This window comes from Rhinichthys klamathensis, unplaced genomic scaffold (genome assembly GCF_029890125.1).
Source record: "Rhinichthys klamathensis goyatoka isolate OS25496 unplaced genomic scaffold, OSU_Roscu_1.1 h1tg000639l_1, whole genome shotgun sequence".
Lineage (NCBI taxonomy): Eukaryota > Metazoa > Chordata > Actinopteri > Cypriniformes > Leuciscidae > Rhinichthys > Rhinichthys klamathensis.
In genome coordinates, this window is record NW_026607085.1 from 604,842 (window position 1) to 749,020 (window position 144,179).

Sequence of the window (144,179 nt, forward strand, 5' to 3'; positions counted from 1 at the left end):
GGGGTCTCCAACCCTGACACATAGGCTACATAAACACATAAAAGACACACACGAGGTGTGTAAAAAAAGCCGGATGGCTAGCACATGTGGGTAAGTTTTATTTCACTTTGCAAGGAGCATTGGAAGTGCAGCAGATGTGTTCAGAAGCATGACTGTGTAAACATCTGAATGTTGAATTGCTTTATCGTTAAATCTATCCATACTCTTTGCAAACTAGAAATCAACCATCAAGTGCATGGAAAATGCACAAATGCATGGAAATAAATCAGTACTATAATCTGTGTCTGTAGCACTCAGTTATCAGAATAGGTATGTGCTCTGAAAATTAATTTAGTACTACAAGTAATCAGATATACAAGGTTTTCAAGAGGACAATGTGTAAACTTATTGGGGGAATATACAAATTGTCACAGTGCACTTAGGATTTCAACTTAAATTAAGTTCAGATAAATGGCGAAACCGTTTAAACCAGCCGTTTTAGCTGGAGAAATTAGAGTGCACATAGGAAAAAAGTTCAGTCATCACAGAGACCAACATTTGTCTAAAATGACTCGGATGAAAGGTATAAGCTACTAATTTTCATCTTGACTCATGACAAAATTAGGTATTATTGGTTGAAAATTGAACTGAAATTTTGAAAACAATTTCTGAATAGATATTCAAATGAAAAGAAAAAAAAACAAGACAGACAAGTTAGCTTTCTGTAGTATTTCTTATATTTGTATAGATTTATATATTACACATTTATTACTGACACAGAGCGTCATAAAGCAGAGAAACATGGTGGAAATATTTGTCAAAATTTACATTAGGTGAGAAAAAAAATGCCATTGAATGTGGACATAAAAAGAAAGAAATAAAAGACTTTTTTTTTTTTAAATGTTCAAAAATGACTGAAAATTGACGTGATGGCTGTAGAGGCAGCAAGAACCAGCTCGCTAACTACACAATTAGATCATATTCACTTGAAATCAATATTGTATTTGGATGCTACATTGACATTGACGTTCACCAGTTGATTTCTGCCTCTGTACTGACACCAACACCACATTCCATACTGAAAACAACTGAATTAAAATCACAAATATTTGTAAAAAATGTACACAAAGACAGTGAGAATTTTGAATATAAAATCTTTACGTTGTTACTTCACAAAACTGTTAGGCTGCTATCAAAGAGATAAAAAGTTCCTGGTGAAAACAAGACGTCAGTCTAAAGAACGTCATTGTTTTCAGATTCATGAAGATCCTTCATTGTTGGCATTTAGTGTTTAGTGTTTTTCATTTTAAGATACAAATGGTGTCTGCTATGACTGGGATTGGGGTAGCCCTTGGAGACGTGGTCCTCCACAGAAGACAAGGCAAATAGCCCTTGTATGGGGGACAGACCCCCTTAAAGCACTGTGAATGCTCACCACTGGCTTCCAGCTCAAATTGAGAAATAAAGACTAAATGAGAAAACTCTTGACGTTACTAAGATGATGGTGAACTGCTGTGGGACAAAACTAATGAAATATTTAGAGATAAAAGAGTTCAAATCAATGCGTGGCAGTGGGGAAACTCTGGGACACTGCCTGCATTTAATCTTCCCCGTAACTTCCATTGGCACATTGTGCTTTGATCTGTATTTGGCAAACTTGCTCAAAGCAATTTTAAGAAACTAATGTGTTCAGGTGATTATTAACAAAAGACACTCAAAAACAGACGTGATGGCACATTTGGTGAAAACATACCGTGTCCCTCCCTTCAAATTACATTTACCTAAAAATTTGGTAGTCTGTTGTTAATAAACTACACTGAAAAGTGTGCACGTTCATAATTCATCTTAATATGCTAATATTCAAAACATTTTGGTCTGTTTATCAACAAGGATTCCAAATACTCAGGTCAGTGTTTGTAATTAGAATAATCTCACAGTGAATTCTTTCGCTGGGTATTTTGGTATTATTTCTGCTCAGATTTCAAAATATTCCATCTATAAGGCTTGAGTTTACAGAAAACTTTTGGATGATGTCTATAACGGGAACAGCGCATGCTTTGCAGTGAACTATTTGAAGGACAAAGGCTAAAGTTTAGGCAGTGTTTTCCCTTCAATATCCCATTAGGAAGCATAAAGAACTGAACTGGCACTTCAAAAATGAAGGAAGAGGAAAACAAATGGGGAAAACATGTGTTCTTTTAGACTTAAACAAGCAATTTTTCCTGTACAATTATTTTAAGTAAAGAGGCACTGAGGTCAGTGTATATACGTTTCCTTTTGCTGTTAAGCAAGACACACAACTAACCAGTAGGTTCTCTTAACAATGTTAAAGTGAAAATGGCACTAAACTGTAAAAACAATCCATAAATGTCATTTTGAAAGCTTATACCTTCATTGCACATTCATAATAATAAACAAAACAACTGAAAGAAAAAAATAAAACTGAAAACAATAGAAATTAGGGGGAAACTATCTGAATTTAGCATACGAATGTGCAGTGCTCAGCTATGAAAAAGACCATGGCATTCTAGACAAGGTGTTCTTGTGAGCATGAAGTGATCTATTGCTGAGGCATTTTCTCCTGTCTCTCCTTTTTTCATTGTTTTTTCCCCTCCTTTTGTTCTCCTCATCGTCATTGTGACTGACTGACTGACATTGTGAATACAAATGGAGAAATGAATGCTCAACAAATATCCAGAAAGATTGTTAGTGCAGTGTTTTTTTGTCCTTTTCTGTTTAGATATGCTGTATGTTTATACACATATAATTCATATTACAAATTGTTAACTATACATATCAAAATAACATACACTACCGTTCTGACTTTATAAAAGTCTGAATAGATCAAAAAGTATTAAAGATTAATGATTTCATTCGCCAGTATCCTGACATTCCTCCTTCTTTCTTTTCTTTTTTTATTTTTCTTTGTACACAGTGTTTGATACTCAGTGCTACGTTAGCGTGTAGTATAAAAATCTCGAATCTCCAGAAAGGTGCTTCACTGGAACTGGATCGTTCAGAACGCAGAGAGGAAACAGAAGCATGAGAGGCTTTCACCCAGACAGCCCACTTTTTCCATCCCCTCTAACAATCCTGCATAAATATCATTGAGAACCAGTGACAGAATTAATGAATGAACAGAAATGAACCTCCAGATTCCCTGCATTTGAGAGCGGATCTCAGATCTCAGCAGTCAGCCATATAGCGGCCTGTCAATGTAAACAAACACATATTGACATTTTATCTCCATTTCAAAGACAAAGTTACCTTGAAAAGACGCTTGACTGAAAACTCTTGAGATATAAATGATTATAATAACATTATGATATCAAATCATAAAATCTTCTGGTGGTAGTGTATCTGGTGTTTTGGTGAAGTCCAAAATCATTCTTACCACTGGCGAATCTCTTCTTATTGAGGGAGAGCCGGTAACCGGAGCCAACTAGTTCCATATCTACACCAGACAGAGTGCTGCCCTCGCTGAAGAACTGAACAGCCAGGGTGGCAGGGATGGATGGACCATCAGACAGCTCAAACTTTGCCCTCAAAGAACCAGATCCTGACACATACATACACAGTGAGTCAACATTAAACTACTTTGTGCCAGAAGACTTTTTAATCTGTACAACATTACAACACAAAATTGCATTGTGGCAATCTAAAAACAGATTTTGACCATTTTCCAATTCATTTTCATTTTGCCTTTAAAACTCTTATATAAATTCCACAATTTATTTGCATGGGAAATGAGAAACAGCCCTGTAGTGCACTTTATTACAAGCTGAGTGTTTACTTTTGAGTCCATTGCAGGTTGTGCGCAACAAACTTCCTTATTCTGTAAAACTTTTGTATGCAATTTGTTAAATAAAGAGCCTTTTTTTTTTTTTTACTCGAGCAAAGATGAGCATTACCGATGTCCATCACATATGCAGGTTGATATCTAATTTTGTTTTCTTCTTCTCACTAACATTTAAATCAAATAAAACACCAACAATTAAAAGGACTAGCTAAGGTAGCTGATTAGCTTAAAAGTCCATAGATATCGCAGTCAGTTCGCACTGCCGTTAACACTTTCTCCGACAAGAGGATGCAACGTTGTTTGTTCATGTGATGTTTTATTTAAGTATAGAACAAGATTGCTTTGCACCTTAGTTTCGTAAATCTTTTTTTGGTTCGTTTTTTAAAGGAAGTTTTGAGTTTTAAAAGTTACATTATGTTTCTATTTTTATTTCAAATGATCATTGAAAATGTTATTTTAAATGATATAAGATGCACAAAGATGCTACTTTAACAATGATATGCAGCAGTAAATCAAAATCTTGGTTGACAGTGGTGTATTTATCTTACCTTCATTTTCAGACTTGACAGAGATGTCACTCAATTTCCATAATGTCTTACTCTGTTCCGCATTCCTAATTAAAACACAGTAACAATCAAATAGTTAAACTGAGCTGTGTAAGTGGCTCAGATTATGCAAACAATATCATTCAACAATTTGCGGTCAGTAAAAGTATTTTTTTAAAGAAATTACTACATTTGTTCAGCAAGGGTGCATTAAACTGATCAGAAGTGACAGTGACTTTTACATTGCTACAAAACATTTCCATTTCAAATAAATGCTGTTCTTTTGAACTTTGTATTATTCATAAAACAATCCTGAAAATAAAAATGTATCAGTTTCTGTAAAATGTAACATGAATAAATTACATTTAAAATATATTAAAATAGAAAACAATTATAGAAATTAATAATAATATTTTTTAATAATAATAATGTTTTTACTGTATTTTTGATCAAATAAATGCAGTCACGGTGAGCAAGAGAAACAAACCAACCCCAAACTTTTGAAAGGTAGTGTAAATTTGGTATACAATTTAATATTACAGTGATTGGGTCCATACTTCAGTGTTTATTTGTATCATAAAATATTGCGTGTTTGTTTGTATGTTTATGTGCCTACACCCTCCAACTCACCAGATGGCGTTGGGGAGTGACTGCATGTTGGTGACCCCGCCAGTGACAGGCACTAGCACCTGTAGGTTGGTGAGCGCAGCAGGGGGCTGCATGGCCTCTGGGTTGTATCGGTAGTCCACTCGCAGGTCTGTTGTAGTAGGGGCACATTTCCAGTACACCACGAGGTTCAGAGGCGTCGACTGAATCCCATTTGAACATGCCTGAGAAAGGAGGGCCAAAAGATCTTTGCTCACCACCTGAGGACAATGGCTTATCAATCTGATTTACACAACAATAATCAGGCGAACTAAATATCAACAGTACATATGCAAAATAGCTGCGCGATTAATCGTAAAAAGATTGTGATCTCGATTCAAACACCCACGTGACCTTATTTCTAAATGACGATTCGGGTCTGTCTATTAAACCTTTCACAAGTAGGATCACAGCAAACATTCAAATCTGTGTTCACGCTGCCGCTGACCCAGAGGCAGCAGTTGTTCATGTATTGGTATGAAACAGCTTCACAAACAGTCTTTTCTATTCTAATTCTCTGTTACAGTAACTCAAATTATCACATAAGTACTGGCATTAAAATGTATAGTTCGGATATAAACACTGATGTCTATGGTAGCGATCAAAATAGAGTAAACATCCTTTTTTTTATATACGCAAACAGTTACACCAGTAGGTGGCGACAAGTGACGGTTAAGAAATATACAGCATATGTCATTGAATCATTCATTCAAGAGATTTGTTTAAAAATGCTGATTTATCCAGTAATGAACCAAGTGGAGTCTTTATGAGTCAAGTCACCTTCATTTATAGCGCTTTTAACAATATAGATTGTTTCAAAGCAGCTTTACAGTGACAATAGGAAATTAAAGTAACAGAGATTGTTTTGGCTTTACAGCAGCTCTAGAATAAAGTTATTGTCCAGCTAAAGTTAGTTTTGATTGATTCACTTCCGTTGCAAAGATCATTAGTTATTAACTTAGGGGCCGCTTACACGACACCGTTCCAACAGAAAACCCTTAACGCGCTCCGGCCCGCACAACAAAAGTGCCTGGCGGCTTGAGAACGCAAACCCCGAAATAGGTTCCATGGTGCAAGCTTTAAAAACGCAAACCTGTGAAAACGCTGACGGCGTGCACATGCGTATTACGAGTTCAGTCTATAGGTATGCGCGTTTGAATATATATGTGTGCAGGCGTGTAGTTTTTACTTGTCTTAAATTAAAGTTAAAGTTACTTGTCTAACTAATATTAGCGTAGACGCCATTCTTCTCATGATGTAACAAGTACATCAGGATTTATGGGGAGTGTTCCCGGTTCCGGCTGACCTATGCAGCCTAACATTGAATTATAGAAGTTTATAATGCGTTATGTGTATGCTAGGTCAAAGAGAAGTGTTTTTAGTCTAGATTTAAACTGATAGACTGTGTCTGCTTCCCGGACAATGTTAGGAAGACTGTTCCAGAGTTTTGGTGCTAAATAGGAAAAGGATCTACCGCCTGCAGTCGATTTTGATATTCTAGGTATTATCAACTGGCCGGAATTTTGAGATCGCAGTAGACGTGAAGGACTATAATGCGTTAAGAGCTCGCTCAAGTACTGAGGAGCTAAACCATTTAGTGCTTTGTAAGTAATCAACAATATTTTTAAATTTATACGATGTTTATTTAGCTGTAGTTTATTTATTAAGCGTGCAGGGCAACCACCCATAATAGCTTTACAATAATCTAGCCTTGATGTCATGAACGCATGAACTAATTGTTCTGCATTTGTTAATGAGAGCATATGATGTAATTTAGATATATTTTGAAGATGGAAGAATGCGGTTCTAAAGATACTAGAAACGTGACTTTCAAATGAAAGATTGGTATCAAAGAGCACACCCAGGTTACTAACCGACGACAAAGATTTGACAGAGCAGCCATCAAGTGTTAGACAGTATTCTAGGTTATTACGTGAGGACATTTTTATTTCCCAATAATTAGAAGAAACACTGTTTTTTTTTCCAGAATTAAGTAGTAGAAAATTACTAGTCATCCAGTTTTTTATATCAGCGATGTATTTCGTTAATTTTGTAAATTGGTAAGTTTCGTTAGGTTTTGAAGAAATATACAGCTGAGTATCATCGGCATAACAGTGAAAGCTAATTTCATGTTCCCTAATGATATCTCCTAATGGTAGCATGTACAGAGTGAACAGCAACGGTCCTAGTACTGAGCCTTGTGGTACTCCATACTGAACTTGTGATCGATAAGACATCTCTTTATTTACTGCTACAAACTGATAACGGCCAGATAAGTATGATTTAAACCATGCTGATGCAATTCCACTAATGCCAAAATAATTTTCGAGTCTATTTAAAAGAATGTTGTGGTCAATAGTATCAAATGCAGCACTAAGAGTGAGTGAGTCGTTGAATCATTTATTCAAACCACTTTTTTAAATAACACAAATGAAATCGGTTTTAATTAGACTGCAGCAATTAACAATTTGTCAGAACCTCTAGTAAATTATATGTTATTTTGTTTAGTTGTCTATTCAGAATCGTGGGAGAATCGTGATTTCTATTTAAAAAATAAATAAATAATAATAATAGTGATTCTCAATTTATCCAGAATCGTGCAGCTCTAATATGCAATCATACTAGAAAAGCTAGTACTAACAAGCTTTACTCACGTGTTTCTTGAAGAATTCAAGGACTAACAGTACTATCCCAAAGGTAACAGAATGGAAAGCTATGAACCTGGTACTTTAGGATGTCCACGTTGTAATAGGATGCAGCAGGATTCTGCTCAGAGCTCTTCCTGAGGTACGCCGTCAATGCAGACATGTTCAGCCAAAAGTCCTTACTGTTTGTGTCACTCTGGGAGGAGTCACTGGAGTCACACACACACACATATAAAGAAAACAGTATTAGGAGCTCAATAATTCAATGCTGTGTGTCATTGGAGCAGCATGGAATAACTAACCCTAGTCCAGCAGCTCAACTATTAAATCACAAATCCCTCCTGATTTGAATAGTCATGCTTGGGAACTGCTGGAGCGAACTCCCACAACAAGAAAAAGGATGTGGGTGAGTGAGAGCAGGGTGAGTTTAGCCTGAGAAATTTAGCGATCATGATGCTACTATATGGAATCATGAATAAAGTAAGAAGGCTGTTACAAATATACAAAATGTTTTATCACTTTCTCATATACACATTGTTTTTTTATTTATTATTATTTTGGTAACAGTTTACAATAAGGTTTATAAGTTAACATTAGTTAACTAACATGAACCAACAATGAGCAATACATTTGTTACAGTATTTATTCATCTTTGTTAATGTTAGTCAATACAAATACAGCTGTTCATTGGTTGTTCATGTTAGTTCACAGTGCATTAACTAATATTAAAAAATACAACCTTTGATTTTAATTGCATATTATTAAATATTGAAATTAATATTAAGTACTAAGGGATAATGTACATCCAGCCGGTGGTTCTCTATAAATAAACCCCAACAGGGTGATGAGGACCCGACGCGAAGGTAATAAGTGTAATATTAATACTGTAATAAGTATCCCGCTTATTACACGGCGACTTGCCACATAAGTAAATAATTAGACACGAAATATTGATCTTAGTTGAAATATTTTATTAGGTCTTTAAATGCAAAGCTTTTGCGGAGAGCAGTTGCAGCGTGGCAAGTGGCAAATCTCAAATTATGGAGATAAGAGATATTGATTTCCGATTAAACTGTTTTAAAATCGTACCTGTTTGTATCTTATAATCCAACAGTGTAGAAAACAGTCACAATTTCACAAAATGGCAGCAGCGAGTCCATGATACTGGATGGCATAATTAAATAACTGTACACAAAATATTGATTCGACTGAGTTTTAATAGTTTATTAGCTCACCAAATCCAAAACTTCCAAGAAGAAAAAAAGTTCCTAGCAATGTGTAGCGCTGCTGACTTCAGTAACCCGGATGAGCCTGCGTTATCTGCTTTGAGAGGTTGTTATCTGGGAATAACATACCACTGGATGGCGCGATTGACAAATCAGAATCAAGTATTCCACAGTGCCGTGTAATACCTAAGATTAATAAATGCTGGAGATGTATTGCTCATTCTTAGTTCATGTTAACTAAGGTAGTTCACTAATGTTAACTAATGAACCTTATTGTAAAATGTTACCATTATTTTTATGAAAGAAGTCCATTATGCTCACCAAGACTGCATGCATTTGATCAGAAATACAATAAACAGCAATATTGTTCAATATAATTACAATTTAAAATAACTGGTTTCTGTTTGAATATACATTTTAATATGTTACTCCAGTCTTCAGTGTCACATGATCCTTCAGAGATTTTTCTAATATGCTGATTTTCTCATTATCAATGTTGAAAATAGTTGTGTTGCTAAATATTTTTGTGGGAACTGTGATGCATGTTTTATCACCATTCTTCTTTGATAAATAGAAAGTTCAAATGAACATCATTTATTTGAAATATAAATATTCTTTAATGCATCCTTGCTGAAATAAAGTTAAATTACTTTATTTGAAAAACTGCCTCAAAAACTCTTAACAGTAGTGTAACATTAGTAGAAACAAGTTAGTGTAAAGGCACACACTCACCTGTGCAGTAGTTGCTGGTTAGGCATAATTTGCTCTAATTTGCTAGTGTTTGAGAGTTTGAAGCTGAGTACAGCAGGAGACGGACAAGAGGTGAAAATCTTGATGATGCCGCTAGGGAAGGACAGGGTCATGTCTCCTGTGATCTTCACAATGCACCTAAAATCACATTTTTAAGAGATCCCACTCACAAAGAGCCACTGAAATATGTCAGAGCTTAGAATATCTAGACTAATGAACTAATGAATTATTTTAGAAAAATATAATTTTTCCATTAGGGACCGTTCGGTATTTATGGAAAGGGCCACCGGAGGAAAATAGGGGAGGGTCATGTCTTTTTATTCTTTGTTGAGGGGAGGGTCATCCAAGTCACCCAACTTTTGTATTCATGAAAACAGCAACATTTCAAAGTGGCTTGTTTGGTGCATATTTTTTCCATGTAGATCCATGTAGCTCTCTCGGTCTCGGCCCCCCATCGCTATCAGATGGGTCTGACCCAACAAAAATCCAGTTTGGCGCTGTTTGACAGTACGCGCTCATAAAAAGTGCATTAGAACAGAACGCCAATGAAAAGTTTACCCGGCAAAGCTTTAAAGCATGAGCAAATAATGAACTTTTGTGATTGCGAATAAGTGCAGTGTCCTGTGAGTGTTACTCTACCGCTGCATTAACATGTGATGTGAAAGTACGTCGAGTTTTACAGTATTGGGACTGAGGCGCCAGAACTGCAGCTGATATAATGTGCACTGTAGCACGATACTACCATATTTTAGTTTCCATTCTTATTGTGTTTCCACAACAATGTTAGTGAGTAAATCTACTGAAATCGCCACCATAACAGTGGAGTGTGATGTGTTAGACGTAGGGCTACCACATTTTTAAATTACTATTAATAGTATTATTTGAAGTTAACATAATAAAATACGTAGACCTACACCAAAAAAACTAGTTGAGGATAAATTCTTTAAAATTGGGCAATTCCAGCGTTATGGACGTGACATTTGCAGTCAAAACTTGAAATATAAATTATCAGAAAATGCATTTAATACTGAAACGTCTGTTTATATATTCATACTCCCTTAATGAAGGAGTCCAGACATTAGAAAAATATCAGTCTACACATTTATACATGTTTTATATTTAATATGAGGGAAATACACATGTGATGTGACAAAAAATCTTTAACTTTTAGGTGGCAAAATTTTTTTTTTTGCAATTCTATGAACTACGCTGCGCAAAACAAAAGTAATACTACCCACCGGATGAAGAAGGGTTGGCCTCCACATAACATAAAATATTATTTTTATTTTATTTTTCGTGTTCGCATTTATGAGGGAAAAAAAAGTTACGGACTGACAGCTCTCTGTTACGGACATGACCGCTCTGAAAGTGACTTTAAAACTTTCACAGAGACCTCAAACAGAAAGCACAAAGCCTTTCTTTAAAGTGAATTTCGTTTTTTATTAATTGTCTCTTAATTTTAATCAATGTTTCATCAACCAATTGCCTGGATTTAATAAATAAGAAGTAAATATAGTAGAAAATAGATCATCATGACACGGAGGCGCCGGTGCGTGAACTGGACTCGTCTAATAAATTAACCGAAACTCAGCGTAATAGGCTGTAGTAGGCTACTTGCCTCGCAGACCTGATAAATATATAGAAAGCTTGACATGTCTACTTTTTAACAGAACAATTCAAAACGAAAGAAAACAGACTACAGACTGCTCTCTGCTTATGCAATCCTAAATGTGCATTTCTCTCTGGCGCGTTCACTACTGCGAAGATCGCGAGTTAGCATCGTCACCTTTATCTTTGCAGCCGACACTGACAAAGACTTGTTTATTAATAAACAATTAAAATGTCTCCTTGCTATATTTGACATATTCATAATCATTACTTTTGCCGGTTCTTTGTGGCAGCTTTTAGATACTTTATTGGCAGCGCCACCCTTACATGTTACATGAACGCGTCACCACTGCATCAGCACCGAAAACATGATTTTTTTCAAATCAAAAATCGTGATATGAACCGAATTGTAGGTTTGGTCTATCGTTACAGCCCTAGTAAGATGAGAAAGCAGGAGTTTAGTCGTTTGTCATGGTTGTAAAAAAAACAATGGCTATCTGAACATCTTTGCCAAGCGCAAACCAGTACAGAAGTAATCAATAAATTATCGGGGAGGGTCATGCCTTTTTTCACAATCATTTTGGAGGGTCATAGAAAAAATTATTGCTGGCGAAGGGAGGGTCAAGTCTTTTTTGACTACAGATCTCAAATCTCCTCCGGTAGCCCCTTAAATAAAAAACGAACAGTCCCTTACTTTTTAATTCTATGATATTTCAAGGTTTTGTCGTGTGTATAGTATGTAAAGTCTGTGTGGTCTTAGCAGGGCAGATGACATGAAACTCACTTGCTGGGATCTGCTCCTTTGAAATACGCATTAACCGACTCAGTGAATGCTACAGCAATGGGCAATGCATCTTGGGAACCCAGTGTCACTGGACTGGGCCCACGAGATATCCCTATGAGGGAAAGGATCAGGAGAAAGATAGACAATAAAAAAACAGACATCCAAGTATGAATAAAAAATAATAAGAGGCGTTCTGAGGAATGTGTTTCAGTTAAGATCATTTAAACCTCTGCAGTGACAAACAATGACAGGTCAACAGGTAAAAGCCAAGGAAAAGACATCATCCGCACTATTTCTGCCATGCATCCTCATCAGACGCACAATAGTCAGTTTCACAATTAGAGATCATTCACATGGTGAGTCACAGAATGAGAGTAGTTATGGTTTAGCAGATGGGGCAATGCAATTGGTTGATCAAGGAGAGATGATCATTCTTGAGTCAGTTAGTAAGTTAGAACAAATGTTCTTCTGAGTTCTTTCCACTCTACCTGCCGGAGTTTCACATCTCTTCTCAAATGTGGGCAGTTTCCCCACAAAAAGATCGTCCTCTTAATTCAAAATGAAGAGGAGGAAACAGGGCGAAAAAAAAAAAACAGGGCGAGAACACAGTTCACCAGTGAAGAATGAGGATGGAATGATCTGGTGAGTGATGTGTTGACCATACGATGAAATACAATGTGTAGAATATTATTTGTGCATATTAGCTTTCCTTACACATGGACATGAATATAATATATAAAAAAAAACATTTTGAAAGATATCCTGTATCCTAATAACCATAAAGTATATGAATGATGACTTTATTGTTATAATAATGAAGTAATACATTTATTAAATGATAAATGATATGAAGTATTCATACATTTTGTAAGCCTGATGTGAATGTGGATGATGTGAAAAACGATTTAGTGTGTGCAGCTTGTGTTCACAGGAGTGTGTGAGACTCACCGACAGTAGGTGTGTTGCTGGTGCTCAGGGAGGTGTTGGAGCTGAGAGAGGAGGAGCTCTCGGCACGAGCCAGAGGAGCAGCGGGAGGAGGGCTAGAGTTGGACAGCTTATGAGGGCTGAACGGCCGGCCCTGCAGAAAACAACCAACTGATTAATAATTCACTGCATTCAGGGGGAATCAGGAAATATCTTCTTTACTCACAGCCTCATTGATGCCCGTCAGCTTGGCTGCTGGCAGTTTGGGCCGTGATAATGGTCTTGGAGGAGGGACTATGGCTGCTGTGCCCAGGGGAGTAGTCGGCCTGTTTGGAGGTGGTACTGTGCATGAAAAAAAGAAAAAGATGACAGATTTTAGAACCACAAGATGTACGAACAAAAGGGGTTTAAAATACGGAGACAGCACCCTCTGAGCGTGATTTAAAAATCACCAATGCCGAAAAACATTCAAAATGTGGCTATACTAGATTTGGCATTATACAGAAAACAAACTAACAGTCAAATCCAAAGATTACACCTGATGTTCAGTCGCATGCAATGGCCAATGTCACAATATAAACACATAAAAAAAATAAGAATAAGAAATTATAAGACCAGGTAAGGAAACTAAAAGAAACATGCACACTTTAAACCATCTTAGTCATTATGTTCTGATTTTAGAAAACATTGGATATGATATTTCTGACCAAGTTTGCGGACACATATTAATTTGAGTAATTGTACTGTTAATTTGTGTTGCTGAACTAAAATTATTTTGAAAAATAAAAAATAGAAGACAAAAATAGAAAAATACATAGAAAACAAAATGTATTAAATAAAATATACTGTATAAAACAAAACAAAATAAAATAAAACCAAACTTAGGTCCCACATTTATTTTTACTGTATCTAGCTAAACAGTAATAAAGACTATGATGGCTTATATGTGAAAAATTTGGTTACATTTGTATTATTCAAATAAATAAACACAGAAAACACAAAAATAAATACATTTTCACCAATCAAACAACAAAATTCAAATAAATCTAACTCTTACTGAAGAAAAAAAAGAAAGAAATCCAAACAATTACAATGAAATAAAATAAGTTGTAAAAACGTCAGGTTTGTTAAAATCTCAGTATATTTATCTCACTGTCATGTAGCCATGGGACAGTGTTGGAACATGCTTATGAAAACTCTCATTCCTCAATATTACCATCCTGCATGGATCGGGCTGGTGCTTCCTTTAGAGAGGGGGTGCTCTCCTCTTTCCCAATGCTGCCAAATGGGTCACAAGTCTCTCTGAAGAAAAGCTTAGGCTGTTGAGACACAGGCACTGACCGAGGTCTCGCTGGTTGATGGGATGGTCCACGACATGGCACAAAGGCATCATTGAAGGCAATCCATTGGCTCTGGGCCCAGGACGAAAGTGTGTCTGGACCAGCGATGGCAGCACTGAGAGGGGGCTTGTGGGTAGCGTAGTCCTTAGGAAGAGCTTGTAGGGCTGGAGGTACGCTCAGAGCTCGAGTCGGGCCAGGACGGAGGGGGGCAACAGCCTCGACGGGGAGAGAGGTGGAGGGAGGAAAGGGGAGAACAGGGAATGACGGGGTGCACGGCTTGGCGAGACTGGCAGGAGAAGGGAGTTTGGAGGGAACGGGCAAAGCAGGAGGCTCGGTAACATCAAGACTGATTGCTGAAGGAGAGGTGGGCTCCGACTGTAAATCCACTTCTGTTACACAGGGGTCATCAGAGAGAAAAGAGTAATGATGCTTGTAAAAATATACCATATACTGACAGGCATGCTGAAAAGACTACATGGAAAAAATATGAAAGAAACACAGATGACCTGGATATGTGTATATCCAGAGGAGGTGCTTTGTTCTCTTAATCTGAATGTGTAATACAGCTCTATATTTCACATAATTACATTAAGAAGGGGGGGGGGGGGGTGGGGGGGGCTTTTTTTTAAAATAATCAGTAAAAAAATTATATATATATATATAAATAATACAATTTAAATAGAGTAAAATATTATAACAATATAATTATAAAACAATAAAATGAATACATATAAAAATAATGAAAATATAAATATAATTTAAAAAATAATTTAAAGTAAAACATAATATTATAAGTGTACATTTTTTAAAAAAATACAACGGAACAATTATTATAAAATAATGTTCAAAATATTGTGGAATCCTACTGAAATATGTATTTAAAGATATTTTTAAACATACTGTAATGTGGTATTCCTAAGCAAATGATCAGCTAACCTTCATGCACTCGTTAGTCTTTACTAATACAAATACAAAAAATACATTAATAAATAAAATACTGACATAGACGAAGGGCAAAAAAGGTGTCAGTGTGTAAATTCTGTCATCATTTTACTCACTCTTATAACGTTCCCACCATGACTTTGTTTCACACGAGAGTAAGTAAATGATTATACTTTTTTTTTTTTTTGTAAACTATCCTTTAAGTACAATAAAGTGTGTCTCTGTCCTTATCTTCTGTGTGCAGAAAATGTAAAAAAACAAAAAAAACAAAACAAAAAAAAAACCTTATTTTCACAGATTCATCTCTAAGAAATATTAGGATCTTTAGCTGCGGGTTAGTTCAAGCAAAACATTCCTCTCATCATTCACATTTTTGCATATTTCTTTGCCATTAGGGTCAGTGTCTGTTATGGGAAAAGTTCTATTCTGACGATCAAACTGCAGGCATGGGTTATAAGCATTACCTGGGTCTTCAAAAACCTCATCATTTAACTGCAGTGGGGGAGATGTAGGGAAAGATGTTAAGAAGAGAGAAGCCAGGTCTAAGAAAAAGAGCATTAAACAAATACAAAGCAAGGATGAGAAAAAAAAGAAAGAAAAGAAGTCAATGTAAATGAGGCTCAGTTAAAACATATTAAGGCATGGAAAAAATAAAATACTCAAAAGCTAATCAAAAACACCTAAATAGCACACAGAATTTATAATAAAATGCAAGTGCAATACTTTACTACGTTACTAATATCCTCTTCACAGCTCTTTTTGTTCATTTGCCAGGTCAGATCTATAACAAGATCATGTTTGACAACGTCTGTGACACGGGGACTCTAAACTCCGCCCTCTGACCTCTCAAGGTGCCAATTAACTTTGGATTATGATTGGCCCTCGTGGATAAGGTCAGAGCTTGAATGACGGGTTGGATTTTTATAGTGACTGCATTGAGTGGCTTATCAGAGAGAAAAGCACTCACTTGTTTGCAAACAACGCCTTAATGTCAAACTAAAATGTACCCACAATATTTCTTCCAAAATAAAGTATTACAATAATATAAATAGTAAATAAAAACTCAAGTCTGAAATATTTCCAACAAAATAATTAAAATCAACAACAAAAAATAAATTTGCATACATTACATACATAAATTCTGTTAAAACTACTTTGCACCTCATTTTTGTTAACGTACATCTAAAAGATAATGTTTAAATTTGGTCAAAACCACATACTGTCAACTGCACTATTGCCCAAGATATAGAAGCTCCTAATTCCCAGATGTCAAAATAACATTTCATTTCAACAATCAAGGTCAAGAGCTTTCAGAGAGAGACAGAGATGAGGGTAGAGAGTGAGGAAACACTGACCGTACTCACGGAATACACACAGGAATCTTATTCATGGCTCAAGATCCAACGCATGTGTAAATCGTACATAAAAACCATTCTTATGTAAAACTGACATTTAATTCAATGGGAAATGTTATGTATGAATGGATTAACAGCATGGACGATTTACAAAGAATTCAATTTGTTTTGTGTTTCACAAATAAAGCCTAGGGTGTGTCAAATTATGTAGAAAAAAAGGGGAAGAATGAATAGACTACGCAAACAGCATTCCTCCGATAATAAGTCAAGAAATTCAATTATCAGCAAATAATTTAGATATTTTTTTTAATTCCTGTTATATATCAAAATGCAAAAAACAAAAGTGAACAAAAATAGACTAAACAAGCAAACAACAAAAAACACGTCTTTCCCATGGCATTCAAAAGATGTCATGCTAAAGCACAGGATAGATTGAGTGAGATATGAAGTCGCTGTGGGATATGAGGGTTTCCGTGACAACAGCAGCCTGAGCAAGCTCTCTAGAGGCGACTGTTGTGGACTGGAAAAGCCCAGACACTTTCCCCAGCCTGTAAGCATCATCAATAATAAAGGAGGTCAGACCTAAGACAAGCCTCCCAGAGACTGGGGGATGGAGGAGGTGTAGGGGGTGAATGACTTACGACTGTCTGCTTGTACAGTGTGTGTGTGTGTGTGTGGTCGATGAAGAACGCTTTGACTCCATCACTGCCAAGCTGAACTCTGCCATTGAGATTACTGTAGATGTTAACCAATACTTTACCGAAATGTGATTGTACTTTAATATACGTTACATGCCGTTTTGTGAAACTCTGAGGTATAAGGAAAAAGACCACTGGGATTTGGATTTATAAACGATGTCTAACAACAATAGTTCACTGATGTAGTAATGACATTAATACAGAGCTGTACCCAGAAGAGTGTGCATTTGCAGTATTACAACAGACGAGTATTACCTGACGAGAGGGGAAGAGACGAGCTGGAGCCGGTGCTGGTCGGGCCAAACGGATCCAAAGACAGCAGGTCATTACTGGCTAATCTACTGTTTGAAGGTAAAAAAAAAAAAAAAAAAAAAAACTTAGGAAGTTGTACAACATAGTGCATAAATGGTTACACTTTTGATAAAAAAAGGGAGAACAAATAAAGGTTAACAGCAGAATTTCTCTTACTCATTAAAGGATGGCTGTGGTATCTTGTGTCGTGTCAGTTCATCACCTGTCGACCAATGAGAAAACATGCAATTGAGTAACGGAGCAACTCTTCAGGCTTTATTTGTGATCTGCAGGTGGCCGGTTGCATAAACTGCTTTGACTAGTCTTAAAAGTTAGTCATCTAACTTTTTTTCTTCAAGACTGGTTTTAACTTCTAAAAATCAAGGTAGAATGGTCTAATTTGAATCGGAAAAGCAAGACTGATCTCCTCTCGTCTCACTGCTATTTGGTCAAACTAGTTCTTATAACAGTATTAACATAGTGGCTAAGTTTATGCAACTAGCAGCTGGAGCCTGTTGCAAGAAACCCCTAAAATTCAGTTTATAAATCCATCTACAATTATTATTTCTTAACTTAAGGGGTTCTTGGTACTGGGCACTGCTCATTAGGTCCCGATAAAAAAAATGCAGCTCATGTGTTTCATGAAGTAAATATGATGTTATCAAATGAAATACTAGATTGTTGCATGTAAAAAATAAAAAACCTACATGGAAGCCAGAAAACTACAATAGTCACTAATGTTTCTGACCATTAAGTGCCATGTTAGTAGAGGACTTTGCTACATGAGACACATGTCCATGCAACCCCATTTGTCACACCAAATACATACATTTAAAATCACAAGCTATAAATGATTGGCATAGTACATTTGAAATGGTATGTATTTGAGACCAAATACCAACGACATACAGTATTATACACAAAGGACAAATGACAGTGTTAAAAGACAACAGCATAAATTAGTAATGCTAATTTTTGTACAAATAATTAATTTTGTAATTTGCACATTTTGTTTTTCATTTTTATTAGCTCCACAGGAATCCCTCATTCCCACCAACACAAATGCAGCTGTGGACCAAAAGAGAGTGAGTACGCCGACTAAGATTCCGGGGGAATACTCACCTGTCTTTGGATTTACAGAAGGGAATGTGTGTTGTCGTGTCATTCCTAAAGTGAGTATGTTTGAGATCCACATTTACAATAACATTCAGTTCTGAATATTCTTCAGTTTATTCTATACGCCCATTTGTATGCCTGTTATATGCCTATTTGCCCACGTGCCACATATTACCGGTAAGTTTTAAACAGTAAAGAATATGAGACACACGTCAGGTTCTGGACTGATAGTAACACTGATCTGATCTATAATCGCTAAATTTGATATTTGATACCATATTGGATATTGGCCGATGGTACACTTTTTTTTTTAAAATTTTAACAGTATCAGATGAAATTGTATGTTTAACTGCGCACATTTACTTTACCTTTGCCGTAATCCAATGCTCAGTAAAGTTAATCTTTAAAAACACCTAATAATTTAATAACAATGTTAAATGGGTTCAAATGTTATGCCCTTTTATGAAGTCTTGATTTTGTGTTCAGGGTGTACTAGAATGATTTCATGCAACTCATTATTTTTCACATATTTACATTATTACAGTACCTCTCTCCCCAGTCTGGCTCGAACACGCCGATTTCTATAAAAACCCTCCTTCCAAAATACGAAATATTTACCGCTTGTTCGGGAAAAGGCCCGCCCCTCCATTACTGCGAGTTATTCTCTAGTGTAAATATTAAGGTTTTTTCAAACTTCCACTTCGAGCCCGATTCAGACCCTGACAATGTTAACGAACAAGAGGATTGTGCAGAATGGATTTCATGCACAGACTTTGCAAGCATGGATTTCACAGGACGTTTCAGAGTGGTATGTTTTTTTGTAATTTTCTTATACATTATAGATACGATGTTATCCACCATTTAATCGTGATATTTGTCGGAAAACTAAGATAATACAAACAGTAATCGATCACTAAGCCATGATTCATTTTCCTAAGGCGAGAGCTTAAGCAACAGAAAACAAACTGTTCTTCATAAAATGTGCAGCGCACAGATAAACTTTTGGGTTTTAATGTCCAGGAACAGTGTTTAAAATAAAAGTTTGTCAGCCCTAGGAAGGTCAAACAAATGAGTTTTGGAAACGTTGTGGGGAAAAAACAGCGTCTCTTCAACATAGCGACAACACTGTCTTCTCTAATGCAGCTCAGCCAGGCTTTGTCTCCTTTTTTGCGTATTCTGTGGGTGGAGATTATTTAAATGAGGAACATTATGACTTCATAAGATCCGGAAAAATTGCGCTGTAGTCCAAACGAGCCTTTCGCTGTAGTTCTTGAAAAGTGGATTCTGTCAAATATAAGCTTTGAAACCTTGCAGATCTTTTTCATGCTCAAACAGCAACATTACACACTAACTAAAGTTAAAAAAAAATTGGAAAAGCATAATAGGACCCCTTTAAATATAGTCTTTAGAAAATCTCAAAATGAATATACATTTTTAATAAATTATAATGTCATAATGCCTAAATTCACTTCACTTGTAGCATTTTAGTTCAATTTTTTTTTAAATTCTGTCCAACAACATTAAGCATAATTCGTGTTGAACACGAAATCAAATTGTAAATTGGATTTAAACAAGTTTCCCTTAACATATAGAGAAAGAATACTTATCATAATAGCATCTTAGTGTGATTTAAGATAAAACACAACACGAATTGGATTAAAGGACTTATCGGATAAAATTATCTGCCAGATTTGATCAATTTCAGCACGTACAGGAGGTTGTGGTAAATGCGCTCTTTGAAGAAATGTTTACCGTTTCAGTGCAAGAATAACAAAACGTTTCTACTGTGATCTCAATTACTATGTCTTAAGGATTTAAGGTATGCAAAACTTTCCTAGGAGGTTAAAATTGTCGCTCTTGATGTGAGAACATGCCGCAGTGTAAACACTACATTCTGGCATGCATCTGTGTTCGTTTAAGCAACAAATTACTGGAAAAATGTAAAATTATGATGGATAGAAAAACATAAACACACAATTAAGCAGTTAATCTTGCTCATGGCTTAAGGAGGCAACGCTGTGCTACTCAGATGAGGAAAAAATGGGAGAATATGTTTATTTTCTCATGGGATGAGTTGGCTTTGGAGGGGTCACCAGAGCAACATGAAGGAGGCTTGGCGAGAAACGTCATGGCCAAGAAAAACGAAAAAGAGAAGTCAAAATGACAGGCGCTCTCCAGAGCCAAACCTTCAGAGTGACATAGGGATGGAGGGAGGATGAAAAAAAAGGAATACTCACTGGACTGGTTCTTCTTCATATGAACCTGGAAATGAAAACAGGCTTTTATTAATGAGAGTGAGAGGAGTTATGAAAACAGCTGAAGACATGAAGTGCTTCATCCCCACATTCATTCAATGGATATTGGCCTCACAGGACGAAAAGCACACACACAAGTACGAGCAGAGAAACGGACTAGTGAGATTGCATATTCAAACCATCAGTTCAGAAACAATATTCTGCAGGCAGTCTAAACATGAGGAAATGAGTGGCAGATAATTCAACCAAATTCACTACCGGGATTGTTTTGAGGCTGAGAAATGTCAACAAGAGTCAGCTAGCAAAACGGCAATAAATGCACAAAGATGGGCTTGGTTTATTGTGTATTCAAAGTGACTCATATGAAGCATCTCTGAACGAGACCCTGTCAAAGTGGATGGAAAATAATTTCACTTGGTGTTCGATGAAAAGAAACACATCAGAAAAGCAACATATAGACCGTAAACGAAAGTAAATGATAAATTGTGAAGGAAAAACTTGTGGGAAAACACAAACAAATACACATGCATGCATAAGGAAAAGCGAAGGCATGGTTCAGTCCCATAGGCAGAGACTGGCAAATGGGTTAAATTACAGCACCCAGGCCACACACACCCGCCAATGAAACAGAGAGAGAGAGAGAGAGAGAGAGAGAGAGAGAGAGAGAGAGAGAGAGAGAGAGAGAGAGAGAGAGAGAGAGAGAGAGAGAGAGAGAGAGAGAGAGAGAGAGAGAGAGAGAGAGAGAGAGAGAGAGAGAGAGAGAGAGAGAGCACATGAAGGGAAAAGAGAGACAACAGAAGACTAGAGGAAATGGAAAGCTCAATAATACCAATAATCTACAACAGATGACATGGCATTCGTCATCACCTAGATTTCCTTACTTGACCAAAACTGCCATAAAACAGATCCGCCTGAAAATGAAACAGAGCCGCGAAAAGAAGAGAGACTGAGAAAGAAAGGAAACGCAAGTATGATATGAGACACAAAGACAAATGTTCAATATGAACATTGTGAGTGTAGTTTTTGAGATGTGTAAATATTTCAGAGGTTAATCTGAGTGATTACTGAGCACATTTGGAAGAAGACAGAAAGCTCAAGCCGGGTGAAATGAATGATGAAGAGCCTCCCTAAAAGATGTGTGTTAATCCATCTCAAACAGAGCAAACAGAGGCGGCAGTGAAGGTGTCTAAAGTAAACTGTGCTCACTGAAAACACAAGCTGGCACTTGTGAAGATGTGTTATTGCAGAGATACATCACTCTGTCATTTCAAAGCGTCACAAAGGGATGAAGAGCGAGGGATGCGGAGAGAGAATGTAAAACAAACACAAAAGGCGAGACTGAGAAGCAGAACAGATGAAATCTTGGGCATAAAGAGAACATCATAGTTACAAATTATGTAACTGATAACTACTTGTTTTTATTCTGTCCATGACATATCTAATATTTATCAAATCATAAACAACACAAATATACACTACCTTTTAAAATGGTAAGATTTTTAAATGTTTTTGAAAGAAGTCTATTATGCTCACCAAGGCTGCATTTATTTGTACAAAAATATAAACAGTAATTTTGTTAAACATTACTACAATTTAAAATAACTTTTTATAGATATATATTTTAATGTAAATTATTCCTGTGAGGCAAAGCTGAATTTTCAGCATCATTACTCCAGTCTTCAGTGTCACATGATCCTTCAGAAATCATTCTAATATGCTGATTTGCTGCTCAAGAAACATTTCTTATTATCACAGTTGAAAACATTTGTGCTGCTTAATATTTTGGTAAAAACTGTAAAAAAAAATAAAAATTAAAAAAAATTCCTTGCTGAATTTCGAGTTCAAAAGCATTTATGTGAAATAGAAATCTTTTGTAACATTAAATTGTCACTTTTGATCAATTAATGCATCCTTGCTGAATAAAAGTATTAATATCTTTCCAAAGAAAAGGAAGAAAGCTGAAAACATTTAATAAGAATCAGGGACATAATTATTTTTAACCAACTGGCTCTGAGCATGTCAAGGCATTGGCCAACTTTATTAACAAAACATCCTTTTGTTACAGGCACAACTCTTGCTTTCATGTGTCTGTGTGTGCGCGCGTTTACCTACGTGATCTTAATCATTAGAAACAGTCCCTCCATGCTTCCTGTGGTGAGATTTCAGGCAGGAAGTTGCATGGGTTTGTTTACCAACAGCACACACACACACATGGTCCACAGGCCTAACACACACACAGCTCACAGTCTGTGCAGGAGGAACTGCTTGACCACACAACTCTACATGCACAAAATGACAGAAAAGTAGGTCACCTTTGCACAAAGCAGTACATGTGTGATGTCACCCATTATGTCATGACGACCAACCCAGACTCAAACTACTTGAGATTTATTAAATGCTCATTCCCTCACTGGAAACGTTTAACGTCCGTTGGGCCTAAACAATATTGTTTTCAATGAGCCAGTTAAATCCTTATATTGACCACAGGTGCATAACAAACACACACACACACACACACACACAAAATAAAATTGCACTCAAGCACAAATCAGGATTGTAAAAAAAAATGTGTGAAAGCATTTGCAGTGTCTCTGATGACTGCCTGTAAATATCCTAATCAAACAGTGCCCTCTAGTGTCTGCTGGGAAAATGTAGGTTTTGTGGGAAGAGATGAAGACTGTAAATATCAACCAATCACAACTCTCTTTGCTGACGCTGTACAATCACCCTTTATAGAGGGAGACCAGCGTGCATTGTTCTGTGTATGAATGAATGTGAGTGAAAGGTCTGTCTATGAGGAGTATATGGTCATGGGATCTTTTCACAAGGTGTATGTTTCTTGTGTGATGCGTCTCTTACGGCAGGGGTGGGCGAGAGGGTGATGTTTCCAATAGAGGCCTTCAGCTCATCGATGGTGGCTTTTTGTTGGTGTGTGCCGTTGTTGGTCTGCACGGGTTTGATCTGGACGTGGAATTTTCTTGGCTCATCCTCATCTTCTGAGTCACTGGATGAATAAAAGGAGTTCTCTTTGGCATGTGATCAGAACTGTTAAGGAAAATGGTTCGCACGCAAAAAAAGTGTGGGGGCATGAAAACTCATCTATAGTATCTTGGGCTAGATGGTTAAAAATATCAGATTTTGTGTTTTATTTTTATTTATTTTTTTAACATGTATTCTAGTCCACACAGAGTGATTACGCAGCTTCGGTAAAGAAAACAGAAGAACGAAGAAAATCTGATGGGAAGGAATGACTTGGCAGCGATTCAGAAAAAAAAGTGCAACAAAGAAAAATATCACAGTATGTTCTCAAGCCAACAAAAAGTGTTCAGAGTTTACATTGAGTAGAGGCGATGAAAGAGATAAAGGAAAATGTTTCTGTGGCTGAGATGAAAGCGTGTGTGAGGGATGGGGGGGGGGGGGGTGGAAGAGATGGATCTGGAGTAAGGATATCATTCTCGTTGACTTCTGGTCGGATACAGAAGCCCTCCTCGTCCAGCTGAGGCACATTCTGCAGAAAAAACACACAACACACCACAGACAAAATCCTATTATTCACACTCTTCAATACATCACAACACAAGCAGAGTCCGACTGAGGTAAAACACACCATTGTTAGCAATATCACAAGAAGTATTTACACTGTGTTGTCTTTACTTAACATTGTAAGAATTATAGACAATCCTTCAACAACATTAGGTCACCACTCACGGCGCTATGAAGATCTATAGCACCGTAGAAACCCGGGGGAGCTCCGTTGGAAGCGTTCTGAAAGAAGGATGAACAAAAGAGGCTTTGTGGGTGCGACTCGCATGGAATTACTCCAAAATAACCAGAAAGAGCATACTTTGATGAGAAAATTTGTTTCATATTATGAAATTTCAGAAAAACACCTTTAGTTTGTATTAATTCAAACATTCAAAATACTGATTATTTTCTCCAATAATAAGAATAACATTAATAAGCCAATAAATTGAATGAATAATTATATATAAATAAGCATAAATATACTCACAACCGCTTCTACTTCAGCTGATTCACTATTCAAAACAGAGGGAAAAAAGTTGAATGAGATTGAATGAAATGCAAAATTACTATGCAAATATAACATTACAATTAGTCAAACACAATACCAACTGCTCCAAATTACAAAAATTATCAATACTAAAATACTCTTATCTTAACCTCTGTGTCTAATGATTAAATACATTTTTATCTTCCTCTATGTAAAATGTCTATTAAAATAAGTATCTCACAAAATAATATGAAGAATGGGAAGGTAGTTAAAAATAGTTTCATTATTTAAAAATTTAGTAAGAAATGTGTTAAAAAGTCAAATAATATTCAAAGCTTACGTGGAATCTGTGTCTTTATCTCTTCGTCGGCCTGGTATGGCAAAGGTTTTTCTTTTTCTGGGTTTGGCACCTAAACAGACACAGCAATGATTGTAACAAATCTAGACAAATATGGTTCCATCTGAAACAGATGTATATCGCCTTTAAAATAAAAAGCTAAAAAACTAAAAACTAAAATTCAGAGTGAATTATTATAAAGAGATTTAATTACAGATATTGAAGAATATATATATATATATATATATATATATATATATATATATATATATATATAACAAAGAAAAAATTGGAACAGAGACAAAAAAAATAAAAATCACACAGACCTTCTGTGGCGATTGAGACATTACATTCCTCAAATTCGATGGGCCCTGTAATGAAAACAGATAAACAAATACAAATAATTAAAGGGATGTTGTGTTACAGTATCTTGGATTCAAGAATTATGATATGTTGTAATTAAAATACATTTTAAAATAAAATACTTTTTTACAGTGTTACATAAAAACTTTGGTTACACTTTATTTTAAGGTGTCCATGCAATTACAGTGTAATTATACATTTAGTTACCGAGTAATTAATTAACATGTACTTACTATAAAAGGAATAGTGTTTGTTTGGTTTAGCTTTAGTTGCATGTAATTATGCATAATTTACAGTTATTACTACAGGACTGTAAAATAAGGTGTTGCCAAATCTTGTACTTAAGTCCTCAAAAAACAAAAACAACAAAAAAAGGCACAGTCACAGACACACATAGGTCAGATTCTCTGGTAAACAAATGTACATGAGTCATCAATGGGTCTTGTGGCAATCAGCACAATCTGACTTCCCTTTTAAGCCAGAGAATGTAGTTCACAGCCAGCATGCAACACACACTAACAGATGCACACTTCTGTTTTTAACCCCAGAAATCAAACAAATACACAAGTCCAATGCAATGATGTGCAGCACTGATATAGCACTAGTCAAATGCCGTATAATAATAATAATAATAATTCATTACATGTATATATCACTCAAAGTGCTTTACATAGAAGGGGGAATCTCCTCAACCACCACCAATATAGTCTCCGCTGAAAATTTGAATTAAAATAGCAGTGAAATGACACACAGACGGCTGCAAAAAACTGCACGCTTCATTTCTTGCTCATCAATTTTGCATATTTACCTCCAAGCTTTTACACTTTTAACGTGACCCATTTCCACACTGACACAAAGGGATGAAAGGATTTAAACAAACAAACTCTGCTTTACCATTTTCACTGTATTTGGCTGCTCAGGCTTTTGCAGTCATGACCTAACAATGTGTCAGCAAAGTTTCTACTTCAGAGTCAAGTCAAAATATGGAATAAAATGAAATCTAATTTTAATCTGATATCACCGTTACTAACCCCAGTTAGTTTGGCTATAGATTCTCAATAAATACCCTGAACAGCATATAAATATTAATTCTGTGCTTTCGTGACTGGGCGTAAAGAGAGGAGAGATGCCCCTCAGTGCTCTAAGAGCCCTTTAGAGCGGGTTTTCTTTTGTGTTAATGCGCGTAAAAGCTAATGCTTGTCCAAGAAAACGAAAGACAGAATTTTACTACTACCAGACCTCAGTAAGAGAGCCCGGGGTGCTATTTTCATTGCACAGAAAATGCCTTGACCTGAAAAAACAAAAGCGTGTGATATTTAACTCAAGCGGCTCAACAGAGTTTCCCCGGAGAACAGCGTCCGTGAGAGGACCTCATGCGCACCGTTCAGAGCAGTCACGACAGGCCCACATCACACACATCATACTGACGTAGATACAGTATGACTGATCTACTCCACTGCACCAGATCACTTCACTCTCTCATCTATCTCTAACTGTTTGTTTAAGATCATCTCTGAACACACTCTCAGTTCACACACATGAACACAAACACACACGAATAATGAAAGACCCACTCGAATTAAAATCACATTAAACTCTTAGAACCACACACACACAGACACAGACACACACTAACCTTATTGTCTTATAAATTGGGATATAGCAAAGAATATATTATAGTTAAATATAATAATTCTATACAATAAATAAACGCTAACCTTCAGAAAAAAAACAATTTATATCATTTATAGAATTAACAACAAACAAACAAAAACTATAACTACAACTGCAAAACAACTACAAAATAAAATGAAACTTAAGCAAAAGCGAAAAAAGCTAAACGAACAAAAAGGCAAAGCAAAAATAAAATAAAATCAGACCAAAAACAAGAAACAAAACAAAACCTTATTCGTTTGAGCACATTCCCAAAATGAGTCTTTATCAGATTTACTGAGTCTCCAAATAATGGCCAAATTAGAAAGACGCACCAAACTTTTTTCTCTCTCCATTCATTACAACAATCGGCAAGTTTGTCAAAACAGGTTTAGAAAACCGAACAATGAAGATTGATTTCTAAGATTTCCATGCAGCTGCAGGCCTGAGGAAAAAGTTTCATCTAATTAAGTGATGGCAATGGCGAGGAACGGTGCAAATGACAACACTACCAGGCTCCATCTAACAATATTTATGCACACAAATCCAAACATTAGACACAACAATACCATCTAAATCTGGAAAAAGGGCATTAGGTTTTGTTTAAATTCATGTAAACAGACAGACTGCTTGGTTTACATGAACGCATGTGTTTGTATGTATGCGTGTGTGGGTTTCTAGCAATACTTTGAGGAAAAACATTGCTGAAAAATGTTGACAGAAGTTAGCTAAATCTAACAAAAACGGTCCTTTGGGAATGTCCTCAAAAAAAAAAGGTTTACTAAAACTCTAAAAAATGTAGTCACGTCGGTTTTCGTTTAGTAATTTCTTTTAGTAATTACATATAGGTTTATTTTAAAAAAAAAAAACAGAAGTTTAAGGTATGTCCTTATTTGGATTGCTAGGTAAATGTGTGCTTTTGTGAGTGCTCATACACATGCGTGTTTGTATACGAGAGGCGCATGCAGTCATGCATTAATGGAGGATGTTTTTATAAAATTGCATATGTTGAGCTTGCAGCAAGGAGAGTTTGCGTGTCTGGCTGGCGGCCAGTTCACAGCCCAGTTGGATATTGCTGAACTGCTCTTGCAACCTCCCCACAGCCCAGCGTGTCACTTCGGGATTGTTTCCGTGGTACAAAGTTTGTTCAACCTCTCTCTCTCTATATACTGGTTAGGTCTGCTCTGATTTCATCAGCGTGCCACACAGGTTATTGCTCTGACAGCGGCGCAATCCCTAATGAACAGCTTGATACGGGGGAAGGAATGTTTTGTTGACCAAAACAGCTTTTAGTCTCAATTAATTCTTCTGTCAAAACAAATGGAGGGCAACCAAAAGCCTGAAAGTTTAGTCTAGACCCCTGGGGGTCACTATACATTCATACATGGTTTAATTGGTCTACCTGTGTATGGCATATTATATACATACACACACATAAAGTATCATTCAGAAGTTTGGGGACAGTATGTTTTTTATATACTTTAGGATTCATTAAACTGATTAAAAGTGACAAAAGACATGTACACTCACCGGCCACTTTATTAGGTACACCTGTCCAACTGCTCGTTAACACTTAATTTCTAAGCAGCCAATCACATGGTGGCAACTCAGTGCATTTAGGCATGTAGACATGGTCAAGACAATCTCCTGCAGTTCAAACCGAGCATCAGTATGGGGAAGAAAGGTGATTTGAGTGACTTTGAACGTGGCATGATTGTTGGTGCCAGAAGGGCTGGTCTGAGTATTTCAGAAACTGCTAATCTACTGGGATTTTCACGCACAACCATCTCTAGGGTTTACAGAGAATGGTCCGAAAAAGAAAAAACATCCAGTGAGCGGCAGTTCTGTGGGCGGAAATGCCTTGTTGATGCCAGAGGTCAGAGGAGAATGGCCAGACTGGTTCGAGCTGATAGAAGGGCAACAGTGACTGAAATAACCACTCGTTACAACCGAGGTATGCAGCAAAGCATTTGTGAAGCCACAACACGCACAACCTTGAGGCGGATGGGCTACAACAGCAGAAGACTCCACCGGGTACCACTCATCTCCACTACAAATAGGAAAAAGAGGCTACAATTTGCAAGAGCTCACCAAAATTGAACAGTTGAAGACTGGAAAAATGTTGCCTGGTCTGATGAGTCTCGATTTCTGTTGAGACATTCAGATGTTAGAGTCAGAATTTGGCGTAAACAGAATGAGAACATGGAACCATCATGCCTTGTTACCACTGTGCAGTCTGGTGGTGGTGGTGTAATGGTGTGGGGGATGTTTTCCTGGCACACTTTAGGCCCCTTAGTGCCAATTGGGCATCGTTTAAATGCCACGGCCTACCTGAGCATTGTTTCTGACCATGTCCATCCCTTTATGGCCACCATGTACCCATCCTCTGATGGCTACTTCCACCATGTCACAAAGCTCTAATCATTTCAAATTGGTTTCTTGAACATGACAATGAGTTCACTGTACTAAAATGGCCTCCACAGTCACCAGATCTCAACCCAATAGAGCATCTTTGGGATGTGGTGGAACGGGAGATTCGCATCATGGATGTGCAGCCGACAAATCTGCGGCAACTGTGTGATGCCATCATGTCAATATGGACCAAACTCCCTGAGGAATGCTTCCAGCACCTTGTTGAATCTATGCCACGAAGAATTGAGGCAGTTCTGAAGGCAAAAGGGGGTCCAACCCGTTACTAGCATGGGGTACCTAATAAAGTGGCCGGTGAGTGTATAATGATACAAAAGATTGCTATTTTAACATAAATGCTTTTGAAATAGAAAAAAATAAAGGTGTCACGGTTTCCACAAAAACACTATTTTTCTATTTAAAGATAAGAAATGATTCTTGAGCATCAAATCAATATATCAGAATGATTTCTGAAGGATCATGTAATACTGAAGACTGGAGTAATGATGCTGAAAATTCAGCAAATTTCAGGAATAAATTACACTTTAAAATATATTAAAATAGAAAACAAGTTTTTTTTTTAAATATTGTAAAATATTATTACAATTTAAAATAACTGCCAACCCCAAACTTTTGAATGGCAGTGTATGTGTTAATATATGTATTATTTGTAATTATTTATATAATCATTTTGGCCACTGATAATCTCATCTCATATAATAAATATAAGATGGTAAGAAAACAGGTTACCACAGCTAAAGTGTGTAATTTCTGTGCCACTGGCATCACCAATCAAGAAAAATGATTGTTTTCAAAATGGTTTCCCAAACACTCCCTGTATCTGCAACTGGATGAATAAAATGTATACCGGTAGTCCCGCCCCAAACAACACAGTAATGCTTTGAAACATCGCTGGGAGGGGAAAAAGTTGTCAAGCCATGTTAAAGGCAAAATCCAGCATCTAGTGTATACAACATTTATATTGTTAACATAATTGCTGGCTAAACCAGTGTAATTATGCTCCACCACGCCCCTTTAAGCTTTAAGCAAGATTATATTCTCTATGTGAAATGTGAAAAAACTTCCACCCTGTGAAAAGAGGGAGAAGCAGGAGGTCAAATGAAAGGTCATGAAGGGATAAGTGAGGAAAAATAGCAAGAGCACAGGGGGAAGTGTAGCCGTGTCAAGCTCTATCAATCTCAAGTGGCTTAATCTCGTGTAAAGGTGGGCGAGTTTGACATTCTACTTAGCATGTGACGCTAGTGTTAGCATGTGACAGCCAGCGCTGGCTGAGACCTGGGCTGAAAACCCCTGTAAGGGTCAGAGCTCCACAAATCCTTCAGTGTTGACTCCACTATTCTACAGCAATCAAGTCAAACATACTCTTAGTGTGTTTACAGTGCAGCCTAACGCTCATTTATAATCCCTAACCCCCCAAAAAATTGGTCAGATGGTAATGAACTTATGACCAGTCTTGTTAAAAATATCAAGAGCAAAGTAGTTTGGTGCCAGAGGTTAATGCTGTGTGTGTGATTTAGCTACATTACCTGGTCTCTCTTTGCCTGTTCCTTTGCTTTCTGCCAGTTTCTGTATGAGGCTCTCGACGGAAGTGTTCTCCATGTTGTTCACAAACTCTAGTTGCACCTTTACAATTAAAACAAAAATAGATGCATAAGATTACATGCCCTTCTTCACTACTTGCACTGCTTAACAGCTTAACAGAGAATTTGATAACCATACAACGCTAAATAAAAGTTTTGTAGTTGACATAGTAGGTATAAAAGTACTAATGCATGTGAAATTAACATTAACCGTATGTCAAAATATTGTTTATTTTTATTTTGTTCGAATTTGGATTTAAAAAAAAAGTTTTTTTTTGTTTTTAAATCAAAGCTTATTGTGACCACACATTTGTGTCTGAACAAAACAAAGATTGACATGATCCCAATAATGAAGAATGAAAGGGTTTCTCAAAAAATTATACAAGGATACAATTAAAAAGCCAAGAAAGACCAAAAATGCATCAGACTGTTAATGGAGGGCGACTCTACCAAGACTTTGTTCAGGAATGGCAGCATTTGCGTCTGAAGCCACTTGACCGGGCAAAATAGGTCATGGACTGCTTATTCCTCAGCGCAGACTCGATGTCATTTGATAGTATAATCATAGCATGAAGTGAACGCTAAATAACAAGGTATTTATGTTGCAAATCATACATACAAGCTAGTATGAAAATTTCAAAAGTGAACATCTCTGAACATAATATTGCCATAATATATGATTATTTAAACATATCATATTTATTTAAACAGCAAAATCCTGTTCCCTAGGCTCAATCAATTATTGGGCACCTTGTCTTACAATTGAACAAAAACACCACATTGATGATTTTTAGCAGTTATTTTAATAACAATGGCAACAGAAGAGCACATCTCTGAAACACTGAACAAAGGGGGCCTAGAAACCAGTGTAATGAGATCCAGTAAGGGCTTATGATCATAAACTACATAATGTGTTATGATAATAAACCTGGACTCTAATTGTTTTCACTCTCAGACAGTGCTTCATCACATTACCAGCGCTTGAGCCGTATCCCATGCAAGCAAGATCAGGGATCTGGAGGAGGAGAAGCTTGAGAGCTAGTGCACGCAATGAGGATGTGACATTATTTCCTCAGGTGACCACTTTCACTGTCTTTGTATTTATAGCCCTCGAGGGATGGTGACAAATGCAATGTCTCCACCACTGACTCAATGCTTTCCTTTTACAGTTGATGTATTCCACAGATTTTCTAGTTCATGTCATAAACATACAGAAATTCATACAAATGTTTGTCAATTTGATTTAGTATCCATCTCCTTGCCTGTTTGTGGACGAGAGGATCTGATTGACAGCATGTGTAGTTGTGCATATATTAAACCCTTTAGTTTAAGGAGGGGTGAAAGGAAAGTGATTCATGATGCTCGCTGTGAAGCAGAATCACCAAACCAACCAGCTCTGAAAAAGGGTTAATACATAACTAAAAATAAAACCATAAACAAATCTAAAATTTATTTTATTTCAGCTAATTGCCAAGGCAATATTTCCCAATTTCATTTAGTTTAATTTGATGTTCTATGTAAATGTATATAAATGTATAAAAACTTTATAGATATAGATATTTAAAAGAGAACTAACAAAAATTACAAACAAATTATTTTAAGGTCAAAATAAAAACGGAAAAATAAAGAATTAAAAATAATTTAAAAATATTTTATAATAAGGTTTAATTAGTTAACTATGTTAATTAACATGAACTAAGAATGAACAATACGTCTACAGCATTTATTAATCTTAGTTAATGTTACTTTCAACATTTACTAATACATATTTAAAAACAAAAATTGTATAAAAATAAATAAATATAAAATATTCAGATAGTATACAAATATATAAGTAGTGAGTGACCGACTTGATTAAGTTATGCATAGTGCTTCATGTGAGAGGGTGATGGGTCCATGGGTTGTGTAGTTCTTCACCAGGGTATTGTCAATTAAACACTTAATTGCTAAAATCACTGACTATTAACTATCTCATAACTAGTGAAGTGTTCAGTCTGTCTTAAAAGGTTTATGCACAATTTGATTAAAAAAATTGGGCCTTATCTCTTCTATCAAAGACACATGCCATTGTTCCATCTTTTGCTCTGTCATTTCACATCTAGAACCCTTTGTTATATTAAGTTCTTAAAACTCATGTACAGATGAACAGTGACACCTACTTTTGGATTAGTAAAATGTGCACTTGAAAGAGGATTTAATACATTTTTTATGCACACAGAGACAATATAACCATAATAACCACAGTGTAAAAAAAAACAAAAAAACTCAAATCTAATTTCTTTTCAGGCTCAAGCTGAATACAAGAGAGTGTGTGGTTAGGATGAAGCCCAAACCAGAGCATGCAATAGTTCTGTGGTCAATAACCAGTAAAATGCCTAACAGAGATTGTTTGCTGTGGGAGTGTAGGAATGAGATTGTGTGCATTCAGCATGGAAGTACATTTCAATGAATAACAGGGTATGCATATGTTATAAATCACTCTGAATCAGTGGCAATAGGATTGAGGATAGATAAGGAAAGATTGATCAGACAGCCTCATATTATGAAGTTCATTCATGCTTGTTTGACTTCTGCACGTCTACGGGTCTCTGACGCCCTCTACAGCTAAAAGATGATGCAACAGCCAGATCTCATAGGCCATCCAGTGTTCCCACACCTTTTCGCCATTGAATTTTCATAATCTTTTTCAGTTGCTTCATGACAACTAGTTAAGAATTTATAAAGACAATTTAAGTGACTCTAGATAACTAGAAAAATAGATTTTCTAGGACTTAAATAATAATAATAAAAAAAAAAAACAGGTTGTTAGCATCTTTGAAAAAAAAAATATATACTAATATATATATGTATGTGTGTGTGTGTGTGTGTGTGTGTGTGTGTGTGTGTGTGTGTGTGTGTGTGTGTGTGTGTGTGTGTGTGCTCTTGTTATTATTACATTGTGAGGACCAAATGTCCCCACAAGAATAGTAAAACGTAAAATCCCCTACATTGTGAGGACTAGCCAATGGTACCCACAAGGGAAATTGATTAATGAACATACTTGATGTTTTTTAGAAAATGTAAAAGAGCAGAAAGTTTTCTGTTATGGGTAGGTTTAGGGGTTAATGTAAGGGGACAGCATATACAGTTTGTACAGTATAAAAATCATTACGTCTATGGAGAGTCTATATCTTTCCACAAAGATAGTGGACCAGACATGTGTGTGTGTGTGTATTTTTGTAATAAAATAAATGAAAGGATAATTTCCTAGATTAAGAAAGTGTCTGGTAACGATGTAAATGAGTTCAGGCAACATCTTGAAATAACATTGCTGCCAGCAGTAATAATGTATGCATGTTTGTCTGCTCACCTCTCCGATCTGTATGTGCGTCTCTTCAACAGACTGAGAGTACGAATGGATAATCTCCTGCATACGCATGACATGTTCCTCTTCAATGCCCTGGAATTTCTGTAGACACACACACAACCTTTAAATAACTTTTTTCTGAAACAGTGCAAAAGCAGTTTAAAAATGGATAATACTGGATACTAGTTTTAGTCAGTCTCAAAATGTGAAGCTGAAAGCAGATGTTAAGAAAAGATACTTAATCAGACCAGAATATTTTCTATGAATAGCCTATCTGGGTGGTCTGAGAAGCTAAGAGTGTAACACGCACAAACACACTGAAAATGAATATGCATGCGTGCATGTGGGATGTGTGTGTGTCAAGGATGGCTGCATGCCTGATTTGCTGTTTATGCTCCTCTCAGACTGACAGTAGGGTTTTAGAAGATTTAAGGGGAAGAGGAGAAAAAGACGAGGAAATGAGCGGAAACAAGATAATGACAGCATAAGTCAGAGCATGTGTGACCACAGGGAAAAAACGTGTTTGTGCATGTGTGTGTGGATCATGTAAGGAAACATCAATAAAGAGCTTAAGCTTTGTATGTCTGAGGACTCTGTGGCTCTGATTTGGGAAATTAAGTGTGTATGTGCGGGATGGGTCAGGGGCTGCTACAGTGTTTCCTGACCGCGCTACTGAATTTAAAGCAAAAGACATTACATTGTACTCAAGTCGTGAGCTTGCAGTCTTCAGTATGATGAGGTAAAAAAAAAAAAAGATAGTGTACCACAAAATAATACAAGACAACAATTCAAATATAATAATCTTAATTAATTTTTTTTAACTATTATTTATTAATTCAATAAAAATAAATAAACTTTAAACTCTAAAATTAAATACAATATTAATATAATTTTGAAAAACATTTTTTAAATAAAACATTCAGTTAAAATTAATAATAATCTTAAATATAAATGTTACTAATTTAAAGTGAAACCATGAAATCAAAATTGATAATTCTTATTTTTGATGGAATATTGCCACATTTATTATAAATGATTTATCCATGAACATTTTTTTTTTTTAATTGATGTGCCCTTTTAATCTTTAATAATAATAAAAAAGTATATATTATTTGGATACACTAGGCTGCTAGTATAATAGTATGTGTGTGTTAATTCAGATCAAGCTGCTTAAAAACTTTAATAACACTAACTAACAAACAAACATTCCACACAATCTTACTTGTGCGGTTTCTGTCATTCTTTGCTCAAATTCTGTTTTCGCAGTGGCATACTTCTCCACATATGACTTGTAGGACTCAGTGGCTTTCTTGACCTTCAATCCAGCCTACAAACAAATAACACAAACCAGACAGAGAGAAATGTAAACATTCAGACATCTTCCAAACACCTTCCAGATTCCAAACTATTGGGCTGTCATTCATGCATGTACAAGTCTGTGTGTGTACCTTGTCCAGGTCTCTCTGTGTGGCCCCCTCTTTGCGCATACGTTCTTGCTCTAGCATCTTGTTGACGTAGTTCTCTTTGCTCTTCTGTAAGGCCTGTGACACAGTCTGGATGTTCTGCACAGCCTCCAGAGTGGACGCCACCTCCTCCTTTGTCTAGAAAGCCAGAGAAACCAGAAAAAACTTGAGTATTATACACATGTTTAAAAAAAAAGATTTTTTTTCACAGCCCTAAATGTCTTGCTTTTAGAATATAATACAATAATAATTTTAGCTATGAAATGGACATAGTTTTGAAGGTGCTAACACAATCAAAGACTCAGACACAAATGCATAAAGTTTAAAGAGTCAAACAAAAAACACGAGGAAAAAAGTAAATACTAAGAAGATCAGCCCAGTCGTCATGTTTTTTTTCTGTAACTGTGTAAGCTATTAAACACTGTTCCTCTGCACATGCACAAAAACCAGAAACCTGTTTTCCTTTCATAAAAAAAGACTCACAGTCATTCAAATAATAAATATAATAAAATAAGTAATAATAATTAATAAACTAATAATTCATATACACACATATATATATAAATTAATATTATGTAGAGACCATCCAATTTTTTTTTTGAGATAACAATAGTAATAGTTGACTAATTATTTCCATGAGAGGACAAGGAAGACATCCACAAACATTTCAGAGATATGAAGTTAATAGTGGAATATACAGGAGACCATTTTTATTTATTATTATTATTATGTAATTATATCCCCATTTCATATGATACTCCTCAGTCTGTTTTTAAAATGTGGATATGAGAGTGATATTCACCATAAAAACCCTTTAAAGTTTTATCTTACAGTGATAACCAGAACCAGACCTCTGACCTTTTTTAAGGAATGACATGTGTACCACAGACTCATCTAGCTGAGAATTTGGGTTCATATTTTGTTATGTAGCATGTTATGAGCAAAAACCTACATGGATATTAATCAAACACCAAAGCTGACGGCAGCTTCCATACCTTCTTATGATTTTTGGCTTGTTCCTCCACATATTTCTGGACTTCCTTGATGAGCTCTTGCAGTTTGCGGACCAGCTCCATGTGACACGCAGCCAGTTTCTCAGTGGACTGTTTAAACACATCCCACACCGGCGCAAACGTCCTGTGGAACAAATGGCCATTTCATTTTCTTCTCAGTGCATAATACTCAACACACTTTGTTCAAATAAAACATAAAAATGTGTTAAACATGATTTGTGATTTAACACCAAGGTCTGTTTATTCTCTCGATATCAGATTTATCCTCTGGTCCTGGTTGTTTTTAATGGAAACAGCTCTGTGCAAGGTTTAATGACACTATAATGTCGGCACTGACAATATGATATGTGTGTGTGTGTGTGTGTCTGGGGGGGGGGGGGGGGGGGGCTGCATCTAGCATATTTTGCTAATAGTTATTATACAAACTTTGGCTATTTTCATAATAGCAATAACAATGAGTTAATTGCTTTCTTCCTACAGATCTTTTTGAAGTAGCTTATGAAGTTTCGCTTGACTGGCAATATGTCTCCCATTAGCAGGGAAAGTACAGCAAGCTTGCCAGAATAAAGTTTATATAGAATAAAGATTCACAAATGTTCCAGGCAGGTAAGTGAACAGCTGTGGGTATTCATTTTCTTTCCTTGCAGGTAATGAACTTTGGCTTTCATGAATAAAGCCTGAGAGACATTGAAATGATGTGGGTTTTCCAGCTCATTATAAATACATTATTAAAATGGTGTTCATAATGAACCCACTGGTCCTGTAAACCTACACACACACACACACACACACACACACACACACACACACACACACACACACACACACACACACACACACACACACACACACACACACACACACACACACACACACACACACACACACACACACACACACACACACACACACACACACACACACACACACACGCACACACACGCACACACACGCACGCACACACACACACACACACACTTACCCTAGCTGAGAGCAGTTGCTGGCAGTCTTGGCCAGTTTGGTCATTGATCTTGAATACGTCTCCTCTATGGTGGCTCTGAGACAAGAATGGAGAAAACCATGTGTGAATAATCAATCAAATCCAAATAATGACAGGTTGTCACTGATTATTATGTTAACAAATGAGACCCTATTGTAAAGTGTTACCATTATTATTTAGAAAGATTTAAACCACACTTCTCAGTTTTCACTCGCACAAACATTTACATATACTTGCATACAATAGGTACCATAATTAATTATGCAAAATTAATTTGACAAAACTAAAAAGATATTTAGTTTTAAAAAAGCAGAAGAGCATGTGCTCAGCAAACAAGTGAACTCATTCAGCACTTAAAAAACACACACACAAAAAACCCATCTCAGGATGATGTTTGAGAGAAGCCCAGAGTGTGTTGGTCAGAACATAATTCCCATACATTCATTTGTGTCATTTCATGTCCTAGTTTGAATGTTTTAACTATTATTCCGAAATCTGAAAAACAGTAAATAAATAAATAAAGTGTAACTTTGTCCAAAACGTTGATTTGTAGTATATCCCTACAGACACTTGCCCAGATATTTTTGGAAATCTATGGCTATGGTCTTCTTTTTTCTTGTGTCAAAAGAGAAAGATTTATAATAGCAAATTAGTCTGGGTACTGTTTTACTCAGACAAAGACAATGTCACACTGTGTCCAGAAGAGGGAGACAGACACGCTCCATATTATGTGGCGTATAGAGGCGCATCCTCTCCCAATATCTATCAGCAGATTCAGCACAAAACTTTCAATTGCCTTAAAGAGCACTGGTATTATGAATCTGCAAAATTCTGTCAGTCATAGAGCTCATGAGACAGTTTTAACCTCTGCACATTTTGAATTTATCAGAGTGTGAATTCTTTCCATTAGTTTAACGCAGCTTTGACCGTTAAAGCAGGTGGGACGTGTGATGGATGCCGAGGCTTTTGGAGAACTTGCAGCATTCCTGAAAACCATTTGGGTGGTTTTGTGAGAAAAGTTTTAAAATAGTTTCCTCTTGAATAGCTTTACTCCCTTGGCACATGTCATGCTTGTGTAAGACAAGCAAGATTTCTAGCAGAGCTTCAGCCCTTTCACAGGTGAACCATCTGACAAAACTGTGCATGTTTTGGAACAAGAAGATCTAAGAAAGTATAAACAGATACTATTCAGTACTGTATTCAATACATTCAATATATTAAATTATGACTGTACACAATTTGTTCAGACAGTGTCATCAATATCCGGTATAAAATACACTAATCAGCATACGAATGACAGAGGCATTGGAAGAGAGTAAGAGTAACCAAAAATAAGTGCATGACAGCTATAGACACTACTGCACATTCAGTATGAAGATACATAATATGTCAGATCCCCGATTGCTACCAAAAAAAACCCACCTGACTTCAGGGGCATGGTCGAAGTTCAATCAAACTCAGGGTTACAGAAAAAGTTGAGTTGACAAAACCAAACCAAACCAATTCAACCAGGCTTTGTTGGTACTATGATGCTGATCATCAGCTTTCTCTGTCAACTCAGGCTTTAATCCTGAGTTTATGGAGCATGTGCACATGAAAGTGTCACATCAGTAGCGAACAGACAATCACATGCCTTGAAAGATGCAAAACTGCAATTCACTTCTCACGAGAAAATCAACAAGATTCATTTCTCTCTTCTGCCGAAGATTAAGAGACTCAAGAATATGAAGTACATAAAAGCATTTACACATTATTAGTGCAAGTGAAAGTTGTGAAGATAGTTTATATAGTAGATACTAATATATATATATATATATATATATATAATAAGGTATACAGAGACTTGAACATGTAAGTTCACATGTAGCCATTTTTAAAGCTTTATCTACTGATTCCAAATCTTATTTATATTATACATTCTCTGTATTTATATTCATTTAAACTAAATCCTTAATAATAATTGTTAAACTAAAATTGCTCATGTGTAATGGATTAGGGGTATAATAATTATATAAATAATAGCCTATATACATCATATAAAATAATTAATTTAAAAAAATCATTGCTATAGCCAGATCATTTTGTCTTTAAAGAGTGGCCTTTAATTTGGAGGAAGAAACTGGGGTGGTGGCTTTAATGTGTCACTTTGCTCACAGCTGATTGGTTCAATTTCAGTTTGAGATCTCTTCCCCGGAACATTACCTGCCCCGGAGCAGGTTAGCCGTGGAGCGTAAGTTACTTCGATAATGAACACCGAGAGAAAGCAGAGCCACATTCATGGTGTCTAAAACCCAGGGTTGGCACAAACTAAGCATACCTGGCTATCCACCTAAACCGGCTTCATGTTATAGGCCTCAGGTCTCACTGTTAAGACTGATGAGCATTTCTAAATATCACATTTTTATCAGATTTTAAACCACATACGTGTGATTTGGATCAGGTTAAATGTGGTTTCTGCAGTTAAAAAAAAAAACCTAATAATAAGATTATTTTTGCTTCTTATGTGAAGTGAGTATATGACAGATAAAACTAGTGGTGATTTCATAACAATTCACATACAGTGTTCATTTTAGTATTATTTATATATTAGTTTATTCATATTTTGAATTAATTTGATATTTTCAGTTTTCATGTATTTGTAATTTTTTTACCTTTTGGTATTGTAATATTTCTATTTAGCTATAATTTATTTATGTTGGTTTTAGTTTTAGTCATTTTAATACAACTATTTTATTTTAGTTAGTTGTCAAGGCAACATCTCTAATTTCAACATTTATATATTTTTTAAGTTTAGGCTTTTAATCTAACATTTTATTTGATTTAAACTTTATATCAATTAACGAAAACGATAACAACTGCTAACATAACATCAAGCATTTTTTAGAAAAGATGAATGTCTGAGTTATGACAGGCTGTAATGAATACAATGAAACATTAGACTTTGAGGTAACTCCCCTCATTCCCTCAAAAACAAACAAAAAACACAGTTTTACCTTTCTCTGATGAAGTCTGACAGCTCCTTGCTGGATATCTGGCCATGTTTCATGTTGTGGTACAGTACATCAAATCCATTGTTTTTATCACCCTGCCAAAAAGAACATAAATTCATTCAAAATCAACTGCATTAGATCAACATAACTATATTTTTTTCTCAAATAAAACAAAACAAAACAGAACAAAACAAGAAGCAATGTTGAGAAACAGAGCCAGACTGCATGTCATCACTGATGCTGGCATTTGTTTACCACTTTAGGTTTCTCAACAATCATTGCTGCCATGGTCTGAATGGCATCTAGCTGGCTTCTTAAAGCAGACTGGTCCACCATGTTCATCCGCAACATACTTTACGTATTCTTGCCCGTTCGAGAGAAAGTCAGTGCTGTAAGGTTGATCTGAACTGTGCAAAGGGTTTCATAGTAACCATGGTTACAATGCCGCTACAAGTGTCCAATATCAGAGTTTTAAAAATGCAAACGCTAAACTAATGCATAATTCAGATCTGAAGTGAGTCTGATCCCTCCTCTAATAATGTAATGACAGAAACACACACACACACACACACACACACACACACACACACACACACACACACACACACACACACACACACACACACACACACACACACACACACACACACACACACACACACACACACACGTGCACTCAGAATATCTGTTCTGAGTGACTATAAACTTATGTTTTATCTATCAACAGACATAATCATATGCTCTAATAGATCTAATACATCAGATTAATGAACCAACCCAAAACAAGCTAAACTGTAAGCTATTTTATTAGCATTTCTCAAAAGCCAACTGTGAAAACAGATATCTGGCACACCACGAGAGTTCAACCAGTGATTCAAGGAAAAGCACAAGAAGAAGAAAAATGTCATCTATTCATAACCATTGTAGTTATGCATTACAATTTAAAAGTTTGGGGTCAGGAAGATTTATTAAAATATTTTTGAAATACGTTTTTTATGCTCACCAAGGCAGCATTAAAAAATACAGTTAAACAGTAATATTGGCACATTATCATAATTTAAAATATATATATAAATGTTAAAATATAATAATGTTAATAAATACAACGTTTTCTACTTGAACGTATTTTTGCAATTTATTCCTGTGATGACAAAGCTGGATTTTCAGCATCATTACTCCAGTCTTCAGTGTCACATGATCCTTCAGAAATAATTTGCTGAATTGCTGTTCAAGAAACATTTCTTATACATGATCAATGTTGAAAATAGTTGCGCTGCTTAATATTTTTTGTGGAAACAGTCATTTTTCAGGCTTCTTTGATGAATAGAAAGTTCAAAAGAACAGTATTTAAGAACATTCAATCACTGTCACTCTTGATCATTTTACTGCATCTTACTGAATAAAAAAAAGTTGTAATTTCTTAAACATATTTATCTTACGGAACAGTGGTGTACCTCCACACACCAGTTTTCATTTTAAAAGCAGCTTGGTGGAGTATTTCAGAGAAGAATCTAGAAAAGCATGTTCGATTGATATAATCACCAACTATGCAAAAACACATCAACATGATTAATAAACAGAATAAACAGCTCTCATCTCAGGTTTATACTGTGTGTAACTTCCACATCAGCTTTTGTGGACACAGCAAATATCACGCAGTGTGTGTTTCCTGTGAGATTGTTCAATTGTGTGTTGAAAGAACAGCGACAGGAAAGCCAAGCGCTACAGAAGTGACCGAGGCGAGGAATGCAGTGAATGATATTGAAAAATACAATAGGAAAATAACAACAAACTCAGGAAAATGCTTTGGGCGTCTGCTCCTTGCATGCCAGTTTGTTCTGTGATTGGTCCAGACAGCTTATATGACTTTTTTTGTGCCTAATCTTTAAACGTAAGTCCAGTCATAAATTGTCGTCACACAAAATTTTGCTGTCACTTTGTTTTGTTCAGTTCCATCCTTTTCAATTGACTTTTTATATTTAACATGATGACACTACACTTAACTTGGGTTAAACTCTTTTTAAACCACGAGTAAAGGCTAGTTTTAAGCAACGTTTTACACTCGTGATGTGAAATGTAAACAGTAAAAATATGTGCCGAATGTTACAGCAAAATGTTTAGCAATAGACAACCAATCATAAACTGCTTCAAAGTCACAGAAAATGACATGCTGTGTTTAGTCTCTATTTTTCAAGTACAAATATAAGACCACATAACTATCAAATCTCACAGTAACTCACAATGCCATTGTCAAAACTATGCCTAACCTGCTATAAATCCTTGATATTCAGAGAAGTTCGATAAAGACCAGACATACAGTGGATGAGGAACAAAACATGTAGGTGGAAGTTGCTAAATTGAGCATTGGAAAATGCTTACTGACTCTAATGTGGTGTGTTGTGCCTTTGTGTATGTTTGTGTTTCTGTGAGGGTGTTAACTTTAAACCACAATCTGGCTCGGGACAAACCAAACAGAATTCATATTTTAAAGCCAAAACACACAAGACAAGACATGAAGGTACAAATGTGTGTGCTTGGATTGATTGAGACAACTGGTTTCATAAACTGGTTGAGGTTCCCAGTACAGAGATTACAAACACCTTGACTGCAAGCACTCTGCGTTTTTACCTGTATTTCATTGCATTTTTATTTTTTAATCAAATTGGTTGGCTTAGCAATTAGACTTTTCCTGCAGTTATTTTCATGCCTAAATGTGTTTGTTTAAATTTATTGTAAGAGCTACTGTTACTTTCATTGTTCATATTATTGCTCTATCATATTTTATCTTTAATTTAATAGCACAGTGAATATTTAGAGCTGCTCCATTTTCAGTGGATTTTTGGTTCTCAGAGTTATGTTGTATGCAGCCATGTTGATTCTTCACACATTCATCTTTAAATACAATAAGTATCAGCTGTGTGCAAAGTGAATCACATTTGGTTTTAAATTACTGAAAATTAGTAAAATTCAACAATTTGAACATGGAGTTGCTTTGAGACCCCCATATTTATAGATGGGACTGAACTATAGGGCCTTGAAAATGAAGATTTCAAAAGGAAAGTTTATCAAGAATGAGAATCTAGAACGATATTAAAGGGGTCATATAATGGTACATGCACTTTTACAAGTTGATTGTACTGAAATGTGTGTTGGCAGTGTCTGTACACAACCATCATAAAATGATAAAAATTCATCCAGTGTTTTTGTTTTAATCTCCTTATATGTTTTCCCCTGCCTCAAATCGAGCCGTTCGAGCCTGTGACGTCACAAGCTTGCACGCCCCTCCCACGATTGTTGATTGACAGCAGCGTTTCAACACAGACCCGCCCTCGCTCGTGAGCGAGCTGTCAATCATAGTCTGCGCGGACCGGCGCGGTCATTGTTGATATGCTGGAGCACTGTCCATGAGCAGAATGGCGTCTAAGCGATTGTGGTGTTCTGTTCTTGGGTGTAATAACGAACACAGCAGTCATTTTAATGTTCCTAAATCTGAACCGCTGAAGACGCAGTGGCTGAGTTTTGTTTTCGAAGGGAATATTCCCCACGAGCAACGTCAATGCTCTCATGTTTGCGCGAATCATTTCACACACCAGACTGCTTTATAAACGAGGAGGTATAAAGCTGGTTTTGCTAAGAAGCTGCTCATGATGAAAACAGGATCGGTACCATCTATTCGTGTTCCTGCAGCTGCTCCAGAAGAACTGAAGTGAGTGTAACGTTTTATTAAACTTTATATTAATATTTATATTAATCCTTGTAAATCGCTAGCTGCACGCTTCACAATGAATGCGTCTAAGGTTTACACTCAGGGTACATTACGGCATGTTTTCTATGTGCGACGTTCTCAATATAATGCATAATCCCACGTTTATACTGAACAACGTGTTATGGTTATTGTGTTATTGTGTTACAAACGGTGTACGCCAGAGCAGGTGTTACACCAGATTCTGTGACCATCATTATCTGTGACCGTAGAGGGCGTGGTTATCGCTGTGCTGCGTGATCTATGGAAACAGCGTAACTTCTAACTAGCAGAGCCTAACAGGACTTTGCGAAACGTTTGTTTAGAAATGCACACCATAAATTATTATTTGCATGCCCAGATTAAGCACAATGTGGTCGTTTTCTGAATGAGTAGCCTACTACGTGGGTTGTTCATTAAATATTCGCGCGAGAACGACCCTGGCTGGCGACCGTGCACGTTTAACAAGAGCGCGCTTTTAGGAAAGTTTTTTTTTCTCAAGTTTGTTTTGCAATTCAGAGTAATATTTATTTATCGAATAACCAACATAAGGCTAATACAATGACACTATATTGTTTTTTGTACATTATTACACAATAATTTCAATAATTCCACTCAGAATGGCTGTAAAGAAACTGTTTTAAAAGTGAATTAATTATTTTACCCACCTCTATTTCACCCAGAATGTGTAAATGAGCTTTTTTTTGTGATGTTTAATCAAACATAACTTGCCACGAAGAAGCATCGGTTCCCGCTGAACTCTTCTGTTACCCTCCTCTATTTCACTCATAATGAATGTGACACACTCCAAATTCACTCTGATGATGTGTGAACTCTTCAGCTTCTTACTGAGTGAATTTGGAGTGTGTCACATTCATTATAAGTGAAATAGAGGAGGGTAACAGAATTCGGTGACCATTAAAATAGCCTTATCATATTTGGTGACCCTACTGTATGTCTGCGACATACAATTCGGTGACCTTTACAACTTGTTACAGCAATTTTGAGTGATTTTTTTGTATTATTATTCTGTGCATTAATATAATAACTTACACAAAAATAATCTTTTTGTGCCATACATGTCTTTCATTGACTACTGGTTCCACAAATTAAATATATATCCTAATAAATAATATCCAATATAACATATATTATTCTGAATAGCAAAACACACTGAGAAAAAAACTTTTCCTAAACGTGCACGGACGTCAGGGCCGTTCTCTTCTCGCGTGAGAACATAAACATTAATGAACACGGAAACACACGTAGTCGGCTACTCTGAAAAAAAGAAAAACACATTGAGCTCAATCTGGGCAAGCAAATAATAATTTATTGTGTAAATAACCATCATTTCTAAACAAACGTTTCGTAAATACCTTACCTTTGGCTTATAGTCAGAAGTTACGCTGTTTGCGTAGATCACGCAGCACAGTGACAACCGCGCCCACTACGGTCACAGACTATGACGGTCACAGATTCTGGTGTAACCTATTTTTTACAGTCTATGGGTGTAACACCGGCTCTGGTGTACGCATAGAACAGAGGGGCGGAGTCAGCAAAGCTCATGATCATTTAAAGTCATATACACTGAAACGGCGTGCTGAAAACAGAGCTGTTTTTTACCAGGTAAAATAAGTGTTTTCTTACAATACTAATGAGAATTTTTAATTAAAGTATATTACAAACTTTTAATTTAGACCCTAAAGAATCACATTAGCTTGTACAAAAATGGCATTATATGACCCCTTTAAGGTATCTTGAATACTTCTTAAGTTACAGGCATGCAGACTTTGGAAAAATAATATTTTTGGCACGCCGACAGGTATGTTCTATGCAATTGTTTTGATAGAAAAAATTTAGAAACATTTCTAGTTTCAACATTATTTGTTCTTCAGACATTCCTCTTTAAAAGAAAGAAATATCAGCTTTATGCAAAGTGACTCACATTTGGTTTTTATAAATTCTGTAAATGTGTACCATTGACCAATATACTCATGGAGCCGCATTAACATCTCCATATCTCTGACATTGAACCATCGAGGGCCTTTAAAATTAAGATAAAGAAAAGTTTGTTAAGAACCAGAATCTAAAAGGATATTAAGATATCTTTAATACTTCTTGAGTTACAGGCATGCAAACCTGAGGCAAAAAAACACAAGAAGTGCTTTTTTCCATTTTCGAACGGTCACCGTTGAACACAGTTTGCTAAAGTAAACAGATTTTACTAAAAGACCTACCAATCTCTAAGTAAAAATAAAATAATGATGCAGCCATCTTTCAAAAGTCATTTTTACCCCCCTGTAATTTGGCTCCAAATATCAGGTGAAAATTGTCATTTTGACCCCCCTCTACAAAATAGTGGATTACTAAGTAAATACCGTATACATCCATGACATTTAATATTATTTTGGCTTTCATCACTATTTGTTTGTCTTTCTACAGAAAAAATATAAACAAAATAAAAATTTGAGTCTGGGAAATTTCCAAAATTTGGTTGGTTTGACACGGAATGAATGACCCATTACAGTAGCCCAGTTACTGAAAATCACACTGCCAATCTGAGAGCAAATACTGTATGGTAAATCAACAACGAGCAAATCATCTAGACATAGAAAGTGTCAAAGTTCAGCTGAATCCCTTTCACCACAGCTTTGAGTCCTTCACATGGCCTTCTGAATTTATTCTCCCTGTTTAAGTGGGGTGATCTGCCTCCGTTAGTCGGGACATCTGTCCTACAGACGCACAGCATTCTGGATCAATGGAAATGTAACACACTCAAATGCATTAAAACACAAAGATGTCCAATGTGACATTTAGAGACCTTAAAGAGTATATTAAAATGTCTTTTTAAAATATTTTTAGACATTTTTCATGATGGATCTTCGCAGTGATTGGTCATGATATAATTTTAAAAGTGATTGAGCTTGAATGTTGTATATGCCTGATGAAGGTCATGAGACCGAAACGTTGCTAATAAATATTTGTTGATACTTTTTGTCTTCTCTCTTACGCACCTATCTATTACCTGCAGGTGTGCTATGGTTATTGTTAACTTAGACATTTTTCAAAAATATTATAGTTATCTCACCTAGATGTTTGCTCAAGCAACGCATTTTTGTTTTTACAAAGGGGCAATTTTGTTGCACAATATCTTCTTACACAAAGCACATGCCTGATTTCAAGCTTTGAATGGAATTTACAAAAAAGACAAGTAAACAGTCAGTAATAAAATAAGAACAAATAAACAAATTACAACACGATTAATCCTTACATATAAGGTTACAAAAGTTATTCAGTCGAGAGCAGTGGGTGATTTTCTTTTTTCTTTTGTTGTTTGATTAACTTTAAATTGTCATGATGACACTGTAATGTTATCTCATGCATAATACAGCGCAGTGATTGGATTAAAAAAATTAGGGGTGTAACAGTATGTATTCATCCCGAACCTTCACGGTACGGAAGTCACGGTTCGGTGCATAGAGTCAGATGACGAATACAGTTAGTCACAGACGATCCACACTCCAATCTCGAAGGGGGCGTACTACAAAATGCAACGCTGTTTGCTGACCGCCACAACAGGAAAAAGAGCAGAAGAAGAGACGATCTATGCACCAACCCAAAACAAGAGTTCAAATGGTTTTGATTCATTTTTGTGACGTGTTCCACAAGCTTCACGGAAAGGAAACTGGGACGGCAGAAAGCGTCATCCTGTTTGTTTTCTTTATTTTACAAAAGCACAATGTTTTGTTTTTATTGTGAGTGTACACAAACAAAAATAGAACATTTACAGTTTCGATGATGCCTTACTCTTCTCTGTATGACCATAAATGACGGAGTATTTTAAGTTGTTTCCGCTGTCATAATGAGACAAAATCATGTTTTGAATATGGGTCGGATATGTAAATGTACCTGACGTGTATCGAACCGTGACCCAAAACCGAGGTATGTACCGAACTGTGACTTCTGTTACACCCCTAATTAAAAGAGTTAATTCTCATGAATAAATGTGGAGAAAAGCTCAGAAACTGATGACATAGATGTGTACTTGCAGCCAATCACCACTCCGGATTAACGCATGTACCTCACTTTTCGTGATGTTGGTTCAACTTTTCTTTTTTAACCCGGAAGAACGAAACAGCTCTGAAAAAAAAAAAAAAACGTTTCCCTTTATAATAAACATAATGAGTGCTATTGTTGTTTTTATTGATGTGCAACCTGTATATTAGGCTGCTGTCACTTTAAAAGCTGATGCACGGATCCAATATACTGTTACACATGCGTTTTCTTTCTCAACTGTTTATGATCACTTAAGACGTAACCGACTGTGTTTACATGAATAGTCACCAAGACGGTACATTTTTAAAAATACATTTGTAACAACCACTAACTCAATTTGGTACTCATGAGCTGCATGTTTAAACTGGCAAGACAAGATGTGCAAATTATAAACTATAATCCTGACAATTCCGTCAACTGTGCAGAGCGCTTACAGTGCAGATGTGATGTGTTTTTGAGAGAGCTAGCATGCGCTGATTCACTCACGCTGTTTGTGAAATCACTTCTCACATAAAGTTTTCAAATTACTGATTTGTAAAATTATTTCATAAAGATGTATAAAGTGTACCTCACCCACAGTATAATATCTTTTTATACCCGCACCGGACAGAGATTGAGACAGCGGCATACCTCAGCAGGAGCGAACTTGCTTCTTAAGCATGAAATCGGTTTCTGAGATCGGCAAATTGAGAGATCGCCGATCGAGTCTCTAGAAGCAATTATTGGCCGATAGTGATCGGTAGCTGATCAATTGGAGCACCACTAACAACTAATATGCTATTTCACTTAACTTACCCACTTTACTCACTTTTACTAGGCAACACTTTACTTTACTATTTCACTTTAACACCCACAGTAACAAAACATTATTTTATACCTTCTTTGCATATCAAAGGCAATTCTGAGTAATTTTAGAGTGCTGAAAAGTCAAGCTAATGAAAAAACATATATCTTTAGAGCATATTCACAAATATAAAATTAAATGTCACGACCTACATTTGCAATTCATCATGCTCCTCTGTTATTGTTGAAGGACATGATCATGAATCGCATCATTAAATATGGCACGAGCAAGCATCTCCAATATTTCCTTGTAAGAATAGCAAGAAAAATGCATGCCTTTCTTTATTCTGATTATGCTGATCACATGAATACAGGAATAGGAATATTGTTACGACCCTGAGATTTCCCCTTACTTGGGGCAGAGCATGGGAATCTCTGATTCGCTCCCCCATGTTAATTGATAATTAGCTGATTAGAGTAAATAAGTGCTCTGGTTTGCATTTGGAATAGGCCGTCCCTGAGGGATAGTTTCTCCCAGGAGTGTCTCTTGACCAGGATGTTACATCTTACTGACTTCTTTCTCATTTGTTTCTTATGCATTTCTTATATCATGTAGCTTAAAAAATTTGTTGTGGTTATTATATTTGTTATTTCTTTGTTTCCCTGATAATCCCTAGACTTATGTTTAATATTATTCATGGTTATTGTAGTATTTGTTAAATTAAATAAAACAACGTGCATTCATTAGATATCATGTCTGATCCCTCTTTCATGTTGCGGCCTTAAACGAGCAGGCTGTAACAATATCCAAAGAGCATGTAGGCTATATGTTCTTTCCAGAATTAAGGCAAACAAAATATAGACCTTAATTACTATTTATTTAAAAAAAAATCTCTTTCAGTTCTTTTCTGCATTTCACTATCTAGTTTTTACTAAACACAGCATTGTATACAATGAATACTGTTGACTGTATGACAAATTGCTTTTGACATTTCACATTTGTAATTGGCTTTGGAAAAAAGCTAAATGAATGACTGTAAATGTAATCGGAAAATGATGTGCATGTAATGTAAATGTTATCAATAACTGTTTTGGCATTTTAGACTCTACACTGTTTTGGCATTTTAGACTCTACAAATGACTAACATAACCATACATAAAAAAAAAAGAAAATAATGAGTTCTCATGAAGACCTCATTACAGTCAGAAGACTGACTCTAGAGAGACCTAGAAACTAAAAGGTAATATCTGCAGTATGACTCAACCGGATACATTTCCGTAAGCAGGTGTCTTCTGACTGTAACAAGTCTGAACAACCACCAACAAAACCAACAGAGGAGAATGTATATCAGCAAAGGTCAAAAGCTCACTAGAAAAATCACACGATGCTCTTCAGCATGAGAGGAAATCTGTGGTTACATGTATTTATCTGTAGGAAACGAGACTAAGAGGTTTCCTTCACACACCACTTTGTTGTGGGTGGTTTAGGGTAAGTTGTCACAACTGTGGGCGGCAGACGCTGGAGGGAAAAGAAGATTAATTTCAAAAGATGATTATGTCATGGCAGATAAATATCAAGACAGCTTGACAGCTTCAGTGAAGGAGTGTGTCTCTCTGTGTGTGGGGTATATGTGTGTATGTCTGTGCCCTGCATTACAAGCACACAGCTGATCATAGGCGTCCCTGTTTCACTGAGGCATCGACACAAAGGCCTGATTGAGAACAAGACTCCACAGATCTGCAATCCCTCATCTCTCTTCATCTCCCCCATCTCCCAATTTGACAGTCACGGCCTCCAACTGCACACTTTCTCATCCTACTCGGCTCAACACTTGTGGCAGTCAGATGATGTTTAATGGTTAAACCATGATCATATACGGCACATGACAACAGATGATTCTTCTGGTATGCTCACATAGTGCATTAGGCTTTATCCATTCTGTCACTTAGGTAATGAATTAACTTTAATCAGAACAAAAACCCTCAATTACTTTTATTGTACAATGGGGAAATAGTGACTAGATTCTTGATGTCTGGAATGTAAGAGATGATAAAGACAGACTGTGCATGATCACACCTGAACGCACACACCTTCATTCTACTGAAAGTGATAATGAACTAAAAAATGCAACAACAAAAAAAAATCGTCTGTGGCATGCTAAAGGAAATGTACAACTTTTATTAATAGAAAACGATGCAATGAAAGTGAATATAGACTAAGGCTGTCAGTCACAACAATGGAAAGTCGACCCAAAAATGAAAATGCCGTCCTTTTACTCACCCTCATGTTGTTCCAAAACCTGTATGACTAACTTAGATGTTGGGCAGATTGTTAAAGCTGCAGTTCAACCAAAAATTAACATTGTGTCATTTACTCACTCTTATGTCATTCCAAACCTTCTGCAGAACACAAAAGTAGATATTTTAAAGAATATTGGCCACCAAACCATTTTGGTGAAAATCTGCTTCCACTTTATGGCCAAAAACATTATACAAAATACCCTCTTTTCTTCTTTTAAGTTCCACAGCAGAAAGAAAGCCATATAGGTTTGGAATGACATGAGAGTGGGTAAAAGATGACAGAATGTTCATTTTTTGGTTGTACTATTACTTTACTAACATCTACCCTCTGTCTAACATCTCATTTCGCGTTGTATTTAACTCATACATGTTTGGGTTGAGTAAATTATGACATTATTTGTATCTAATGTGTCCCTTTAAGAAGCAAATAAGTCTGATAAGGAGGCATATTTTGATTTTGATGAGGTAAAACTTGATAGTAAAGCGATAAACACGAATAGAGACGGGGGCTAATCATTACATGTTTCACATATGAATGAATTATATAACTCTACACAAAACTTTATTAAACATTCTGGCCTCCAGTCTAACTTCATTACGGAAGAACTAGAGCAGGACAGCATTGTGATTGACAGCCGTAACATTCAATGGTGTTGCAGAATAGGATCATTAACATTCCAAGATGTTGCCGACAGCCAATCAGAATAAACGGAGGTGGAACGTAGTGGGCTGTCTGTCAGATGGATGTAATGAGGCCCAATCCCCGGTCTAGCTGGACGGGATTCTCCGAGAAAAGTGAGGGGGCAACAGGCCAGTATGCTCTCGTGCTTGCCTCGAACATGGTTTACCGGTTTTATCCCAACAATGGCCGGTGTGAAACAAAACACGAAGAACAGCCCCAGAAATCAAGCATATCATACCAATGTAAAGAATGACAGACGAATAGAGCTGAAGAGTTGTCTTTAACCCGCAAAGCCAAATAAGAGCACAACATAAACAACCTACCCAGAAATTTTCCAGGAAATAGGGCGTTATCATCTTGCTGTCCTCCCTTCTTCACAGCGGCGCTTTTCTTAATTTGAATTGCCTCAGTTGGCTCAGCTAATCCACCGTCCTCCCCCCGATGTTGTTGTGTCTGGTGTTTTTTCCTCTTTTTTCCTGCTCTTCTGCTGGGTTTTCCTCCCTGATCTGAACACGACTCCACCTCCTCACTTGCGTTTCACTCCTCCACTTGTTCAGTATTTCATTGAGATAATTGTTATAAAGAAACAGCGACGCTGGTGGCAGTTTCAAGAATTGCATTCTCATGATGCAATCGTGTAATTTTGTGTAAAATGTCCCACTGCAAAACTCAAAATTCTTAGTGTAGACACTGTTTACTGGTATAATAATCATATGGGATTATACTAAGAGTTGTGGTAATGTTATATTAGAGATGTCACTGATACATCAGTAACTCATTACACTGTGAACTTTCAATCAAATGCCCTTAATTTAGGATATTTATAAATTAATTAATTGTTTAGCAGGTATATCTCTTGGTATTACAGATAATTCCCCCCAAAAAAGGGCAGAACATACACAAAAAGGTATTTGAATCAGTGCCTGCATTTCCAAAACAGTCAATATACCTTTATATTTAATACCTTTGAAATGCATTGGACAAATAACATACTCAGTGATTTTTGAAAAGGGTTTATTCTTATCAATGTACAGATCCAAGCAGTGGAACAAACTCACGTCCATAACAATGTCATACAAATATCATTACAAAATTTCTACAGTACAATATATATTCTTTGCATGATCCAAAATATTTGGTGGCCCCTAAAAATGATTACTTTCTATATTTTAATCTTTCTTCAAAATCAGATTATAAAACAAAAGTCGAAAATCACTATAAATAAAATTGCTCTCGGACCAGAAAAAGGGAGCATTTGAGCAAAGGTTTCCTTCATTATTACATTTTCTTAATTTCCACACATATAACTATACAGCAGTTGGTGCAGTCTAGGGTGGGGACACAACATTTAGATCTTTACATTTTGTACTTTTTGTACACAAAAAGAAAACAAGAGAAAAAAAAAATGTAAAACAATTAGATTCATTACTGTGCAATCTCCAAGTCTCATGGCCGTATTTATACCCCCATCCCCCGAAAACTTAAGTTTAACTTCAAGGCGTTACAGTATATACTGCATTTATATTTCATAAATAACAAGTGTTCACATACATAAGGGCCAGTTTCTTCAAAATTATCCCCACATGAAGCTAAATGAGTGTCTACTAACTGATAGTTTATCTCCTCTAATAAAAAAAAAGAAGTTTACATTCCTTTACGAGGAGACAGAGTGACACAATATGCCAGTCAGAAAGGATATTCACCAGCAGCAGAATGGATTAGAGTGAATTGCTCTTATTATTATGAAACATGGGAGACTGAACAGCAGAGAAAGGCATACATTAAAAAAAATAAAAGTAAACATACCTCCTGAGGTCTCTACAACATAAAATATTCAAGTAGAAAATTACAGCACATAGCAGCATTCATAAGTGTAAGACGACACACTTAACATTCATAATATCTGCCTACATCTTGTTTCTTTGTTTGTTCTTTTCATATTTTTTTGTCAGAAGAATCTCCGACCTCTCTAATCGGTTACAAATGTAAAACAGCTGGAATGTGACAGACAAACTGAAGAAAATAAATACACTTGGCATAAATACACCAGCACAACACAGACTCGGAAACACCTGACAGTATCCCATGGTGTTCAGATCTAAAATTATAAAACATTTCTCTGCGTACATCCTTAAAAGTCTGACCTCTCAGCTGGTTCAGTTTGAATCCAGATCTTAACTTATACCTGAAAGAACCATTCCACGGGCCTCCAGATGAGTATGAACATCAGTCGTGTCTGTCTGATTCTAAAGTGGCAGCAACTTTTAAGCACAAAGTTCTTAATACCGAAATCCTCACACTCTGGGATACATTCAGACATTTTAAGGCTACTATTCACATGAGGGACACAAATACTGCCTCCACAAGCACTGTACTGTCCAGGATTACACACAACACAACGTGGGACGCTTTTTAAACTTCATGCACGAGGTAACGGAACTAAATAAAAGTCACAAAAGCAATATGTGGATGGAAAACACGTCACCTATTGCGTATGTGTGGAAAAATCACATTATTAAAACTAGTTTGTGGGGGGTGGGGGGCTAGGAAAAACAGATTGCTCATTGGGCCACCAACATGCACAAATCAAACAACTAAACATCCAGATAAACCTGATCAGTCGAAACAGATATTACAAGCATCTTCAAAATCATGCTCTGAGCAAACTAAGCAAAAAGAAATTGCGGATGTCTCAAATAAACAAAATGTGTGTTCAGGGTTCAATAGTTTGGATCCATGTCAAGCCACACTGGAAAGTGAGACTGGGATATTAAAGCCTCGTACAGAGCAATAAATCAGATGTTTGAACTGTTCAAACATCTTCACTGTGTTAATATGGAGTCTTCTCTCTTACTTTGCACATGCTAACGTAATTTACCAAGAAAATTTTTGAAAATAATAAATAAAGTTATGCAGTCATTCCTATTTTATTCCTTTATCTTCGCATCACTGCCAGTCTAATAATGAAAACCTTTTCACCATCAATGATATGAGAGGACTTACATTTCTAGTTACGTTACCTTTCAGACGAAGCGTCTAAAATATGGTACGGTTTTAGAATGTTTACTGTCTACTGCTGTGCATAGCTGGCCCACAAAATACGGTCTGCACACTTTCATGCAGTCGAGCTATACCCAACATCACCCCATGCAAAGGAACTTATGCTTAGCGTCCAGTGGAGATTTACATCACACCCACCCCTCTAAATGATACAGTCCAGAAAATAAACAAAACCTGTTTTTTTAAGCTTTCAGAGCTTGTCTCCAGGCACTTTCCTATGTCAGGAGTGCAACAATACCGAGTTTACACATATCTTCATGTCATTGTTTTTTTTTGAACCCCTGGATGCCCCGTTACATTAAGTGCCCTGGTGAATGAACGCTAACAACGTATTTTTTTTTCAGCCTCATGGTTGATTGTTATGACATGATGAAAAAGCTTTCCTCCCTATTTTGGTTTGGCTTGGCGAGGTGTCGTCGACTAGTGCCTTAGCTAACACTTCCCTCCCACCCCATCTACAGGGGTCCAGTGGGCCGTATGACTCCCTCCCCTGCTAGACCACCCTTCCCCCCAGGTAAAGGGCAACATATGCCCTGGGTATCAGAGGTTCCCATCCTGACCCATAGTGAATAAGCTGAAGAACAAGAGAGAAAGATATCAAATTAGATTCATGTTACACGTGCAGTATCATTAGTAAGTAGATATCAGTAACACTTTAAAATAACGAGCATTTAATGGAATGTCTACTGTTCATTGGGAGAAAATCTGTAGAATGGACTTAAATGTGATCAAATTTGAGCTACCTTATTGAAAGTAGGGCTGTGAAAAGATTAATCGCATCCAAAATAAAAAGTTTGTGTTTACATAATATGTGTGTGTACTTTGTATAATTATTTTGTATATATAAATACACAGACATGCATGTATAAATTTAAGATTTTTTTGTATTTATATAAAAAATATTTATATATAATATAAATGATATATAAATATATATACAGTATATACATGCAAATATTTCTTAAATATATACATGCATGTGTGTGTATTTATATATACAAAATAATTATACACAGTACACACATATTATGTAAACACAAACTTTTATTTTGGATGCGATTTGGCTCGTTTCACAGCCCTAATTGAAAGATTAATAAAGTTTCAAAAAATATTTAATAATGAACATGCATGGGGTAGAGTGTGCAGAATATAATAATTAACATAATAAATAATTAGTAATATTTAAACTGACTTTAAATTCAGCAAAAAAATCTGCACAATATAAACTCTACCGTTCAAAAGTTTGGGGTCAGTAGGATTTCTTTTTTTTTTTTTTATTCAGCAAGGATGCATTAAATCAATCGAAAGTCACAGTAAAGACACCTATACTGTCACAAAATGATTTCTACATTGATAATAATAAGAAATGTATATTGAGCAGCAAATCACCATATTAGAATGATTTCTGAAGGATATATAGGATATATATTTAACTGTGCATGCAGGCCTATTTATACGACATTTGCTTTTATATAGTAAAAACAACTGCGATGAAGTGAATGCTGTATAGCCTTATAAAGAAGCTTTGACACACTCCTCTAATAGAGAGTCTAGCTTAGAAAATCTCATGGAAAATTACCTCTTCAATCAGGTAACATCTACACCCCATAGAAGGCTGCAAGTCTCTCTTTGAGTGGAAGGGGAAACTGGTCAGAAAAGCGTCTCCAATTCTCGTCTCCAACCTGGTTCTTAAACCCATGCAAGATCTAACAGGGAACACGCACTTAAGTATGAAGCATACGTCCACAATCACCTTGAAGGTTTTCCCAACTCACAGACTCATGAAATATTTACACAGCGCTCTACCTTATAGAACATTTCTCGAAGATCGTCTTTTGGGTTCATCCAGGATGCTACAGCATCACAGAAAAATATAAAGTCCTGAAGAGGGATGGTAAAGAAAACAAAGAGGATCATTTTCGATTGTCAGAGCACTCAGAGAGACATCACTGAGAATATGGTGTCGTACCTGCACCACACCACCAGGGTTGACCGTGATCATGGTGCAGATTCCTCTGAACGCAGAGTCTTTTTCTTCATTGTCTCTTATATTGCGAAGAGAGGTGCACCTAGTGAAGGGAAGAACCAGTTTTCAAATAACAAGCCTGTGCGGTTAGTTTGCTTGTGGACTAACACAATCAACACAATATCATGACTATCACCTCAGAGCACCTTGGGACGAGCAAACGTCTTAAATCACAGAGATTGGTCAATCGAGAAACCAACATTTTTATCTTCTTTGTAATGAAAACATTCTCTTGTTGAAACCGAAAAGTAGCTTTCGGGTTTACCTGAAGAGTTCAGCTTGTTGCAATATTTCCTGACAATCCCACAATCATTTTTACAGAAAATTAAAATCTTATTTTTTAGCATCAATATCATTGGTTCTTAAACATCTACCTTCTTTAGAAATTATGTTAATGTTTATAAAGATCTTCAGCTGCTTTTGCGGTAAAACAACCTACTTCTTTATAAGAACAAGTACAACGCTTACAACAAATACAATGTCTATATAGCACCATGTATTCTGTCAGCTGCTAGTTTATAGAGTTAAACTAGTGCACGTTTTGGGGCAGGCATTCTGGGATAGAATCATGCAGCTAAAAGACTCCACATCTAATGGGGAGGAAAAATACTTTTTAAAGAAAGTTTTTTCATTTATCTTCTTTTTATCCATAGATAGCTAGCGCTTTTGTTTCCTGAAACCAGCAAGCATTTGATATTACCCCATGCACTCAATTAGTAGTTAGATAGCGACAATAAAAGACGAAAACAGAAGTGAAAACTGAAATAAATCAATTGAGAATACATGAAGGTGCTACTGAGGCAAATTAAACAACAAGACCTAGAGGGACAGGGTTAGTCACATGGTTGCCAATGATTTAGACTGAATCATACAGAACAGAGAGAAAGGTAGAGAGAAAGTGAGGGATGCCTTCTCTCAAATGTCTTGAATAGGCCTCCTGCCGTGTCTTCTTGCATGGCAGGAAGATATAAATATTACCCCAGCGAAATTGTATGCTTGGTATATACAACTCTGGATGTTTCTATACTAGCGCAAGGCATGAAGAAAAGCAGGAGCCTTTTCAAGAACACTGGGACAAGGTTTGGAGAGAAACTGAGCGAGTGAGAGAAAGACAGAAAGAAAGAAGGACAGAAAGAAAGAGAGAGAGAGAAATAAAGAAAGAAAAAGAGAGAAAGAAAGAAAGAAAGAAAGAAAGAAAGAAAGAAAGAAAGAAAGAAAGAAAGAAAGAAAAAGAGAGAAAGAAACAAAGAGAGAGAGAGAGAGAGCCATAAAGAGAAAAGCCAGAAGATAGACATAAAGAGGAAATGAATGAAATAAAAGATTGAATAATACACACCAGGGTCTTATAAACTGCTGTAGCATGGGTGCCACCTCTTGAGGACAAACGTAACCAAGACGACCAATTGTTATTGCTAAGGTAACGCAATCACGGTTATACAGCACCAAACGCCAACCAAGACATGAGCGAATGAGGGGGGAGGAGAAAACAAAAAGAAACAAACAAACAAACAAACAAACAGACAACTCAGAAACAGAACTCAACAGAATCTGTGTATGAGAATAAACACAAGATTTCACTAGTGCTCTTCACAGCCCCAGACTACAGGGTCAAATGTAAAAATATGACACTAAAAAACATAGATCTCGTTTAAGGGAGGAGTCTTAGAAAACACAGCTTCTTTACAGCTCAGAGAAACTTTCAGTCTCCGCCAAATGTATGTAACGTCTCTACATCACCATCATGATTGCATGTTCTTTTTTTCCCCCCCAAATCCCTGTTTTAGAGATGAAGACTACAGAAAACAATCTTGTTTAATAAGATTTTCTCCCTTAAACTCACAAAAATTTCTTCAGTAGAACAGAAAAGTCTTGTCTTTCTTTCTGTCTCTTTTAGTAATGCATATTACGCCAAGCGAACTACATGGAGAGGACTAGATTCCACCAGGATCTTAAGAGGCACAGAGGAGGGAGACCTAAGTTTAAGAGACACAAAACTATGCAACATTCTCATTAAAGACAGGCATTTATGAACAGTCCAATGAGACATGCAGAAAGCAGATGATTGGCTCATTAGAGAACGCAGTTCAGTGCAGGATGGGCTGATTCACAGTTAAGCACTGTCCACCATTATTATATTAATTAGTAGATAAACTCAATATCATAACATTAATGATATCAAACCTGCACCATAAAGAAGAGATCGACTACTGTTCAAAAGATCTTTTCAATGTTTCTTCAAAGTCTCTTACGCTCACCAAGGATGCCTTTATTTGATCGAAAATACAGTAAAAAACAATAATATCGTGAAATATTACATTTTTTTTTTTTATAAATAAAATGTATAAATACAAATATTATTTTAATATCATGTAGAAAAGGGAATCCAAGGCACTCTTCTTTAGAAAATTAAAAAGCCTTTATTAAACTGGCTCTATCATAAGATAGATAGAGCCAGTTTAATAAAGGCTTTTTAATTTTCTAAAGAAGAGTGCCTTGGATTCCCTTTTCTACATGACATTGAACTCTCGACCCCAAAGAGCACCTTCTAATACTTTTTTTTTAACTCCTTGAGCACCCTGGACCTTTTGTCTTTTTCTATTATTTTAATATATTTCAAAATGTATTTTATTCTTGTGATGGCAAAGCGGAAATTTTCAGAAGCCATTGCTCCAGTCTTCAGGGTCACATGATCCTTCAGAAATCATTATTTTGATCAATTTCTTATTATTATCAATGTTGAAAACGGTTGTGCAGCTTAACATTTTTGCGGAAACAGAATTGCGATTTGTTTTTTCAGGATTCTTTGTATAGAACGTTCAGAAGAACAGAATTTATTTAATTATTTTTTTTGTAATAACGTAAAAGCATTTACTGTCACTTTTGATCAATTTAATGCATCCTTGCTAAATAAAAGTATTCATTTGTTTATCTTACTGACCCCAAACTTTTGAACAGTAGTGAGTTAATAGACTTAATAGTTAGGACTTAGTCTTTGTGACATAAATAATCAAGACATCAGCAATCCTGCATCAAACATTAGCCGTCCTTGACTAAACAACATTCAACATCTATTGGCAGATATGCATTCACATTGAAAAAGAAAAGTAACTAAAACAACAGAAATAAATCGACAAACAGGAACACATCTACAAGTACCCTTGTTTCTTTAGGAGTATGTTTGGAGCATTACACTTCACCCTCATTTAAAAAAAAGGCATCAATGTCGGCGGCCATTACGGCTCAGACTAGAGCTTCAATTTGAGCAGTCCAATTAGAGTGGAGTGTAACTGGGATATATTTTGTGAGGTACAGGTGCTATACATTCATCTAAACACTACAAAACAGATTTAGTTTGAGTTTAGACGTTTTCTCTGAATTAAAAGGGGAAAAAAGGACTATTTAAAGTTAAAATTTTCAAGTAAAAAAAAACATTAAAATCAAAGACAGCAGGTCTTAATATTCCTTTCATGGCTGTTTTACATTTATCATTGTTTGCAATATCTCACTGACTGATGCTTGTGACTTAATTACAGTGATATTAACTCTACTTGCTAACATGGAATTCACCGTTTTATTAATCCACTTCAGTAAATACCATGGCTGGACTGTTACAAGGTCTGTTGTGTTAATTTCTGAAGACAGGATATTCTGAGGGAACTAACTTTGTATATAGAAAAAATGAGCATTACAATTGCTCTTATTCTTATCCATTACACAGTAAGTTAGTTAATATTCACATCAAGTTATCTTAAAACCTTTATCAAACCTTGTAAGGTCCACTTCCTGGAGTTTGTATGGAGATTAATAAGCACTGCGGAACGGGGACTGGGAGAGTTTGGGAAAGAAAGAGGGCGGAAACCTCTTGTGAGGGGTCAGCCTGGTCTAGCACCCCTCATATGGTACCTGTATTCTCCAGCAGAGTCTTGGGTGTGTTGGGTCTGTTTATGATCTCCACAAGCTGCTGTAAAACCATCGGGACATAAGGCTGCATCTCAGAACCTAAGCAGAGAGATAAATAGCATGTTAACCTTGAAGGTATAATGAAATGAGTGAAATCAATCACTGAAGATGATGATGAAACTCTCACCCATTTGAATAGATATCTCTCCAATGGCCCATGTTGCATTATTGCAGACTGATATCAATTCTGGGTTCAGGTTTGTGCCTAAGATAGGCATGAAGTTAGCTAGAAAGGAGAGATTAACACAAACAAACAATCAAACAAACAAAATTTAGTTCCTGAAGGTAAACCGAGATGGACGAAATTGAGAAAGTGTCAGGGAATACGTGCAACCACATACCAATGCAAGGTTTGACATGTTGGAAACAGGCTTTGGTCAAATCTCCCAACAGGGCAAAAGAACTCTGTCGAACCTCTGGCATTTTATCCTTTGAAAATACAAAAATCAAAAGACCATTTTTACAAGGCTAAAACAGTTTTTGCAAGCCTTTTTTCTTTACTCAATTTAAACAGGTGGACTGGGGTCTGGTTCGCAATTGGTATGAAAAGTGAGCCGTCCTAATTTCATAAAGTTAGCATGGTTGAACTCACTGTGGCACAAACACACCATGGTTCAGACCGAAAGTACACTACCTTTCATAAGTTTTGGGTCAGCAAGATTTTTGTTTTTGAAATAAATGAATACGTTATTCACACTAAACTGATCGAAAGTGACAGTAAAGACATTTATAATGTTACCACAGATTTCCAAACTTTTGAACATTAGCATAAATGAACAGAGACCGTCTCGGGTTACAAATATAACCATGGTTCACTGAGAAGGGGAACAAGACACTGCGTCCTAGGACGCTATGGGAAAGCCATGCGAGTTCCCGTTAGAAAGGGAACTGATGAGAGAGGAATTGAACTTGGGTTTGGACAAAGCAACCAAATGAAGTGTGAAACAACCAAATGGTATTGTTGAAGTACTGTTAGTTATATTAGTCTAAACACATACCACAAAGCCTTGTTATGCTGTATAGTTACCTGCATGCACTGGTACATGAGAGTGAGAATGTTGCTACGGGCAACAAGCTGTTCAATGTTCCCGCCGAGACCCTCTGCTAATCCGCTGAGCAGATCCAGAGCCACAATCATGAAATCTTTATCAGGAGCTTCATAAAACTCAGGCTGCGTCTGGTGAAGCTGTGTGACAGATAGAGAGAGATCATGTGATATCCACTATGTTGGATAATACAATGTTTTTAAATTATGCCCGTTTCTCATTTTGCAACACTTTTCACTCTCCAGTATTTTCTTTAAGCTAACAGTATTACAGAGAGATTTACGGAATGCTTGAGGTATGAGTGGTCCCTCACCACGGCATGGGCGAGTGTTTTCTGGACCAGGTTGACACAGCGTTGGTAGACAGGCTCACAGTATGGCAGGAAGCCACTCTGAAGGGCAGTGGCCACAGACGAGAGACACTAAAAGAGAAATGATAAGGATCTTGTTCTGAATCACAACCATCAACGACATACACTGACATGCAACATTTTAAACAATACAAATATTCAATTTCTTCTGACTTCTGCTGAATTAGTCCTTTTTTTCTGCATGCTTTAGAAAGGATGCATTAAATTGACCGAAAGTGACAGTAAAACATTTGTAATGTTACAAAAGATTTTTATTTCAAAATGCTGTTCTTTTTAACTATCTATTCATCAAGGAAACCTAGAATATCAGAATGATTTCTGAAGGATCATGTGACACTGAAGAAATTATGCCGAAAAGTCAGCTTTGCCATCACAGGATTAAATCATATTTGATAATACTAGAAATAGATACTTTTTTTAATTGTAATAATATTTCACAATATTACTGTATTTTTGATCAAATAAATGCAGACTTGCTGAGCATAAGAGACTTAAAAAAAAATCTTACCAACCCCAAACCTCTGAACGGTAGTTTGCATAAATGAAATGTTAGATCACTACCTCCAGTAAGGGAAAGAGGTCTTTATCTTCATCTTTTAGCTGGTTCCATTTTTGTATCAATGGAGGCATCAGCATCTGAATATATTCCTGCAAATAGAGCACAGTGCATGTGAACAACAACACACATAAAGTCGTCATACATGTGTTTATTAATCTTACACAGGCAGTTACTGAAAAGTTACTGGCAGACAAAGCAAGAGAAATGTTGATTATAATTTTATTAAATACTTAAATTACAAATAGTTTATTTGAATTCAAATGTTCTACCTCTACTGTATATGTTTGAAAAATAAAGATATGTGCCTGACACAAAAGAGTTTGTGTTTATTTGATCGTGCAATTACTGGTTTGTTGAGATGGTGGCCCACAGAATCAGCCAGAGTCCCAATGGCATCATAGAGAATTAGTAGGTTCTTGTGCTGGTATTTACTGAAAGCAAAGACCAACGTGTCCAAAATATAAGCAAGGTACGGCACCAGCTCAGTGCAAGCCTCCTCTTCAAGAGTAGCAAAGGCACTGTGGGAGGAAGAGTAAGAGTCAGAGATTAAAAGAGGATAAAAAGAGATCTCAGTTGATCTTTAAACAAGACATACAATATTGACACATGCTCACCTGCAGGCGGCCTCTTGGACGCGTTTGTTGCTGTCAAGTATCCGTTTGAGCAGTTCAGTCATGAGCGGTTTGAGGTAGGTGTCGGGGGGCTGGCTAACAACCCAGTGTGCATAGCGGCTCAGAGTCCAGCAAGTGATGGATCGAACCAGCGCCTTCTTATCAGAGAGACACTGTACCAGATGTGGAATCAACTCTGGCAAGTAGGCGATCATCCCCTGCATACAGCCTAAAGAAAAGAAGGGAAATACTTGTCAAAAAAAGAGAGATGGAGGTCACACTTTATTAATATATTCATTATAATTGACTACATGTACTTGGTGTGCAAATCTTTTTTTGAAGTTGCTAGTAATTACACATTTTTTCATTAGTACAGTAATTAACTAAAGTGACGCGTAATTTGTGTTACACTAACACATTCAAATAAAGTATTACCCAGTTAAGATATACATTTATTTGTTAAACAAAAAGTATACATATATAGTACAGTCCAAAAGTTGGGGCCAATAAGATTTATTTAAAAAAATAAATACTTTCTTTCTGCATGGACCCTTTAGATTGCTAAAAAGTGACAGTAAAGATATCTTTACAAAGATTAAAAAAGAAAAGAAAAAAAAAGCTGTACTTTTGAACTTCCCATTAATCAAAGAATCCGCGAAATGTACGGTTCCCATACGTTTTCAACATTCATAATATGAAATGTTTATTGAGCACAGAATGATTTCAGAAAGATCATGTGACACTGAAGACTGGAATAATGATGCCATCAAAGGAATAAATAACATTAATTTGACAGTTATTTTGAATTGTAATAATATTTCACAATATTACTGTTTTTACTGTATTTATGATAAAAATAAATAAATGCAACCTTGGTGAACATAAGTGATTTCTTTCAAAAAACATTTTCAATCCTTTGCTTTGTGTGAATCATATGCGTTTGTGTATAATTTTTGAATACCTTCAGCAATGGCTCCCAGTACAAGTATGCCCGACTCTTTAATAAGCCACTCTGGATGGAACAGTAGTTCTTTCAGTAGAGGAAGAATATGCAACAGCAAATCATCTCTGAAAACATTCGCCAAGACATCCAATGCAGCAGCAGAACATTTCCCTACACACATCAGAAAAAAACAATGAAGACACAAGCAAACATTGAGGACTTGGCTGAGTCTGTCATTTCTAAACTTCACCGTTTCTTACTCAAGTTCCAGTCTGAAATAGTTTCATCGTCATCCAAATCATCTTCATCATCCTCCTCGTCCTCAATGGAGTCTCCTCCCTCGTGTTGTTGGGCAACGGTGCGTGAGCGATGGAACCTTGGGCGAATGTCCTGCTCATTGTCTGGGATTGCTTCATCCTCCTCAACATCACCCTGAAAATCATTTACTTATTAAAAGATTAAGCTTTCTAGTTGTTTTTTGCACAAACTTTTTGTCTGACACGGTGTCAGGAATGTACAACACAAAATGTGTTCCTATAATTAGCTTTTTTCTGACTTTTTTTTTTTTTTTTACTCTGATCATTCATTTCAAGCTAACTAGATGCTTTGGAACTCAAGAGTCTTAACATGAAAGACAGAGATATGGAAAATAAAGTGCTACTAAATTTGTATATGACAGCCAAATTTAAACCAAAGGACAATGTGGGGTTATTTTAATGTGGTTTAGCATCGTAACCAAATCACATGTTGGTTGTGCGCATAAACTCAATGGCAAATCACAAGTGTTTTATTTAGTCTATTTGCCCCAGTCTGATCCACAGATGTGTGTTTTATGTTTCACTTCTGTTTGGGGCGGCATACAAAAATGTCACAATCAGCTGATACTCAAAAAGAAGCTTTAAAACCAGAGAGAGAGAAACTGACCTTCAACAGGATTATGTCAATTTCAGAGTATTTCATTCCATTCACAAGAACTGGTGTCAATCTGTCACAAAACATGGAAAAACATGACTGATCCTGATAAAGATGATGTTTTTTAATCAAAAAGACGTGTGTGTGTGTGTGTGTGTGTGTGTGTGTGTGTGTGTGTGTGTGTGTGTGTGTGTGTGTGTGTGTGTGTGTGTGTGTGTGTGTGTGTGTGTGTGTGTGTGCGCGCATGTGCTCACTTGTGCAGGTGTCCACACAGAACCTCCTTACACACAGGTTGCTCAGCAAGAGTGAGCCAAAACTCACAAGCCTCCAAAGCAACATTTTCATCTTGATCCTGTGTCCTCTGCAACATGTACTGAGAAACAGAAGTAGAAATAGAAACAAAGACTTTGAGCCTTATTCATGAAACACGAGCACAGAGCATAATTGTGTGTTAAAAAATCTCCAAAATATTTCTTACAACAAAAAAAAAACTATCCCACTGAATGTAATGTAAGAATAGTTTTACGTACAAACAACACAGAAATTAATTTTGCTCACGTTTCATAAGTAAGGCTCATCGATTCCATTTTTAACAAATTAGTCCACAAAAGTCTAGCTAAAGAAAGTCCACAAGAGGCTGCTGTTGCTCAATTTTGCCTCTCTGGGATTTGCTGGGCAAATGTATCATTAAAAATGTACAACCAGGTCAAAGTTCTCTTTCAGCGCTCATGTAATAGAGTTATATTAGGTTTTTTATTAGGAGCTACAGGAGGTGTGATCTAACCTCGATGATGTTGTGCATTTGAGGAAGGAGACGGTCTAGTCGGACTTCCAAAAGCATGACTAAAGCTCTGCACACGTTCTTCCTCACTTCTGGCTCCTCATCACCTGCCAGTGCAAACAGGTTCTGAGGTACAAAGACACATGCATAAATATAAAAAAACATAATAAATCACAATAATCAAAATTTTTGGATCATAATTCTATAATATGGAATAGTTAGGTTAAGCACATGACAGAATTCAAATTTTTGACATGTCAGGTTTGGAGGTAGTACCTCAATGAAAGGATCTATGTGCAGCATTAGGGCCTGTGTTCTGCTGATGATGAACTGGTTGACACAGGCAATGGCGTGAGACCTACAACAGACAACAAGCACAGTATATATCAAACAATTCTGAACAATTGTTCAGCAAATTGTAATGTGTATATATATACATACGTGTAGATATATCACAAACATTTCAGGGCCAGTATGTATGTAGTTGACACTCCAACACAGTAAGTGGCGGTACTGCACCTTAACGCTGGTTGTCAGCCGTCATAAAACGGAAAAAGACGACGCAGTGAGTGCTTCTCAACTGGAAGGCTGCGCCCTAGTAAGGCTGCATATCTAGGCTGCCAAGTCATCAAGCTCCGTCAAAAGCCGTCTCAATTTGATTGATCAATGGAAGGCAGTCTTTGTTTCGCGTTCCTCATTCAGCTTATTTTCAAGGATGCATCATCTGTATCCTTTCCGTCCTTCAGTCACCCACAATCCTTTGCACACATTCCAATTCACATTTCATAATTCAAAAGAGAATTAGCAAAAAATGAATCGGAACTGAGCTCATCCAATTTCATTATGCAATGCAAGACAAAAACATGATTTCGGAGGTGAAGGCATTTTTTTTTGTTGCTGTAAATCAATCACATTATGCTATGTCTAATAAAAAAACCACTGGGAGACCACAAGCAATTGTCATTCTCTGTATTGCATTAATAGAAAGTCTGTTTATATAAAGACTTTGAATAGTATAATTACTCAACTCAACTTTTTATAAAGTTGAGTTCCACAACTAATTTTAAGAGTTTGTTTTCCTGCCATGACCTTAAGTGAGGAAACATTTATGACGTAGCAATGCACACTTACTAGACCATCTCATTTTAGTGCTTAATGCTGAGGAGGACTCTAGTCTAGGGCTGGGCAAAGTGGCCAAAAATTTTCATATCAGTAATTATCAAGATAAATCTCAAATTTGTATTTCTTTCATGTTTAAAGGCCGATTTTTGCTCCTGAGTAAAAGTTGTAGAAACCAGACCAGTTTTTATCATCAGAACATGGCAAACACTCACCAAACAAGGTGAACATTTCACAAATTAAAATGACATTTTTGTCTCTTAGAAATGCACAGTAACTACATTATATCGTGGCTTTATGTTTCTTCTGTTTTCGGCATCAGTGTTGTTAATGTCAGAGCTGTTTCGTCTGGTTTAAATCACGAGGCCTTTGATTTGTGGTTTGTATGAGAGAACTTTGCACCGAACTCAAGCACTTCTCACAGGATCTCAGAGCGCGTTTAGTGGTCGCATGATTGAGATGGTCAATGAGAAATTGCGTTCGCTCTGAGCTCACGCTGCGGTGTGTTTTGAGCCGAACTGTTAACATTTCCATAAGGCGCGCGGTTCAAACGAGCCAGCTCTGACGCAACAGGAATGGCAGAGCTTATCAATGCGACGGTCTGCAACATGCATGCGCAGCATTATCTGCATAGTGCACAAACATTATATCGAGCACTTATTAAACTTTTGTTATGATTTCATCTAGGAAAATTATATTGCGATATATCGCCCAGCCCTACTGTAGTCTACAAGCCTCAGAAGGACTGGACTAGGAAGGACACAGCCTCACTAGGATGCAGACTTCCAATTGAGAAGCTTCCAATGTTTAGCCAATATGCACAAAATCATGTTGGAGGAGATGACAGACAAAAGCAAGACACAGTGTGGGAGTTTTTTTGGATTGCGTAAAAAAGACGGGGCGGCGTTAGACACTCCTGTTGGAGGAGATGACAGACAAAAGCAAGACAGTGTGGGAGTTTTTTAATTGCGTAAAATGATATTTTTTCCTTCCTTTTTTTTCTATAGATATCACAATAATATTGTTATTATGTTATTGTGTTAATGTGGTTTCATACAGCTATGCTCCATCAGGGAACACATGCTTGTCTTACCTGATCTTGGGGCTATTGTGCTTGAAAAACTGCAGGAACTTCGGGATCATCACATTGAGCGGGCGGTCCAGCATGTCACTGTCCAGGATCTCAGCAGAGTCCTCACAGATCTTTTGCAGAGCTCCAAAAGCCCCCTGAAGGACAAACACAGCAGGAATGGAACAGAGACAAATCATATATTTCCCCTTTACACTGAACAACCTCAAATTGTTTTATCTAAAATGCTTCCATTACAATCAATCAAACTGCCCAAACCAGCAATGAATGTCAGACTGTGACACAGGGGCCTTCAGCTAACAGACACGCCATTTCTATTTTTGGCATGACGTGCAGCCAGTGCTGCTGAAAATAAAATATAATACTTTTGCCGTTGCCTCAAGCTCACTGCTGGCTCATGGACTGTCTACACTGAAGGTGACATGCAAAGCAGACAGCCAAAATCATTCATTTAAGGGAGAGTTTATAGTAGAACCTGGGAAATACTGTAGTGGCAGAGAGACAGAGAGGGCGTAATCATTTTTAACCATATTTAAGCAACTGGACAGTAAAGAATAATTTTTTTTTTTAAATCAACTCTTACACCAATGCACAAGGATACAACTCAACATATAATCACCCATACAGAAAGGAAACATCTTCTCAGGGTAATAACTGAAATCTTCATTGGAGTAACGTGGGTCTTGGACAGTGATCTGTTCAGTAGGCACTACGGACCTGGCTACCCTGGACAAATTTATAGATTTGTTGCAAAACAAATTGACATTTTCATAGCCTGTACACAGTATATGTGAGTGAGAGAAAATAATAAATATTAATAATAATATCAAAAATAATAATTATAGTACTTTTTCGTATTAATTATTATTGTCAATATATTAACTGTTGTACATAGGCCCATGCATGGATTAAGCTAACCCTGCTTGTAGCGCTACAAGTATTGATAGATTTACGGCTGGTGAGGCTGTTGACCTTTATGAGGTCAACTTAAGCTTGTTTCTGTCACTGTAAAAAAATATTAAAAAATAAAAATAAAAAAGGTAATTGAGACTTTTTTTTCGCAGAACTGCGTGATATGGAGTTGCAGTTTCATGTTATAAAGTCAGAATTGTGAGATCGCAATCGCGAGTAAAGTTAAAATTGCACCTTTTTTTCATTCAAATGTTGAAATAAAAAGTTGCAATTATCTTTTGGTGATGGGTGGTGATGGCGCAGTGGATAAGACACATGCCTTTGGTGTGGAAGACCCGGGTTCGAATCCACTGTGAGACACCAATGTGTCCCTGAGCAAGACACTTAACCCCTAGTTGCTCCAGAGGCGTGCAACCTCTGACATATTTAGCAATTGTAAGTCGCTTTGGATAAAAGCGTCAGATAAATGTAAATGTAAATCTTTTACTTTTTTTTTTTTTCCACACTTAGTGAATGAATAAAATATACTTTAATATATATTTTGACATGCAGCTAATTTCGCTAAATTATTAAGTGATTTAAACCAGCTAAATTCAGTCTTGAACAACTTTCAAAACCTCAGAGAAAAGGATCTGGTAGAGAACAATGCCAAAGCCAGACCCACCCAAACCATCAAGCTTCCTCCTGATCTCACAGACGTTCCACCTGTAAGGAATCTAATCAGGTCACGAGCACAAACGGCGCCGTGGCAACGAGCTGTCTGGTTCGCTGTCGCTATGGCAACTGTATCCACTGTCAGCTTGCACTTTTTCAGAGATGGCACATTTTGAGCTGAGAGGAACACAGAGAGGAAGCCTCTCGTCTCTCAAGGTTAAAACCAAAGACTATGGATTTTCAGAATACTGTAATTTAAAGGTAATTATGTAAAATCCAAATAAGCTTTACAAATATTTATTAGAAAGGGTTTTTCAATGAATTATAAACAATTATTGTACATGCGCAATTGCGCATGTGGAACAGTCCTTAATACTAACACTTTACAGGCGGAAGACAATTAAAGTCACAGTTCCAATAACTTAGGCAACCCTCAACAATGTGAGTAAATCACTCACATATGCGACCAAATTTCAAGCTAGGTGATTAAAAATGTGTCTTTAATTAGCCAATGGCTAGAAAATTGTTTGATTCCAATTGTCTGTGATCGAGTTAGAAGCAAAAAATAAGTTTAGCACAGATATAATCTCAATGGGTCTCATTCATGAAACACGAGCAGAACGAATTTTTGTGTAAATCGTGTGTAAAGTGGTGCTGGCGTAAATTTTCGGATTCATTAAAATGTTCGTATTTTCCAAATGTTAGTTGGTACACAAGAAATCTACACCTGCTCCCAGCCACGCGTAAATAGTGCGCTTAACACCCGAACGTTTTGCTCATTAATAAGGCTGCATTTTAATTCACCTTAATCAGGTACATATTTGCACAGCATTTTGAAAAAATATTATAATTACATACGGTTTTTCTTATTATGAGAGCCAGTAATAGCATCTGCGATGGTGGTCCTTCTCCAGTTTAAATACTATTTTTCCGAAGTGAACTAATTCGTTTTTTGCTCTCAAGCTTAATGTCGAACCATTTTCTTCTCACTTCTGGGAATGTTCGATTAACAGATGAAACTCCATTAACTGCATCTAATATGCTGCCATGCTTCCTTTTTTTAGGACCCGATACGCCACTATGTACGCTTGAAAATAAAATGTGGCGTTTTGAATAAACTTCTGATAATAAAACTTCAATTTCTGCATCTGAGAATTTTTTTTTTCTCGCATTCATGTCATATGATGCCCATATATAGTTGTCAGCTAGATTTAATGGGCGGGATTTATGGTAATTGAGAATGAACGTGCACGCGCATCCCATTTACGACTGATTGGAATTCATTAACACACACACACACATTTCACTATCACATCTGACGTTTAAGAAGTATTTGTGAATCAGGAGAAGAGTTTTCGGGAAGGTCTCTTTACGCGCAAATCACTCGCATATTTACTCGTATATTTACGAATATTTCATGAATGAGACCCACTGCCTGCTGAGCTTTACGCACCGTCGTTTGGCTGAGAGCGCCCTCTGTCGCTTTCTTTCACACTCGCGCACTCAACATGAGAGAAAGAGAGAGGCTTTTACACATGCCACGTAAAGAGAATAGACGAGCTAGATCTAAATGCAGGGCTCGACAGGACTGCTCGATGGCCAAGAGTTGACAGAACTGTCACTGTCCCGATCGGGGCCGTGCTGCATTGTCATGAAAGTTTATCATTTGCATATTTATAATATTTTAGCCTTGCCAATTTAAACATTCAAGCGCAAGAAGACACAAAAGATAACTCGTGCGGGTCTGACAGAAAGCAGAGTCTGACAGGACGCAAATACTTATTTGAGCTCTTTCATGTCTTCTTGCACTTGAACTGATGCCCGTCTTGGCAAGTATCCTAATAAACATAGTCGGTTATGTCTTTAGTAAATGTAAACATTCGAGATAGAAAACGCATGTGTAACAGTATCAGAATGATGAATGCATTGTCTTACAGTGACATCAGCCTAATATACTACCTGCTGCTGTCGGTTTTTAATGTTAATCAAACAACAAAAGACTCACTACACTACAAAACAAATTTTTAAAAAATCACCCCATGCTCTTGACTGCAAAACTTTTGAAACTATAATAAGGATTAGGCTAATCTATATTTAATTTATACAGTGAAGACTATGCTATTTTACAGTGTTTAGTGTTATTTTACATTTGATTACTTTATTCATTGACTACTATATTTTTACGTTTGATTATTTGTTATTTTATTACACTGTTTACTTGTCTTTAACAGTGTTTGAAATTTAAATTTTATATTATATATGTAGAATTTGTTCATTTGCATTGTTCTTGCATTCCATGAAAAAAGTCTGGAGGGTAAAATAAAAATGTTACTGTGAAGTTGCATATTTAAAGCTAGTGTCATGAGAAAGCAAACTATCATCATGCAGGCAGCCAACAGAAACATATAAACGAATCAGAAAAGCATTCGATTTTAGTTCTTTTTTTATCGTCACTGTAATACATATTTTGTTATTTTCCTTAGATAAAATCATCAAGTGTTCTAAAATAGAAGCAAATAAATTGTGAGTAAATGTGTTAATTTCAATGCTATGGCGTTTGTGTAGATATTTAAAGATGGTCATCGTTCAGCACTATTTTATGTGTTATGTTTGTTTTCATTCAGCATCCATATAAAAAACTATCGGTGGATTAATCGGTTATCGGTCGGCATGGTCCAACCTAGTTATCGTTATTGGTGAAATCCACTATTGGTCGACCTCTATTAGTAATTAGTGTGAAATGCACTAAACCAATAAACTATGATTCAAAGGTCAGAATCATCTTAACCATGCCAACTAGATAACAACATATGACATCTCTGGACGTTAAACCCATTACAAAGAGCAAAACCACTCTGCCCAAGCTAAATAAAGTCATCCCTGACATTCTGGAAATGTCTCTCAACTGCTTCAGACTTCATGTAGCAACATGAGTACCCACATGCCACAACCAAACTAGAAGATCACAGCGGTGGATGGATGCATTCTCCTTTTTACACACACACACACACACACACACACACACACACACACACACACACACACACACACACACACACACACACACACACACACACACACACACACACACACACACACACACACACACACACACACACACACACACACACACACACACACACACACACACACACACACACACACACACACACACACACACACACAGCTAAGTTGCCAGCTGCTTATTTTACTCCTTATGGTTCCTCATAGAAACTTTAAACTAGGTCATGGGTTTAATTCTAAGTCAAGTCAGTTCATCTTGGGCATCTATTTTCTATGCAAGTAATAGGCATTCAAGCACATCTACGTGAAGAGATAAAAGATTAAAATCTCCAAAAGTGTTTAGAGTGTGTCAATAATATATTTAAAATAAGAAATGCAGTAGCAGTATAATATATTTAGTTTCTTGAGCTTAAATCACACTATATGCTGTAATTTCCAGGTGGATACATTAAATGCACATTCAGGAGTAAATAAACTATTAAAAGGCAGACTCTCATTCCTGCTGCCTGCCACTATATTGAGGCTTAATATTTCTCCCATACATTTATCTACGAGTGGTTCGTCTCCTCCTCCCCCATATAATGTCTCTGGCATGGTGCTCAGCATATTCCAAGCAGTTGAGCTAGAGGAGCACATGCATAGCTGTGGAGGACTGCATTTCATTGAAAGATAGCATGGGCATGTAAGAGAGATTCCTCACAAGTAACTTTGATGTAACTGCATCTTTCAGGCACATGCACACCCCTAATTACAGATGCATATTCTACATAGTCAGACCGCATGCTGCATCAGGATTTGCCAATAATTACAGGCAGAGGGTGTGACATTCCACACACACACCCCAAGCAATGTAATGTGCATGTAATTTGACACATTAAAAAATAAGAACAAATATTTGTAATACAGTCTAGGTAAAACAGACTAACTAAAGTTTTTTTTCTTTTCTTAAAAAAAAAATGTAGTCAGTATAAATATTTTAATGTTTTTGAAAAAAGTCTCTTATGCTCACCAAGGCTGCATTTATCTAATCAAAAATACAATTTTAAACATTAACTTTTGTATCGTTTCTGAATAAAAGTAGTCATTCTTAAAAAGAAATCTTACTGACATAAACTTAAACAAAAAATAATTTAATTCACATATACAGTGGCATTCAAACATGCACCTATTTTGCGTTTTTATAACTTGTTCTAAGTTTTTTTTTTTTTCAAAAATTATATTATCATCATGACAATTTAAGTTAAATCTGAATTGAATTCATTAATTTCAGAATATCTTGGTTATTCATTCATCCCCTCTCATGAGAAAATCGTTTGTACAATTTACAGTTAATGTCTATTTCTCTTTTTATGTAACACTTCAAAACCCTAAAACTTAGTCTAATTTACAGGTTTAAATTAGACATATTCAATTCGATTTTTTAATGTGGACTGTTGAACAGCACTGTCATGTAGGAGAAGGACAGGAGAGTCTGAAAGTGTGCAGTGCACAGTCTCCAAACCTGTGATCACATCTGATCTCCCCAGTAGAAAATAACTGGCCTCAATCTGTGCTAACAAGCCTGCTCAGCAAGTGTCTCGCAGTCACACAGGGCAGAGCATTGTACTGCGAGTTCATGTGTGTGGGTGTGTGACATAAAATTTACTCAATTACTGCACACAGGCACATAAAAGTCCTATTTTCGGGATGACAAGTGTGGGTTCACCAGGGGTATGTCTGTACTTAGAACACAGAAACTGGTAAAGCAAATTTTACAAAGCATTTCCCTATATTAAAGGCCAAACCTCCAATTTGCAATCTTAATCTATGCAACATCAAAACAGAGATAGGTTTGTGTGCGCATGGGTACATGCACACTGTACTGACCTAATGCCAAAACTTCAGCTGCTTAGCCTTGAGTCCAGATGCTCAGGGCTCAAAGAGTTTTACGTACATGCATCAGCAAATCAAATTCGTCCAAAGGGATACTAATGTTATTGCATAGATAATGACAGTGGGGACTGAAACTAGTCTCTAAATGTACGTATATAATAATAATAAATAATGTTTTATTTATATATTTGCTATTACAAATTTATAAAAACAGATTGATCCAGTTCTAGCTTCTAAATGGTCAATATAGCATTCTAGCAAAATATGGTAAATGGTAAATGGACTGCATTTATATAGCGCTTTCACTGACCCAATGGCCACCAAAGCGCTTTACAATTTGCCTCACATTCACCTATTCACTCACTCATTCATACACCGACGGGCGACGGCAGCCATGCAAGGCGCTATCCAGCTCGTCGGGAGCAGCTGGGGTTAGGTGTCTTGCTCATGGACACCTCGACACTTGGTCAGGTGGAACCGGGGATTGAACCACCAACCTTCCGGTTTGTAGACAACCCACATGAACCACTGAGCCACTGCCGCCCACAAAATATGTATAATATATGGTGCGTACACATTCACACTATGTCGAATATCAATATTATTACCTAATAATTGTGAGAGGACAAATCAACCAAATCAGGGTTTTAACTTGTAAAAAGAATTCATATCAGAATCTCATGATTACGGTAATTATGACAGTGTGCCGTGAACGCACCAATACCAATAGTAGCAGATAAGATGTAAAACACCTGTTGACCATATCACTGCACAGCACCCTATAGCGGATTGTTATTTTTGCTAAATAAAATTATAATATTTTTGAATTATTATTAATTAGGCCTATTTACATTACCATTCAAAAGTTTGGGGCCAGTAAGATGTGTTGATGTTTTTAAAAGAAGTCTCTTATTTTCACCAAGGCTGTATTTATTCAGAAATTGAAGATATTGTGAAATATTATTACAATTAAAATAACTTTTCTATGAATAGTATTTTAAAATGTAACGTATTCCTGTGATTGTAAAGCTGAATTTTCAGCATCATTAGTCCAGTCTTCAGTGTCACATGATCCTTCAGAAATCATTCTAATATGCTGATTTGCTGCTCAAGAACACAACCATCCGAACTAACATATTACAAACTAAGTATTTGTACACAAGCTTGAAACAATCTTCAACAAAACATTACAACCAAACACAGAGACCAATAACAAACCAACTAAATCAATGACAGATGTAAAAATCCCACAGAGGGCAGTTTGATGATCACATTCCTTTCACATCATGAAGCCAAGCAGAGAAACCTCCCTGTGGAGAAATGCTGCAGTTCATGTGTATCAGCAAACCTCAGATATACTGCTGAGAGCTTAGATCATGAAGCATTGAGCTACACTACAGGTTTAAATGAGAAGTCCGCAACATCCATCATCACACAGCTCCACTTAGAGGGACAAAGAGAGAAAGAAACATAGGATAATGCGAGAAACACGAGGAGGAGAGAAAGGACTGCAGACAGCTTCAGAAAGAGTGTGTGCATCTTACTTCACAAGTGTTATAGTCCTCTGAGTCCAGCAGTGAACAGAGTTTAGGTAGAAGCTCCGGCCAATTCTGTAACTCCCCTTTAGAGGCTATAGTTGTGATCAGAATACCTGAAGAACACAAACATATGCACATAATGCACCATTTACAGTAGACTAGTCTGTATAGCATTTTAGAAAATGAATGGACAGTCTCTCTGTGTATGACGAGAGATGGCCATGGAAAGTTCCGGATACAACTGAAATGGTGATCACAGATAGACATATAGAGGTGGGTACTGGTAGTAACGAAGTACATTTACTTCTTTACATTTACTTGAGTATTTTTGGGGGAAAATTTGTACTTTTAAGATGAGATTTAAATGTGGGTACTTTTACTTTAACTTGAGTACATTTCTAATGAAAAAAAACCTGTACTTTTACTTCGTTACGCTGGGCGACATTCCTCTCGTTACTTTAATTTGATGCAATACATGTTAAGAAAAGCATAGTTTATTCCAAGCGTGCGGTCTCTTTTTTCTGGGGCATGAGCGATGCCTCATTCACAAATGAATCACTCGTTTAAGTCGATTCTGTTCAATGACTTGATCAGTAATCAGCTAATCAGTTTGAATGATGCGTTTCCTGCACGCACTGAATCATCTGAATCGGTTTCTCACTCGGAGTCGTAATAGGAAATTAAGAGCGTTGGATGAAGTGGCCGTGGACCTACAGTCAATAAAAGCAAATGTTTTTGCAAAATCCTATTGTTTGCAAGTGATGAAGATCTTAATTAGTGGAACATCTGCATATGCTGTCTGTGAACGATTCCACAGGTAGAACTATATTCGATTTCATTCCATTCAGGTAATACATTTTACAACCAAACAGATTATTATGCCACGATACCACTACTAGAAAGTATGACCAGTATTACCAGTTTTTTGGACATACCTTAATTTATACATTAATTAAATAAGATACCATTGTTCACAGAGTATGAAATGAACACCCGCCAACCCGCAGTAGTTTGTGTGTATTGCGCAGTGGCGGTCACCTGTTCGTCTTGAAAATGAACGCCTTTGCTTAGACATAGTTAACCAGTTTACACGCGCCTGGAGAAATATTAGATACATTTGATTACATTGAGGAACAGACGGAAGAAGATCCGTCGATGTGCATTTGATTGTTGTTTGTGTTCAGATGTTCAGTAACGGTCATGGGCGCGAGCACATGCGAAGAGTTTTAACTCTTTCTTCTCCATGTGGCTCCCTTTACATGCATTTGAAAACAAAACTCTGCATGTTCACTATTTCGACATTGTCTAATAATGCAAATGTAGTTGTATAAGTTATTTTTTTATACAAACCAAAGAACATGCAATGATTTTGGGGCTACAGATGATAGAAATAATGCTTGTATCTTCTGTGTTTGTTGCAAAGATAGCCCATCTAATTATGATAATTATTATTATTTAAATTAAATGCCTAATCAAATTAAATATCTAAATAATAACGTTATTATATATATGCCTATTTGATCCGAAGTAACTAGTAACTAGCTACTTGAGTCGTTTTTTCATTGGATACTTTTTTACTCTTACTCAAGTAACTATTAAGATTATTACTTTTAGTAAATATTTCTATAAGTACTTGTACTTTTGAGTACAGTTTTTAGATGATAGATAGATAGATAGATAGATAGATAGATAGATAGATAGATAGATAGATAGATAGATAGATAGATAGATAGATAGATAGATAGATAGATAGATAAAAAGTCATGTCCGGCCTCGAAAAATTTACATCTTCACCATTTATTCAAATATTATTAAAAATGTGTTGAAGATTTAAGCATATTGTGTAGTTGCGCTTGGAATATTTTTTGTATCATTATTTGTGATCGCAATGAAATATGCCAAATTTTTGGTCAGACTGTCATACAAACACATGCAAAAACAAGAGAGAACCATCAAAATATTAATAACTGATTATGTTGTTGTCAGAGCATGCTTTTTCCTGTGAGCTTTTTTGTTTTTCTATGCATTTTCTTTTTTGCATAGTACAATAAAACCTGTAGCTGTAAATAATTTTGCCAGATAAATACCTTAAACAAGTTTAGTGTTTTGTACTACTACTTTTTAAATATTTTACAAAAATAAATACTTTGCCTCATATGGTGATGGTTTAATCGAACTAAGGGTCATTAAAAACAAATATCTCCTGCAGATATCACTTTTGGCCATTACTGTATTCATCAATGTGTGGGAAGACATTCATAAAAGACAATTTTCAAACCAAATAAACAAGTAGAGGATGAATTATACATTTCATGTTGTTTTGCAAGATGCTGGGTAACCATAGAAACACAGCACTGCATATACCTCTTCACAGTCTAATCACAATCACAAAAAGCAGCTAATTCAGACACATTGTGTCAGACATAGGACCAAATACGATTATTTGTGTATCCAATTGGAATCTGATCAAAAATGATTGACTGTCCAGTGTCCACACTGTGTATCGCAACTGTTCCGATCCGATTTGTGTGTTCATGCCAATGCTCGTCTGGCACTTTGCAACAACACACCCTTGTTTCAGCAGCGACTTTCAACATGTTTCCTATAACAACGTCTGACGTTTACGTATTACGTGCCGTCAAAATGTCACATAAACCATGCGAAACCCAATCAGAGCGGTCAGACTGAAACGGATTTCCAGAAATGCAATTTGAATAGGATTTCAAACCATATGAATGTAGCTTGAAGCGGATTTCATGTGATTTTTTGCCATTCACACTTGCTAAGATCGGATTCCAATCGGATATGCACAAAAATCGGATTTGTACCACGTAGTCAATAAAAGCTATACACAGACCCCTAAGGCATAATATTGTTCAAATCATGATGGTAAACGCTTTGGCTCAGAGCCAGATAAATAAAAGTTCTGTCGGTCCATACTCACCCACTGTGGCTCTGATGAGCGGTGAAGAGTCTCCAATGTTCTGCAGACACTCATTTTTGATGAAGTCAGACACGCCGTTTGGGAAGTTCTGGTAATGGGCCTTAACATTGTTCTTCAAAATGAGGCCACTGAGAGAGCGAGTAGGCTCATCTATGAGAAAGAAAGGATGAAAAGCATTACTTTCAGACTGGGTGGAAAATACAGCCCTCGGCAAAGGCCAAGATTAGAATTAAAGGAAAGAAAGACACAAACAACTGCAGGGATAAACTGTAACTAATATTATAAGAGAATACATGTATTATTACAAATTTAAAACAAAAACATGTGGCTTAAAGGGATAGTTCCCCCAAAAATGAAACTTAGCCCATGATTTACTCACCCTCAATTCATCATAGTTGTATATGACATTCTTCTTTCAGACGAACACAATCGGAGTTATAGTAAAAAAGGTCCTGGCTCTTCCAAGCTTTATACTGGCAGTGAATGGCCGTTTCTGTTTTGAAGTCCATCAAAGTGCATCTATCCATCATAAAAGTGCTCCACACGGCTCCGGGGGGTTAATAAAGGCCTTCTGAAGCGAAGCGATGAGTTTAAGAAAAATATCCATATTTAAAACTTTACAAAGTAAAATATCTAGCTTCCGGCCAAACGAACATACGGATTCCACTTAAGCCTACAGCATAACTTATGTGAGTAATGCGACGTACTGCTGATATTTACGCTACGCCATGACACACAACACTACCTCTGACGTCACAAGTTGCGTAAGTTGCGCTTTAGGCGCAAGTAGACTGCGTATGGCCGTTTGGCCGGAAGCTAGAATTTTACTTTGTAACATGTTAAATATGTTCACTTCGCTTCAGAAGGCTGATCAATATATCAACCCCCCGGAGCCGTGTGGAGCACTTTTATGATGGATAGATGCGCTTTGATGGACTACAAAACAGAAACGGCCATTCACTGCCAGTATAAAGCTTGGAAGAGCCAGGACATTTTTTAATATAACTCCGATGTATTGTAAGAAGAATGTCAATGATGACTTGAGGGTGAGTAAATCATGAGCTAATTTTCATTTTTGGGGGAACTATCCTAGCCTGGTTAAAACCAGACCATCTCAGTTGTAACTGAGTTATGGTCTGGCAAAGCGTCATAGACAAATCATTTCCAGAGGGGCGTCACCAACGGACGTCGCGGATAGACCTTAAACCAATCAGAGCGATGAAGGAGATGACGTATGCAGAGCGGCGGAGAAACATCTCCGAGTGTTGTTCTTTGCTCCGTTTTTAACAAAAAGGAAACGTTCAAATCGCTTAAAACAGACGAGATAGCGGATTCGAATGAATGATGTTCGACGGCGGCATCCATCTTTGTAATGTAGGCTACAAAATCTGCTTCAAAATCCCAGCGCTGTCGTCATCGTGTAAAGACCGCCCCAACGTTTCTGGTTGGTGCCGGGATTTCGGCGGATTGGAAATGAGCTTGAATGAGCTCTTTGCCAGACTAACTTTCAGAGCAAATCTAAATTTGCCGGAAGTTGTCTGGGTTTTCCCAGGCTAGAACTATCCCTTAGTTAATAATAATAATTAAATTATTAAAATAATAATTAAAACGCACTGCATGGATGCTTAATAAAGAAGTGCCTTCCGTTTAAATATAAATATAAATAAGTTGTTTAAAAATGTGTTTAAAACAAACAAAACTACAGCCCACACTGCACAATCCTAACTGTTGAGCCAACTGGTTAGGTGGATGTTTAATTAAGGACCTTCTGTTTTTATATTATATTATAACAAATTATTTTGACACTTATAAAAATATGTTGTTTAAAATAAAATAAAAGTTAACAAATTGTGTTTAAAATCAAACTACAGCTCACTGAAACAAACCTTATTGTTCAGCTCTGAACTGGTTTGGTAGATGCTTAATAAAGAACCTTCTGTTTTTAAATGGACCTTGGGCTAATTCAGGAAAAAGAGGGAGAAACCTTGGCAGATGAACTTGTGTCGTTTCAAAACATGCTCTGTGACCTGGGGCTTGACGGAGGACACAGATTCAAAAGGTCAGTGCAGCTAAGCTCCCAGTGCACTTGACAGAGATTACCACTGACCTGAAGTCACACCAGCTATAAAGACACTGGCTTCAGAAGACACTACAGAGACTAAACACCTAGAACTGAGCGTCATCCTGCCTGACTCAACTCCCTTCCAGAAACAGCAATATAAGTCACACAACCTGTCATGTCAAACCTCATAAACTGCAACAACCACCATGCAGACTGACAAAAGATCATTTCCTGCACCTACTAGCAGTGCCTCCCATCACACAATGTGCCTACGTAAAAATCAAAAGGTTATAGGCTTTCAAATTAACATGACCCATATCTATCCAGATGCTTGACTCTCACATCCCAAATCAAAATTATAAATCAAGCGTAATACAATAAGTTAATGTTAACATGCACATCTTACCTTCCGTCTTTAGCTTTGTGAGCACAAATATTAGGTAGTTGTTGAAGTCCGGGTATTGATTGAGCTGCTCAAGTTTCTGTGGTGAACATTAAGGAAAGACATCCAGACCACAGAGACAGAGGATAATACAAACAGCAGGGGAAATGTGCATCAGTGCACGTACTTTATGGACTAACCACATGCTGTTTACAATGGATGGATGATTGCATCAATGAATGAACCTATGAATATATGAGCAAATGGTTAATACGCAAATGATGATGTGTGAATATAATTTAACATTGAGTATAAATTACTTATATAAATAAAATAAAATATACTTGGGACAAAAGGCCATTTAAATGAGCTAATTTAAAAAAAAAAAATAATACACAAACATCGATATTGAGTAGCCTAAATGCATTAAAAAATGAAAATAATACAAAATAATTCAGTAAGTCTGCTATCATCTGAGATAATTCTGTAGAGCAGGGGTGGGATGGCTAGGGAAAAGGAGCCAACTTGGCATGCCAATTTTGCAAATGGAGCTTGAGGTAAGTGTAGTTTTAAAGGGTTAGTTCACCCAAAAATGAAAATTATGTCATTGATGACTCACCCTCATGTCGTTCCAAGCCCGTAAGACCTCCGTTCATCTTCGGAACACAGTTTAAGATATTTTAGATTTAGTCCGAGAGCTTTCTGTCAAATGTATGTACGATATACTGTCCTTGTCCAGAAAGGAAATAAAGACATCATCAAAGTAGTCCATGTGACATCAGTGGGTTAGTTAGAATGTTTTGAAGCATCGAAAATACATTTTGGTCCAAAAATAACAAAAACTACGACTTTGTTCAGCATTGTATTGTCTTCCGGTTCTGTTGTCAATCCACGTTCAGTGACGCTGCTGACGTGTCATCTGGTGCTTCCGTGAATTCGGGTTCAAATAAATATGGCTGGGCAAAAAAATGCAAGTCTTCCTCTGTGTCGAAACCCTTAGACATGTTTGCTAAGATTGTTTTGTTTACAGCGTGCGTCTCCCTCAGACTGTAAACGAAGCTCGGGCGCACCAGATTACACGTCAGCAGCGTCACTGAACGTGGCTGAACGCGGCCGGAAGAGAATGCAATGCTGAATAAAGTCGTAGTTTTTGTTATTTTTGGACCAAAATGTATTTTCGATGCTTCAAAACATTCTAACTAACCCACTGATGTCACATGGACTACTTTGATGATGTCTTTATTTCCTTTCTGGACAAGGACAGTATACCGTACATACATTTTCAATGGAGGGACAGAAAGCTCTCGGACTAAATCTAAAATATCTTAAACTGTGTTCCGAAGATGAACGGAGGTCTTACGGGCTTGGGACGACATGAGGGTGAGTCATTAATGACATCATTTTCATTTTTGGGTGAACTAACCCTTTAAGTTTTAGTGCCATGTCGCGTTGATCAATACACCATTTCTTGTTGCATTTTTGTTAGCTAGTCAGTAGACGTAGGTCGTAGCAGCAAACACACTGTGAGATGATCATGCTAAATTTCTGACCCTGTCAGAAAATTATCACAGATTATCTTTGGTCGCAAGACTGTGACAACGGCCATCTTTGAACCTCTCTCACTGTACGGTGTAGGACCACCGTTTAGGAGCCACGACCACAGAAATTGGCACGATTGGTCATCTTTCGTCTGGGACACCCCAAAATGGTACAATGTGTACAGGGCATTAGCTTGTTCAGGTGTGTTTGATTAGGGTTGGAACTAAACTCTGCAGGACAGCAGCACTCCAGGACTGACATGGCCCATCGCTGGTGTAGAAAGTGCATAGTAAAGGGTTGTCCAATCCTACTCCTTGAGGGCAACTGTTCTGCAAAGTTTAGCTCCAACCCCAATTAAACATACCTGAACCAGTGTAACTGGTCCTACTTGACCCACTCCGAGCGGAATTCGAACTGGAGTCTCCGGTGTGGGAGGCGTGTGCACAAAAAAGGAAGCTAAAGACAGGCCTACGTCCGTTACACAAGCTATTCAAGATCGTATAGGCATACTAGAAACTTCCTGGCAGGTGTGTTGAAGCAAGTTGGAACTAAACTCTACAGGACAGTGGCCCTCCAGAACCAGGTTTGGACACCTGTGGCATAGAAGAACTAACTCAGAGCCATAGATATATGGCCACAGCTACCATTTAAAGAAAAAGCTTAAAGGGACAGTTCACCCAAAAATAAAATTCTGTCATATAATTTTCTCATCCATTTTTCCAAACCTATATGACTTTCTTTCTTCTGTGGAACATAAATGAAAATATTTTGAGCAATGCCTTTTTTTTTTTCATATAAATAAAATAAAATAAAGCAAAAATATATGACACGTATTATATACCTGGATATATCTGTTGTGACATTCATTTTACCTGAAATTTTGAAAATGGTCTTTGACATTTAAAAGCTTAAAATGTCGTAAAGGTTTTTAGTAAAGCATTTTTATAGCGTTCTGATGGACAAAAGACGATGCATGATTTGCTAGATGAAGGGGCGTCACAGTTCACCCACTGACACATCTTCCTCACTTCTCTCCCAATGTGGAATAAAGGCTGAAACATCGCCAATGTCAGATGTCTTTGTCTGAGCTGCATCCGATTATGTGACAGAAAATCGTGATAATACTCGCGCCACTGCAGATGGAGGTCCGTCTAATCTGCGTCTCATAACAGTGAGCAGCGAGCAGCCTACCTAGACAACATTTCAGTATGAAGTGTTACAAACGCGCCTATGATGCCCAAAATTACTGTAAAACATATGTTTTGCGCACAACCCTCATTTATTAGATAAGATGACTGTTTGAAATTAATCTCAAATATGTGTTTCAGCTAACGTTAAACACGCTATTTGATCTAAAGTATAGTAGCCTAGTTCACTAAAAAATGAAAATTCAGTCATCATTTACGTAACGTTACCCCAATGTCTTAAACCATTGTGACATTCTTTCTTCTGTGGGGCGTAAAATTAAATTAAGATATTTTAAGGAATGTTGATAACGGTTTTGGTGACCATTGACTTCCATTGTACGGACAAAAAAAATAATAACACAGGCGTTTCTTAAAATATCTTCATTTATGTTACATACAACAAAATCATACATTTTTGGAATAACGTGAGGCTGACGGCAGATGTTCGTTTTTGGGTGAACTAGCTGCTACCCCTTTAACTTAAACACTCCCCGACTGGCAGCTATACACCTGCTGACACCATACCAATCTACAGATACAAAATAAACAAACTAACGTTAAATAACTAACTGCGTGTCTTTCAAATCTCAAGCACCAACTAACGTATGAGCTAATCACAGGCCAACTCCTCCTGACCTCCGCCATCCTCTCGTTCGCCCGACATCCTTCAGCACTGTTTTACAGTGAGGTAAAGGATACTTGTTGGACGGATCGTTGCGTTGATGTGTCCGGGGACTGTGATTCCTTGAGCAGCTGTAGGATCTGCTGAAGTCCCTGCTCGTCGGGTTTCCACTGGCACTCCATCTTGTAACGTTATGTCTGGAGTCTCTCTCTCTCTGTGCGTGTGTGTATGTGTGTGTGTGTGTGTGTAGGCGCACAGATCTACACCCTTTCGCATCAAAAAACGGCCTCTACCTTGACCTTCAGCTTCAAGACCGGCTGTTATCGAGCGGAAGATGAGGTCTCCGCGAGAGTTTACAGTGGATGGACCCGTGTGAAATGAGCGTGTTTCGTGGGCGTTGGGTTGTTGGTGACGCTAGGCTAGCTTACATACATGGACTCAGCCTGGCCCGGATCACCGCACATCGACAGCGATAAGCCTCTGTACGGCACTGCCTGGGTCCTAGCGCTCGTCGAGTCACTGCACGGGATTTAGAGCATGAGACTCTTCTCAGGGTCGCGGGTTCGAGCCCCACGTTGGGCGAATTATTTATTTACAGTTGCATCATTGTTCTGTGTACAACAATTAAACTAGACGAAACAAAATAAAGATGCTATATACACATAAAAAATGAGAATAATAGTTTTAAAAAAAAACTCATAATTGCATGAGGGTGAGTAACGTTACATGATGACAGAATTAACTTTTTTTGGATGCACTATATACTGGGGAGATTTGAATTAACTGAAAAACTTGAAAGCTTTTATCCAACGAGATTTAGATTAGCAAAATTACGAGTAGCAGTGCGATATGGCTGTACACCCTCTTTTGTGTGGAACTATTTCCTTCCGCTACGGATTCAAATCTGACAGTTGTGACCAAGCCCCCTTTATTAATTCTCAAATGTCACTTAAAGGTTCTCTAAGCGATCCTGGGTGACGTCACTTCTTGTTGACGTTCGAACTATTGTCAAACAAAACGGAGGCTAGCTAGACCCTCCCTCCTCCTCCTCATCCGCACACTAACCCCCCAAACCACACCCCCAAACCCTTCTTGTCGGTCATTGGCTGGAACAGTTTGTTATGTTTTGGGGAGCGGGTCGCTGCAGTTTGTTTTTGGTGCTGTTTGTGAAGCATGGGCTGTCTACAGAGATCGCGTTTCTTTACAGTGTGTTCAGGGGACAGGCAGCCAGCGGATAGTGAGGAGATGTTTGCTGTATGTGACAAAAAATGTTTTGACCTAAAAAACACATGACATCGCTTAGAGCACCTTTAAGAACTAGAAATGAAGAAACGTTAGTTTCATTGAAGCCTATGGTAATAGATTATTAGAGAGAGAAAGAGGTCGACTAAACGTGTGTAGGCCATTACCTGCATCTTGCTGATATTCTTCAGGTCATCTTATATTCAGTCATAATAACAAAATCAGTTTGAATGTCCGCTCCGCTGAGAAAAGCGATTTCTTTGTCTTTGTCCATTTAACAGTTGAGGGGATTTCCCATAAATTGCATCTTTACAACCTTGTTTCAGTCCCTTTCAATTATAAGTCCTTTGCTCCAGCAGCTCCTGACCCCTGCCCTGACTGATATTTGCTGCCATCTAAAGGTATAATATTGCAACTTTCACTGAAGTTGAAATCACAATCACTGGAGCGTCTCAATATGGCATGTTATTTATATACAAATACAATATATTATTTATTGAAATATAATATTGAAAAAAAAAAAAAAAATTAGCCATTATAAAAGTATAAGTTTGTACAATAGCAAAAAAAACAAGCAATAAACTGTTCAGTTAAAAAGTACAAAAGCAGCGCTAGTTATAGAACAGATTGTCAGTTAAATATGAAGTTATGAAACTTAACTTTGCCCTTGGCCAAATCAATTTGCTCTTTAACAAGGAATAGATTAATAAGACCAAAGATTGCCCATACCCAAAATGAATTATAGGCTACCTCATGTTTAAACTAAAACTTTATAAGGGCCAGCTCATAGACTGTAAGGGCCAGCTGCAAATTCCTGAACGACTGGCCGAGATAAAGCTGTTCACGCAGGTACATGAGCGCTGAACGACCTTGACGGTCTGGAGCTCACAGAAAACGTCTAAACAAGTATGCGCTATATTTATATATAAGTTGCATATTTGAGGTCTAAATAACTACATTCTCACCTAAAAAATAAAAATAAAACCTCTTAGAAACTACATTACACAATAAACGTAGTATTTGTAAAACTATGATGGTTTGCCATGACGCTCTCTGTGAGAAATGTTGCAGGCGGAGTGATACAATCGGTGAAACGGTTAAAGTGCTGATACTGGGGGAATATCGCACGGCTGGAAAAGGCTCTCGGCCAATCAGTTGCGAGAACCAAAGAGAACTGTTGTATAAAAATGAATAAAAAAACAATATATTATTCATCAAAGGGAGACAGTAATATAAGAAGTGTTGTGATTGTGAACAATGTCACATAATATGGGACAAAATGACCACGAAGATCTAAAAAGTGCCTCATAAAATGCTAAACTTAACTCAGAAACACTTTATTTTGATGGTCCCTTAACATTCTGTTGACTAGTAACTTTGCAACTACGTGTCAACTAACTCTCATTAGAGAAGTAGACTGTCTGCTTAATACCTGCTAACTCTGTGTGTTGCTCCTCCGACAGACATTCCACTGACTATAACTACTTTGGTAGGTTTATGTTAGAATAAGTTGACATACCGGTAGTTACAGTCTACTAATACTCTACTAACACTCTAATGAGAGTTAGTAGACATGTAGGGGCAACTAGTCAACAGAATGTGTTAAAAGGACCATCAAAATAAAGTGAAACCCTTAACTCTTGACTTCATGTCCGTGAGAGTTAAGCAAATCTCACTTCATCACAAACCACAATTTCAGAATTTGATTAACTTAAATATAGAATTTTAAATAAATAAAAAACCTGATTATTTGCCCATTTCTTTTTTTATTGAAATATCAACTGGGGAAACACATTCAAGGCAGCCACACCTTATGAGCATTTTGATAAACTCAGGATATGGACAGCCAAAGTATTCAAACCCTCAATCAATACTATCACATTAAAAATAAAATACGTTTTTATACATCTCTTGCATGCATGACACCCTGACCACATACAAAACACATCAACTGCCCATTTCTCTTCCAGCAGAACATCTTGCTTCTCTGTTTTGTTTAGAAGACATAAAGCAACACTTTTTTAATAGCATTTATCAACACTTTAAAGTGTTGTACGTTGCTGGTTAAGATTGAAAAATAAAGAGGGTTCACAGTTATCACCTGATTGCTTCTCTATTCACATTTCTTCCATTTCCCTTTAAAAAGGAATACAAAAATGCACGTGATACCAAATTAGAGGAACATCACTTTATTAAAGTGATTAAATTCCTTTCTTGATTTCAACAACTCAAGGCAACAGTAACTGGCTTAAAACAGCAGGAGGTAGATGATGCCAAATACTGAGCTTGAATGGACTGCGTCTACGGTGTGTGCAGATCAAGGATACCCCTTCACTCTCGTAATATAATATACTAATGCTGAGAGTCTTGAACTCCCTGGATTCACTCTAACCGCAATGCAGACTGCAAAGTTTTAAAAGTCCTTCGGCTGATCTTTCTTTCCTGCTCCAATATTCCCAGAGGCCTCGCCTTTCTAGAGGGAGTGTGACACAAGATCTCATCAAGGGTCTGTTTGGTGATCTGACCAGCCTCCTCTAACTGTCTCACCACCCGCTCCACGTGTCCCTCCCACAGCCCACCAGCACTCTTCTTCCTCAATTCATTAACCTGAAAGAGCGGAAAGGAGAGAGAGAGAGAGACGAAAATGGGAGAGGAAACACACAAAACACGTTTTATAACCGGTTCTGGTTTAATTTATTTAAATGCTTTTAATACAAGAGGTGTTTGGCTTTTTTTATAAATTGAGGATCTGGGCTTAGTTGCAACAAAGCAAAGGGTACCCTTAGTGAAACATGGGTTGTGAAAAAAACAACAACAAAAAACAAGGGTCCACTTAAGGTACCTCAAGGTCATTAATAAGTATTTCCACTTAATTGCTTAAAGGGATACTCCACTTTTTTTGGAAATAGGCTCATTTTACAACTCCCCCAGAGTTAAACTGTTGAGTTTTACCGTTTTTGAATCCATTCAGCCGATCTCCGGTTCTGGCGGTACCACTTTTAGCATAGCTTAGCATACATCATTGAAGTGGACAAGACCATTAGCATTTCTAAAGAAAAATGACCAAAGAGTTTTGATATTTTTCCTATTTAAAACTTGACTCTTCTGTAGTTACATCGTGCACTAAGACCGACGGAAAATGTAAAGTTGCGATTTTCTAGGCTGGTATGGCTAGGAACTATACTCTCATTCCTGCGTAATAATCAAGAAACTTCAATGCCGTACCATGAGTGCAGCAGGCGTAATGATATGACGCAGCACCTGAAAATAGTTCCGTTGTGTTGACGGAAGGTGGCCTATTTTCAGGCCGTCGAGATCGTACAAAATGTCCGGGATTCAGCTTTTGCTTTCTGCAGTCGCCATTCATTGTTTACATGCACACCTTTTGTTTCAATCTAACTGAATTCATTCCGATTGGTGAATCTGAATGTAGTGTTTACATGAACGCTAAACAAGTGATCGGTTGATGTGCGTTTTAACATTGCTAAGAAAATTCCCGCTCCTCCGTGAGAGATACGAGACCGGTGCGTCTCACAGGTGTCGGCCGCTCATCGTTAATCACGCCACCGGCCTCGTCCTGCTCGCCACAGTAAACATAATGAATGACGACTGTAGAACGCAAAAGCCGAATCCCGGACATTTTGGGCAATCTCGAAATCCCGGGCAGACTCATCACGAAGACTCACTAGCATAGACTTGTTATTTAACTACTGTGCTGTGCTCCGTTACCGGTAGGCGTGGCCTCCTAGGGCAGCGAAGCAAGTGCATTCTGGGAGTTGTTGTCTTTCATCCACATAAGCCAAAAATACATTTTCTGGCTTTTCTCAGTCTAGAAAGCTCCAAATTAAAAAATTATTTCACATTTCTTCTACATAAATGACCCATTTTAAATACACATTCATCTTTCCAGAGGTGAAGTATCCCTTTAATAATCTCGTAATGTTTAAAATGCATCTCTGAACAGAATGACTTTACTTTTACTCTTAAATGTAATAGTCATGGTGAATGAGTAACAATAATAAAGAAAAAGTATTGTAGGTGTGTTGCTGATCTCACCACTTCCTGGGAGAACTCTGTTTTCTTCACAAACACTGGAGTCTTTGACACTTGGGCTGCTGTGAGGGCAGCGATTGCCTCTTTCATGGACCCCTTCTTAGCCAATATGAGAACCTAGAAACAGAGCGGTTACACATATGCAAGCTCTCTTTCAAAGACTGATTTGAACACACACTTACTCTCAGGTTCTGGCATAGCCGACTGTGCGTGCTCATGATCTGCGAGTAGAATGTCTGGGCTCTCTCTATGTCATTCTACAACATACATCAATGAAAAATAAACACTTCACAAATTGATCAAATTAGGATTTACTGTTAATATATCAAAAGATGCAATCTCGTCTGTGATTCAATTACAATTTCACAACATCTGAATGCCATTTAACTACTAAAATTTGATGTTACACCCACTCAGTTAATTTGTTTGGCATTACATAACATACGAGTAAGATGTATCCTTTCATATGAAATTGGATATTGACATTTTAATCATCTTACCTGTTTGAGAGCAAGAGCAGTTGCAAAGCAATAGGCATGTCGAGGGATGATATTGCCTTTTGTCTGACCTTCTTCCAACAGGGTCAAACAGATATGATACGACTTTGAGGTGTTCTGCCAATTCCAAGGTACAAAAACACGTGTACACTGTTTATAAATGACATCTATAAAAAAATGTTGTACTAGCATAATTTAAAATTACAGTGAGAACCTAATGCTCAAAAAAAAAACAAGCCACAAGACGGTTTGACCCATTGTACCTGTTATTGTTCTTGTATGTGCTGAAAATACCATTTATCTTTTCTGGGATTATAGCAATTCATTGGTGACTCTTAGGCCCGGTTTCAAAAACAGGGCTTAGACTAAGCCAGGATTAGGCCTTAGTTCAATTAGGGCATTTAAGTATTACTGGTGTGCATCTTAAGACAAAACAATGGCACTGACATATTCTGTGATGTGTCAGTGCAGGTTGCTTTCAGTTAAAACAGCTCAAACCTGCATTTTAGTCTGGGACTAGCTTTAGACTTGCCTGCGAAAACCGGAGGTTGATGTTTTTAATACAAAGCATACAATACTTGCTTCTACACTGTCTTTACCAGTTTATAACAAGTAGCAAAGGCTAGCATGAAGGTGTCCTTGTTGAACGGCACTCCTTGTTTTTTCATTTCTCCCACCACCTCCAGGCCACCTGTGAGAACACGATCAGTCATCCACTGAAACCATGGCAACAACAGACAGACTTCTTTGCATTTTTGCAGATAGGAAGCTGCACCGATTAAGGATTTGTTTGTGGTGATTAATTCCCTCAAGAATCTCAGATAAACATGTGTCTCGCTGGCTTTCAAATACGAGACATTTCAGTTCTTTATTTTATCTAACACATTTTTAAGCCAACAGGAAAGCGAACCAGATCACAATAAAATTATCTGATTGATCGTGAAGTTTCATTCTTTATGAGAATAGATAGATAAGCTGAAGAAACTTACTTTCGAAGCACTGTTTAGTGAAAAGTATGTCAATGGCAATATTAAAGGATGTAGAGTCTGGAAAGAATCCTTTGAGAGCCTAAGCAAGAAAAAGAAAATGTCAAATCTCACTACAATCCAATCCATCCACTATTGCATGGTCATGCAGTAAATGGAATTGCTTTTGCACAATGTGTGTTAATTTTCACCTACTGGATCTGTCAGAGTTGTGGCTGCCAGCTCCTCTAAACCCAGCTCATAGCATAACCTCATGAAAAGAGGCCCAAACTTGAATTCCCCAAATGGCATGTTACGATTCTCTTTATGGTACCTGGAATGGACATAAATAAAAAGAGAGCAGTGTTAAAGGGTTAGTTCACCCAAAACGTTCTGTCCCCCATTAACAGCTACGCAACTGACACTTTGACATTTCAAAAAGTTAATTAAGAGATTGTAAAACGAATCCATATGATTTGGGCGGTTTATTTAAAATGTTCTGATACATTTTCTGAATAAAGCTTAAATGTAATCTGTTCATTAAAGCAATCGAGTCTCTTCAGAAAATTTGGACTAAACCGCTAAATTCATATGGATTTGTTTTATGGTATCTTTATGAACTTTTTGAAGCGTCAAAGTGGTAGTTGCGTAGCTGTCAATGGAGGGACAGAAAACTCTCATAATTCATCAAAAAGATCTTCATTTGTGTTCGGAAGATGAACAGGTTTGGAACAATATGAGGGTGAGTAAATGATGACAGAATTTTCATTTTTGGGTGAACTAACCCAACTAACTAACTAGTAGAAAAACATTAAGATGGATATTATGCTGAATGCAACTAAAACACCATAAATTTGCTTCTTGGGTAAACATACACTACCATTAAAATCTTTGGGTCAGTAAGATTTTTATTTTATTTTTCAAATAAATCAAGGCTTTTATTAGCAAGGATACATTAAATTGATCAAAAGTGACAGGAAAGACAAATGACTACCTATTCAAAGTATCCTTTCCAAAAAACAAAAACAAATCAACCAGCACAACTGTTTGTTTGTTTTTTAACATTGAAAATAAGCAATCTTTCTTGAGCACCAAATCAGCATATTGGAAGGATTTTTGAAGGATTATGTGACACTGAAGACTGGAGTATAACAGGAATAAATTACATTTTAATTTATATTAAAATAGAAAACAATAATTAATGATAACAACAATATTGTAGCTAATCACAGTTTTACTGTATTTGTGATCAAATATATGCAGCCTTGGTGACCATTAGAGACTTCTTTTAACAAAAAAACATATTACCCAAACACAGTAGTGTAAACATCCTTGTAATATAAACCATATCTATATAAGGAATAACTGAGGCAATTTTACCTGTAAATGGCATTTCTTGCCATAATAACATCTTCAGCAGACTGGCATAAATGCAGAAGCATTTTCAATTCATCCTTTAAAATTAGCTCATTTTTCTCTATTTTCTGATGTACTGTATCAAAATAATAACCTGTAAAAAAAAGGGAGACAATTACGTTACAGTTCTGAGTGTTAAAGGTGCACTCAGTCACTTTTGTTTATGTTGTGCTGGCCAATACAACAGTTGAGGACATGTGATGCATTCATATATTGTAAATTAATAGCATCGAGCATAAACTCAGGATTCAGTGATCAATGCCATTGTAGAAATTCACTACTCACCAACAGTCATGATTCATTAACTCAAGTCAAATTGTCTGATGACAGAGATAGAGATTTATAATAATAATAAAAAAATAGTAGTACTCAGATGGTCATGCAATCTCATGTCGGCCCCCATGAGGCCACCCACTTTCATGTTAAATAAAACCGCTTTTGTTGACATGACTGCAGTCTGACATCCAATCTTATGTGGGTGTAAATGTTTTTTTATTATTATTAAATTCTATTCATTTCTTTATGTGTATAACTTTTTAATGAGACAAATATGACTGAGTGCACCTTTGAAGTAATGAAACACCAGAAAGTGGTACCAAATAAATCAAGCCAAATGATGCATGCCTTTTGATCCTGTGACTCGGTGGGCAACAGCAAGTTTCGTCTGCTGAAAATCCTGCAGCTTCACCACATCTTCAGACAAGAGATGACGTTTGGCTGAAATGAGTGTTTGTAAACAAGTCAGTTTCTCACCTACTGTCTGAAAACCCTTCTCTTTTTTTACCACCTTCGTCACATTTAAACCCTGATCAAAAATTTAAACCAGATAGTTTCGTTTTTAGACTGTTTCGGGCACTTTTCACCTAGTCTGACTGGGAAACAACCCATCTTGGATGTGTTTCCAACATACAACACGGACAGAAAAATGTAAATAAAAAACAACAGTCCAGGTAAACAAAAAGGGGGGGAAACGGTGACACATTCTTCAATGCGGAGACAACAGTGTTGTATTACCAATCACGTCAATATTCTCTACTCTGCGGTATGTTTGTGTTTGTATAAGCTCTAACGTTATTAACTTACTCCTCAATGACATTGGCCTTGACTTTTAGAGCCACTTTCTATGGTATGTTCTCATTGTCTAAAGATTTAATAAATACAGCGTTATACGCACATTACCTCCATGTCGACATTTTAAACAGTCTGACTGTAGTGCTCCTGCTGCTGCTCTGCTCGCATCGGTCAGTATAATACGAGCACAGGCGTTCAGTCCTCGCAACGCCATGTCTGCCTGAACTCATGCGCATTGCGCAGTCAGTCACATTGTGCAATTTCTATGCGAATAATTATTTCAGCAGGTAAAATTATTTAGATTTATTAGTTGAACAACACATATTAGAATAAAATATTTAAAGTGCATCTAGAACATTATCTATCATTTGCAATATAAATAATAATAATAATAATAATAAACATTTACTAAACCTGACAACACCCCCGTTGTAGGCCGAAATGGAACATTCCAATGTGGCGTTCTCCAGTTTACCCGGTATGGGTGTGTTTCATAGACAGTGTGGTATGTTTACAATGTGTTTCTCATCAAATATTCATTCAAATATTAATTCAGAAAATGTTGAGATTGTGACTGTGAAAGCACTTATTTTAACAGTGGTTTAAACGCTTTGGATTATCTTTGCTGGTAAACAACACGCTAGCCTACATTACAGCTAGACCTGCAAGCCATATTTTACCCCTTATATTGAAAAGTTTGAATCAGCAGATGGCGCTGTTGATCACTGACTAAACACTCTTTGGGACAATTATTCGATTTTAATTAAATGGAGGAATACAGAAGGGTCATTCTACGAAAATGGTGGCTTTCCTGTGCCTTAACCACCAGAAAAAATACTTAAAAGTGTCAGATAATGACACAAAATATCTGTTTTTTTTGTTTTAACTGAAGTGTTTTACTGTTCTTAAAACATATGTAAGACAGTTATATTGAAAACCATTTTTTATATATATATTGTAGAATAGGCCTACGGTCAGTATGAAATTGGCTTGTCCATCGGGTCAGGAGTCGTTGTTTAGTGACATATTTTGGGTTAAAAATATATTTTTCTCCCCTTTTAAATGTCATAATACAAATGAAAGTAGTATAGTTGTTTAGTGTACTACTTAAACTAAAATATCAACTAAATATTATAAATAATTTACAGGGAACAGCTGTCCCTCAATTTCATGTCACTGGTGTTAAAATTTATTGAAAAAAACACCACTTTGAAAAAATGCAATTTCCTTGCCATCTTCTTCCTGGGTCAAAGGTTTATTGGAGTGGGGCTGTTTTGAAAAGCGTTTCAATTCGAAAATATGTTTCAATTGTTGCTTTATATGAGCACTGCTAGTTGGAGGTTGTGATAAGCCATTGGTTTGAGACACAGAGACATATAGATTCTAGATGCACTTATACAGACTGAGTCTTTCTGTCTGTAGTGATGCTGTTTTGTATTATTAAAAAAAAGAGGAGCTATTAGTGGAGAAAAAAAAGCTAAACGTGTTACTTTGCTTCCCTTGCTCATCTGTTCTAACCACACCAGCAGTAGATAATCAATTAACAGCTGGATCATTTCCCAGCTTCTTTTCTCTGCATTGAAAGGTCATTATTAGAGAGAGAGAGAGATGCATATGTCACAATAGTACATTTGTGACAAAATGTTTGATTGGGAAATTTTGTCAAGGCAGGTTTGATATAATTTTTTGCATGTCTAGTTATTTGAGAGTGACATAGCATGTCATGTTGAGAGATGAAATACACAATTATTAGCTTGGCTTAAATATAACATGCAACAAAGCAACGTAGAATAAAGAATATCTTTCGAGTATCCACAGAATCCTTGGTGTGTGTATAAAGCTGACAGGATGACATGACCATAAATGCAGAGTAGGTGGAGATAATTCTTTTATTGGGTGATGTTTCAAAAGACTTTCAAGATGAAGGGGAAGATCGGCAAGTACACATGTTAGTGTGTAGCTATACTTTAGGGACAGTTTTGTCCCCAAAAGAGAGCTAAATCTGCCTTTGAGGAAATTTTATTCAGGGTCAGTATTTTGTAGTATTTTTAGCTTTATAAAATTATTGAAACCTATACTATGTGCTCATTTATATTTGAAATGTGTGTGTGGTAAATGTTACATGTTAAAGATAGACAGTAACAGAACAAGCAATTGTTTATACTTAGACTCCTTCTGTGGTCCTGGCGGGACTCTGCTGTTCGTTTCCTTAGCAACAGCACCTCACCCCATTCAGCTGAGAGACTCTCATTTGCCCAATTGGAGGCTGACTCTCAAGTGTGCTGGATTATTGATGAGATCCAAGATGGAGGTATTCACAATGCTGTGAGCAGCATTACAAGGCTAATAAAGGAAATTCAGTGTTTTTTCCTGCCATAGATTGTGAACTTGTGTTCACTTATATCTGAGAAATTACAATACATTCGAAACAAAGAGCTTTGCAGCTTTACCAGTGTATTTCTTGTTCCTTCTTGTCACTCTGTATGTTTTGTTTTGAACAAGACCACAGTGTGTGCATAGTCAAATTGCAGGTTTATAGGTTCCCTGTGTATCTAATTTGTTGTTTAGCAAAAATACATAAGTTGTTGTAAACTGCTAATATTACCGTTTCTTACACAAATTGGTTGTGTTAATTTCTCAATACCTACTTCACATTTTGAGAACCCTTTAATTAATTAAATGGTGAATAATTTATTATTTGCCTCGTTACAAAGTTCATTCAGTGACCATATATTTTAATTCATGATATCGTTTCTCACTCACAGTCAATCAGAACTTTAATAAAAACCATTTTTGCTCACTTTTACATGTTACATGTCAAAACAAAATATGTTCAACATCACCATTTTTCTGCTTCCTTCAATCTTCTATCAGTTTTTTTTATTCAAAGATATTAAAATGGATAATTTGTGATTTACGCTGGCATACTACAGTGCTTGAAAAATCTAAGATAACGAAATTATCCAGTTATATTAGTATTCAGTGCGTTAAAGTAATTTTGTTATTAAGTGACCGTTTTTATTGGTAAGGATGTTTGCTACATGATCGTAATCTGCGTTCCTCTCAGAGTGGTCTCTTGGTTGTTCCCAAGACACGGCTTCGTTCTAGGGGTGATAGAACATTTTCTTCCTATGCTACTAAGCTTTGTAATTCTCTCCCGGCCGACATCAGGGAAGCAAATACATTAGTGACTTTTAAATCTTTTCTTAAAAGATTTTATTTTAGGATTGCTTTTACTTGATTATTAATTTTATTTGTTTATTTTTGTATTTAAAGTGTGTAGTTTTCTCTGTTGTCATGTTTGCCTGTAAAGCGCTTTGAAAATGCAACTTTTTAAGGCACTATATAAAATAAACGTATTATTATTATTATGATGATGCAAAAGAGATGAAGTGTTTTTGTGGTTAGTGCACTTTGGTAGAAATAATAACTTGAAAAGGTGCATCAGTTTTGAGAACGCAATGCACATAATCAAATTTTAAAACAAAAGAAATATTGAAAATAATTCTACTTCCTTTACTCCTTTCACATAAAAGCAAACAGAGTTAATCTAAAGTCACTTTAGGTTGCATGACTCCTCTGACCTGCATTGATCTGCTGACATCATGCTCAATACATAAAAGTAATGCTGTGACCCAGACTTCTCACATTGAACTTCAGCCAATGTTATTTCTATGGTACTTTTGCCGCTAGACATTTCCATTTTGATTTAACGCTACGGTTCTGTCTGGGTTTGAAAAATGCCTGCAGTGCCCAAGTCATCATTAGTTAATGTCCTCTGTGGCATAAGGGCAGTGATGGCATGGTTGACTGCCAGGGTAGTGACCAGTCTGTCTTCCCTCAATCAAATAGATGTTAATGCAAACCAGTCTTGATTCACCATAACAGCTTATTTTCAAGAGTACATTTTTACTATGTATTCTAATGTTTTATAAAAGCATGTAGGAAATTGCTCTCCTTTTATTTAAAAGAAAAGTTAATTTAAAGTTATGCTCAGTGTTGTCTTTTTGAGGCCAAAACGTAGAATGCACAAATTACTTGCCTAAATCCTGTTCAATTTGGGTAAATTTGGTCGGAGCCAGATGTCTAACCAGAATCAGACACATGATCCCAGGGGCTTAGGCCTCTTTTGTAGCCAATTCAACTCTCAGAAATGCATTTGAGCAAGCACAAGATCACAAAATTCCCCTTACCAACAACATAACCACATTTTGTGGAATACCATACTCTACAAATAAAAACACAAAATATTTTCCACAAAATGATTTATTGTGGATTGATTTACCTTCTTTTTAATTGTAGTTCCCTTTACATCAAACACCCCATAGTTGAGAAGATATATCGCACACAAACATCAGGAAAAAGCACAAGGTAATACTTTCACAAGAGACTATCCTCTAGATATGGGATTAGGAATGAAAAAAGGGAAAGATGCAAGTTCACAAGATAAATATATATAGTTCATACACAACTGCAGACATATTCTTACTAGCACCCGAAGGTCAGCGAGGAAAACCAGAGGGATTGTGAAGTTTTGAGAGAAAGTGAAGTGAAGTGTTACTGTGGGTCAGAGGAAAGAGGGGAGTGATAGACTGGACGTGTGTGTTGTAGTCACTCTTGTAGATGTCTTGCGGATAAACAACAATGCATTTTGCTAAAGCAATAGAATCTGTTAACCGTTGCTGCTGTTAGTATGGAATTAAGAAGTATCCAGTTCTGAACCGTGAGGTTTGAGATCATCGTCATATCAAGTTTATTATCTTCTTGAGCTGTTGAAAAGGGTTGGGCCACAACGGCACCGTGTTCCCTGGTAATTTTTTGTTGATGTGTTGTTGGCTCTAAATATTGTGAAAAAATGTTTCAAGCAGTTATGGCTTTGAAATATTTTAACAACCTGTGGCATTATCCTGTATTGTCATGTAGATATCACGCAATTTACTGGTAGAAACTGTAAAATCCGTATACAGTGGAAGCGTCATAGTAATTGATGATTGGAATTCAATTGAGATGGTAAAACTTCCATGACTGTATGGTTATTGATTAAAAGTGACATTTAGATACACCAAACCTGATCCAAGTTCATGATTTTCCAATCATTAATTATTTCAGTCATATCCTTGCAGTGATTTGTTGGCAGTAAAGAGTGAGTTTCCCCTCTTAGTGAAAGAAAGCACAGAGAAATGTCAAGGATAATACATTGCACATGCACATATCATCCGACCACTCACTCCGTCACTAAGCTATTTATAATTATAGTACAGTGCAATTTTATAAAAGATTCCCAAGCAAAGGAAAGTTTTCAGTTTCTCAACTTTCAATGTACCACTATCTTGATGGCTCTTCTTGGAAACATTGACAAGCTAAGAAAATAAAAATTTTAGATGGATAAGATTTGGATGAACAGTGCATACAGAAGAGCTCTCAATATTGAGTGAAATGTTCAGTTAAAAGGATAATCAACTTCATTTGGAGTTAGAGAAGAAATCAATAGTTATCAAAAAAAAAAAAAAAAAATTGAACTTTGACACAACTTTGAAACGACAAGTTTCGCATGTTAGAGATCTCCTTTTATGATTAACTTCATAGGAATGCCACAAAAAGTAAATTTCCAATTATAAATTAAGTATTAAATAAGGCAAATAAATATTGCAACTCAATTACTCAGTTGATAGGATAAAAACATTAACATAAATAAAGTGTGCAAATAATAAGCAGTACAAATTGATGAGTAACAATTTTTGGAGTTCAAACATTTAATATTTTACCCTATTAAAAAAGGGTGGTGTGAAATTCATGTGATTTCAAGCTAATGATGGGCAGTTTTAAATAAATATTTTCTACCTGTAAAAATTCATATCTATTACAATGGTGACAATATAATTAATGAATTATTTCCAGGAGGAAGAGGTATAAGATTTATTATTTGTAACATTACGGTTTTTACGTACGACTTATGGTATTTCCTGTTTTCTCAGGCATTTTTTCTCAGGGAGTCTTTTAAATTGGTTAAACCTTTATTCTATTTTGCATTTAATCACAATGGTAGCAAGCTTCACATTCATATTTTATGCAACTCAATGCGGCTGGAATATGATGCTAAATGTAGCTTTTGCATCCAATGATATATTTGTAATTGTGGATTATACATACCATTTAATTGTCCTCATATTAAGTGCATCATGTTTGTTGTACATTCAGTTTAACTTTCTAAGGCATTTAAACAATCCCTCGACCTTTGGTGTAAACATTATCATTTATGGAGTTCTTTTTCAGCGATCCATTGACCAGTTTATAACCTGTTTTTAAATGAGTAAATTTGTAGTTTGTTGTCAGTTTTCTTGGAGATGCTCAATACAGTGTTCATCCACCGACTACTGTATGTATTTAGTCAGTTGTTTAGTTTGCTCTAAGTCGCTTATGCTGGGTGTTTGTGGAGGTCTTATACACAGCAAAAACTGCTCTTTGTGTGGTCAACAATGTCTAACCCAATATGTTCACAACCTGAGATCTAAAAAAGTACTAGATAATTCTACTGAGAAACATTTTTTGCTGGTTCCTCTATTGAGTATATGGAAAGAGATCCTAAACATTTGCTTTTGTGAATGTGTGTAGTAAGTTTTCCTATTGTTTGCTCTCCAACATCCAACCTCTACCACATCTTGATCATGACAATCACAGCTCAATCTTACATGCAGGGAAAGACTCATCTTGCATGACCACAGTGCTGCTGCTTGCCAGAACCATGATGTTTAAGTCTTGCTGCTTCTCATGGGTTTCCTGGTACCACTCCCTCATAACTTCTGTATCATGGGTTGGAATCAGTGTGACCTAGAGGGGTAAGAATGACTATACTAATATCATATGCAACATTAATTTCAAGGAAAGTATCCATAATTGGAAGAATAATAGTACCTGCATATTATTTCCCCATTGGCTCTTTCCTTCCAACAGAGCATCCAGAACTGCCTTACTGGGCTCCTGTGCTGTTGGATCATTGCCACTGACTACAAAGTAGGAGGATCGGATCCGTTTAAAGAACTCAGTATCCACATTCTTGGCATTGCAGTGATTTGGTATGTAAACTAGGTCCATATACATTGGAGGACAGTTAGGTACTGACGTTCCACTGCTGTACTTGGTGCTTCCTTAACAACAATAAAAATATATAAATCATATATATATATATTATATTAAAAGCAAAGTTAAACAAGGCTTTAAAAAAACTATAGACATTGGGGACATTGGGGAGACATTTTGATATGTAAGGTGTCATTTTTTAATTGAAAGTATAAAGTTGAAAGTATGAAAATTCTAGTATGAAACTAGTTACCTGAAGTGCTGCTTTTCACTCCCCTTGATGCAGAGGTATTAGTAGCATTTTTGGCATCTTTATCTTCTGTAGCCTTTTTTGGAGAAGAAACTTTCAATTCTTTGATGGCACTTGTTTTTGACAAGCTCTTTGTTGCAGATGACTTGGTCTTGCTGCTGATGTTCTTTTTTGGCTTCCCTCTTTCATCTTTTTGGGATGCCTCCTGAGCCTTAAGGACCTCAGGATCTACCATACAGGCATCAGGATGTGGAGGAGCAGGAGCAGGGTCTCTGGGCGTGACTGGAGGTGGGTCTGCATGACGATAAGTGATAGTCCTATCTGTTGGTAGTGTTTCTGAGTCATCCTCAGAGTCAATATTTGCATCTGCAGTTATTGATGGGCACTCCTCTGTGCCAGGAGGAACATCAGAGTCCGTTTGAGAGGGAGCTGATTCACTTACAGAGGTTGGTGGAGTTTCTTCACACTGCTTGTTCTGCTGTTTCCCTTCAGGTGGTGGTGGTTCTCCTCCAGACTTAGCAAGTGGCTTTTCCTCCTCCACAGGATGTTCCTCATTCATGAAGTACTCAAGAGGACTGGGGTTTATAAAGGATGGAGAAAGCTCTGTTTTTGGATGTCTGTATTCACAGGAGGTCACCAAACACAAGTCCACATCTGCTCGTGACTGAGAAAGGATTGTTTTTGATGTATCTGGCCCTATGGACCCACCATCACAGATTTTAGTAGATTCTCCATATTGACAGCTGTAGGAATATGATGTGGAGCTGCTGGAAAACGTCTCTTGAGTGTCTGTCTGATTGAAAGAAGGAGAAATTTGTGCTGGAGTTGATATTTTGGGGCTTGGGGGGGGGTTCAAGTCTGTGAAGGCATTCGTCACTAAGCCAAGTTTAAGCTCTTCTGTCTTCTGAGAAAAACAAGATGACACTGTAGGAGATTGGGCCTTCGTGTGTCCATTTTGTGTGTCCTCTATTTTATCTATACCAGTCTCTTCGTAAAATGAGCTGGGACTAGGTTTATCTTTATCTGTACCTTCATGTGAAGTACTTGGTCTCCCTAGAACAAGAGAAGAGTCAGGAGATAAAGGGGACTGATTGAAGGGTGACTGTTTTGGAGTAACAGACGCTGAGAAACGACCCGCATTTGGGGAAACTTCTCTTGGCTCCCCAATTTGGCAGGGTGTTGTAACTGATGGGGTGGACTGAGAGGCATCTGATGGGGAAGCAGAAGCAACCTGGGAACTATCAGACTCTTTGAAAAGCATTGCCTTCTCCCCAGCTTCCCCAGGTCTGTGCTGTTCTTTTGTGAGACCAGCTCCATCCGAGGGGCTGTAATCAACTTCTGTCGGACCATTTTCAGTGGCCGTATGCTGCATTCCTCCAACAGATGGATGATCTGGTGACTGCTTGCTAAAATCCAATGTAAATGAGTGTTCTGGGGATTCTTGTCCACACTCAGCTGACAAAGACTGCTCAGAGGATTTTGTTTCCTTTTGTGGCATTCTCAATTTGGCTGTTTTTGGAGAAACATCAGGGGAGATTGACATAGGCCAGGGACTGCTCTTAGATGGGGAGACTTCTGCTTCTTGCATTGTGGTTGGAGTCTGAACAACAGAGACAGGGAGAGAGTCATCCACTTCTGTGGAATGAGGGGAGCCCACTTCAGCATGAAGTGATGGGGAGACCTCATCTGTTGTAGGTTCTGGTAAAGAACTTGTTGCGAGTGATGCTGTTGAGGCAGAGGCAATGTGAGAAAATGTGTCCTCTGCAACAACCTCATCAACCGGTGTGCCAGACTTATCCGATGTGGTCCCCTCAGATATGGACATTTTGCTGTCCTCTTTAAATGTTGTGAAAGGATTTGTATCAGACAGGCTCTCTACTTTAGCCGGCAGCAATGATGCAGCAGATATAATTGAAGAACTGTCATCAGTTGCTAACTTTTTATCATTATTGTCAGTCTGGCTTTGGGTCTTGTGGTCAAGCTCAAAATTGGTTGATAAATGTGCTTCATAACTTGATGATTGCTTCTTTTCCATTTGTGACACAGGCACCGCTTCATCAATAGGACTAGCCTCTCTGGGAGAGTATTCCTTGTCACTTGTGATGTCAACAATAATAGGACCCTGGGGCTCAGATGTTTTCTCAGACGGTAGAGTGCCATCTTTCTCCTCCACTGGGGATTGGTAGTAAGGTGTGTGACCTGAAGACTGAGGAGATAAAGGGCCCTCTAAGGTTTTCTCATCTGGATTGTATGATTCCATTCCTTTTGACATCCCTGCTAGTGTGGTTCCCAGTTCAATCGGTGAAGATGCACCTGTATGAATATGGTCAATGTTCATGTTTTGGTCACCAGAAGGTGACCGGACAAAAGGCAAAGTTGTAGTGGTACCAGTGAGCCTGTTTGAATCAAAAGAGAATGTGGTTTTGGTTAAAAACTCCTTGGCAGATTTGTCTTCCTCCAGTGAAGATGGAGGTGAAATGGTGGAAGCTGATGCATGATAGTCATGCCCTTCAGTGGCATCGCTCTTGGAGTGATCTAATTCAGGAAGATCTTTGAGAGGTGAGAGTTTCTTTCGTTCATAATCTGTAGCCATACTGTACCTGACAAAATCTTGGGAGGGAGAATCACTTTCATCATTAGTTGTCTCATCACTCAATACATCTCTTGGAGTTGACATTTCATCCATAGGTGTTGGAACACTTGAGATCTCAATTGTAGACTGAGTGTGTCCAGATGTTGTGTATTCTTCTGGTGGCTCATCTCGATTTTCATCATCAGAGGCGACCTCACTTTCTGAACCTGCTGGTAGAGTTTTATCATGAATAGAAACAGCAGGAGATACAGGTGCAGAGAGCCTTGGAGGTGTGGTTACATCAAAACACTGTGGTTCTTCTGCACCATAATCGGATCCTTCCTTTGTTTCCTGCTCTCCTTGCTCTCCATCATCTTTTAATGTAGATATTGCTCTGTCCTGCTCATCCACTTCCTCTGTATCTCCCTTTTCTTCATAGTCCCCTATCTCAGATGACTCTTCCAACCCTGTTCCCTCATCTTCGAATTTATCACTGGTGCCATTGCTTTTTTGATTGGGTTCTGGCTCCCCTGGAGTACCACCACATTCCTCCTCAGCTTCTGTGGTTGCTATTCCTTCATCCAGTGACTCTGCTGCTTCTGGAGACTCTTTGCAAGGAGTTATTTCTTCATGCTTGATCATCTCTCCTTGATCAGAATCATCTATTTTGGTCTGAGATAGGATTTCGTCATCTTCAACAATCTCCTCTGCTTTCAGAGCCTCAAAGTCTTTAGTGAGGTCCTCTGGAGAAGACATCAATGATCTCTCTGCCTCAAGAACACCTGTTACACTGGCTTCAATGGCAGGTTCATCAGCAGTAGCACCTGAAACAGAAGTTGCAGCCACTAATTCTCCTGCATCTTTTTTTGTGGGCTTAGCCTTAGCCTTCTCTTTGGATTTTGCAGGACTACCAGGAGCCTTTCCTCGTGCTGCAACCTTTGGTTTAGGTGCAGGTTTTTTCACCTCAGGTATGCTAGGGGCATTCTTTTTCAAGCTACCAGCTTTCCTCAAATCTTTCTTTGGTTCTTTTTCATCTTTCTGCATTTCTTTCTTTTCATCCTTTCTGCTTTCCTTTAATAGGGAATCTTTCCTAATGTCCCGTCTCTTATTTTCCTTCTTCACTTCTTCTTTCTTTACTTTCTCTTCTTTTTTAGTCTTTTCTTCTTTCTTGGGTGTGGGTTTTTCAGCCTTTTTATCAGCCTCACTCTTTTCCACTGATTTCTTTGTTTCTTTCTTTATTATTTTTGGTTTAATGTCAGCTTTCTTTTTCTCTGGAGTGTCAATTTTGGGTGTTTGCTCAATCTTGCCTTTAATGTCCTTGTCTCCTGCTTTCACTTTTTTCACAAGTGCTTTTTCTTTCTTCTCTGTCTTTTGTGTTGGCTCCTGAGTTTCCACAGAGTCAGTTTTACTAAGAATTTTTAGTTTTTCAGGGGCTTCTTCTTTGGACTCTTTGTGGACATTTTTGCTTGGGGATGGTTTTGATGTGGACTTTAGGCTCTCTTTACTGTCTGTCTTATGTTTCATCTTTGCTTGTTTCAGTGTAGGGGCTAAGTTTGAATTAAGCTCTTTTTGTGTGATCACAGGATGTTTGAGGAAATCTAAGTGTTTAAGTTTCTCTAGGCCTTCGAGAATATTATTCTGAGTGGAATTGCCTGGAAACAGAACACGGATGATTTTTTCTGATGGGTTTGCAGGATGCCACACAATCAGTGATGAGATGGAAGACAAATATGAGATTGGGAGCTCTGATTCTTTTCCATTTGGCAACAAGACAGGGGCTTTGTCTTTATCACTACCAGTCCATTCTTTCAGGAAGCATTGCAACTCCTTGCTGTTCTTAGCAGGGTTAAGAACATACATTTCAAGCTTTCCAACCCCCATTTTCTGGAAAAGTATAATTGGTTCTACTGTGTTCCCAATATTCCTATGCAGAGATTCTGGTTTTAAAGACAGCTTGTTTAAGTACTGCATTGTGAGAGATGCCTCCCCAGCATTTCTTCTAATCCTGTAGTTAGGCTCAAGGTTTTCCAGGTTCTGGGGCATGTTGACAAACATAACACCAATATCAGGTGAGATCATATTCTTTGTCCAGTCACTGTTAGCTGTGGATCCCTGTGACTGTTCCTCCTCGAGTTCAGCTATTTTTCGCTGCAGCATGCTATTAATACCAGGGAGGTTGTCATCTCCAATGTGTGTGAGGAGAACAGAATCTACTCTGTCCAGATGGCGTACCAGCTTCCAAAAACATGACTTTCTATCAGATCCACCATTAATCAGCATGTTAAAGCCGTTAACTGCAAACAGTGCTGAATCACCTCGTCCACCAGGGAAAATATAGCAGCATGGTTTGGATAATTTTAGGAACCCTCCTGAAGTCGGGGGTTCCAGCATGTCAAAAGGAGATGGGACTTCTACAGATTCTGACAGGTACTCTGTGAATTCGGAAAGACCTTCCATTTCTGGAAGGATGGTTGGGGAGTTTAACTTCATATGGATGAAGTCCTGCAAGTTGTGTTTGTCCAGGTTTGAATTTTTCCAGTCACCATGCTCAGGACAGAAAAGGGTTAAACTGGCTTTGTTGGCTGGATGTATGGTGCTAAGAAGTTCTCCAATCTGTGAGTAAAGTGAATTGAAATGTTTCACTAAATAAGACAGCAGCTTCCTTGAATGTAATGTTAAACTGTAATATGCATGCTAGATTTTAGCATCTGTTGACTGTTTGAGAATCTTTTCTCAAATGCACTCACTAAACTGGTAAATATAGCAAACCAAAGCAAAAAGCTAACAATCACTCACCTCTTGATCTGTAAAAATATCAATGAAATTGGAGAGAGAAAAGGAGCCTGATTGGAGAATCAGCTCGCCTGTATTTTCAAAACACTGTCCTGCTAGGACAAGCAGCTTATGGTGGGCTGAGTCTGAGACCATAAGACGTACCTAGGTATAAACAAAGTTATATATATTATATTATATATATAAATATTATAATATTAATTTAACATTGACTTGGTTTGGATTAATCATGGCTTGCATTTGATGCAACAAAAACAACATGTGAAGGTTATCCTTAATTATTTAAATGCCTTATCTGCCAAAAACCTTAATCAACTGAGAGTTTGCACTGTAAAATGTCATATCATGCTGTAAAAAACCCACCTAATAGAAGTAAACTTGTTGCTATAAGCTCATCTAAAAAAAATTTTTTTTTTTTTTTGTGACTTGACTAAAAAATGTCATTCATTTCAACAAATACAAATTGTATTACTTTGGCTTTTGGCTTTTTGTGTTTTTTCCTCTCTCTTTCTTGTTCTCTGTCCAGGCCAGCATTTTCCAGTTTGCTGCCATTAACTGTTCTGGGCGCTCTGCCAGGGTCAGACTTGCAGTGCTTTACCATATTATTAATGCAGAGTCAAACTGCAGTCACAGTGTGCAAGCAAGCCTTTGTGTGTATGAGCTTGTTGTGCATTTATGACTTTGCCTGCAACTGCGACACACCCATTACATACGGAACCATGATGTTCTTGTCCTATAGGATACTAGCTCTGTGTTTATTCTTATCCCCAATAAGGTATTTGTTTCTATGTGATCCAGACACCTAAAACAGTTTTAAAATATGTTTTAGTGGCAGACATAGATATATTTATAGAAATATAGAGAGACAGAGAGAGTGGGTTTACCTCAGTGCTAACAGCTTCATCTGAAGGGTTGATGAGCACTACTGTCTCCAACACATTACTTTTGTGGTGCAGAATCTTTTGTCCTGAAAATAAAATGACATGTTATTAATGATTACTGTGATGTACACAATGCACATGAGGATCTTGAAAATGTTTTGGTTTGTGTTATTAACTGAATTAAATTATACATATATATTTTAAGGATTGTCTTCGCCGAAAATAGCCAGACCAGGACTCCAGAACAACACAAATGCTGCTGCTGCTTAAGGAACCTCAAAGACAAGCCAAAACCTAGCTTTGGTGAGTTTATTTGGTCTGTAATTTTATTGAAGATCATTTCCTTTTCTTTTATAATAATAATAATAATAATAATAATAATTCGTTACATTTATATAGCGCTTTTCTGGGTACTCAAAGCACTTTACATTTACATTTTCACTACCATTCCTTCAGCCCCTTTTGTTATCTATATATGCCTTATTGAGTTTTAAGTTTAATTTGTAGTCAAAATGGTTATGTTGATTGTTAATTGCCTTGTGTATACTCATGCAAATACTCCCCTCTTCTCTTACTCGTTTCTCTCTATATATGCTCTATTGACAGATATCTAATTAACCTCTGCCCCTCCTCCAGCAACTTGTCATCCTTTCTCTTTCAATCACCACATAGGTGGAACACGAAAAAAAACTTCTAGTATTCCACTGTGGTAAGTGTGTTCCTATTTTTTGGGCTAACTGGCCATTTTCTCTGTACTTTCTGTCCATACATGTCCTCTGACAGTGTGACTACACTGATAATATAACATGCCGCTGATTGTTTAATATCTTATTTTTGCCCATCCCCTGTCCAAAAGGCTCATTATAAATTCAGGTGAGAATTTCTCAGTCTCTGTCTGGGTGAATCAATCATTTTATAAATCCATCAAGCTGTCCAGAAGCAGTGAAGCTGTAAGATTGCAGGAAACGGTCAACTCTGTCCCTGTCAGTAGAGTGTTTGCTATTACTGCAGAGGTCTATGAGCCGCTTTTGTAACATTCACTCATGCAGCAATTGTTGTTCATAGTCTCATAATCCCACCTCTGAAGTTGTTTGTATAGGGTCAGTGACTATGCGCTCCATAAGTGCTGAAAATTGCTTGAAGAATAAGGCCTTAGCTACCAAAAATTTCAAGGTCTAAATCTAAAACACAAGAGGGCACACACAATTTTCCCATTTGCACTTAACAGTGCACAACCTCTTGCAAGCATGGTCATACCACAGCCAAGAATAGTTGTAAAAAAAGTCTCCAAAACTGGATGCTGTGGATAAATTACATGCTTTTGGTGCAGCAGTGATTTTACATTGCAGATATTGGGTCTCATTTACTAAAGCGCATACACACATATTTGTGCATATACACAATACACATATACAACCTGTGTGCAAACATTCTCACACAGAAATCATAATTCATAAATAAGTTTGCCCTAAACTTAAAAAAAAAAAAACACACGTATGCAAAAATCACTGTCCTGGATTTGGACTTGTATTATACTAATTGCTCCCTAACACATGCTCCCTTCATTTTTAGAATAATCCAGTTTCATACAGTATGTAGTATGTGTGTCTGTATGTGTGTGTGCATAAATCCAGGTGACTCTCTCATGCAGTGTAGCTAATTACAGTGTGTTTCCCACCTGCTGAGTTATTATTAACACTCTGAATTTGTTCCATATCCCCTCATCTAAACATATTCACTGTGTACCCCATCCATTTCTTCTTCTATTATTTCCCCTGTATTTTTTGCTTTTTCTACTGCTCTCCACAAAACATTTCTGTAACCTATTTAAGAAATAACTAGCATTACATAGACTGACTTCAACTCTCAATAGACAATATGTTTAATACTATTTCAGAGAAATAAAGTAGACCAACCTAAGGGTAGTGATTAATTAGTGTTAAATGTGTTTCTTATTAAATATAAGTGCATCTGCCCCCTAGAAAACACAATTTTTTAAGAAGGTATACAGCATGTCTGAGACTCCAGATACCAAAATGGGCCACTCTCTCTTTGATCATTAGGAATGGGAGTGGGAGTTCCTTTGCGAGAAAATGCTTTATCAAGATCAGTTGGAGGATGAGAGGGAGGAGCTAAGGGATGGAAGAATGAATTTAATGGAATGCATCTGATTTAGCTGAAATTGAGCGTACTTGATGTACTTCATTTCTTCTCTATATGTGTGTTCTGAGGTGTTGCAGTCGAGTCATCTCACTGCAGTACTCTCTGCTCTAGTTTAGCTGAAGATATTCTTCAGAGCATAGACATCTGAGTTTTGGTAATGAATGATTCTCTTCTAACCATTTCTTTTCTCCTTGTTCCTCTAAATCTGGGCAGGTCCGCTAACACAGTTGATGTGACAGTAACCTGACATGAATGCTGTTCCTGCTGCTCAGCACACACCCAGACTCACGCAAGCAGAAAAGCGGCATCATTACAGGGCCAACCTCACACCAGGGGGAAGACCATTTATGTGACAAAAATAGATGCTGTCGGGAACTTCAAAGAGATGAAGAGAAAAAAATGTGTTTAGAATCAGTGGTGCAAACTAAAGTTCGGACAAATTATATTACGGTCGATAGCAGAGTTTTCCTTTGCCCTTGGAAAATGAAACCGCTGCCATAGACTATTATCCACATGGGTGAGTATAATGGGGCTTTTATAATGAACACCATACCTGACACAAAAGTTTTTAATACTAGGAGAAGATCCACCAACATGTTCTTTCTGTCAAAACTCTTTATCATTAAATAATGTTTTATTAGATTGTGATTTAGATTAGATTAGATTAGTTTTTCTCACTATGAAAATAGCCACAGAAGCTAGCATGGTGTTAACCAACAAACATCTTCGCCATAGCTTAATTTTCCAAATGTTACATTAAAATGTTTTCCTCTGTTTGCACAGTGGGCTAATACAGTTGAAACATTCTTCAAAATATCTTATTCTTTTGTTCTATCCATACAGTATAAGCAGGTTCAGAACCACAAGGGTGCGTAAATGAATGAATTTTGATTTTTGGGTCAAATATCATTCAGTGTCAAATAGATGGTGAAGGTGTTGTAAGCGATTTTTGGGGAAATATCACGTATAAAATGTTGCCACCTTACAGATATCACTGAAAAGTGACATGAAGAATCGAATATGTCTCTGTGACACCGTAGTTTTTTTTTTTGAGAGAGAGAGAGAGTGAGTGAGGTTGAAATTAGAAAAATGGCAGAAGCCAGCAAAATGTCTGAAACTGATTGTGACATCCCTTTTTACCACAGGAGAAAAAAAATGTTTTTTTGTTTGTTTTTTGAGAGAGAGAGAGTGAGGTTAAAATTAGAAAAATGGCAGAAGTCAGCAAAATGTCTGAAATTGCTTGTAAACAGCACCTTTAAATAATCATATAAAGTTGTAGATATCATAACTACAAACTTGCATCTCTTAGTAAGCTAAAGCAGGCATATCTGATTGTCACCTAGAAGCTGGGCTATTTCCATTCCAGTTTGATTCTGGGTGCAGATGTGTCAGCTGCAGTATTGTTTGACTTATACTTGCTTTGCGTTGCCACACTCACCCAACCCCATCCTCACCCCTCTTGTTCTGATCTCACCTCACACTGTCTCTGATACTAATACAGACTGAACACCCTTTGGGCAGGCAGCCTCATCTAATGACACCCACAACAACGCACAAACAAAGAAAGTATCCATACAAATGGAATGCCATGAACATGAACATGAACCTGACTTTCTCCTTCACTTTGTCTCTCTCCAACTCTGTCCTGTCCTTTCAATGCCAAAATGGGAGTTTGAAAAAAGGCAGAGGAGCTCATTCAAACACACATACAAATACTTAGAAATATCAATAACATTTATTCCAGTTCTTCTTATAACATTCAGTCCCAAAGTCTGAACAAAAACGTTGCCCAAAAAGCTTCATGAGATGCATATTAATCACCTTCTAGCCCCTACATCAAAGCAAAGCATATTAGACATAATTTCAGGCTCAGTTTAAAGACTCATGTATTACAAGAGTATTCATGACATAAACATGCTGTGCCTTTATTTGTACTCTACTTGTATTAGAGCTAGTGTTCTTATACTCACAGCACATTTAGAATTACATGCTTGCTGTCTGTTAACAATGGCAGGCTCATATGCAAAAACAGAAATTCTTTTGTCAATCAATCTGGATAAAAGCATTTGCCAAACGCCTCATATGTAAAATAGAAGCAAACTATAGAAAAGCAAAATTATCAAATCAAACTATCAAATTATTAATCAAACAAAGAGTTAAATATTTAATTGTATAAAAATCTATAATTTGTGAACACGCCCAGGACAGCAATTATCACCCACCATGTCTGTAAATCTGTATTGAAATTGGATATTTAATATATTTTATTTTTACATTTGTTTTCCACAAAAAAAAAAGAAAGCTGTACAGGTCTGGAACAACATGAGGATGAGTAAATCATGACATGTAATTATTGAATGGACTAGTCCTTTAAATTGTCAAGTTGTTGAAGGAAAACAATTTTAATGAATCATATTTTAACATGGCATTATAATACATATATTGTCAGTTCATCTCATACTTTTAATATTAATAATATCACAATCCTAGATGATCAAGCATGCTAGCATGTAAATGCACGGTAGAAAGTGCAATCATTTGTTAAGTGCTTATTGATTTCATTACAGAAGCTGATTCATTACTATTGATTACTGCACTGGCTGATGCTGAGTGAATCTGCTGGACTATGATAACTGATCTAATATTAAACTTCCAGGAACATTTTTATGCTTCCGTCTCGACTCAAAGCAGTGAAAAAGTCAAAGGCAAGGTCCTGAAGTATCTCAGAAGCAAAGGGATCCTCCACACTCATTTTATCGTCTGAGCCTCACAGACACAATATTGCCGGTCTCATAATTCTTTCTCAAGCATTCTTTCAAGTACTATAATCTCTTTTCCGAGTTTCACACTGTGATTCATCTCCTCTTAGTGATTCTGGCAGGGGTTCCACGTATTTCAAAGTCATTTGGTTGGTATTTTGTACAAAGGAGTTAATCTAATATAGATAGCCTACATTTTCTATTTTTTTTATGTGAATAAATGTGAACCACCATGTGTTTTTTATTATGTTTCTCATTTATGCATTGCTTAAGATTAAAGCATCTGCTAAATAAATGTATGTATGTGTGTATTTGAGTCTCAAATCTCCCTGTACTCTCCACAGGTCTCAGACATTCAATGATTTATATTTCACCCTCCTCCATGCTGAATAGTAATAACCCACCATCTCCCCTGCCCCCATTTATCTGTCTTACCCTAATTATCCTACAACTCTCTTTTACTGCTGAAAAGTATTAAAGACTAAATTAATTTAAAATGCTTTCAAAGTAACAAGAAGTGTTATAAAATTGGAATTGCTCTGAAAGGGGGTGCTGGGATAAAGCAATTATCCACTATGTAGGCCTATTTGTCTGTGGTGGACAGCTAATGGCATTGCATTTAAAAGGCTAAATGGCCAAAAGCGGCATAATGCAAATTCCTCTGTTAATTTTCTATTAAGCTTCATATAAAGTCACCCATTGAGCAATAAATCTGATTATGGAAATGAACCAACACCTACATTTCATGTTTATCCTTAAGGGGGGGATTTGTAGCCAATGATTTATTCTTGTTTTGTCCCAGGGGTCTCAAACTCGCGGCCCGCGGGCCATTTGCGGCCCGCGGGGTGATATTTTGTGGCCCCCTACTTGACATTAAAGTTTAATGTTAGTGCGGCCCGTCGTTGCGTGTGCCGCGAAAAAAAAAAAAAAAAAAAAAAGTATCCCTTATGAGCTACCATAGATAGTCTCGTGACAGCTTACGGAGGGTTTGTTGTCAATAGTTGTCATAGACAACCGCGAAGTACAAACATACTGCGCCTGGAAAAAATGAGCGCGTCGCTTCAATTATGAGCGCGCTTGCCGCGCGCCTACATTTGAAATTACGAACTTGAGCGCGCAAAATATGTGAGCGCGATATGTGAACGGCCCCTTGGCGAACTACCACCAATCAGGCCACGAGCTACTGGTAGCTCGCGAGCGACGTGTTGGAGAGAGACCCTGCTCTAAAACAATGTGAGAATAATCATTTTGAGCTTGTAATATGTGTCCAACAGGTTCATAAGAAGGTTTGCTTTGATTTGTGCAGTCAGTAATTTGAGACACTATACAAAGAATTCAATAAGACGGGCAGACATGACTGCAAATATTTGTATTTCAAAAGCAATAATTGTTTTTCTAAGTATAATAAAAGGAAATGTGCCTTCCAAAAAAAACATTCAATATCATTAATGTGTTGTATAAAGAAAATAAAAAGGACATAAGCAAATATAAATATCACAAATATGTGTTATAGACAAAGAAAGTTTGTAAAATGAACTTCAACTGTCAGAAGGACAGCTCATGAAGAACCAATCATGTACAGAAAGGAATGTTCAAATTCAGAGGAACTGTTCAGAAGAAACGTTAATAAATATTGAGAAGATTGGATCAGTTGTGCTCCTTTTTTGGAATACTTGAATACTATTTTTTTGTGGAATACTTGATGCGGCCCAGCCTGACCCAGACTCTACCTCTAGCGGCCCCCAGTTAATTTGAGTTTGAGACCCCTGTTTTGTCCTCTTCCGACAGTCACTCAGATGAGTAAATAAGAATTCTGATGATCTCAACAAAGTAATGTGCTTTGCTATTAAGCTTGTGTGTGTGTGTGTGTGTGTGTGTGTGTGTGTGTGTGTGTGTGTGTGTGTGTGTGTGTGTGTGTGTGTGTGTGTGTGTGTGTGTGTGTGTGTGTGTGTGTGTGTGTGTTTTCAAGCTAACACAGATTACATTTCAATCATTCAAGGTCAGTGTTGGCTCATCATTTGCTTACATTAGCAGTCTCACTGTCTCTCTGGAAGAGATATTTCCATTATGGTTAAGCTCCTATAATTTCCTGCTGTTTTGTGAAAAAAAAAATCCATATTACTGTTGGGGTCTGACTGCATTTGAAGCCCCTATGTACGACTATGTGTGCATGCTTTAGTTCAAAAGCAGACAAAACCATTGTCATTAATTTTTCAGCTAATTATCTCACATTTAGCTTTCATCCCTTGCAGCAATTCAGCATGAGAGGAAAAAAAGTAGAGAAAACAAAAGATACAGAGGCAGACAATCAGGGAGGACAGACAAGGGGACACCAGGGACAGGGTTTGATCCAGACAGAGCTCCAGGCACACCGTCTAAACCCACCTCTTTTATCTCCATCAAAAGAATCCATCAAGAACTCGCACAAAAAATTCACAGTGTAAAAAAATATGACTCTAAATATAGAAGAGCATTATAGATATAGCAAAAAGAAACAGGGAAGCAAATAAAGTTCTGAACATTGTGGTCATCTACAACGTTTGCTAAGCGCTAATATAAAGATAAACTGATAAGAATCAATTTTACATGAGGTTATGTAACATTTATGATGTCATGGGAAAGTTCAGAAGAGACACAGAGCAAAGCACGATGGAAGAAATGTAACACAGGGACTGAACCACTTGTATGACTGTTGCATCATTCATTGATCTCATTGATACAACTGATTTAACTGGCAGTGAAATTATGTCACTGGAACACTACCTATCTATATTTATAGACAGATTTTTTGAGGCAGATTCTCTATGACAAATTTAGCTCGGTGTGAAGCTGTTTTAATGACCTTGTGACATGGGAGATTTTGCCAAGTCATGGTAATGCTAATGTTTTTATGGGTCTTTATTGTGAAAAGGGAAAAATAAGTAGTTAATATTAATAATGACATTATGATGATAGTTATAATACAAAGATTCTTCTCTATACAATACTTCATCTTTAGCACTATTGACCTTTTGGGGTCACTAGCGTTTTAAATATTTAATATTAAGTTATCATAAATTGCTTCATAAGAGTTTTGAGCTGGCTACAGGATATGAAGTGAGCAGATCATGTTCAGCCTACCTCTCACATCGGCTGAAAACCTGGCAGAGTGTCGAGAAACAAAAAGCTTCAGCTCCTGGTCCAAGTTACAATCAATCAGATTTGTGTCCCATGAACGAATTCCTGCAAGTCAGAGGAAAAAGGGTGAAAATATGAAATGTGTTGTACTTTTAATCAATCATGAAGAGAACAGTTCTTTATGCATTGACAATACAGGCTACTTCTTGCAACAAAAACTACCTCATTTAAAATGTTTGTTTATGAGTATGAAGTATGTAGCAGTATGCCAGGGAGAGATCTGAAACTCAGATGGGAAAAAAATACTAAATGCCTGGATCTGTTGGTATACATGCAAAAGCCAATCAATGTATGGAAATATCTATGAACCTTCATGGTCAATGGTTAGCCAGGACAGAGATTATGCTTTGAAGAGAACATCTCTAGATCAGATATACTTCAAAATGATCTGCCTCTAAATGGTAAAAGGTTAAGAAGGCTGTTCACACTGTTTATGACAAACATGTTTTGTTTTTATGATGGCATACTTGTTCCCCTCATGGAATCACAGAAGAATATTACCCGTATATTTCTGCTACCGCACGTGCACAACTGCAACTCATTTGCCTTCAAGGAATGTATAGCCTAACATACTGGAGAATTTATGGTTAGAAGAATGGTTAGAATTTAGCATGATGCCAAACCTCATTTACTCACAAGTTCCACAAAACAAGAGCCAATTTTGCAATTTGCAATTTTTAGTGATTCATTCAATACAAAAGTAATGTGTTTTGTTTATCACAATACAAAAATAGCAGTGAATCTTCCAGTAAAGGGAATCTAACAACTAAACCTGAGAAATCATACATTTTTCAGCTTTAAAGCAGAGGCCTCATCAAAGTGATGCTAATGCCTCCTGATAGAGCAGAAGAAAAGAGTGATAATTATCTGTTCTTCTTTTTTTCTTCCACACCGTCACTCACAGGGATATAAAGACCTAACTATCACAACTAAAACTATACTGAAAAAATGTGTTGCTTTAACTTAAAAAAGTAAGTAACCTGATTGACATTAAATTATGAGTTCATCAAAATCAAAACATTTGAGTTAATACAATGGAGATTGGTTTAATCAACAGAATCTCAAAATATTATGTTATCTAAACCACGTGAATTATATAAGTTGATTTGACAAAAGAAATAAAAAAATGTTCGGTCTGAATGATAAATTTAACAGGACTGAATCGGCCAGAAAGGGGTTCTAAAGTCAACAACATTAGCCCACTCACAGAAACGAGAACTCTATTTTGGAAATAATTAATTAATCAATAATTAATAATGAAAATTAAATTTAGATTCTTAATGATTTATGTAGCCTATGAGTTGATGGCTGGGACAGGGACACATAAAATTACAATAAACACACCTATCAATAAAATATAATTCAAAAACAAACAAGCCTATGTGTCTACATATTGCTTTATTGGAACATTTGGATGCTGGACCACGTGACGACGTAGTTACGTCTTGACGCAAATAATAGCCGAATCTGTTATTTTGGATGAACAGATGAAAAGAACGGTACGCGTTGTCCCCATGGTTGTCCCATCACTAACTGAAACGCCCCTTTGGCATGAACATGGGGCCCTTCTGACTTTCCGTAGGGACTGCAGTGCGGACCGCGCCACGCCTACAAGCCGGTGATTAGAAAGGAGCGAGTGGAATGGAAGAGGATGTAAATAAATCAGGATGCGCAGCAACAATGTCTCTAGGTCTGGTCAAGTGGGCAGAAGTTATGCTTTTGCCACACTTGGTATGAAGCAGGGCCTACACCTAGCAATTTAATATGATTTGTCTTTCTAATGCATTTAATTTAGTGTCAAACTGAATAAATCATTTACTGAAATCTCTCTCGTGCATGGTTATTTAGCGTGATTCTCAAATGAGTCGCAAACAGGGCAAGGATATAGTAATAAAAACCGGATATTAGAAAACAAAGAACTGGCGCGCGCCACAGATCACATCCACGCAGATGGACGGTGATGGTGCGTATCCTCCTGACTGCAGACCCTCCACCCCGGCGAAACAAACGACAAGTCTTATTGATCGACACGCTATAAATATGCATGCTAACTCATCCTAGCCCACAACAAAAGTCAGACACTGAAGTTCATCGAATGGCCAAAAACAACACATTTGGATCATCGGATAGAGCCGCACACCCTGCGAAAACAGTCATGGTGCTGATGATGATGATGTCTTTGGGAAACTGGGTGGCGCGATGCGATCGCTTTGATAAGACATGCAGTGCACTCGCCAGTTAGTAACAGGGAGGGGCTGCGAGACAGTTTCCATCTACATAGTCACACAACAAAGAGATCCAAAAACAATGCATGGAAAGTTTCTTCCAGTCAGCAAAAATGTGTGTCTAGATTCACCCATTCAACCCCAAAGTGAGTTCAAGGTTAGTCAACAGCACTTGAAAAGGCAACTGCATAAGATACACGGGTCCAAACATCATCTAAATATATTCATGGCATAAATACCAGAGGCACTGCACATTATTCGTTCATTATTCTTGTCAGCTGAGCTACCTTTCTCAATGTCCGCAATGGCACACTTCAGATGCTCGTCAGTGACCAGCTCCCCAGTGACCACCAGCAGGTAATATTTGCCCTCGTCGAAGTGATGTGTCGAGGCCGTGGGCGATGCCGTGCTCTTGGTGCTACTGACACCTCCGAAGGGTGCTTGAGTATCTACAGGTTCAACTAACGTCGCCATTCTGTCAGACACTCACACACTCACTCACTCACTCACTCACTCACTCACTCTCTGTCTGTCCGGTCGGCAACCTGAAGTGAGCTTCTATCTGGAGCCGTGCAGCGGGCGCAGAAGGAGTGGCCCAGGCTTTTATATCCTCAGACTCTGTGTCATATGATGAGGAACCGCCGCTGCCTCTCCTCTCATCCAGCTGATGTCATGCAGCAAATCATAAAACAGCGCGAGACCAATTGGAACCTTGAAAAGCCTTACATAATTAAAGGATTAACTTTGGATGAACTTGTTGACATGTGAATTGGGCATCAATATCAATAAAAGTGTAGCCTACTCTTGAACGATTGCTGTACTTTTTTTTAATAAAAGGTGTAGCTGACAACTTTATTTTTTTTAAATGTAATTTTATGTTACAGTTGATAATATTGGATATACAAAACGGATATAAAAATCCAATGATTGCATATAAAAATCTTCCTGAAATAGTTTTGCTTTTTCGTTCTGCAAAATATAATGAAATTGCATAGCCTACCAATGAAATTATTGGAAACTGAATCATTTAAAACAAGTCATAACAGAAATCAGTGAGTCTGTCGCTAAAGCGTCTCAATTACATAACCTAATGATTTCATTAATATACATTTTTAATAAACAATAGAGATTGTTGCATTTATGAGTTCCCATTCTCAGCTTACATTTTTGTATTGGTTTATGTTTGTATCTCACAGAACTCATAACATGCCCAACAGACATTTGAGAAGTTATATTTTGCAGAACGAAAAAGCAAAACTATTTCAGGAAGATTTTTGACTTGTGACATTATTTTCACAAAAAAAATAATCCCCCATAATTCTTATTCATGCAATGTTGGGAAAATTATTATTTACATTGTAATATATAGCCTATACACCATAGTAGCCTATTTGTTACTTGTTCTATGTGGTTGTGATGATGATGTAATGTGCTGTGCTAAATAATCATGAAAATAATGTCAAAATGTAAAAAAAAAATAAAAAATCTTTATGCAAAATATTTCACATATATATATAATGGATTCTCTTTTTCCTTTTCATTTTAGAAGTGAAATATGACCAGGACATGTTGGCTTTAGGTGGGATTCACCCATATAATCTAGCCTATTTATAGACTTCATATTTCAACTGTCAACCTCAGTTTGCATGTAATCAGTGGTTGTTTTACAGAAAAACTTTCCAGTTACACAGAATGGTTTGAATAATTGACAAAAATGATTGGATTCAATAATATATTTCCTGCTCTGTTTTGTGTTTTCATGTGCTTCTGAAAGACATAAGAATAGAAAGACTTTTAAGAAATGCAAATAAATTCTGTTTCTATTTTGCTTTGCTCTTTTGAATGCAGAGGCCCTTATACTGATGGAGAAGAGGGTGTTCCTCTTTGTCCCATCTTGATGATGTCATTTTAGGCAGAGTCATGGCACAGATACAGCTGTGTCATTGGGGTTCACCTGGAGCAGTGCCGCAGATTCAGTGTGTATTGTTCAGTATCATTACTAGTTATGATTAATAAACACACACACACACACACACACACACACACACACACACACACACACACACACACACACACACACACACACACACACACACACACACACACACACACACACACACACACACACACACACACACACACACACACACACACACACACACACACACACACACTTCAGTATTACCAAAAGGTACTTGATATTTAGTTTGGGTTTATTCTGTGTTTTTTTCATTCTTGATATGAAGACTTTGTTTTGTCAAGTCACTGTTTAATGAATTTTTGTTTTTCACTTCCTGCAGCTGTTTCAAATGAACCTGTTATCTATGTGCAAGTGTAAATATTTCAAGTCAGCTTGTCAGTCTGACTGCAATGTTGGGCATGAGCCTGTTGGAAGTGGGGCATGATTCAGCACATCAAACATTTAGTACAGTACACCTGGAAAAGTGGAAGCCTGTTATAAATATTTTATAAGATCACATGTGAGTGTGTTTTTGTTAAATGTAGTGTGATATTAAAGTGTTGAAGGGTGCATGATTTAAAGTGACAGAATGTAATATGTTAAAAGAAGAGAAAAATGTTAATATTAAAAGTGTGTATGACTGTGTATTTTGGTATGTCTGGCTGTATTTGAGAGAGAGCATTACAATTTTAACCAGAATTAGGACATTGAGTTGAGTCAATAAATGAATGAAATCATGAATAGAGCGAAGGAAGAGAATGAATTATTTCAGCAACTATTATGTTGTGTCATTGTCTGTCATGACAACGACATTTGTTGCCATGGTAGCTGTACCACTGGGACCACAGTCTGCCCATCGCTGCATGCGCACCAGATTAAAGTCACCCTGAAATTAAGATAGACAATTCTTTTCTTTTATGGAATATAGCAGTATTTATTATAAATTATTTATCAATGCACATAATTATTTTTTTTAATTTGTGTGCCCTCATAACCTTTAATAAAAACAACTTCCCCTCCCACTTGCATCAACATCTCATCTCTCCTCTAATGACGTGTTTACTGGTGCGAGGGCGGGAGAACCTGTCACTCACATGAGATTACAACAAACCATAACGATCAGTTACTGATGAGCAAAATTAAGTCCCGCCCTACATCTTTTTCTTGTTCAAGTAGCTGTTTCACTCAGTTTGTCACAAATAAGAATAGACTATCGCAACTTCCGTTTCACAAGTATGACAAGATCTGTTATGGACAAGTTTGATCAGTTTTTAAAACATTGTCTTTAACTAAGAAATACACAGATGTGCTTTAAAAATGTATTGTCTTACATTTTTTAAATCAATTTTAAAGTATTTATTTCAAGTATAATTCCAATTCGTCCTCACTAATAATAGTTACAATAAATTAGGAAAACACACAACTCCAATTACAGTCCAGGTTCTGTGGACGCCAATTTATCTAAGCAGTCATGTGGCAGAATTGTGAGAAAATGCACCTGACAATGAAATGATGTCAGCGTAATTATTGTGATAAACATGACATTATGTCAGCCTGTGAAAACCAGAAAATTACAGGAAAGTCTGTTTTCTTCCACAAGGCAAGCAGGAAAACACAAACAGCTTGGCAGTTTTTGGACCAAATAAGTGTGTGGTGTTTTGATGAGTCAGAAAGACCTCCCATTGATCTGTCTCCACAGAGTGCCTTTCTCTGTCTGAGTCTGCCATCTACACAGTGGTACACACTGTCTGCCTGTCACATTAACAAACACTACATGGGTCAAATAAGGTAAGAGAAAGTGAGGTGCTATTTGGACTTGATGTTTCAATCCCTGTGGAATGTTGGCATACCTGATCTCAGCAGTGAGATTTGAGTGGTACAAGGGACGGTAGGAATATAATTAGGTCATCATTCAGCACCCTCCTTCATGGACATTTCGTTGATGAACCCACAACGTCTCCAGAGAGCTCAACGGTGACACCTGGCATCCCAGGTACACCCTCCTTAACTCCATATCCCCCATCTTCATTTCACCGCCCAGTTGATGTCCTTCCTTTTAACCCACAGCCAATTGCTGCTTCTTTCTGCTACATTCGACTCTTGATTGCTTGTTGAGAGAGCGACCCCTAACCCCCATTTTCATCAGTAGACTGGATGTGGATGTGGAGACAAAACCCCTACATCCATCTTCCACTGGAAATATCCTCACCTTCCAGCCATTTTGCACAGCTTTGGTTGCCAGTTTAGAGTACTTCAAACATTTTCTCTCCCATGCTTCCTCCACCCCATCCTCCATGCTACTGTAAGCTCCACACGATATACCAGGTATACCATATCAACTGGCTGTTGTGGACCAAAGGACCATGTCTGGTTGAGTGTTGTAGCCACAATATCTGGGGGGAACACCAGATTTTTTCTCCTAGTCCACGTCCATCCTCCAGTCTCAAGCAGCCCGCAGAATGCTTGCATCTTTTGTTGTAATGTGATGGTCCTGGAGGTTGGCTTGCTGGTAAGAAATGTGTGAAGTGGGAAATTACTGCGGAAGCTTGTGCAAAAGCATTTGTGGTGGTTCACCTCTGCTCTAAGATTGATGCCAACTGCTGTAGAACTTGCTTATGCATCTCACTGACAATATGCATCTCAGTGATGCAGGTGCTTGACACAGGGAGCATGCGGGATCTTCTCCCAACCATTGGCTCAGGTTCTGAGGTGTGGGTAAGAGATCATAGTTGCCTCCCTCCATTTCCCAAATGTCACGACAGCTGAGTTTTCTCTTTTCTAGATTCACCCAGTTAGTCCATTGACCCTGCTTGTCCAATGAGATCCTCCTGCCTCCTCATCTCTTCTGCCCTTATGTTGCATTCCATTAAGGAGCTTTTGGGATGAGCCCAAGGCCTGCTCTCCCATGTTGGACTTGACCAATCATGTTTTTGAAATGAAGTACTGACTTTGTATTGTACACGGCTTCAGATGGAGTACACTTTCTCGTCGCTGCCACCCGAGGGGCCGCTGAATGTCAGAGTCAGTGAATGTCATAACCTTGCTTTGGTGCATTTGAATTCTTCCACCAGACCTGTAATTGGTCATTTTAGTTTGCCATTCCTGTACAGTCTCACAGCACTTAAAGGGGTCATATTATGCTTTTTCACTTTTTCAACTTCATTTAGAGTGTAATGTTGCTGTTTAAGCATAAAAAAGATCAGCAAGGTTACAAAACCCAAAGTCCACTCTAAAGGGAGATATTTTATTAAACAGAATCCACTTTTCAAGAACTACAGCGAACTTTTGGACTACAACACAATTTTTCAGGGCTTTGTGAAGTCATAATGTTACTCATTTAAATAATCTCCACCCACTGAATATGGAAAAAAGGTGCGAGGCCTGGTTGAGCTGCATTAGATAAGACAGTGTTGTCGCCATGTCAAAGAGACGCTGTTTTTTCCACAACGTTTCTAAAACTCATTCGTTTGGCTGATGCTGATGATGCTGCTTCCTAAGGCTGATGAACTTAAAGTGGTTAAAATCTATTTTAAACACAGTTCCTGAACATTATAATCCCAACATTTATCTGCATGCTGCAGATAAATAAACAAAGGGTCAGGCTTGGCCTCCGCTCGCCTGCTAACTAACATTACAGTTTTGATGGAGTGTTTATTATAGCGTTTGTAAGCTCTCGCTTTTTGTAAGGCTGTTCAACGCCCCTTAGGAAAATTAACATTGGTTTTGTAATCGATTACTGTTTGTATCACCATAGTTTTCCAACAAATATCATGAATAAATGGTGTAAAACATCGTATCTAAAATGTATAAGAAAATTACACAAAAAAAAACATACCACACTGAAAGTCTAATCTTCGGTCACGTTTCCTTTTACAATCTATTTTGGCCTTTTAAACTTGCCGGGTCAGTGACAAGCGCCTCTCACTGCTCTGCTCCTCCAATTCTGCTACTTTCAGTTATGTCACGCTGGCTCTGAACGAAACGCGTTGTGGAAACGCGTTGGCCTAGTACTTTTTGTCCCTCTCTGCTATTATAGTTTTTCAAGATGGCGGAACTACATGGAAGCCTCCGTGGACCTACCCGTCCCATGTATATAAAGATAATAAATTCTTCGTTTACGAGGATAAGTCAGATAATTGGCAGATGTATTTGTACACCATTGAGGACATATTTATGAATAAAAATATTGATTTTAAATAATAAAATACATAAAAAAAAGTACACATTGTCCCTTTAAAGGGTAACTAAACACTGAAACAACTTTTTTTAGTTAATGATCTGTAAGAATGGAGCTTCATGAATGCTGTTCTTTGATTCGGGTACATTTTTTGAAATTTGGGTATAAAGTGTTTTAATTTTCAAATATATGGTGTAAAAACGTATGAGTGCTGCCCTCTTCAGGCTAAACGGAAAGCTCCTGCAGTAGGGGTACTCTCTGACGTAGGATACTCTCTGACGTAACTCTGTCACGCCCTTGGTGCGAGCTCACCACGCCCTTGGCAGCCCCTGGTATAAAATCATCTGGTTCCGTCAAAACTACTGTAGCGAGTCAGGAGTTGGAATTACGAGTATTGAAAACGATCAGGGTAGTTTTATATTTGAAAATCAACAAACAACAAATAAAAGAAGCAGCTCTATGCACTTTTTAAGGCAAGATTCTATTCTGTGGCATTTCCTTCTGACCGTCGTCAATAGCAACGCATTATAAACACAGTGCAAATTCATGCATCACAACGGACGCGCTCTCTCGTTTCATTCAAATACAATTTGCCGTCTTGCATCTCCGTTTTTGATTGTATTGAAAATAAAATCAGAGTTAATTTACTGTTTACAGAGTTTGATAATATTGTTGTGATCATCTTGTCTGGACGATTGTTTTGTACGCTGTACAAAATGGATTTATAAACAGGTAAGATTTAAAACATTAATGCGAACTTTTCTTCGTGGAAGCTTCACGTTTATTTCAAGTGAGTGAGATAAAATATTTCAACTCAAAACAACATTTTGAAGTGTATTGCAGCGACTTTTTTGTGCATGTTCTGCAGACAGGGTGACCATCATCGATTAAGTTTCCCTCAGGACTTTTGTAAAAGCCAAAATATGACCACACACCTCAGATTTGGCCCTCTTAAAAGGCAGAAAAATCAGATGAAGGTGGGGAAGAAAATACTTCAAATGACCGCTCTGTTGCAAAGCTACTTGCGTCACTCCAGTCGGTCTCCATTTTAGCGAGTTTGACAGCAGCTGTCAATCAATTCCTCACTGCGGTCTCAGTTCGTCCCCTCTATCTCCGCTGGGCTCTGCCCACTTTTCCAGCATTTTTCAAATGTTGCCAGTGGGTGGAGTCAGGCTCTGACCAGGGGTTTAGTTACCCTTTAAGAGTGTTACGGCTGGCTCGCATACCGCAACACAAAATAGGCCGACAACAAATTCCTTAACAATAGAACAATTTATTGTCAAACCAAGCAAACAATACTAAAACAATCAAAAAATATAGCTGCGAGCAGCGATTACGGGCCCAAGCCGGTGGCACCGCAACCCCGGTTCCTTTAGTTACCTAAAGGCACCGGGGTGGCGGTGCCGCCGGCTTTGGCCCTTCATCGCTGCTCGCAGCTATATTTATATATATATATATATATATATATATATATATATATAAATTATATATATATATAAAAAAAATATATATATATATATATATATATATATATATATATATATCACTTGCCTTACCGGATTAGAACAATGAAAACAATAAAAAAATAACTAGGGAATCACTAAACCGAGAGAATTAATCTGTTTTGATGATACACTCAAAATATTACACAAGCAATTCTTTAAATTTAATGATATTCAGAACAGAACAAGAATAAAAAAAAACTATAATTAAGAAATAACCGAAATAATTGAAAGCGAAAGTGAAAGTAGGTGGTGTTTGGCTCACGTAACTCTCTCATTAGAATCAAACTGTTTCAACATTTGCGATGTATTTGGATGCTAAACTATTCTTCATTATGGGCTTTGTACTTCACTCAGGTTTCAATATGTGTGTGTGTGTGTGTGTGTGTGTGTGTGTGTGTGTGTGTGTCTGTGTGTCTGTGTGTGTGTGTGGGTGAGGTGCGGGTGCGGGTGCGGGTGCGATTGAACTGTTACACATAAAAACATACTCCGTCATTTTGTTCATAGAGGACATCATTCAAACTGCAAAGTGTTTACTTATATTTGTGTACACTCGCAATAAAACACAACAAAGTGCTTTTGTCAAACTATAAACTCTTGTCAAACTGTAACCTACAACTGTCACCCAACTAAAATCACACGCACACACTGTCTAAAAGCAAAAAATATTTATCCAACCCCATTTAAAACAGTCTGTGGGAGCCATCTTTTGGACATTCACCATATCGCATTGATTTTCATTTATTGTCCTCAGAGCCCTAATCTGTTTATTTTTCAATTACACATTCTACATTGATTAAAAAAGAAAATTCTAATGTGTTTTTATTTTATACAGGAATAAGTTATTTATAATTCAGATGAGAATAAAGTTAGTGTTAGTTCAAATTTTAAGGAAAACAAATATATTGATCTGAAATATAGCACATTCATCTCAGGTTAAATTACCAAACATACAATCTTAATTTAATTTAAAGCAAACGATACATTTAAAATATATGGGTTGTATGCATATTTTGGAATTTAAAAAAAAGATATATATCCAAAAAGACAAGGCCTTAAACTTGAACAAGGGTTAAACTCTTGTCGCTGTAAGAGACACAATGATTCAGCATTTTGAACGAATCGATTGACTCAAAGATTCAATGACCAATCCATAAACATGTATTGTCTCATTCATGAATGACTCAGTCGTTCGAACGAATCATTTGAACGAATGAATCAATGACTCACTCATTAAGACGGTCGCCTGGCGACACCTAATGACGGTTTAGTGTTATGTTTAAAAGTATCATTCTTTCCAACTCATATTTAAAACAATCTCACATTATTTAATGCATTGTTATTTTTCAGTGTAAACGATTTAATTTGATCACCCCTACCTAGAGTAACAGCCATATAGTGTCTTATTATTCTAAATAATTGAATTTATTGATCAAATTTACAAATTAAAAATGAAAGATGAAGCATACATTTAATAAGACTAGACTAGGGGTGCCCAGCAGATATTACAATTGGCAGATTTAAATATACCATGGCCCCCCACCGTCAATTTGGTGTGTGTATAATAAAATCATTTAGTCACTACAATTAAAACTTGAACGTATTTGCTTACTAAATTGTGAGCAGAACGAAAGTTGCAGCAAAGATCAGCAACAGGAGTCAAAATTTATTAATCACGAGAGTGAAGAGCTGACTGGAAAAATTATGACGGAATATTTTGTGTAAAAGCGCCTATATAAGCGAATCTGTCATTTACTCTTTTGTTGTTGTCTTTTCCCTGAAAACCGGAAGCAATCGGTCCCCGATATGGCGCTAATTTTAGTGACACTAAAAAGTATGCGGCTGCACTGGAATTCATAACGGTGCGCGTCCATGGCGACGAGCGAGCAAAACAGAGCGAATGTTTTTTCATTTCTACTTCCATAGAAATTCATTCGAGCGCACTGTGAGCGCCACCACTATAAATGTCCGTGCGGACGTCCTTACTTTACTTTCACTTTTAACTTAGCGATTTAACACGTTTTACACGTCAAATAACCGGTGAGAAAATATTCTCGGAGTCACATAGGCTACCTAATATATTTAAATACAATAGGCCTACCTGATTTTGAACACAAGAGGGCAGTATAGCCCTATGTATTATTTGATATATTTATTTTTTTAACTGAATAGTGCATCCTGGCTGTTTTTAAACTTGTACATTACTCTTAAATTGAAAACAAGAATAAAATGGGTTTAGTTGTGATATTTGTATAATTTTATCTAGAAATAAATGGTGTATAATTAAATTTTTAGAAGATATGAGGCTTTTAGTGTTTATTTTTTTTTTACATGATTTTAATCCCTCGCCATAGCAAAACAATTAGAGATATTCAATAGATATTCACAATTATGCTTCTTTAATGTATTTTCATCATGTTGAAAAAGTTTGGTGGGAATAAAATAAACCACTTAAGAGGAGTGGGTAAAAATGTAGAGCCTGGTTTTGCAAAACATCCACATTAAGACAAAAATAGCCCACTTCCTGTTGGGCTGGCTTAAAGTTGTTTGGCCCGATGAGATCTATATACCGAGTTTCATAATATTACATGCAAGTGTGTTTGATTTATGGACCAAATTTTCTGACGAAGTTTATGGACCAAGTTAATTTAATTAATAAACTAATTATATAAAACTATTTTCAATGCACTACAATTCAACTGGTTATATGCCTTTACTTATTAATACAACTTATTTAAAAAATACAAGGCGTAAGACATTTATTTTCTTTTTTAATGCAGGCCAAACAACACAGCAGTCAAATGGTTAATCTAGCCCCCCTCCCCCTCCCCACACTCACAGACACACACACACACAGAGACGTAGGCTCAGAGAGAGAGAGAGACATAAAATGACAATTTTCAAACCAAAATATCTGACTTCCTGTTGGTTGGAGCTATTGAGTGTAAATTAGAAACTTGTCTGGCTGGAGGAGAACAATACACATACCGATTTTTATTACTGTAGATAAAATTAATCCCCCCACTTTTGACAAAAGGTGGCGCTACTGAGCCCTCAACACGCCCGTTTCTGAAACTTTGCACATGTCTACTGGCTAATAAATGAGATGTGTCTGTCGAGTTTCATGCAATTTTAAGCAATTTCAGGCATGCTAAGAGTCTCAAAAGCATAAAAAAAGAATATTAAAGTTTGATGCGTTGCCACGACAACAGTATCTAAGATATCAAGAATCCATTCACAGGTCTACATCTGCCGTGTGTTTACATTATAGTAGTGAAGTTTGAAGCAAATCGGGTAAAAATAAGAGGGTGATTTCAAAGCATTTAGGAAGTGACACACTTCCTTCTGCCAGTTGGTGGCGCTATAACTTTGACTCACAATAGTCACATCCATGTGATCGGGCTCTTACAACGAACACACTGGTGAAGTTTCATCAAGATCAGTTAATGTATGCAGTAGTTATGACACACTTCCTGTTTCACGTTTCTCGCCATAATTTTGTTTCCTCGCCACGGCCAAACCGTTCGAGATATCAAAAATCCCCTCGCAAACTTTCATCCTCAATGTCTTGACTTCATGCTGACCGAGTTTCGTGCCGTTTGTTTGAATTCTCTAGGAGGAGTATTTCACATTCCATTGCGTGTGTTTTACCAACAACCCTAAATAGCCGACTTCCTGTTGGGCTGGGGTAAAAAGTAAGAGTGTGAAGTATATATGAAACGAGGAGATCTACATGTGTACCGAGTTTCATATTATTACATGCAAGCGTGTTTGATTTATGGACCATGTTTTCGGACCCCGTTCCAGGGGGCGCTGTCGAGCCCCCCTGCCACGCCCGGGTACCATCTTCAGCCCGGCCCTGATGGCCGTGGGTTCTGACCAGTGTGCAAAGTTTCAGGAGTTTTTGAGCATGTTAAGGCCTCCAAAAGTGTCCAAAAGGTAGCAGAAAAATAATAAGAAATATAGCTGCGAGCAGCGATTACGGGCCCAAGCCGGTGGCACCGCAACCCCGGTGCCTTTAGTTACCTAAAGGCACCAGGGTGGCGGTGCCGCCGGCTTGGGCCCTTCATCGCTGCTCGCAGCTATATTTATATATATATATATATATATATATATATATATATATATATATATATATATATATATATATATATATATATATATATATATATATATATAAAGCCGGTGGCACCGCCACCCTGGTGCCTTTAGGGTTATTGTGCACGACGTGACACAAAATATCTGCTTGCTATCTGCCGAACGGCTCTGGTAGTTTCGCTTCAGCACTGATGATGTTGTAGAAATAGTGCGCTCTGGTTGGTCTGGATTATTCGGGATTTTTTATTTTATACAGAAATAAATTCTTTATAATTCAGATGAGAATAAAGTTAGTGTTGATTAAAATGAAGGAAAACAAATATATTGATCTGAAATATAGCACATTAATTAAAAATTTATTTAGGTTCAATTACCAAACATACAATCTTAATTTAATTTAAAGCAAACAATAAATTTAAAATATATGGGTTGTATGCACATTTTTTTTAATAAAAAAAATATATATCCAAAAAGACAAGGCCTTAAAGGGTTAAACTCTTGTCACTGTAACAGACACATCTCTCTCTCTCACACACACACACACACACACACGTCAAGTCACTTATATTTTTAGATGCAATATTGAATAAGCAGAAAAATCGGATTTTCTGCTCTGAAAATATAAATAAGCAAAAAAATTGAATAAGCACTTTGAATATTCTAAACAGAATAAGCACTAGTCGCTAATGAATAAGTACTAGTACTTAATGGAATAGATACTAGTATCTAAAAAATAAGTACTAGTAGCATGAAAATAGAGACTAGTAGGTTAAAATGATTAAATGTTAAAACGGCTTGCCATATTGGCTCAGAGAGAGAGAAAGAGAAAATGACCTTTTAGATACTAGTACCTATTAATAGATACTAGTATTTATTCAATAAATACTAGTACTAAGTCATTAGATACTAGTACCTATTAAATAGATACCAGTACTTATTCATTAGCTACTAATACGTATTCAAAAGAATATCTAAAGAATAAGCACTAGTATCTAAAGAATAGGCACTAGTACTAAAGAATAAGCACTAGTCGCTAATGAATAAGTACCAGTACTTAATGGAATAGATACTAGTATCTAAAAATAAGTACTAGTAGCATGAAAATAGAGACTAGTAGGTTAAAATGATTAAATGTTAAAGCGGCTTGCCATATTGGCTCAGAGAGAGAGAGAGAGAAAATGACCCTATTCAAACCACAATATCTGACTTTCTGAGGGTCGGAGCTAATTACTTTAAATTAGAAAGTTGTTTGGCTTGAGGAGAAGAATATATACGCTGAGTTTTGTAACTGTAGATAAAACTAACCCCCCCACTTTTGTCAAAAGCATTTAGAAAGTGACACACTTCCTGCTGCCAGTTGGTGGCGCTATAACTTTGACTCACAATAGTCACATCCATGTGATCGGCCTCTTACAGCGAACATACTGTTGAAGTTTCATCAAGATCAGTTAATGTATGCAGAAGTTATAACACACTTCCTGTTTCCATTATTCGCCATAAATTTGTTTCCTCGCCACGGCCAAACCGTTCGAGATATGAAAAATCCCCTGGCAATTTTTCATCCTCAATGTCTTGACATCATGCTGACCGAGTTTCCTTGCGATTGGTTGAATTCTCTAGGAGGAGTATATCGAATTCCAGGGGCATACGCTTCCGAACAAACCATAATAGCCGACTTCCTGTTGGGCTGGGGTAAAAAGTAAAAGTACAAAGGATATATGAACCGATGAGATCTATATGTGTACCGAGTTTCATATTATTACATGGAAGCGTGTTTGATTTATGGACCAAGTTTTCGGACCCCGTTCCAGGGGGCGCTGTCGAGCCCCCCTGCCACGCCCGGGTACCAGCTTCAGCCCGGCCCTGATGGCCGCGGGTTCTGACCAGTGTGCAAAGTTTCAGGAGTTTTCGTGCACGTTAAGAGCCCCAAAAGTGCCCGAATAGTCGATAAAATAATAATAATAATAATAAATATAGCTGCGAGCAGCGATTACGGGCCCAAGCCGGTGGCACCGCAACCCCGGTGCCTTTAGTTACCTAAAGGCACCAGGGTGGCGGTGCCGCCGGCTTGGGCCCTTCATCGCTGCTCGCAGCTATATTTATATATATATATATATATATATATATATATATATATATATATTTATATATATATATATAAAGCCGGTGGCACCGCCACCCTGGTGCCTTTAGGGTTATTGTGCACGACGTGACACAAAATATCTGCTTGCTATCTGCCGAACGGCTCTGGTAGTTTCGCTTCAGCACTGATGATGTTGTAGAAATAGTGCGCTCTGGTTGGTCTGGATTATTCGGGATTTTTTATTTTATACAGAAATAAATTCTTTATAATTCAGATGAGAATAAAGTTAGTGTTGATTAAAATGAAGGAAAACAAATATATTGATCTGAAATATAGCACATTAATTTAAAATTTATTTAGGTTCAATTACCAAACATACAATCTTAATTTAATTTAAAGCAAACAATACATTTAAAATATATGGGTTGTATGCACATTTTTTTTAATAAAAAAAATATATATCCAAAAAGACAAGGCCTTAAAGGGTTAAACTCTTGTCACTGTAACAGACACATCTCTCTCTCTCTCACACACACACACACACACACACGTCAAGTCACTTACATTTTTAGATGCAATATTGAATAAGCAGAAAAATCGGATTTTCTGCTCTGAAAATATAAATAAGCAAAAAAATTAAATAAGCACTTTGAATATTCTAAACAGAATAAGCACTAGTCGCTAATGAATAAGTACTAGTACTTAGTGGAATAGATACTAGTATCTAAAAAATAAGTACTAGTAGCATGAAAATAGAGACTAGTAGGTTAAAATGATTAAATGTTAAAACGGCTTGCCATATTGGCTCAGAGAGAGAGAAAGAGAAAATGACCTTTTAGATACTAGTACCTATTAATAGATACTAGTATTTATTCAATAAATACTAGTACTAAGTCATTAGATACTAGTACCTATTAAATAGATACCAGTACTTATTCATTAGCTACTAATACGTATTCAAAAGAATATCTAAAGAATAAGCACTAGTATCTAAAGAATAGGCACTAGTACTAAAGAATAAGCACTAGTCGCTAATGAATAAGTACCAGTACTTAATGGAATAGATACTAGTATCTAAAAATAAGTACTAGTAGCATGAAAATAGAGACTAGTAGGTTAAAATGATTAAATGTTAAAGCGGCTTGCCATATTGGCTCAGAGAGAGAGAGAGAGAAAATGACCCTATTCAAACCACAATATCTGACTTTCTGAGGGTCGGAGCTAATTACTTTAAATTAGAAAGTTGTTTGGCTTGAGGAGAAGAATATACACGCTGAGTTTTGTAACTGTAGATAAAACTAACCCCCCCACTTTTGTCAAAAGCATTTAGAAAGTGACACACTTCCTGCTGCCAGTTGGTGGCGCTATAACTTTGACTCACAATAGTCACATCCATGTGATCGGCCTCTTACAGCGAACATACTGTTGAAGTTTCATCAAGATCAGTTAATGTATGCAGAAGTTATAACACACTTCCTGTTTCCATTATTCGCCATAAATTTGTTTCCTCGCCACGGCCAAACCGTTCGAGATATGAAAAATCCCCTGGCAATTTTTCATCCTCAATGTCTTGACATCATGCTGACCGAGTTTCCTTGCGATTGGTTGAATTCTCTAGGAGGAGTATATCGAATTCCAGGGGCATACGCTTCCAAACAAACCATAATAGCCGACTTCCTGTTGGGCTGGGGTAAAAAGTAAAAGTACAAAGGATATATGAACCGATGAGATCTATATGTGTACCGAGTTTCATATTATTACATGGAAGCGTGTTTGATTTATGGACCAAGTTTTCGGACCCCGTTCCAGGGGGCGCTGTCGAGCCCCCCTGCCACGCCCGGGTACCAGCTTCAGCCCGGCCCTGATGGCCGCGGGTTCTGACCAGTGTGCAAAGTTTCAAGAGTTTTCGTGCACGTTAAGAGCCCCAAAAGTGCCCGAATAGTCGATAAAATAATAATAATAATAATAAATATAGCTGCGAGCAGCGATTACGGGCCCAAGCCGGTGGCACCGCAACCCCGGTGCCTTTAGTTACCTAAAGGCACCGGAGTGGCGGTGCCGCCGGCTTTGGCCCTTCATCGCTGCTCGCAGCTATATTTATATATATATATATATATATATATATATATAAACAAGCCGGTGGCACCGCCACCCCGGTGCCTTTGGGGTTACTGTGCATGACGGGCAATAACGTAACCCCGCTTTGACTTTTGAGAAGATGTGTGCTGTAGAGCTTGCATTGGTGTGGGCTCTGCATAAGTGTGCATTGAGGGCACATATCAACCACAAAGTATGCGTGAGCAACCTTCTGAAACCTAAAATGAAAAATGAGACACCCTACGGTCTCATGGACTTAATAGACACATGAAATAAGTACACAAGTTTGAAAGTTATATGAAGTGTGCCAAGACAGAATATTTGCCTGATCTGATTAGAAAAATAGTTGGTGTGTGTGTGTGTGTGTGTGAGGCGTGATTGAACAATGTAGACATAAAAACATACTCCGTCCTTTTGTTCATACAGGACATTATTCAAACTGCAAAGTGTTTACTTATATTTGTGTACAATCGCAATAAAACACAACATTGTGCTTTTGTCAAACTGTACTGCTAAACTACAACTGTCACCCAACCAAAATCTCTTACACACACACACACACACACACACACACACACACACACACACACACACACACACACACACACACATAGTTTAAAAGCAAAAAAATCTTTTGGACATTCATCATATTGCATTGGTTTTCATTTCTTGTCCTCGAACAGAGCCCTAATCTGTTTATTTTTTCAGTTACACATTCTACATTGATTAAAAAAGAAAAATCAAATGTGTTTTTATTTTATACATAAATAAATAATCTATCATTCAGATGAGAATAAAGTTAGTGTTAGTTCAAATTTTAAGGAAAACAAATATATGATCTGAAATATAGCACATTCATTTAAAATTCATTCAGGTTCAATTACCAAACATACAAATCTCAATGTAATTTAAAGCAAACAATACATTTAAAATATATGGGTTGTATGCTATTTTTTTAATATAAAAAGATATATATCCAAAAAGACAAGGCCTAAACTTTAACAAGGGTTAAACAATCACTGTAACAGACACAATCACACACACACACACACACACACACACACACACACACACACACACACGTCAAATCACTTACATTTTAGATGCAATATTGACTTTTTTTCTGTTTCAGCAGCGAAAATAGTTAAACAAAGATCACAGCAGAACCATCGAGGATCTCACAGCAACGCGTTCTCATTACTGAATGATTCAGCATTTTGAACGAATTGGTTGACTCAAAGATTCAACGACCAATCCATAATCTGTCTCATTCATGAATGACTCAGCCGTTCGAACGAATCGTTTGAACGAATGAATCAATGACTCGCTCATTAAGACGGTCGCCTGGCGACACCTAATGACGGTTTAGTGTTATGTTTAAAAGTATCATTCTTTCCAACGATTGTTAATTAACTCATATTTGAAACATAAGCTATATATATATATATATATATACACACACATGTATACACAAAAATAAAATAAAAACACATTTGAAGCGTGTTTGCTTACTAAATTGTGAGCTGAACGAAAGTTGCAGCAAAGATCAGCAACAGGAGTCAAAATTCATTAATCACGAGAGTGAAGAGCTGACTGAAAAAAATGATGACGGAATATTTTGTGTAAAAGCGCCTATTTAAGCGAATCTGTCATTTACTCATTTGTTGTTGTGTTTTACCTGAAAACCGGAAACAATCGGCCCCCGATATGGTGCTAATTTTAAAGTGACACTAAAAAGTATGCGGCTGCACTGGCATTCATAACGGTGCGCGTCCATGGCGACGAGCAAGCAGAACAGAGCGAACGTTTTTTCATTTCTACTTCCATAGAAATTCATTCGAGCGCACTGCGAGCGCCACCACTATAAATGTCCGTGCGGACGTCCTTATACTTTACTTTCACTTTTATATTAGCGATTTAAAAGGCCTCGCTGGTGTCTAACGTCGATTAACCGGTGGGAAAAGATCCTCACAGCCACATACCTAATATATTTATATTTAATTACAATAGCCATACCTGATAAAAAAGTTTTATGTACTGAGTTGATATCATTTTGGACACAAGAGGGCAGTATAGCCCTTTGTATTACTTGATGTATTTATTTTTTAACTGAATAGCACATTCTGGCTGTTTTTAAACTTGTACATTATTCTTAAATTGAAAAATTCCCATTAATATTGTAAGAAAACACTTATTTTACCTGTAGGGGTGTAACGGTACACAAAAATCACGGTTCGGTACGTACCTCGGTTTTAAAGTCACGGTTCGGTACGTTTTCAAAAAGTAAGAAATGCCAGAGAAATTTCCTATTTGTTAAAAGAAAAAATATTTTTTAAATAAGTGTGAGTTTTCCTACATCTTGAAACTTTCAGGTTTATAAATGGGTGTCATCTTTGAAGGATGATCAAATAATGTTTTGGTAATCACATTAAAAATAACATTTAAATATATGAAGAGTTCAGATGCAAAAGCCATTTGAAATTTTCTTCTAGAATTATCATTTTTATCAAGCTTGTATATTTAAGTTCAGTAATTTCACTTAAATGGCAATGAAGATTACCTATTAATTGTCATTTGAGTGAAATTACTGAACTTAAATGACAATTACATTTAAATCTTTAAATTTAAATTTTTTTTTTTAATTTAAATCTTTAAATTTAAATCTTTAATCTTTTAAATCTTACATTTAAAAGATGGGGGTTATATGCATATTTTGTAATTTAAAAAGAAATACAAAATTGTTATGCAAAAAGACAAGGACTTAGAGATTTCTTTATCCTTTAATGCAGGAAAAATCATACAGCCAGCCACACACACACACACACACACATAAACACAGACACCAACCCTCCCTCCACTCCCCTCCCCTCCACTCCCCTCCCCTCCCCTTCCCTCCCCACACAGACACACACACACAGAGAATGGCAGGGGGACAATAAATCCATTCAAACTACAATATCTGACTTTCTGTTGCTCAGAGCTAATGACTTTAAATTAGAAAATTGATCGGCTTGATGAGAACAATATGTGTGGCAAGTTTTGTAACTGTAGGTAAAACGAGCTAAGTTATAACACATTTTATGTGTCCTTTTTTAGTCATAAAATTAATTTCCTCGCCACGGCCAAACCGTTCGAGATATCAAAAATCCCTCCGGAATTTAGCATCATCAATGTCTTGACTTCATGCTGACCGAGTTTGCTTGAAATCCGATCAATTCCCAAGGAGAATTAAAAAGAATTTCAGGGGTATGCGTTTCCAAACAAACCATGATAGCCGGCTTCCTGTTGGGATGTCGTAAAACTTAGAGCACGAAAGTTGTTCATCCCAATGAGATCTATAAGTGTACCGAGTTTCATATTATTACATGCAAGTGTCTTTGATTTATGGACAAGTGTTCGAATCCCAGTCCAGGGGGCGCTGTCGGTCCGCCCTGCCACGCCCGGGTACCAGCTTCAGTCCGGCCCTGATGGCCGCGGGTTCTGACCCGTGTGCAAAGTTTCAAGAGTTTTAGAGGATGTTAAGGGGCCCAAAAGCCCCTGAAACCTGTATCAACAATAATTAAAAGCATTGTCACTCAAACAGACACATCCCCCTCCCCCCACAGACACAGAGGTATGCAGAGAGAGGGAGAGAGGGACAGAGATTACTCCAAAGCATCCACATTCAAACCAAAATATCTGACTTCCTGTTGTTCGGAACCAAAATCTGTAAATTAGAAAGTTGTCCGGCTTGATCTGAACAATATGCCTACCGAGTTATAAGATTGCAGGTAAAACTATGAAACTAACCATCTCACTTTTGTCAAAAGGTGGCGCTACTGAGTCCCTGCACCACGCCCGTTTCTGAAACTTTGCACATGTCTACTGGCTAATAAATGTGACGTGTCTGTCGAGTTTCATGCAATTTCAAGCATGCTAAGAGTCTCAAAAGCATCAAAAAAGAATTTTAAAGTTTGATGTGTTGCCACGGCAACAGTATCAAAGATATCAAGAATCCATTCACAGGTCTACATCTGGCGTGTGTTTACATTATACAGATGAAGTTTGAAGCAAATTGGGTTAAAATAAGAGGGTGATTTCGAAGCATTTTGAAAGTGACACACTTCCTGCTGCCAGTTGGTGGCGCTATAACTTTGACTCACAATAGTCACATCCATGTGATCGGCCTCTTACAACGAACACACTGCTGAAGTTTCATCAAGATCAGTTAATGTATGCAGAAGTTATAACACACTTCCTGTTTCACGTTTCTCGCCATAATTTCGTTTCATCGCCACGGCCAAACCGTTCGAGATATCAAAAATCCCCTCGCAATTTTTCATCCTCAATGTCTTGACTTCATGCTGACCGAGTTTCGTGGCATTTCTTTGAATTCTCTAGGAGAAGTACTTTAAATTCCATTGCATGCGTTTTACAAACAACCCTAAATAGCCGACTTCCTGTTGGGCTGGGGTAAAAAGTAAATGCACGAAGGATATATGAACCGATGAGATCTACATGTGTACCGAGTTTCATATTCTTACATGCAAGCGTGTTTGATTTATGGACCAAGTTTTCGGACCCCGTTCCAGGGGGCGCTGTCTAGCCCCCCTGCCACGCCCGGGTACCATCTTCAGCCCAACCCTGATGGCCGCGGGTTCTGACCCGCGTGCAAAGTTTCAAGAGTTTTCGGGCACGTTAAGGGCCCCAAAAGTGCCCGAATAGTCGTAAGAAAAATAAAAGAGGAGAAAAAAAAAAAAAATATAGCTGCGAGCAGCGATTACGGGCCCAAGCCGGTGGCACCGCAACCCCGGTTCCTTTAGTTACCTAAAGGCACCGGGGTGGCGGTGCCGCCGGCTTTGGCCCTTCATCGCTGCTCGCAGCTATATTTATATATATATATATATATATATATATATATATATATATATATATAAATTATATATATATATAAAAAAAAATATATATATATATATATATATATATCACTTGCCTTACCGGATTAGAACAATGAAAACAATAAAAAAATAACTAGGGAATCACTAAACCGAGAGAATTAATCTGTTTTGATGATACACTCAAAATATTACACAAGCAATTCTTTAAATTTAATGATATTCAGAACAGAACAAGAATAAAAAAAAACTATAATTAAGAAATAACCGAAATAATTGAAAGCGAAAGTGAAAGTAGGTGGTGTTTGGCTCACGTAACTCTCTCATTAGAATCAAACTGTTTCAACATTTGCGATGTATTTGGATGCTAAACTATTCTTCATTATGGGCTTTGTACTTCACTCAGGTTTCAATATGTGTGTGTGTGTGTGTGTGTGTGTGTGTGTGTGTGTGTGTGTCTGTGTGTGTGTGTGGGTGAGGTGCGGGTGCGGGTGCGATTGAACTGTTACACATAAAAACATACTCCGTCATTTTGTTCATAGAGGACATCATTCAAACTGCAAAGTGTTTACTTATATTTGTGTACACTCGCAATAAAACACAACAAAGTGCTTTTGTCAAACTATAAACTCTTGTCAAACTGTAACCTACAACTGTCACCCAACTAAAATCACACGCACACACTGTCTAAAAGCAAAAAATATTTATCCAACCCCATTTAAAACAGTCTGTGGGAGCCATCTTTTGGACATTCACCATATCGCATTGATTTTCATTTATTGTCCTCAGAGCCCTAATCTGTTTATTTTTCAATTACACATTCTACATTGATTAAAAAAGAAAATTCTAATGTGTTTTTATTTTATACAGGAATAAGTTATTTATAATTCAGATGAGAATAAAGTTAGTGTTAGTTCAAATTTTAAGGAAAACAAATATATTGATCTGAAATATAGCACATTCATCTCAGGTTAAATTACCAAACATACAATCTTAATTTAATTTAAAGCAAACGATACATTTAAAATATATGGGTTGTATGCATATTTTGGAATTTAAAAAAAAGATATATATCCAAAAAGACAAGGCCTTAAACTTGAACAAGGGTTAAACTCTTGTCGCTGTAAGAGACACAATGATTCAGCATTTTGAACGAATCGATTGACTCAAAGATTCAATGACCAATCCATAAACATGTATTGTCTCATTCATGAATGACTCAGTCGTTCGAACGAATCATTTGAACGAATGAATCAATGACTCACTCATTAAGACGGTCGCCTGGCGACACCTAATGACGGTTTAGTGTTATGTTTAAAAGTATCATTCTTTCCAACTCATATTTAAAACAATCTCACATTATTTAATGCATTGTTATTTTTCAGTGTAAACGATTTAATTTGATCACCCCTACCTAGAGTAACAGCCATATAGTGTCTTATTATTCTAAATAATTGAATTTATTGATCAAATTTACAAATTAAAAATGAAAGATGAAGCATACATTTAATAAGACTAGACTAGGGGTGCCCAGCAGATATTACAATTGGCAGATTTAAATATACCATGGCCCCCCACCGTCAATTTGGTGTGTGTATAATAAAATCATTTAGTCACTACAATTAAAACTTGAACGTATTTGCTTACTAAATTGTGAGCAGAACGAAAGTTGCAGCAAAGATCAGCAACAGGAGTCAAAATTCATTAATCACGAGAGTGAAGAGCTGACTGGAAAAATTATGACGGAATATTTTGTGTAAAAGCGCCTATATAAGCGAATCTGTCATTTACTCTTTTGTTGTTGTCTTTTCCCTGAAAACCGGAAGCAATCGGTCCCCGATATGGCGCTAATTTTAGTGACACTAAAAAGTATGCGGCTGCACTGGAATTCATAACGGTGCGCGTCCATGGCGACGAGCGAGCAAAACAGAGCGAATGTTTTTTCATTTCTACTTCCATAGAAATTCATTCGAGCGCACTGTGAGCGCCACCACTATAAATGTCCGTGCGGACGTCCTTACTTTACTTTCACTTTTAACTTAGCGATTTAACACGTTTTACACGTCAAATAACCGGTGAGAAAATATTCTCGGAGTCACATAGGCTACCTAATATATTTAAATACAATAGGCCTACCTGATTTTGAACACAAGAGGGCAGTATAGCCCTATGTATTATTTGATATATTTATTTTTTTAACTGAATAGTGCATCCTGGCTGTTTTTAAACTTGTACATTACTCTTAAATTGAAAACAAGAATAAAATGGGTTTAGTTGTGATATTTGTATAATTTTATCTAGAAATAAATGGTGTATAATTAAATTTTTAGAAGATATGAGGCTTTTAGTGTTTATTTTTTTTTTACATGATTTTAATCCCTCGCCATAGCAAAACAATTAGAGATATTCAATAGATATTCACAATTATGCTTCTTTAATGTATTTTCATCATGTTGAAAAAGTTTGGTGGGAATAAAATAAACCACTTAAGAGGAGTGGGTAAAAATGTAGAGCCTGGTTTTGCAAAACATCCACATTAAGACAAAAATAGCCCACTTCCTGTTGGGCTGGCTTAAAGTTGTTTGGCCCGATGAGATCTATATACCGAGTTTCATAATATTACATGCAAGTGTGTTTGATTTATGGACCAAATTTTCTGACGAAGTTTATGGACCAAGTTAATTTAATTAATAAACTAATTATATAAAACTATTTTCAATGCACTACAATTCAACTGGTTATATGCCTTTACGTCGGACTCCTAGACCACCGTGTTCATACAATACCCACATTGAATAGTTGGTGTGTGTGTGTGTGTGTGTGTGTGTGTGTGTGTGTGTGTGTGTGTGTGTGTGTGTGTGTGAGGCGTGATTGAACAATGTAGACATAAAAACATACCCCGTCCTTTTGTTCATACAGGACATTATTCAAACTGCAAAGTGTTTACTTATATTTGTGTACAATCACAATAAAACACAACATTGTGCTTTTGTCAAACTGTAAACTACAACTGTCACCCAACCGAAATCTCTTACACACACACACACACACACACACACACACACACACACACACACACACACACACACACACACACACACACACACACACATAGTTTAAAAGCAAAAAAAATCTTTTGGACATTCATCATATTGCATTGGTTTTCATTTATTGTCCTCGATCAGAGCCCTAATCTGTTTATTTTTTCAGTTACACATTCTACATTGATTAAAAAAGAAAAATCAAATGTGTTTTTATTTTATACATAAATAAATAATCTATCATTCAGATGAGAATAAAGTTAGTGTTAGTTCAAATTTTAAGGAAAACAAATATATGATCTGAAATATAGCACATTCATTTATAATTCATTCAGGTTCAATTACCAAACATACAATCTTAATGTAATTTAAAGCAAACAATACATTTAAAATACATGGGTTGTATGCTATTTTTTTTTATATAAAAAGATATATATCCAAAAAGACAAGGCCTAAACTTTAACAAGGGTTAAACAATCACTGTAACAGACACAATCTCACACACACACACACACACACACACACACACACACACACACACACACACACACACACACACACACACACACACACACACACACACACACACACACACACACACACACACACACACACGTCAAATCACTTACATTTTAGATGCAATATTGACTTTTTTTTCTGTTTCAGCAGCGAAAATAGTTAAACAAAGATCACAGCAGAACCATCGAGCATCTCACAGCAACGCGTTCTCATTACTGATTCAGCATTTTGAACGAATCGGTTGACTCAAAGATTCAACGACCAATCCATAATCTGTCTCATTCATGAATGACTCAGCCGTTCGAACGAATCGTTTGAACGAATGAATCAATGACTCGCTCATTAAGACGGTCGCCTAGCGACACCTAATGACGGTTTAGTGATATTAAAAGTATCATTCTTTCCAACGATTGTTAATTAACTCATATTTGAAACATAAGCTATATATATATATATATATATATATATATATATATACACACATATATATACACAAAAATAAAATAAAAACACATTTGAAGCGTGTTTGCTTACTAAATTGTGAGCGGAACGAAAGTTGCAGCAAATATCAGCAACAGGAGTCAAATTTCATTAATCACGAGAGTGAAGAGCTGACTGAAAAGATGATGACGGAATAGGCTATTTTATGTAAAAGCCCCTATTTAAGCGAATCTATCATTGTACTCTTTTGTTGTTGTGTTTTCCGTGAAAAATAATTGACTATTGAACTCACAATTCAAGCAATCGGCCCCGTTATTGCACTAATTTTAAAGTGACACTAAAAAGTATGCGGCTGCACTGGCATTCATAATGGTGCGCGT

The 144,179-nt window shown here is 37.0% G+C and overlaps 4 protein-coding genes across 13 annotated transcripts; all 4 read right to left on the reverse strand.

Annotated features, from left to right (window-relative positions):
- Window positions 1-821: 821 nt before the first annotated feature.
- On the reverse strand, window positions 822-53,193 carry fcho2 (FCH and mu domain containing endocytic adaptor 2). 9 transcript variants are annotated; one of them, XM_056241403.1, is made up of 30 exons: window positions 52,977-53,193; window positions 41,093-41,184; window positions 38,082-38,156; window positions 37,082-37,223; window positions 36,072-36,224; window positions 35,846-35,950; window positions 34,627-34,725; window positions 31,224-31,320; window positions 25,578-25,622; window positions 25,255-25,324; window positions 24,915-24,939; window positions 24,611-24,667; window positions 24,351-24,410; window positions 23,762-23,935; window positions 20,885-20,909; window positions 18,654-18,698; window positions 17,709-17,754; window positions 17,496-17,578; window positions 15,652-15,729; window positions 14,122-14,634; window positions 13,132-13,247; window positions 12,930-13,059; window positions 12,470-12,529; window positions 11,982-12,093; window positions 9,572-9,727; window positions 7,690-7,822; window positions 4,954-5,153; window positions 4,327-4,391; window positions 3,374-3,538; window positions 822-3,188 (listed from the first exon to the last, which is right to left on the reverse strand). In XM_056241403.1, the coding sequence occupies exons 1-30, from the start codon at window positions 53,007-53,009 to the stop codon at window positions 3,166-3,168; spliced, it is 3,177 nt and encodes a 1,058-aa protein (XP_056097378.1). In that variant the 5' UTR covers window positions 53,010-53,193; the 3' UTR covers window positions 822-3,165. The 9 variants fall into 9 exon arrangements, with proteins under 9 accessions (XP_056097378.1, XP_056097376.1, XP_056097380.1 ...); XM_056241401.1 differs by having other exon boundaries at window positions 17,496-17,581; XM_056241405.1 differs by lacking the exon at window positions 18,654-18,698.
- Window positions 53,194-55,976: 2,783 nt separating this feature from the next.
- Window positions 55,977-86,328, reverse strand: tnpo1 (transportin 1). 2 transcript variants are annotated; one of them, XM_056241368.1, is made up of 24 exons: window positions 85,944-86,328; window positions 82,543-82,618; window positions 80,075-80,224; window positions 77,137-77,243; window positions 69,134-69,267; window positions 67,198-67,279; window positions 66,925-67,047; window positions 66,395-66,513; window positions 66,153-66,213; window positions 65,489-65,660; window positions 65,247-65,399; window positions 64,289-64,514; window positions 64,021-64,192; window positions 63,677-63,763; window positions 63,059-63,166; window positions 62,727-62,885; window positions 62,041-62,128; window positions 61,827-61,925; window positions 61,643-61,738; window positions 59,076-59,151; window positions 57,683-57,782; window positions 57,520-57,594; window positions 57,293-57,419; window positions 55,977-56,287 (listed from the first exon to the last, which is right to left on the reverse strand). In XM_056241368.1, exons 1-23 carry the CDS (start codon window positions 86,046-86,048, stop codon window positions 57,312-57,314), a joined length of 2,676 nt encoding a protein of 891 aa, XP_056097343.1. In that variant the 5' UTR covers window positions 86,049-86,328; the 3' UTR covers window positions 55,977-56,287; window positions 57,293-57,311. The 2 variants fall into 2 exon arrangements, 1 of the variants encoding a protein (XP_056097343.1); XR_008805631.1 differs by lacking the exons at window positions 55,977-56,287; window positions 57,293-57,419; window positions 59,076-59,151.
- A 2,526-nt stretch (window positions 86,329-88,854) lies between these two features.
- Window positions 88,855-94,349, reverse strand: ptcd2 (pentatricopeptide repeat domain 2). The gene is made up of 9 exons (XM_056241382.1): window positions 94,325-94,349; window positions 94,004-94,133; window positions 92,840-92,957; window positions 92,648-92,726; window positions 92,258-92,349; window positions 91,662-91,775; window positions 91,344-91,418; window positions 91,165-91,278; window positions 88,855-89,715 (listed from the first exon to the last, which is right to left on the reverse strand). Exons 1-9 carry the CDS (start codon window positions 94,332-94,334, stop codon window positions 89,491-89,493), a joined length of 957 nt encoding a protein of 318 aa, XP_056097357.1. The 5' UTR covers window positions 94,335-94,349; the 3' UTR covers window positions 88,855-89,490.
- A 6,382-nt stretch (window positions 94,350-100,731) lies between these two features.
- On the reverse strand, window positions 100,732-119,683 carry map1b (microtubule-associated protein 1B). Its single transcript, XM_056241377.1, has 8 exons — window positions 119,523-119,683; window positions 119,295-119,490; window positions 116,726-116,827; window positions 108,687-108,769; window positions 107,806-107,946; window positions 102,441-107,622; window positions 102,023-102,255; window positions 100,732-101,938 (listed from the first exon to the last, which is right to left on the reverse strand). The coding sequence occupies exons 2-8, from the start codon at window positions 119,479-119,481 to the stop codon at window positions 101,783-101,785; spliced, it is 6,084 nt and encodes a 2,027-aa protein (XP_056097352.1). The 5' UTR covers window positions 119,482-119,490; window positions 119,523-119,683; the 3' UTR covers window positions 100,732-101,782.
- Window positions 119,684-144,179: the final 24,496 nt, after the last annotated feature.

What these genes read in the sequence shown, in the direction of transcription:
- fcho2 (XM_056241401.1), bottom strand. Translation starts at nt 53,009, where the DNA reads ATGATAACGCCCTATTTCCTGGAAAATTTCTGG. An exon ending in CGCACATACAGATCGGAGAG is followed by an intron (nt 31,321 to 34,626) that starts GTGAGCAGACAA and finishes TTAATTGTAAAG; the next exon opens with GTGCAACTAGAGTTTGTGAA. An exon ending in TGTCAAGTCTGAAAATGAAG is followed by an intron (nt 3,539 to 4,326) that starts GTAAGATAAATA and finishes TGTATGTGTCAG; the next exon opens with GATCTGGTTCTTTGAGGGCA.
- tnpo1 (XM_056241368.1), bottom strand. Translation starts at nt 86,048, where the DNA reads ATGGAGTGCCAGTGGAAACCCGACGAGCAGGGACTTCAGCAGATCCTA. An exon ending in CACAAAGCTAAAGACGGAAG is followed by an intron (nt 80,225 to 82,542) that starts GTAAGATGTGCA and finishes TCTTTCTCATAG; the next exon opens with ATGAGCCTACTCGCTCTCTC. An exon ending in ACCCTGGTGGTGTGGTGCAG is followed by an intron (nt 57,595 to 57,682) that starts GTACGACACCAT and finishes ATCCCTCTTCAG; the next exon opens with GACTTTATATTTTTCTGTGA.
- ptcd2 (XM_056241382.1), bottom strand. An exon ending in TTGCTACTTGTTATAAACTG is followed by an intron (nt 91,776 to 92,257) that starts GTAAAGACAGTG and finishes TGGAATTGGCAG; the next exon opens with AACACCTCAAAGTCGTATCA. An exon ending in GGCTATGCCAGAACCTGAGA is followed by an intron (nt 91,279 to 91,343) that starts GTAAGTGTGTGT and finishes CTCTGTTTCTAG; the next exon opens with GTTCTCATATTGGCTAAGAA.
- map1b (XM_056241377.1), bottom strand. Translation starts at nt 119,481, where the DNA reads ATGGCGACGTTAGTTGAACCTGTAGATACTCAAGCACCCTTCGGAGGT. An exon ending in CATTGCGGACATTGAGAAAG is followed by an intron (nt 116,828 to 119,294) that starts GTAGCTCAGCTG and finishes TCTGACTTGCAG; the next exon opens with GAATTCGTTCATGGGACACA. An exon ending in ATGAAGCTGTTAGCACTGAG is followed by an intron (nt 107,947 to 108,686) that starts GTAAACCCACTC and finishes GTTTATACCTAG; the next exon opens with GTACGTCTTATGGTCTCAGA.